Genomic DNA, 144,179 nt, shown 5'->3' with positions numbered 1-144,179 from the left:
GATTTATCATTCAACGATGTTTGGTGTTTTGAAGCATTCACACTATTTTCATTTCACCGGTCGCTCCTTTCTCTCGCGCTAATAAGTGTTATCTTAACTGCTTCCTCTAACCGATCCAGGACGCGATAGTGTAACGCGAATTTGACCGCGGGTTCGTCGCTTGATTTTTGTTCGATACCGAAACAGGCGTTGATGTCTTTCGTACGGTTTTGCTGTTATCGCATGAAATCTTAGTGCCATTTCCGTGTCCGCTTGTGTTTTGCTGGTTAGTTTATTGTGGTGCACAGTTTTGCTCACACACATACACACGCACATATATACGGCCATATTTATGTTTATAGAGAGAACATGCTGTTGCCACCTTGATGCCATGTGTGATGTCCACAGTTCGAAGTGAATTAAATGTGCCTTATTTCGCTAAGGGAAGCTATGAGAACCGGAAGGTTCATTAGAATAGTTCAAACATGTACCGAGTTTTATTGAAACGGTTTGCCATTTAAACTTTTTCCTTTCGCCTTTTTGCGTTCCTTGATGGAGTCGCATGGTGATCGTTAAGTGCGAAGCATAGTGCAAACTGAGTGAACTTTGCAGCTGCATGATGAAGAACAATAACGTACCGCAGCACGCCGAGATCGCCGATCTTGGCCAGCAGCAACAGCATCAGCTTCACCAGCAGCATGACCCGGGTCAGATACAAATCACCGACCTGCGGCACCAGTCTTTGAACGAGATCCTGAAGAATAACATGGAGATCATGAAACCGTCCGGCCACCATCATCACGATCATGATCATCACCACACACTGCACGTCCTCCATCACGGGTACGATGATCACCATTCCGGCTCGGGAATGGACTGCACCGATCTGGTCGGTGCGGCCGGTGACAACAACAATAATCGCCGAAGTGACAGCAACAACAATCATGCCACCGCGACTACCGTCACCACCAGCCACCAGCAGCTTGCCGTCAACCAACGCGCGATCGCTCACGGTGGCAGTCACGCAACGCCAGGCACTACGAACTCCTCCACTGCTGCCGGGACTACCGCCACCACCGGCAACGACTGTGACGATGACCTGAGCAAAAGCCAATTGATTTTGATTGATGATGAGCGCAGTTCCCTGCACGACGATGACGACGTAAGTTCGATGCCGATCAGGCGCGCACATACAGGCGCTTCCTGCCCATTCCTCTGATTTATTCCGTGCACAGCAGTGACGACCTTTTGAACCTGCTCGGTCGTTGTGTTTTTCCCCGGGGGAGGGAGGTTACGAGCGCATTTCGACGTCTTCATCTCAAAGGACGTGTCGGGATGGTAGGCGAGGGGTTCGATTTGCATTTGATTTGATGCAGAGCTATTCGCGAGTGACACGATGGCAGATGGCAACTTAATCTAAAGCGAATCTCTAATCTGTTCAGGGGTGTCAAATTTGTTTCTTTCACCAATTTGTAATAACTCGCCGAGAGGAGCAATGAAAAAATGTTAAAATGAAATTCTTAATAAGCTAATATAAATCCATCAAACTTATAAATAAGTAAATTTTATACTATTTTTTACAATGGCGATCCTAGTTAACGACTTGAACGGTATTCAAGACCTAAACCGTCCGGTGTCATTTTCATGACATTCCAGTCATCACGTCACTGGCTTAAAACAAAATAATTCCTACAGTGTTTTAATTTTCATGCATTTAAATATTCCTTTTGAAGGTTTTTAAATAATAGTCGACTCATCAAGACTACCTTCGACTAGCTTTTTGTAACCTATTCGACGATCTCTGACGTTTGATGTACTAATTCATGTTCATTCGATCTTTTTTTATGACTCCCAAATATCATTTTCTGCTATCCTTTTGCTCTTGCTTCACCGAATCGGTTCATCATCGTTGTCCGCGTTTTTTTGTTTTTGGTTCATACTCTTTCCAACCTACCCTGACGCTTTCGATCGTATGTTTCCAAATTTTCTAATCACCTTTTCCCTCCCGAAACGAAACTCCTTCTCTGCCAGCGGGCGCGCGATCGTCCTTCGTGTTGTTTTGCTTTTTTTTTGCACACACGTTTTAGTTGCTCCCGTTTCTGCTTCCAACCGTCGTCACCCTGTTTATCAGATTCTCGACATTTGTGTAGATCGATCGATTGTCGATGATTTTTAATTTCACCTCCTCCACTCACCAAACAGGGAACGTTCCTTTATACATTTTTCTATCGTTCTTTCTCTCTTCCACAAACACACACGCGCTCTTTGTCTTACTTATTCCAGCAAACCCGATCAGGCGGTATGAAGATCAAGAAAGAGTAGCAAAGCGTATTCGACAAAAAAACTGCTCCCCTAAAATAAAAGAATCTTGCAAGTAATCCGAGCTACGTCAATCATTCAAGATTACTGAATTAATTATTACTCCCTCTTTTTCTCTCTCTTTCTTTCGATTGTTGGTTGTTTGGTCTCGTTCGATTGGTGAGCCCTTTAACCACGATTGCGTCCACTATGTCGATTTCACGCAGCAACTGAACTTCGGGCGTCGGGCGCTTCTTTGGCGATAGGAATTGAAACTATCCCTTTCGGGAAGGAAATCGATCGCTACCCGACTCGATCGACTACGCATTGACCCAATTTTTGATGGAGCATTACAGATTACATTTTTGCTGGCAAAACCCCCTAACAAACAGTCCCCGTGCTCAAGTGCTGCTGCGAAAGGGTAACGAAATTGGGGAATCGTCACGCCACATTCGGCTGTGGCGTTTGTTTTAATTTGTTCGACAACCGAACCGAACTGAACAGCGATTTAATCAAAACATTGCAGTCATCTGTTGTGTGTCGAGTTTATGGTGGTATTAATATATATTACTTTGCGTATATTACTGTATATTGCGTGTATATTACTTTTGCGAGTAGATTCTACACTTTTTGTATCATTTTTATACTGAAAATATTTTTTTATTTTTTTTAATATGGGAAGGAAAGATGTTTTTTCCACAAGCGTCATTAAATTCTTATGTTCTTAAAAAACATAAAAACAAACGCAAAAATAGTTTCATAAATTCTTTTATAAATCACTAAGCAAACGGTACATACCCCAGCATAAAACGTCCACACACGATTTGTACCAAACCGTTAAATAATTTGCTTGAACGCAAAACACATTGCACGATTCAGCCGAATCATGATCGGATCGTGGCGTGTTTCAACGCCTCACGAGACAATCGGTAAAATTGTCTCTACCGTGCAGTACGCTTACACACACCGAACAATTTTTGTTAAACTCGCCTGCCATCATGCATAAATTAATATCCAAACTCGCGTGATTTCGTTTAGAAGAGGAAGCTGAGAACCACGGCAAAGGAGATATGAGAACCACCTGGACTGACTCCTCTCTAAGTGAGGGGTTAACCCGACATGCCAAAACACTTGTTCTTATGTAGTGTCTTTTTGTTCCCTACTTTGCCTGCTTTGCTTTCATCATTCCATTCGATCTTTCTGTTTTGGCAACACTTTTCTTTCCTCAGGTCGTGTGTGTGTGTGATCGTTTCTGCCTTTGATCAGGGGAAGAAAGATCGACTCGTTTCGTGAGGGACAGGAAACGTTCTTTTTTTCGGCCTAACCTCTACCCAAGAGTGGACGAATCTCTTCCGTTTCGGACGGTAGGAAAAGCAAACGGGAAAAAGGGAGGAGAAAGGTTAGCAAAATTATGGATCCCATGATCCAAAAAAAACCGAAAGAAAAAAAAAACAATACAAAGAATAAAACGCGGGCGCAACGATCACGATGAGTGCTTCGAAAGGAGCCGGAATCCTCCAATTTATGTGGCACCCAACATCATGTCACTCGCCACCGCAATTTACCACGACCTATGGTGGCACATTCATGCCTCAAGGGAGATACTCATACACACACACACACTTATGCATTTTTTTTGGGATCTCTTTTGCACTCCTTCCCAGCGGTAATCACCCCGTAGCGCATTAATCGCATCCTACGTAGCGGGAGGCGACATAACATAAACAGTTTTCAGGTAATCTCATTACAACCATTTGGTCGAATTTTGATTTCGACTACGCTCGTTTTTTTTCTCTTCTCCATCCACTTTGCAGTTCCTGTTTGGCTTAGAAAGTGTATGAGCCTACGCGGTGAATGAATGAAACGTTTGCCAAACCCCACAAAAAAACCACAAAACAGTCAAACCCAAAGAAAAGAAAAGTGTCAAGTGTAGGATGTCGGACATAATTTCTGTATTTAAACCACTTTTATCTTAACCTGTTGCACCTTTTTTTTTGAAATGCAGAAAAGCGTAAAGAAATTCTGTTTTGTATTTAAACGCGGGTCAAACGATCAATAATTCCATACCGTTCGTGCTTTATTTAATATTCAATCAATTGTTCACCTGACTTTCACACTCGCTCGGAGTATTTAAAGATCATCATAATTGGAAAATTCTTTACAGAAAAATTGATGTGTAACATATAACTTTAGTTAAATTTTATTAAAATCAAAAGACTTCAACGATAGGAAACGAAAGAGTTGTTGATCATTAAACCAAACAAATAACTAAAGCAGAAATTAAAAGCAAAATCAAAACCAATCTGCGGCTTGCAATCATCGCAATTTCGCTTTAGATCGTTAAGAGATCAAAAGTTCCAGACAAATGTCCCCAAACTTCGCCCGAACGATCAATCTAGCGTGAAATTAGCACAGCTAAGCGACGAACCTGACGAAGGTACGAAAAACATACGTCGCTTACGCGATCACAATCCTTCCGTTAAGCCCTTTATCGCAAGGCGCCGAAAACATCAAACACGGTACAGCAATACCAGCTTGTGCCGAAAAATTGGACGTAATTTTTATTTCCTTCTCATCCCGCAATCCCGCAACAAAAAAAGGGAACGTGAAAATCACTGAACCACCGTTTCGCCCCTTTTTAACCGTTTCCCCTGTGGCTGCTCCATCACCACATTTCATTATCTCGCATACCAACATCAAAGTTCTGGTGACCCAAATTTCAAGTGTCGATTCCGGCGGCTCAATTCTTGCAAAGCCCCGGATTGCCACCGGGAAGGGTTTTGTTTCGCGATCGCGATACCTTTTTTTTTGTTCCTCGTTTGGGATCGTGTTTCCACCTTCCTTCGAACCCCCTAACCGTCCTTTATTTTGTGACTTTAATGATGAGAGTTTTTTGTATCTTTACCATTCCCATCGCATAACCTTCCTTCCCCTACACCTCGACATGCGAATACGCAGGACAAAAGGTTCCGCAAACGTTCGCATACTCTCCCGCGCGCTAGTGATCGGCACAACAGGTTGCTGAATTCCTTTTTTGCTACAAAAATCAGCTGTAAGTGCTAATAAAAATAAAAATAAACACTTGAACTCATTCAAAACACATAACACAGAAGGAAGCAAAAAGAAAAACCCTCCTCAATCGATGGTTCTCATCGGATTCGGTTTTTTGGTGGCCGATGGGAAGCGACCGATCAACGAAAAAAGGAAAGGCACAAAAAACCACGCACACACCAAGAGTGAAAAATAAAACTGTCAAATCATTTCTGCTTTCTGTGGCTGCTTTCCGCGGCGTGCTGAAGCGCTGAACAAAAGTTATGACAGCCAAAACGGAGCGAGAAATTCCTGCCCCGGCATCGGGCAGCATCGCAATCTTTATGCTGATCCTTGCAATGCGATGAAAAATGCACAACCACTTTTGCAGTTGCATGTGCCGCGGTTCCAACAGGGTCAGGTGGGCCAGCTCGTGCCACCGTGGCCATCGTTTGATTGTTCGGGCGCGATACCGCCACCAGTTGGGGCCATTAATTTGTGGTCCCCCCCAAAAAATCGCTGTGCAAATAAAGCGAAATAAACAATAAAAATAATTACAAGTTAATAATAATTTATTAACCTTCGGTGTGGTGTCCTCTGTGTTCTTTTGCCGCAAACCGCTGGAATGCCAGTGCCATAACGGATTCCTCGGTACGGTTTAGCTTCGGGGAAAAGCGTAAAAAAAGAGGAACCAAAACAAAAATCATGACGACAACAAAGATGGTATTCAGCTTCTATACATCATTTAATTGTACAAATGAGAAGGACTAAAAAAACTTCATCAAGAATTCATCTATACCTTCGTTTTCCTGTTTTGGCTTTTCCAATCCGATGTGTCAAGTGGTATAAACAGGGAAGTTACCCTTAGGCTACCCGTGTAAGATTTATGTCAGTGTGTTGCATTTTAAACGATACAGAAGAAATTGATTTAAAGCATTGAAAGAGACACATACATACACGCGAGTGGTTCGGATTTGTCCAATAAACGCTAATTTGTCTTCCGATATGGTACCGCCGAAAGGTGAATTACGTGTGACAAACGCCATGATCCTCTGGTTGCGATTAAACCTCTCTTTTTTATTTAGTACAAGTGAAGATCACTTGTAAAACACATGGAAATGATTGATTTTCCCACGTTATTTCCCTCATCCGACTGATTCTGTTCAATTCGGGTATTTTTAAAAGCATGCAATAAAAGGCAATCATTTCTTTTATCAAAAACGAATAAAACTTTCGTTCGTATAAGGTTGGGTGGAAGAAAAAAAAACACTTGTTTGTGCGAAAAAACCACCACAAGAAACAGGTCAACCACGGCTCGATCAATACTCACCCCTAGAAGGGAAGCGACTGCGATATAAAGCCAAGTAATTGGATGATCATTTATTTTTCCCTCTTCTGTGCGAGTGAAGAGAAGCCAACCATTTGGCGCTACCCGTTTGGATCGGTTTGGAGTTTTATTTATTTCTAGCGAAAGGATTGGCCCTTTGCTGCTTTTTTCGCCTTTTCAAGTCATTAATTATGCTACTTATGACTAGCGCTTGTAACCAATATTCCCCGCGCGACGTTGATGCCTACCGTGTTGAATGGATTCATTTGATAATCTACCAAAAAATTTTGTTGGAAGAAAAATAGCTTACAAGCAGCTCTCAGTACCCATTTTCAAACGAACGACAGATCGCTGCAAGTGACACGAACAATCATGGAACGTGAACGCGATCGCTTTCCGATCGCATAAATCGTTGATCGTTCTGACACAAAAAAAAAAATACCAACGAAAAGGGATTGAAATGCATTCGCCTTGATTGATCTCTCTTCAATAAAGACAGTCGAATGAATATGGGGCAGCGTAAGAGCAAAGAGTGCATTCTTGAAAAGTCCTAAAAACGAACCTCAACCTCAACGCACGCCACACTCACAAAAGGAGGGCTGTTCTTTTGTCCGTGTATCGGGAAAACGGGGGAAAGTGCATGGGTTGGAAAGGTACAGAAAAGGCAGTGGAAGCTATTGGTAGTTGTTGATTGATTAACGTGTAAGCCATTGCTTTATCACACGCGCGTATTAAGCTCGCTGCAAAGCAAAGCGGCGCTTTTTAATCGATAGACTTCGAACGGCAACAAGTGACGAACCTCACCGTACGACGGTTTTATCGTGTGTTGTGTTTTTTTTCGCCTTTTAACCCTTCTCCTGCATAACGAAACTACAAAACGAAACCGATTTTTTCCCCCCGGTTGCGTACGGATAGACCGATTGCTTTGTAAATGAAGTGACCATTTTTCATCGCTGCTCACGAAGATTTCGGCTGCCGTACGAGCACGAATGCACGTGCGATAGACGACTCCCCCCGTAGACGACACACAGCCACCAAAAATAAACAGGGTGAAACCTCACCGAAAATTTGTGTTCATCTCTTCAACTTAATTGCTCGCGATAGTATAGTTTCGATAGTTTCGACAAAAAAAAGCCAACGTTTTGCAGCAACTTTGAACATCGCGTTTTGTTGTACTTTGTTTCGTTTTTTTTCTCTTGTTCCTCGCTTCCTTCAAACTGTTTTGTTTTCCTTTAATTGGTGTACAACATACTCGCTCGCGCACGAGACACCCGAAAATCGAACCAACCAAAAAAAAAAAAAATCGATGATTTAAATTGATCTCAAACTGCTTCCTTTACATCGATCCCGTGTGTCGGTGAATGGTTCATCACCCAATGCCTTCGTTTGGAGTTAAAATTTAAACCACTGTACACTGAGACAGTAGAGAGAGAAAAAGACGAGTGCGGTAAGGAGAACGCGAAGAACAAGGGACGACAAGGGCAAGCCAAACAAAATGTAGCGTTAGGTAAGGCGCTTTTTTAATTGCTGACCACCTCGCGGAGGGTTTCGAATGATTCGGAGCGTTTTAGACTCGTGCGCAACGCAGCACACGAACCTCCCTATAAAGAGTTTTGGGCCGTTTGCGCGGTGGTGTAGAGTTTATAGAGCAAAGTTTCCGATTCGCCTTTAATCATCGCCAATCATGAAACGTTAAACTATCATTCCGAAAAAAAAACATTTGCAGCATACAGCGGCGTCAGCGCATAATTATAGCCATTAACCCGAAACCGAAACCGTTTGTAGGCCCGGTTGTTTCTACGTTCGCTTACACGCTTTTTATTGCGTGCTTTTTTTTTTCTCCGTTGAGCGGGTGTGCTTTCTTGAAACTATTAATTTCATCACAATCACCCCTTCGTACAACGGCGACTGAAAACAAGACAACAGAAAACAACGGTGCGATAGATATTAGTTTTAATCGATTGGAATTGTTTAATGTCGACTCTCGTTGTATGTGATGTGATTAGGGTTAGAGATGTTTTGTTTCTTTTCCTTTTCGTTTCATTTGTTCTTGTTTTTGCTTTTCTACATAACCATTCGCGTGTGATAGTCTTCTATCTAATTAACATGTGCGGTTTGATTCGGCTTTGAATCTGTTTTATTTTTTTTTCTAATCCTAAAAACAACTCTCATTATTTTGATCGCCAATTTAGCTGTCATGTTAGAGGTAAGAAATCGAAGTTTTCCTTTTACCTAGGAGAAATTCCATTTTGTTAAAAAGGACCTTATTTGTAGCACGCAACATTGCAAAATGGAATTTTATATCTTTGCATGTCTATTAACATAATTTCTCCTTACAATATTATTGCCAAAAGCATAAGTTTAAATAAGTTTAAATTGTTTTTTTTTCTATAAAAATGCGTTTTATCCTACCATTTACAGTTGATTTTGTATCCATTTTCCTAATGTAATCGAGAGACCGGATATTGTTGCCAAATTTCATTGCTAATGAGAAAACAGCCAAACATACGAATCGTTGCAATTTCCTAATTCAATTCAACCATGTCCTGCTAAAACCCGCCCTTTCCCACCGTCTACAAAAAAGGGAAGGCTTTTCCCCTCACAAAAATTCTCCTTCAAGTTCACGCTCTCACCATCGCATCATACCTTGCGTCTATATGTACCTTATGCGTGCTTTAAAACCGCCCGTTTTTTAAGAAGCAAAAAATACGAGCAAATGTTTGGGATTTAACACTGCTCACTTCCCTTTTCGATCATGGCGTCAGGCCGTCTGCTACCGATTTGTCTGTGTTTGTGTGAACAAGAGTGAGAAAGGTCCGTTCTGTTTTTTTTCATCCTGCCTTATTCCATTCTTGATGATTTCCTAACATCAAATACGTACTATATTTAGTTTTGTGTCGCTCTGTTGCTTTAAATTACACCCAAGCTCACCCCGAAGTAGGACCTTTTATACGAAACAGCAACCAGTAAAAATCCTGCCACAGAACAAAAAAACCGGCTTCATCGGTAGGGTTCTTTACCGAGTAGAACCCCTTCAGCTGTCGGTCGGCTGATGCCTTGGGGGCAAACAGTTTCTATATTTTTTCTGCTCTATTCTTCTGTGTACTCACTGACGATAGAACCCCCATTCAGGAAAACACACTCAGCGCTCGGTGGGTTCTCGGAGACTATTGGGCACAAAATCACACGGCCACGGAAGGGATGCTTCTGTTTGCACAGTGCGGGCAGCGGATTGTTCAAGCATAACTGAAACATATTGCTAATTGTCTGCAAAAAGGGGAAAAAGCGTAACCGTTTCGCCCGGTAAGGGGTTTTTGCATTAGCTTTGGCTACTTTAAATGGAATCTTTCGCTCTCTCTTTCTCTCTCTCTCTCTCTTTATTTTTTTTTTTCATTTTATTGCTTTTCATCAAATCAACGAATAAAGCGAATATCGTTGCGTATGCGTCATAAAGTATTGTCGAATAGTTTAGGCGTAACGTCTCACATTAACGGGATGATTCGCTGCTCGTTTTTGATGACGACGAAGACCCTTCATAGACAAAAACGTACATGACGCACACGATCAAACAAATTGCACCTAATGAAGCGCACCGAAGCTCGCAAAGCGTTCGCCTGCAGATTTTGCTTCAGGTACCGAAGCTTATCCGGATAGTGGAATCCTATCGGTAAGATTAGCAATTATTTCGCACACCAAATCCCAAACCGCATTCCACATTATGCGCGGGTCTCGCGGGAGATTACCGTTTAGAAGAACATTAATCATCGAAACCCGTGCGCGCGCGCACATACTGCGGCCCGCCCGTCAACCGGAGGCACAACAAGAAAAAAAAGCACTCCCGTCGGCAAGCACATCGTTAGGAACACGTTCGCCGATGGAATGCCTTGTCCTCGTCAGCCGCCTGATGATGGTCCCGGGTTCACGATCGTACGAAATGACACAAAACTTTTATCAGCCAGCAGTCGCCGTTTGTGGACCTTAGCTTAAACCGAAGCAGGTCACACACCGATCGGTCACGATCGATTCGGTCGCGTAAATCGCGTTTCGGGTTTTTGGGGGTTTGGATTTTGCCGACCTGCCCGAATAAATGAGTTCGCATTCCGGGCTTTATTTTTAATGCGAAGACATACCGTTCGATACACTGATGACTGTCCACTGCCGGCTGCGGTTGAAACATTCCAATCATTAGTGACCTTTTTTTTTTTGGAGAGGGTTTTTGCAGATCATCCTGAGAAGCGTACGGCATTAATGGTTTCTTTCTCTTACTAGATAAAGGTCACGTGTATGATTTTTAGGAGTAATATTGAATTCTTCAGATGTATAAATTGCCTTCTTATGTACGTTATAATTACAATTAAAATTTAAAAATACAGGCGTCCCCCGAGTTACGACTGTATTTGGGACCGCAAAAAGAGCCCAAAGCAAGTCGTAAGTCGAAATCGTCGTACGTCGTGAATACATCGTTTATAACCATACGTCGAAAGCTTTATTCAAATATTTTAGAGGAAAAAATGATCTAAAAATCGTTTTGCATAGTATATTAATAAATCTTTCCAATTTTTATTCAATATTTCCTTCAAATATTTAGAGAGAATGTATAAGTTTATTCCAACATTTTAATTTTTCTATTCAGTGAAGACTGAAAATTAAAAAAATTGACAATTTCAGCAAAATAACAACTGTCAACTGTGAACATCAAAATCGTCGTATCTGCGAATCGTCGTATCTCGAGGGGGTCGTAACTCGGGGAACGCCTGTATAAGTAACATCGCTGAATCTTCATTTATCGTAGAGAAAATTATTTCTTCTTGGCAAGCCATAACCATACAAAAATATTAATTTAAATATACATACTTGAAGTGCAAGAACAATTAATTTCCATATTTTAAATATAAACTTCGGGTTCGTCGCTTTCATTCCATCGCAGCACCTACAGCACCGTCCCAGCAGATTCTGGCGAGGGTTTTATTTTCGATTCGCACACTAGATAGACCATAGAACCAGAAAAGGTCGGGCAGAGTGTAACGGAAGAAAAAGTTTAGATATAGCCAACGTTATAACCGTGCACTTTTACAGACCCGCAGCCATGTTCGCGACGCCCCGACGCAAAACTTCAAATAAACTTCACATGATTACGGTACGACCATTTCTTACGTGCCTGCCCGATATCGGGACGGTGGATATCGGCACACTATCGGCTTAACCTCGTTCCATCCACTTCGACTTATATTTGTTGAAACGGAGGGAACGGCCGACGAAGCAGTGAAACATCTTTCCCTTCGCCGGTCAGTTCGCGATCGGGTGCTATAAAAGTGCAGTCCAGGCCACAGGCCGAATCTGGACCGGAAACCGCGACAACCTGTGAGCTTTCGGGAACGGGGGGGGATTTTTGGGGCGAGGTTTTCCCCCCTCGACTGGTGGAAAATAAAACCCCGTAACCGGACCGTGCTGTGAGCGAGAGGTGGCGCGTGTGCGCACAACATTTATTGGTACCATCGCATCGCAGACCCCGAACGGAAGGTGCGGCGACATCGGTGCGAACTGTACGCTTCGCAATCGTCTCGAACGGGGTGTGTGTGTGTTTGAATGGTTTTGGGGTGGTGGTTGAAATTAATAAATTATTTCGCTTTTTTATATACGAATAGGGCGCCCCTTCCTCTTGAGATTATTCGTAAGCTCATTCACAACCAGGTGCTACTATGCACTCACACATCCGCACCGACCCGTCCAACTATGAATGGGAATCTTCGATCGCGAGCGTTCGAATTTGCTGTCACGGACGAAGCGCACAGAAATGATCGGAAACAGCTTCCCAGAATGTTTCGAAGACCGTCTTCGGTTGGGACAGTTTCGCTTGCTTCACATTCACCACCATTCGGTTGGTCCTTCGTATCGCGTCTGGTCTGGTTTGTCTGTGAGATTTACCTTAAAAAACCCTCCCAAACCGTTGCGACCAACCGGACAAACTCTTCGCATGCAAATGAACCACCGATTGGGAGGAACCACCGCTGCTGGCCACCGGATATCCGATAGCTATTTTTCATGACATTTTTCAGTCGCCGGTTCCTCTCTGCACACCATCGTTCGTTTCCCCTTTCGGGTGTTTCTGCTTCGTACGGTGAACGCCCAGCTCCTCACATCACTGGAACTTATCAAAAAACACTCGATACACCATCACCATCAAGGCACACCATGGCTCCATCTAAATTGCCCCACAAAACAAAACGCTAATCGATCGAGGAAAGGGGTTAGTTTTGACAGAAAAGTGTTCAAACGGGATATTTTTTCTTTATGCTTTACTTTTATTTTATTTATATCAAACTCTATCCCGTCTTCGTCGACGGGATTCCGTCTAAAAGGGAATCGAACGTTATCGATACGTTGCTGCTAGCTGATCCTTCTTCCGCTCCGATCCGCGCGCCGCTTGGCGAGCGAATGAGCGAAACATGGTGCTGGAAACATGGAAAACAAAAATCGCTGTCAATTAATAAATTAATTGGTCACACATTAACATTCGCTGGGAACGCACCGACCTGTGTCGTGGATCATTTTAAAACTTCCAAACCCGATCCGGAAGCCGTTTCGTGCGGGATCGTGCGTAAGAATGCGGTGGGAAACCCGCGACCCCCGGTACGATATATTTTGTCATCATTTCAGCATCGGTTTTACGGTTGGGCTTTAGCTTTCGGTTACTGGGCACCGTAACCTGAGTCATCTGAATGAGGTGTTGTTGCTTCTTTTAACCCGGGGAAGCATGAGTGTTTTTTTAGAAATGGATAACAGTCCTTGCTTCTGTATTTCTAGTAGAGATGAGAATAACAACCTCTTTTTAGTGAATCAACTCAGAGTGAATGAGTCGTTATTAGGAGTCAGCTCGTTTAACGACTTCGGAGTCATAAAAAACCCGTCATAAATCTCCTAAGGCTACAACAGCCTTAGCTTTTTTTTGAGTAATTTAACAAAATTTTAAAAATTGATTTATTTTAATGCGAATTTGTTGCAAAAAGTTTCTTTTCTCTTAAATAGTGCTTTAAAATAAAAAAAGAATAAAAAATCAGAAAAAAAAAATTTAAAAACTTTTCAACTCGAAAATTTCATAAGGCTTACCCCTTACGATTTTTTTGGGAAATTTTGCAAAAAAATTTAAATTGTTTTATTTTAATGCCAATGGGTTGCAATGAGTTTCTTTTTACTCTAATAATGCTTGAAATAAAAAAAAGAGTGAAAAATTATGAAAAAATCAAAAAATTCAACAAAAAAATGACAATTTTCCTCATTTTTGCACCAACTTTTGTCTATAACTCGGTCGGTATCCAACGGATCGCCACACTTTAACCTGTGGTCGATAGATGGCACCAATGGCTACATTTTCTTCTTGGACAGCCATGCCCTCAGATGTCTGTGCCAGAAGTTATTCGAGGAACCAAGTTCCATACCCTGTTTGAGAAAATGTAAAATTTTCCTCATTTTTGCACCAAGTTTTGCCTATAACTCGGTCGGTATCCAACGGATCCCCAATCTTTAACTTGTGGTCGATAGATGGCTCCAATGGCTACATTTTCTTCTTGGACGGCCATGCCCTCAGATGTCTGTGCCAGAAGTTATTCGAGGAACCAAGTTCCATACCCTGTTTGAAAAAATGTAAAATTTTCCTCATTTTTCACCAATGTAGCAAAATTTATAAATGTGATATATTTTAATGGGAATTTGTTGCAATAAGTTTCTTTTCACTCAAATAATGCTTTAAATTAAAAAAAGAATAAAAAATGTAAAAAAAAATTTTTAAAAATTTTCAACTCGAAAATTTCATAAGGGGTACCCCTTGCAATTTTTTTGAGAAATTTTGCAAAAAAATTTAAATTGATTTATTTTAATGCCAGTTGGTTGCAATGAGTTTCTTTTCACTCAAGTAATGCTTTACATAAAAAAAAGAATCAAAAATTATAAAAAATCGAAAAATTTGAAAATTTCATATAATTATTGTATGATTATAAAAAATGGGTCTTAATTTGTATTGTTTGTTGAAGGATTAAAGAATTCAACTAGCAAAGTCGAAACCATCTCTGGACTATTTTCCCAATCAACTAGAATGAGAAATAGGGAAATAAATCCGGAGTCTTCTCAAATTTTTAGATCTTGATCCAGAGGTAATCGATTCTGCACAATCTTTCTTGAGCCAGTGTTTGAGGTATTGAAGATTTTGAATTTACTCCCAACACATACCACAATGATATTGATATATGAAATATTTTAAATAACCCATGATGAAGGGACTTTCTTCTCCCTTCCCTACACCTCGTCTAAGCTGAGATCTCGCAAACGACTGTACCAGTGTGGTAGCTCAGCAATATCTTCTCTCCCCTAAACCTTGTCACTGAACTGCCACCTGGAAGCGTTGAAATTAATTACACATCCTAATGCTTCACTGGCGATTTTTCAATCACCACCGGGTGCTACAAAAATCCGTCAAATCTGGCGCTCCAACGCGCCAACGGTTCCAAATCGACAGACACGGATCGACCAAACGTATTGCCGAACGGTTCGGTTCGAAAACTCATCCTCGGGCGTACACTGAGCTGCACGAGGTGACCGCCACTAGCGTGTTCGGGTTCGGTCAATCCCGAACAGTTTGACCTAGCATTTCATCTCCTTTTGCGTGTTGCCACGTCGGGACAGAAACGCAGAAGAAATGATTAATGACAGTACTGTATTAAACATGATTTATATTCAAATCTGGAAATGAACTTCGGTTGTGATTTGGTTGTTTCGGTGGAATTGAGGCGAGGAGAGGCTGGCTCGTCACCACGTACACGAAACACACATTTTTAAACTGCTGCTCGATCGCATTATCTTTGCTCATGTCACCATTCGCCCGGACCCAACCGGCCTTAGCGATGACTGGTGATGGTGATGATGATGATGCGAGCATATTTTTTTCTCTTTACCTACGGAGGCGCGACTGCACGCGTGTCTAGCCACCGCGGCGAACTATGTTTCAATTTATTTCACTTTGTACCGGGTTGAGTTTTTCATTTCTCCCTCCCGGCCTGGCTCAGATGGAGCGAGTGCTAGTGCTTGGTCGTACAAATAAATTGGTCGATCAAATGCCACCAAAACGGCAAAAGAAGTCATCATCGGTGGCGACGATGTGCCTTTTTTTAATATTTGTTTCGTTGGAAAGCCTGATTTGAAGGTAGTCCGAGAACAGGCCGGACCTCTTCTTCTGCATGCCAATCGTGGGTAGGACTCCTGGGTAGGTTGTGAGATGGGATAAATTTTTCATTTTATGTTTCGCTTTTTTTTGGTTAAGTTTGCTCTCGATTCGATTCGATCAATCTGCTGCTGATGATGATGCGGCCGGTTAGTTCCCAGTCTAATCGTTCGTTTTATTTTTTCCCCTCTCTCTCTCTCTCTCGCTCTTGCTGAAGAGAAAGAGCTCTAGATGGATTCTTCAACTCGACACGAATGATCAAATTAAGTTATTATCCTCTACAAACGAGATTGTTAATGCGTTTTTTGATCGTATGTTCGATGGGAGCAACAGGTCGAACAACAGTTTCTGTTTGTTGTTTTCGGCTGCAAGGCGCGAGTGATGATGTGAACGACCACTTTTCACGTTCAAACACATTTTGTTGACACGCCCAATACTCCGGGCAGGACATTACCAGGCGTGTGCCAGGATAACTGCCACAGGTGGAAACGGTTGATTGTGGAACACCGCTGGCAGTTCATTTGCCAAGCGCGTCAATAAACCTAATTCCCTTCGGGGGATAATACACTTGTCCACCCAGCATTTTCTAACGGTTTTCAGGGAGGGAAGCTTCTCTGGCCGCCAGTTTGTGGCAGTGTAGTGTGACATTTAAGCTTTTGGTAGCCTTTTTGTGATGTTAGTTGCTCCCGCTGCTTATCGTTGCAAAGCCATTTTAAACTTCTATGTTGTGCTGCTCCGGCGGAAATTAATTGTTTCACACGGCTCGCTACCTTTGCAGGCCACAGACCACTTGCTTTTCCGAAGCCGAAATAGTGCCTTTAACGCTATTAACATAAACATGTTCGCTATGTTACGCGGATGCGTCCTTTGCGCCGTTCACCACCGTCCAAAAAACCCGGTCCTGCTGGTGGCTGGTGGTGCGATTCCGATTGACTGAAGAAGCCACCCCAGCGCTTAATTATCAAAACCTGCGTTTTCGAAGTCGGTCCAATCACGCGAAGGAAGCATAAACAATCGACCGACCCGAGCGTGCCACTGGGTGGCCACAATGTTACTGTTACTTTTGTTTTGTTTTTTTGTGATCTTGTGCTTTCTTGTTATTCCACGGTGAAATTTACGAGTGGGAAAAATCGATTGCACCACCAAACAAACCAAAAAAACAAAAATAAACCTGCGATTTGGAAGCTTTTGGAGAGGAAAATTTATGTACGAGGTCTTTCATCTAAAAATGAAGATTTATTTGGCACCAACTCATTTAGCCTTCCTTAGATGGTTGGCTGCTTGCAAATAAAAGACGCTTCGAGGTGAAAATCGGCATACGGCATTGGTAACTTTTTTTGCAAACGTTACGTTTTACTATTGACCTACGATATTTTAACGGCAAGCTTCTATCGAACGAAGCCCTTTAATCAGATTTTTCAAAATTCATTTCATTCCCATACTCACGCCAGTATTCAATTTCATCGCCCCAGTTATAAACGGGTCTCCAAATTATGACTAATGTCTGGGGCGCAGGAAAAGCAAAAGATGCGCAGATGGTTTCGGATTCGCGCCTCCTTAAAACAGCCATCCGGGTGAATTGATTTTACAATTAATTTTAATCATAACATGCTATTTCCCGTTCCTGATAGCGCTTTTTTTTGGGGGGCAGAGTAACGATTGTTTGGTTGAGGTTTAATTTGAAATCCAAAAAAAGGGCCCAAGCTGAGACAAAGTTTTCGCATATTTGCTGGGATAGTCAAGCTGTTCTCACGGTTTGCTGGAGAAATAAATTAAAAGTTATTAATTGTTTGTACGATATGGATTTATTGGATTGGTTTTTTGTTTAACTTTATTTATTTAAAAAGAAAATTAGTTTCTTTGTGATCGCTACGACGTCCAGTATTATATTTGAAATCCTTGTTTTGTGACAGATAATCAGCACCATGAGCATTTGACAGATAATATCACTTTGACAGATAGTATCACTTTGACAGATAGTATTACTTTGACAGATAGTATCACTTTGACAGATAGTATCACTTTGACAGATAGTATCTGTCATTTCATACTGACAGATGGAGAGTGCCGCAATAACTCACGTCAAAACATTGTATTTTTTCGAATTGAATTCAATTTTATACAAAAAAAACTAAGTTGTCAAGCTTTAAAATCTCCATATCTTCGAATCCGCATGTATCGGATAGCTTATACATCGAAGAGCAGTTGCCAAATAAAAAAATATGTGCTATAATTTATCTTTCAACCAGTATTCCACCTTATCTCCCATTTTTTTGGTGAATTTCAAAACGATCGTTAAGTTATCATAATGTTTCGCTAAATTGCACCCTCTTAGCTACTCTTTCAAAAGCTCGTTTAAGCTTCACAAACACCTGCCGCGTTGGGCTACAAATTTTATCGTCAAATAACCCAAACGGTTTGTTCGTCCTGAACATCTGATCGCACTTCAAATAAACCATCAATTCCAACCCACACACCAAGCGGGCCCACACCAATTATTGCGCCCCGACTCTGTTCCATCAACGCTTCGTTCAACTTTATCTATGACAATTTATCGATCGTTTTGTCTGCATAATATGCTTAGCTGATTTTGTTTTATGCTCGATAGAAGTACGAACCCAAAACCGAAGGTGAAGTGATGCTAAAACGGAGCGCTCAAAACAATGATGAAAATTAATGTTTACGTTCGCTTTCGTCTGGTCGCTGTGAGTGACCTCACCGCGGTGGGAGTCACATCTCCTTAAAATCGACTCGTGAAAGCTTTTTTCTACTTACACCTCCACTATCGGGAAGACCCATATAACATCGGTTTTCGAATGTTTTTCGGTGGTTAGGTTTTCTTGTCTGCCAGGAAGATCCATATGATGGACGGGTTTTGGCGTGTATTCAGTTCAAAACCAACAGATCGGATCTTACTTTTTTTATTGAGAGGGAATTCAATCCTACCAAACATTCTCCAGCCAACAGAAAAAAAGCGAGAGATCCACTGATAGTGAACTCATTCCCGTGTGTAGCTTCCATTTCACTTCATTCCGATTCCGATACGATCTGCCCCCTCACGATCGGTCACATTTTTCACCCGTTTAGAGAAAAAAGGGATGGAAATGGGATGCAAGGGAAATTTATTGGTCATCATCCACCCGCGAAACCGTTGAGCCTGGAAGTCGTGTGTCTTCTGAAACAGCTTCCGAAATACAGGCTACAATAGTAGAGAGCAATAACCAAAAAAAATAAACCAAAAACCCCTTCAACGGTCGGCACACATTCCAGCGACGGTTGAAACATCTCAACGCTCTTATCTTGCAAACCGCTTACGGGGTGAGTGTGTAAAATTGTCTTTCAAATTACAGTCCAATCTTCGTCCGTCCGTGGAGTACCAGGAGTGGGTTGTAAAAACTACTACAAAAGCCTTTTTATTGAACAGTAATCCATCATTTTAATGGCTTCCTTCGACCGGCGAGGGGGAGAGACCCATCGATCGTCCGGGCGCATGTGATAGATCCTGCCAAATTTGAATGGGTGTGAGAATGGGGCAAGCGAATGTTGTTGATGATGAAACTTACACCAACACGATCCCCTCAAAGTTCCGCAACGTTTTTCTTTTTTTTTCGTTGAAACTAATCGGCTTTGAATGGTTCCAATGCGGGAAGGCAAATCGATCGCTTATCGTCGATCTAAATAGTCCTGCCGGCGGTGTATCCTTCCCGTCGCGTGACGGTGAATTTTACAATACCTTACACCCGGGCTCAGGTTTTTAGGGCCATTTTTCACCTTACCAAAAAGGCATAAACCATGCTCTGGAAACACATGGACATCAAGCCACCACAAGAGCAGAGTACGAAAATAGCAAAACATCGCCATTCAACGCGACAGAGGACATCATTGTCGACATTTTCGTACCTTGCTCTTATCGTCTACCTGTATGTCGTCCGGCTGTCGCTTCCCCAAGACAAGAAGGACATTATTCATTGCCAAAGGATTCAAGCGCATCCTGACTGGTACGGGTGGGTTTTTGCACAACCCACTGCTTCCGCCCACACCATATGTTTGGAAGTCCGGAAATGGCTTTCGGGTGCGAAGACGAGAAGACATCGTACACAGGATGCGATATCGTACACGGGGCTGCAATGTCATACGAGCCTGGGTTTTGCTTTCTACAGCTCTTATTTTTACTTCCGCTACCGGGTGTCCTTTTAAAAAAGGAAGCTTCTTCATCTATCAAACTGCCCGCAGAAGAAGCATTTTGTGGACGAGCGCGCTATACTTCTTTATCATGCTGCTAAACATAAATAAAAGATAAATGCATTTTCAACCAAACAAACCATTTGCTGAATTGCTTCTCTTCTCTTTTTTCTCTTTCTAATTCCAGACACTCACACCGTCCCTACAATCACAGCTGGTAATTGAATTAATTTGTTCCATTTAATTACATTACCCCTCTTTCCTTTCTACGTCTCTTTTGTATAATCCTTTTCTTTTTTGCTAGTGCAAGCGACCATTTTTTTACTCATATGTTTGCTACTTACTGCTTATATGCACGTTTTTTTGTATTCTATTACCTTCTTGCTTCTGCTTCTCGGTGTTTTCAACTGTCATTTTCATCTTTCACAAACAAAACGCACACTTTCATAAATGTGCACACATACTTTTATGCAATTTTTTATATCTTCTTACACTTATAGTGTTTACATTTTATTTTGTTTTTTTTTTTTCATTTTATTTTCCATACTCAGTTCCCTCTTTAATATTGTGCCGCCTTGCGCTTATACGCTTAAAAGGAACAAAATGAAAACAAAACAAGAGGAAAAAAAACATGTTCAAACCGCCCTGGAGGTATGACACGGTAACCCTCGCTGCATTATTGATGCATCTTTTCGCCAAAAACTTCAGGACCCACCCTTCCGGTGAAGATTTTTGGCTCCTCCTCCTCATCCGTCGACAATGTTGAAGGTCCCTCTTCAGCTGAGATGGGTTAACCATCATCGACGGCAGGACCTCGTGTACGTCCGCGTTCATGAAAGTGTATGAGTGCAACTTGCATGTAACAGTGGTTCGGTACTCTTGAACCAATGCCGATGCCTTCGGGGCAAAACGGCAATCAGACCGAGGTTGAAGTTTTCCCCCAATTGTGTAACGTGCACCGTTTGTTCTGCAACATCGGAACAGATGTTCTGCATTGATTGTGCTGATGATATAACATGGATTATTCAATCGTACCAGGGTAGCCATTTTCCACCGCCGCGGTCTATTAGTGGGGGGAAGATTTTCCCCCTTCGGAAGGAAGAAAATTTCGACGGAACTTCAAATCTCGCAAAAGCGTTCTAATAAGTCGAAAGTTTTATACAACACTTCGTTACAACACCATTTCCAATATCGCTTCCCATATGTACAGTTCACGTGTGTCACTTGCAGTTATCTAACGCCTTCTGTTTCACCCCTTCCCCAGGGGGGTAGCGGGCTCTGGATGGAGAATCACTTCATAACACAACCCGTCGAAACGAACCGTCCATCCGTCTCTAGTCGGCCTCATTATCAGCCGTAGCTTGAAAACGGAAGATAAACTAGGGAAACCAAACGTTCCATCCAAAAACCCTAAGCGTCTGGGTGAAAAATGAGCCACAACCCAGGGTCAGCTGCCGCCACGGATCCACCCGGATCCTCCATTAACCCACAATTATATTCGCATTCATCAGACCCGAGCCCCTACACCAGACCACGGTCCGGAGGGTTTGTTGCAAAAGCGCAATTAAACACGCAGACCACTTGGACCGGATTTTTCGGACACTGACTATACCAGTGTACCGGTGTCGGAGTTGGGTTTTGCTACGTTTTTCCCTGTGTTTGTTGTGCTTGCCAATTCTTGACGGTGCGGAGCAGCAACAGGTTTGTTTGTGGGGTCGCGGATGGTGACGAACCTTTTTTTTTTTGGGACAATCAGCCAAACTCACCTGTTGACTCGCTGGTAGGAATTGCAGATATTGGACGAGCTTTCTCCTGCGTGTAAGCAGAATTGAATGATCGTTATTTTCTTTTCAAAACCACTGTCACGCTGCGAAAAATCCCATATAAAACTGAAGAAATTCCAAAATTACGGCTTCAGAGGTAAATATTAACCAATTTTGATTTTTGATTAAATTACCAAAACTATAACGAAATCTTCAAATCAACATATTTTCGGAACTTAAAAATTTTGCTAAATTTCTTAACTTGTTCGATAAAATTATTTACCCCCATAAACCATATTCATGCCGATCTGTATAGATCATAAATCTGCTAGAAAGGGATCATTAATAATTGGTAAATTATATCCAACATTCCTGGCATACCTTCAAAACTGCCTCCGATTCGTTTGCAGAAAATGCAAAATGCCTTACGCAAAAGGGTCCCGAAACCCGAAGCAAGGAAAGAAACAAAAAAAAGCCAACATTCATACAGGAATGTGGAAGAGGCGCACATATTATGTGTTTTTATTTTGTGTTCTTCTGGCTTACTCCTTGGTTACGTTCGCCTCATCAGCATAATTTCAGTAGCGCAGGTCTTCCATCCTATGATGCATCATCATCACACGGTCAGAAAAGTGCATCCTTCACTGAGAGGCCATGAATTAAAATGCCTTCCTTCTTTAGGTTTTTTTTTCCTTTGCTCGGGATGCTTCTCTGTATCCTTCAAGCACTCGGGACACAAACGTAATGCGTGTCCTTTTCCCGCTCACAGCAAGCAGGACAACAGCAGCAAAATTTAGCAAAAGCAACACAAAAAAAGTAAAACCATCCGAAGAAGCTGCTTTCCCTTCGGCACTCCCTTAGGGACAGTAAAACAGGGAGGGAATTTTGAAAATTTTACCACCACACACACTGTTGAGGGAAAGAGATGGTGTGATGGAGACAAAAAATACGCATGAAAGAGACCGTCAACCGGCGGGAGAAAAGCTAGCAGAGAAAAAGAAATGTCAAAGCACTTTTCGTCACAGGAAGGGACGCCTGTTTGACTAGTGCGAGAGAGTGGGAGAGAGAGCGTGAGACGGAGAGCGAGAAAGAGAGAGAAAGATGCAACATATTTTGAGCATAATTTTGTTGAGAGCACGGCGCATAACGGCGGCATGGATGGGGTGGGGGGGGGGAGGGGAAATGAAACGAAGCCAAACAAATCGTCGCTACCGATTTTATGCTCAGTTTGCGTTAGATCCCCCGGCTGTTATGATTGATTGGGGATGCTTGTGAATGTCCTAGGGAGAAAAAAAATCGGAACCGAATCGGTATAGGCGCGATCGCGTTCGTTTTACTCAACCACTGATTTGCGGTGTAATTTTCTGTGTGATAGTGACTCAAGACTTTTCCATCCAAATAAGCGAGGAAAAGAAAAAAAATAAAAGTGTTGTTTTTAATAATTTTGAATACAGATTAAGTTTTCCGTGAAAATACCTTTGAAAATCGATCGTTAGATCCTTCGTAAAAATCTTAACAGTGTTTCGTGTGATTGCGTGTGCTTCCATATTCAGTGCACTTCTAATTTTCCATGTTTCTTGCTCAACTTAACCTACAACCTCACTGCCGAAAAACCGATCGTACACCGATCAGCACGTGTACGGGCACCACATTCGTCCTGTTTCTTTCGCCTTTGTTTTTTTTTTTTTGCTGTGGCTCAGTGTATTGGTTTCAAGTGTCCGATGGTGTGTCGATTTGTAGCTTTATTTTTGCAAAGTCCGGTTTTGAACGTCGCCGTCGGTAAAGTCGATGGTGCAATTCGGAACATTATCCACTTAGTGAAAATACGAGCAGCAACAGCAGCAAATACACCGAGTGTGCCAGCCAATGATTGAGCATAATTGAAAAATAATTAGACCTCATGTACGCGTCTCGAAGCAGTAGGATCGTGTGTTTGCGTAGCTGAAGAAGCAGAAGTGGGCAATTATTGAATTTAACATACGGCGAAAGAATTTTCGGGCCCACTAGTTCCGTGTTGTTGGTTGCCGAATGGAATGTCGATCATGTTTTTTGGTGCAGCTGTAGCCGATGACTACTTCATGCTGAGGCCGATTGGCAACCGTTTTTTCCCTCCCAATCACGTTCAGAAGGATTCTCGATCACGATCGAGATCATCCTTCAGTGAATCATTTCCTGCCACTCGATTTCCGCCGTGCCGTGAGTTGATTTAATTGCTTCATTGGCCATCGAAATAGTGGCGCACGGCACACGTTTTGACACGTTAAATACCATTTTTTGCTGTTGGCTTTTCCTTCTCCAATAGAGATCATACCCGCCCGATTCGAAATGCCGGCGGGTGTTAAACGCTAGTGCTTGAATAGTAATTATTGCAATTTATATGCACTTTGCCCTCGAGGCGAAAGTTGTGCAGTGAGCCGACAAAACCATACTGGCGACTGGGGTTTGTGCTTAGTGTCCTTACCCGCACACACACTTTGGTAATCACTTAATAGACGGTGTAGATTAATTCTATTAAATTGCAATTTGTCCAATTTCACTGTACACATCTGTTATGTGACATACAAGTTATGCAAAACGAAAGTGATCTTTCCCAATATTCTTGACGTAACCTCGGCGAGAGCGAAATTTTTGCTTCCAAAACAAAGACACAAATGTGAACAATTATTTCTGTGTCGTAATTACAGATTTATTTGAGTTTTAAATTTATAATAAATATATTATTAGAAATAAGACATAGTATATATATTTTTAAAAAGGAACTTCGATAGGAAAATTATTCAAAGTTCGTTCAAAGGAAAAAAATCAAGGAAAAGGTCTTTGACTGTACATTTAAATTTTTTTTTTTATTTTTCAATGCTCCTTCAGCGTATTTATATTGTATAAGTGAAGTGATAAAACTTTGTTTAGTAGTGTAAACCATGGCACTGCTTGTGTGCAATGAAAACGTCCACCAGCTCTGCCACAGCTCTCCGCTTATAAACTCCCATGGATGCAATTAAACCGTCACAACTAAGCTAAGCGACACAGTTAAATTATTCCGTGAGTGATTGCACATCTTGCAACCAAATTTCGTCGATCCGTTGCAAAAACCGGTGCAAAAACTGATCGGAAAAATCAAACGACCTGGTTCAAGAGCAAGCGACGAACCTGATCCGAGATGGCTTTGGCGTACGTGGACATGTCATCCGTTATAGAAGTGCAGGTAATGGCGTGTTTGTTTTCCGTCTCTTCCAAGTGAATGCATTTGTTATCAGCAATAATTGTTTTAATTAGGCGGCAAAAAACCCGAGAAAGTAAAAAGGGAGTGTGTGACTCTTCCGCCCAATTCGAACACATCAATGGATTGTTTCGATACAATTCCGCACTTCGCGTCTGTGGGTGACCTCTTGTTTAAATTTATTGTACTTTGCTGATTGCAACCCAAAACATTTGTATGCTACCTCCACACCATAAGCAAGAGTTCCAAAAATAGCAAAAATAACACTCCAATACCCAAGCGCACATTTTGGGCGTTTGAGCTCTGTCTGTCGAAGACGCTCATGATATACACCGAAGTAAAGAAAAAAAAACCATACCCCCTCCCGGTTTGGCCAATTTGGAAGTTTGATTGCAATTTTTATGACCTCACCACACTGGACCCGTTTCTCTGTAAAGATAAGCGGTGGGTGGGTTTCCACGGGAACACGGTTTTTAAAATGGAATACAACGTGCGCCAAAGGAGAGAAAAAAAAGCGCACTGCGATCACTAACCGCAGCAATCTCTATTGAGCTGTGTTAGCCCCGGCCACGCGAAGGAGGACATTACGAACCGGGGGGGGGAAGCATGTCAATAAAACTACTACCACATCTGGAGGACCTGTAGCTTTCACGATAGATTTAGATCAAACGGGTGTAAAAATGCCAAACGCCCGAAACGTCGGATGAAGACAGATTTTCGTCGGAAATGTGATAAAACGGAGGTTATCCGGCCACCACCCGTTCACACCCCACCCGTTAACCATCTTGACGGGCGGTTAATCAAACGGAGCGAATCGATCCGATCGTGAGGAGGACCTCGAGCACTCCGTCCCCATTCAACCCCTTCCCTGCCTAAGGGTCACCGAAAAAAAACCATGTTAAAATAAACAAAATAGCGATTTGGGTTAACAGTGGCTATAAGCCGTAGCCACGTTTTGCCAAGCGAGTCGGTTAAATTGTTTAATGGGTCCTGTTGAAATCAACCGAAGGAACTCATTTTTATGCATCTTTGCCATTTTTCTACTGTTTTTTTTTGCTCCTCAAAATTTCATATCAATCTTTCTGGCTTTGTGGACAAGGGCAAAATTTAAATAAATCTAACAATTTCTGTTTTTATTTTGACACGTGTTTTTTTTTTAATCTTGTTTCGTTGCCATACGAAAAGCGCAACAATTATTTTATTTTACTTTTACTTTTATTGTTTTAACTTACACAACTCTTGATTATTCGTGCTTTTTTCTACACTTTTTAATCCTGTTTTAGACTTTTGGTTTGGAGGGGCGGCTCGGTGGTGCATATGATAAACGGCGCCAGTCCACACGGCCGGACCGGGTTCAAATCCCATCCGGACCGTCCCCCCGTAGCAAGGACTGACTATCCGGCTACGTGGTAAAAAATAAGTCTAGTAAGCCAGAAATGGCCGGCGTGACCTGTAAGGTCGTTAAGCCAAGAAGAAGACTTTTGGTTTGTTTATGATTAGCTTTGAAAATTGTATCTTATTTTTCAATGCTAATATTCATAAATGATATTGTCTTTAAAATGACATTTTTATTCCTCTTGTTTATGACTTACTTTGAGAATTGTAATTCATTTTCCAATGTTAATATTGATAAATGATATTATCCCCTTCATCTATGCAATTCGCATTACAATCAATTGCTATGAAGTAATAAATCATGACTTCTATCAAGTTTTTTTTTCATCGCTTATCATTTTTATTTAAAAAAGATGAAATTTTACCAGTTTTCTTTCTTCTCCCTTTTAAGCAATAATCTTTTCTAATGTGTCTATTATCCCATATTTTTCCTTCTTCGAAGTTTAAATAATTCATTCAACTAATACGACTTTTTGACAATGTTTTCTATTTTATTTCTCACAGGAGCGGCTCACTAGTCATGGAGGCATAGGACTGTCGAGCGGAAGTCCTGCATACTCAGCGCACACCGGCGGACACACGGGGAGAAACGGACCAGCGAGCGGACACAGCGGTAGCCACGGTGGTTCACACGGTCCCGGTCCCACCATGCATCACCAGACGCTCCAGTCCGACTTCCAACCGCCCTACTTCCCGCCACCCTTCCACCATACCACCCAAAGTCCACCGCAGCAACAGGTAGAGTAGACATTAAGAAAAAAAACAACGCCACCAGACCTAAGAAAACGAACCTCATGTTGCAACTGTCATGTGCTGTTCTTGCTCGACCTTCACAGAACCACGGTCTCGACTATCTTAGTACGGATCCGTACGGGCAACCACTGTCCTCGCTACATCATGCGCCCCTGCATCATTACAATCAGCTGGCCGGGCTAAGACCGTCACAGGAACAGCTCGGACTACATCGATCTCACCGCGAGTCCGAACTGCAACAGCACGTGGTAAGTAGCGAAACATCTTAACTGCTCCAGAAATAGTGGGGTTACACCCGGCACCCGTGTGTTCGGCACTCAATCAAATCACTTCAGCGTCCGCGAACGAACGTTCCCCAAAAACGCTAAAGCCGTCGCAATCCTATCACCACACGACCAGCGGTTGGTCATCACGAGCAATAAAACAAATCAACGGTGATTTCCTTCTCTCACCCGTCGGTTGTTGTCAGTGTCTCCCCTTTACCATCACCATCATCATCCCCTTCCGGTCCCCTCTTCCCATCTGCAGCAGAGGGCGAACAAACCGGATAAATGAGAAATAGAAACGAAATCGACAAAATGAGATCACACATTTTTGTTAATTAATTTTTATAAACTGCTGCTGCTGCCGTTGCCGAACTTTAACATCCTGAGCGGTTCGATTCTCGGTGTCCCAATTCCTGCTCCAACGGGGAGCAATCCGAAAAAGGGGGGTGGGTAAGGGTAGGTGAGCCCCATCAAGGGGCGAGATGATTAACTTAGCCGCGCGCGTACAATTTCGATCGACTTCGGAATTGAGCCATTTCGGTGAGTGGTTGTGGTTGATCAAGCACTCCCCATCCCCAAGGGATGGTAAGGGAAAAGTTTGGTCGAGGGTGTGTGCACGCGTCTTGTACCGAATGCCGCTTCCCTGACTTTGTTGCAGATCGAACAGTTTCGGAGCAAATGTTTTAGTCTTTCTTTTTATTACTAACATCATTATTTTTAACGCCGTGTGCTGCCCTTCCAAAAACACATCTGCCAACCCAGCTACCGAATATTGAAACGATTCGAGTTCTCGATTTTCCTCCTTCCCCCCCCCCCGCCCCCCACACACACCCTTCTTCTTCTTCCTTCACGCGATCACTTCGGCTTAAACTGTCGCTTTCTCCAAAAAGTCAAAACTTCTCCACGGAACGACTTCTTCACCGTCAACGGGTTGAAGAAATTATGAAAGTCATGTTGGGCTTGTTAGGTCGAATTAATTTCTTTTCTTTTGCTAACAAAAATAACACAATCACGGGCGCGGAAGGACGAAGGCCCCCTGCCCAAAATGCTTGGACAGCCGAAGAAAAACCGTTGTCCATAAATTTATGAACCTTGCGAGGGGCAAAAAAAAGGTTTTCATCCTTCAATGCGCAATGGGTGTGGGTTGAGGGCCCATTCTCCTCTACCCGCTTGTTCTGTGCCAAAAAAGGGCAAGCGATGAAAACAGAAAAACCCCCAAAAACCCATCTCTCCACTTTCCACGACGTACGAACATTCCACCAGGGGAAGAGAGCGCAAGCCAGAGCACAAGAAGAAAATAAACTTCCAGCTAAACTATTTCAGCTTCTCAAGAAAACTTCCACCACGCTTCCGTCGCGTTTGCTTGCTCTTCCCGAAGCGCAAGCTAAACACACCGTGTGTTCTACAATTCCTCAGCAGGGCTTAAACATTCGCACTCGGAAGGAAAACCTCGGTGCAGGAGATTTCCTCGTAGTGTAGCGCGGAACCCAACCGGTAAACGGAACCTCATTCGCGAGCTCCGAGATTTTAAGGATAAATAGCTTTGTGTTGGCGTTTCCTTTTTTTTCCTTCCCTCGCTTCCGCTACTACGCAACAAGCAAGAGTGAGAAGGAAATACGCTTTTCCTAAACTTTCCCCCCAATCCCCGGCCGGAAAAATCCTTCTCTCGCTGCCACATACTACCATACATACTTCCTGCTTCTGTGTGCGCGCGGGGGTTTTTTGACAGGAAGAATGTCAACAATTTGGTATCATAAACGAGCGAAATATTTATCAACTACATGCTACAGCTTCCCGAGACCGGTCCGGGGGGAGGATGAGCTAAGCCTCGGTTTTATCCAGTAACAACCGATCGATTACGCAAAAAGCCACCCGGTCTTGGTCGTTACGGCCCGACGCTAGTGAACGATTTAATAAAGTCGATTAGCATCGCAGTGGTTTTACTTCACTGTTGCACATGAGGGTGTGTGTTTTTTTACTTCTTTTTTTAACATAATTCCTCTTCATTCTATCCAGTATCACCGGAAGGAATTTTCATAAATTTCCGATTGACGTTCGGATCGATATTGGGTTGCATTTTTATTCTTTTGCTTCTTTTTTTGGTGGGGAGAGCAAAGAATGGAGTAGGGCGTAAGATAAGAAAAGAATAGGACGCACTTTCAAGATGTTGAGATCATGAAAACACCCCTTTTTAAATAGGCAATAAATCAGTAATCAACCGTTATTCTCTGTTGCAACAGTTCAAAAATCAATAAGCATATGATTTTTTTCTTTTTTTTATTTAAGAACGACAGTTCAAGTAAAAAAATCGCCCTATGTTTGAGATTCCAAAAAAAACAGAGTGTAATGTGGATTGCATACTTAAGTACAGCATAATCATGTACAGGAGCGCCGATTATCCGGCTGTCCCATTATCCGTGCAGTTCGGAAATGACAGTTCGGAAGGAGAATTGACATATGAAATGCAAAACCGATGATGGCAGAGAAATAAAAGCTTCAATAGGGAATGATATAATTCGCTCAAATTTGAAAAAAAGAACAGATTTACTTTGTGCAAGTGTAAATAAGAAAATTAACATCTAGCTTTATAAAAAAAAGTCTACCCATTACACACTAAACACTAAAGGCACAAAAGAGTTGTGCCTATTATCCGAGATATTCGCTTATCCGGAAAGAGCTGAATCCCGATGAGCACGGATAATCGGCGCTCCACTGTAATCCTTTTAGTACGGTTTGATAGACTAAATTGCATACCTTTAGGCGCTACAGCCTTATTTCAGTTCCAATAGACAAACACTGCTGTTCTTATTATTTCTATTCTAATCTGTTGCTTCCTGTCGTTGCCGCCACAAATGGATCATCTTCCATTACATAAATATATCCATTAAGATTAACCTTTCTTATCTCATCCTTACAAACATTTACCTCATCATTCCTTATCACTGATTAGAAATCTGTTTCTGCTTTCCAAAATTTTGCAGACCCAACTGTCACACGGCTTTCCGTACTCGGACCGGCGTAGCGATTACAGTGGCTCGATCGGATCCGGTGCCGGTGCAACCCGGCTCGGTGCCCACGAACATGACCCGCTGGCACTGCACCAAGCCCTACAGAGTGCCGTCGACGATGGGCAAAACCCGGTGATAGATGAGAACGCGGGCTTTATGAGTGATCTGCCACTGCTCAAAAGTAAGTACAGCTAATAATTAGCCATCTCGGCACCGGTGCCGTAATAATGTCGCCGAACACGATCCTTACCCAAACCCAACCATGGGGGGAACTCGAGATGTAACGTACCGGTGTGTATACATGCACATTGTGCTGCAGATGGGCTGTCCCGGTTTCCAAACAACAAAAACACGTCACTCGAATCTGACACCTATTCGGGTGTGAACCCTCCGTTCTGTCTCTACACCCATTTCGTAGGCTTTTCGGACGAAAGTGTACAGAGCGCAGTGGGAAGCATCAAAAATGAACTACTCAATTCCACAGCACAGTGTGGAACCTCATATTACACGACGAGAATTGCCGTACAGGAAAGCCTCGGATAATGGTCCTTTCTTGTACCACCTTTTGCCTTGTCTACCGTTTGCATCACATTCATCCGACCTGACCCGTGAGTGTTTGAGAGGTTAGCTTTTATTGAGGGTCTTTAGACGCTTAGAGCCTTCCCTCAAAGGAATCGTACCTGTGCGAGTTGTCGTTTTCGAGGCGGCTTTGTACATCGTCGTGTAATAACGCAATTTTACAATAATAGTCCCATATCGATAAAGACTCCACCATGTGGCGTTCCAGGCATTTGCGCGAAGGAACAACGATTTCTTTCCCCACAAACGAACCCAACCTTTCGCTTTGTGCCAATTTCGGAATCTTCTTTTTGGCCCGAATCGATGATGTCTAAATTAAGGCCTGTTTGCCAACAAAGTACTTACGGGGTTTTAAAAGAGCCAAAGCACCTAAACTAGCTACCGCTACCGGGCTCTGTTGTCCGAGTGGTAATTAATGTTCGATTTGATTCATTCGGTACGAGTTCAAAGCTTGTGGTGTGTTAATGGTCCATACTACAAGCTGTTAGTTTCCTTTCCATTCCACGGGACCTGTAATGGGGCGCGTGTTTTCCTCCACACGCGGAAATCGATGCATCATTCCCTCCATTGGACCATTCTTCCACCATCCTCTTATCGTACGGCGATATCTCTCTGTGTGTGTATCTCTTCCGATGCTCTTCCGTTGACCAACACCCTACAGGGATAATCTGTATTTGAGTTTCTGGAGGAAGTATCCATTGATCGAGATATCGCCTCCAGATAGGTCGAGCGAAGAACACCCGATGACACCCAGTTGACAATATTAGTATGCTAATGAGAATTCTCCCCCCACGTGCTTCTCATCCGTTTGCGATGCCTGATCAGAATGGTCAAGATAGGTTTAGTTTTCGTTTCCCCTCCTGAAAAAAAACCGGACCCATATATAAGTCACCCAAGACTTCTGCCTTCCTGCTCGTGACATGGCATGTACGGCGATCCCCACGTTACTGCACTCGATGCCGTTCTCCATTCATGATTCTTCCATGTTGGGTCAGCTTCAGGGATGCATTCTTCATCTCTCCCATCTCGATCATTCATAGAACAAGCTTTTTGGGAAGGATAAACATTTCTAGTTTTATTTATGGCTCAACTCACCTGCAGGTATGTGTCTATCGTCTGACATACTCATTAGCATTTTTCTTCATTTTCCACCCAAAAGAAGTAAGATTTACTGCATTTGTTTGCAAACGGGTGTAGAAAGGGTACAGAAGATCATTTCACCACCAGAAATGGGCCACTGGAATTCGAATGCGTTGCGTTTTCGGTAGTCCGGAATGTGCTACTGAGAATTGGCTTTTGGCCCGTCTGGTGGAATGCTAACCACATCTATGTCGCGTACTGGTTTTCTCCCGCAAGGGTCGTTTGGTAATACCCAAAGAGTACTGACCGGCAAAAGAAAACTAACCAGCAAGACTGTGTTGTCTTATCGGAACCAGATTGGCAGATAGCTCAATTGCGATTGCGGTGCGATTGGTGTACCTTTTGCGGTAAGACCTCCAGTAATGACACTTTTATGACCAAATTCCAGGAGGAACCATTCTGCGATGGGTTTTTTTTTGTTGTAACGCAAAGCGCAAATAGTAAGATCTTATTCAAGAAGCGACCGATAGGGGTAAGGTGTTTTCCTGGAATGCATCAAATTCGTAGTCCCCAGGGTCGTCACCTCTTCGGGAAGTGGACTCTCGCATGGTTGTACCTATCAACACATCAACATCATCTACAACTATCGTTTCTCTTCTCTCACAAAATGGTAAAAAAACAGTGAGACGATACGATCAAGCCTTTCGACGTCAAGCTCCTCCGTACGAAGAAACCGGGACGCAATGAGCAAATTGAGGGGATGTAAGAATTTGCGTGTATCATTGTTAAAGCACCCGGTACGTCGCAAAATCGAATAAACCGACACTTAACCAGATTTCTTCTCAAAGACACACACAAAGTACGACAGGAGATATAAACTACCCAGCCACATCTAGGTGATATCCACACCCCAAAACGACGCGTAGTTTGCAGTAAACATTCCGATGCCTTATTCAGTCATCAGGTCTCTTTCTTCCCCTCCCGATGCTAGTGAAATAATCTCACCGGAGCGTTTAAATTAAAAGTGCACGATAAGATCTTATGCGTAGAGACGCACCCGCTGTCTTATTCCTTCCCCTTTTGTATCTTTCTGCCAGAATTGGCTAATCGTCTGCCGTCGGTCGGTTGGATTTAATGTCCGTAGCCTTCCGTAGTCGGGGACTTTATACCGCAAACTCGCTTCCCATCACGGTGGTAGTGTGGTAGCGAGATGTAGAGTGGATCCAAATTGGCAAACGATTCGTTACGTAGGGGTTGGAGTTGCATGAAAACAAAACATATAGAGAGGAGAAAAAAACACAACTACCCAACGAGAACCCGTAACAACGATGACTTCCAAATGAATCGCGGTGCAAGGGATATAAAAATGGTTTAGGCTAAATCTCCTAAATGGCTGGCGCGAATCTGAACCACCAGCCGGAGTTGTATCCATTTCGGAATGCCAAACTAAAACTTCTTTTCCAGGTCAAGTCCAGCTGCGAAATTGTCATTACTATGATGTCGTCGTCTCACCGAACGGATTTAGATTGGGTCGTTTTTTTTTTCTTAAATCTTCTTTTGCTAGTTGTCGATGTTGCTTGATGAAAATGATGAAATGAGTGTGTGTGTATACAGTGGTAAAAGATGGAAGAAAAGCGCACAATGTTTGGGCGACTTTAGTTCCTTATTTGGATAGCAGTCAGCTGACCCGAAGGGTTTTTTAGGTCAAAGTGTGTTTGTTTTGGGCATGGGTAATAAGATGTTTCAAATTGTGAACTATTGAGACAGTGCAGGTGGTACTGCAGGAATAGTTTTAATCCATGAAACAAATCTAATTTTAATCTTTAAACTACTTAATCCTGTTAAACTCCTGTGAATCAACAACATTATGTAATCTTATAATTATGATAAAATTAGATCATAGGTTATTAGGTTATTTTCTCACTGAAATGCAATGGCGGATCAAGCTCTCTATCAATAAAAAACTGCTAACTGGATCGAAGGGAGAGAAATGTAAAAATGTGTTAAACTTTGAGGAAAACTTTTTTTAACCTTACATGAAGTTCATGACTTTTTACATCGCCGGCTAATGTTATAAACTCAATGTTAAATGTCGTTTACTTACCCGGGTAAACAATAGTTTGTAGGCAGGACACTTTACTTTCATATTTAACTTCACTTCGGAAAACAAAACTGCCCAAAAAATGGCCACATTTTTCACGCAATAGGCCAACCACAAATTAACGAAATAAGCAATAAACTCATCGATAATATATCACTTTTTTCACAAAAAAAAGCTACAAACACTACCATTTTTTGAGCAAAAAAGCACATACAAAGGCACACACACACTTCAATGCTCTTTGGCATATTTAAAACACTATATTCACCTAAAAATGGCGACAAATTTTCACGCAATAAACGCATGACGAATTAACTCTATGAGCAATAAGCTCACTAATAAAAAGGCACCATTTTTTCACCAAAAATGAACAAACACTTTGATGTGCAGAAAAGCACATACCAAACCACGCACACTTCAATGCTCTTTGGCATATTTCAAACACTACACTCAACTCAAAATGGCCACATTTTACACGCAATAAGCACATTGATAAAAAAAAACTAACACATTTTTTTCACTAACACTTTTTTCATAAAAAAAACTAAAATTTTGCACTTTTTCTGTGCACAAAGGCACTTCAATGAGCTTTAGCACAATTACACTACACTCACCTAAAAATGACCGCATTTTCACACAATAAGCGAATCACGAATTCGCGCAATAAACTCATTAAAAAAAACATCACTTTTCTTCACTGAAAAACAACCAACACTTGCTTTTTTTTAAAACACGTACCGAAACTTTTTTTAATTCCAAATTTTATGAAATAGTCAAATTTATTATCAATGTAAGCGAAAGAAGGAACAAGTTCACTTACGCACGACCAACACGATGCCGATCGATCCGAAACCGCACTAGTGATTTATGGAATGAAATTCATAAGAAGGCTAACACACACCTTCTTCCTTTACATTTTTCACTTTAGTTCATCATTTTTCTAGTTTCACCGTTTTTTGTGGAAACACTTTCGTAAAAACAAATAAAATCAAATTGATTTAAAATCCAATGAAAGATGAAAAATTTGAATTTACTTCAATACCGTGTGTGATTTATGGTCCCATTTCACTTACACACTTTACACATTGCAGTATAGAAAGCACCACAAGTGGCACGCATACGCTGACACAAAACCCAAGCCGACGCCGCCATCACTTTGAACGCGTGCTTACCACATTTTCACTGTTTAATATCACAAAAAACAAACGAATTGTTGTACTAACTATTGTTTTTATGCAATAAGATCCTCGAGGATCACTTTTTGACACGAAACAACAACTTTTTGCCACATTTTTTTATGTACAAAGGAAGGACGCCGCACTACCGAAAGCTCTAGTAAGTGTAATGTATTGCGGTCCGATCGATACTGATCACAGTTGCTCCTATTCGCACTATCATGATCTCGTTATCACGCCACACTTACACAACCATAATTGGCGATGCGGCCGGCAGGTGTCATCTCTGGCATCTCGTTCTTTCGCACACACTTCGCTCCTGCGTGAGATGCGAATGTAAAAAGCCTCGTTAAAAAAAAACAATTCAACACGTAACTCTTCGCTCTTCTCGTTCAAATTCTGACATTTACGTCATGGAAAATGTAGGCATATAAACATTTTATTATAAAATAAAACACTGTTGTGATTAGTAGCAAAACGCTGTGAGTTGGCTTTGGTTCAATCAAGTGGCAATGAATTAGTGAGAAAAGAAGGCCCTTTTCCATAACACCGTGTTAGCAAGTGTGTTATGGCTAGGAGAAAGATTTTCTTCTGCTGCCAACATTCATTGACATTTCCGTTCTTAGAGGCGCCCCTTACCGGTGGGCCCCTAGGCAGCAACCTTTCCGCCTACCGTTACATCTGCCTCTGCCGAAATGCAAACTGGTTGGGTTAGAATACACAAGAATGTCCAAAGCGGAATATTTTCACCAAAATTTTCCTATTCCATCAAATATTTCTCTCCACAACATTGGTGAAAGTGGAAATTCCACCCATTTCCACAAAAGCCAGGTTCAATGTCATCGCGCTGTAACGTTTAATCCCTTAACACATTCTTCTATTAACGGTGTGTTTCCCTGTTCTTTCATCATTCGTCTACAGATTTCCCCATCACCGACATCAAAAAGGATAGCAGCCAAATCAATCTCGGTTCACCGAGCGATGTGTTCTGTTCCGTGCCCGGGCGGCTAAGTCTTCTATCGAGCACCTCAAAATACAAAGTAACCGTAGCGGAAGTGCAACGTCGGCTATCGCCACCAGAGTGTTTGAATGCGTCCCTGCTAGGAGGTGTCCTGAGACGGTAAGCATTTTGACTTCCTTCCTTCGTTCTTATTTCAGCTTCATCAACTTGTCCGGGTGTGAATAAACGCGAGTAATTAAAACGATGGCACGAACAGGCGAACGTAACGTTTGCGTAATTAATCCATCGTTAATGATATCACACTTTTGCCCAACTTTAAATCTCTAATGTGTCTTGTTGCTTTGCATCAATTGCTCACGTATTTCCGACTGTCTTTTAACCATTGCAGAGCGAAGAGTAAAAACGGGGGACGATTGTTGAGGGAAAAGTTGGAAAAGATTGGTCTGAACCTGCCGGCCGGACGGCGTAAGGCGGCGAACGTTACACTACTGACGTCCTTGGTTGAAGGCGAAGCAATTCATCTGGCGCGTGACTTTGGGTACGTGTGTGAAACGGAGTTCCCGGCCCGTCAGGTGGCAGAGTATCTATCCCGTCAGTACTCGGAACCGCAGGAGTCCTATCGAAGGAAGGAGCTATTGCTCAACACGAAACAGGTTGGTTGTGTTTTCGATGTAGTGCGCCCAATTGTATGCAATATAACGCATCGACATGATAATAAAGGTTAATTGCATACCTTTAGGCGAAGAGGTAAGAAATGAACGCGGTTGAATGTACCATTAATATGAATCGTTCCCAATCAGGTCACAAAAGAGCTAATGGATCTGCTGAACCAAGATCGATCGCCACTCTGCAATACCAGACCCCAGCATATCCTGGACCCTTCGATACAGCGACATCTGACGCATTTCTCGCTGATCTCACACGGTTTCGGTTCGCCGGCTATCGTTGCCGCACTGACAGCAATACAGGTACGTGTAACACAGCTCAAAAAGCTTGAAGGAAAGTGTACTAATCTTTCACCGTTTCTTTCCCGCACTCTAGAACTATCTAAACGAATCGATCAAACACCTGGACAAGATGTATCCGGGCAATGGCGGCAGTATGGTCACCTCTTCGCTAGACAAGAACAAAATGGAAAGCGACAAGAAATGACAGTTATAAAATTATCTCTTCACTAAAATTGATCGATTTTAGTGCGTGGGAACAACCGGGTGGGTGGCTGAGCTGGTGGAGGAACGTACGTACACATGGCACGTTGCTTATCGAATGTTGCGCGAAATCGATCTGGTGACAAGGAGGGGAAAACCCTTCAGACTGCCAAGTGTTAAGAGAATGAAATAGGGCGTTAAAAGAACTACAACGCCTCACTCGCCTTCTGAGTTCAGTTGCAGTTGTACATTATTCTGGTTCGAGTATAGAACGCTTGTAAAAGACAGAAGGGATAAAACGGACAAAGTTTTCATTCTGCAGGCTACTTTCGGCAAAACATACAATTGTGATTGCAAGTGTAAAGCAAAGCAAAAGAGCCAAGAACACATGTCACAGCATGAGATTTCAACAAGCACAACGATCACTCGCCGACGAGATCACCCGGATGAGAACTAAACGGAGGGAGAGAAAAAAATGTAAAGAAAAGTGAAATCATTAAGTTAGCTAACTTTAAAGCATGTACCGGACAGGGCAACCACTGACGACACTATGTCGAACGGTAGTATTTTTAGTTGTTTTGTTTTTTTTTGCATTCCACCTAGACCCGGTTTGTTTTGGTTCTTGGTTCCATTCCTTTATATAGGAGTACGATATAAGCAATAGCAGTAAGTACGAACGAGTATTATACTTAGGTTTGTTTTATTTCTCTGTCCCACCCACCCCCAATTGAAGCGTGCCCCAGCCCCTGATTGTCGTTGATAGTGCTTGATCTTCCTTGTGATAAAGGTATTATTTAAATGTGTATCTAACATAGCTCAAAGATAGTATTCGGTTAACTGAAACATACGCGCACAGACAAGAAGCTTTTGCAGGAACGAAACGAACGGTGATGATGCTGAAGGTGAATCAAAATGAAGCGTTTCTTACTTAACTCATCCACTAAATTGGCATTCGCTCACGAATTCTTACTTCATCAAACAAAACGCCCGGAAGTACGCACGAATGCACAAAACAGGAAGAATAATTTATTTCTAGTGATATTGCTTCACTTTTAACTGAAAACGGTAAACTTATGTGCCAAAATTGACGCTTTCGGTTACTAATACTACTAGATGAAACTACTAACTTCAGCGCCATACTGATCCCATCAAAATTCTTAGTGCCAAAAAAAGGAAACAGGTTGGGTTCTTTCGTTGTTGTGCGATCGTACAGTGGCGCCAGAGGATCGTGAGTGAGACTATCGCCAATGTCATCGAGAAGTGCCATCGCTTACCGAAGCGTCCCTCTTCTTTCGTACGTGTGCACTTGTCAGTTTTGTATGGATTTGTCCGTTAGCACTACTAACAAGGATCACAATTCTTTGCCATAAGAACCTGGGTGCTGTTGAGCCCGTGCATGCCAAAACCAGACGCTGCGCATATCTTCCAATGTTCCCGCTCCTCCCTATCTGGAAAGGGTCTTAGATAATTAATCAACCAAGAAAATATACTTAGACACACCCGGTCGCACCAAAAAAACAAAAAATCAACCTCTGGTAGCTGTACATTCTGAATGAAAGCGTAACACTTTGCACATTGGCCGGTATCTCCGTTGACCATCATAGACCACATAGGAAATGGTTAAGGCGTGTGTGTGTATGTTATCTGTACAAAGGCAAATAGAATCAAATAATTTAGTCTTAGCTCTCTAGCTAAAATTTGCGATCGCTGTACAGCCACGAATAGGGACAGCAAGAGGAAGAGAAGCTTTGCAAGATATAATAAAAATGTACACCGATGTACACGAGAGAAGCAACCGACAGTTCGGACGGGCTAAATTTGAATCAATAATCGTTTCAAATTTCACTTCATTCCATTTTACGGCATATCCTTAGTAAGATATTTAACGCGATCAGAAACGCACCCTGCATATATCAGTATATATATACACACGCATGAAAATGAAAACCGTTGGAATTCGGAAACAAAACTCAATCATCGATACGCGATACGGTGAGCTAAAACACACAAAAGATACGCGTGTATGTGTTTATGTAAACACGCCGTTGGTTTTCAAATGATTTATAAATTTATGTAAGCATACAGCAGCTACATCACTATTACACAAAGATTCAAATCGATCAAATTTCACCTGTCCATATGTGCACATAAAAACAGCGTAAATAAAATACACAAAAAAACGAAACACACAATGCCAATCCAGGATGACAAACAACATAAGTTTAAATGCAACTGAATGTCCCTGCACCGAACCACGTGGCCAAGCACTCCGAACGGACAAATTTTGTGTCAATAAAAGAAAAACAAACAAACAGTTGATTGCGGTTTAGGTATAAAGGAAAATCCAAAAAAAAAACAAAGTGTAAAATAAATCAGAAGCCACAAAAATAGTAAGGAAGAATTACAAAAAAAACAGCGCTCACACACGCAATTTTCCTACACGGAACTATGAGAAGAAACAAAACAGCAAGAAACAAATGTTTATGACATACATTTCTGAACTATTGAAAATTTAAATTAAATAAAATATATATTTTAAACTCATCACATCGGTGCGTCTACTTTCTTTGACGATGTTTTTAAATGGAGGATTTTTTACCGAACATAGTTACACATGTGTAAATTTATACTACCTATAGCGGATGGCTGCAATGTTCAATTATTTTCTTCATCCATAAATATTCACTTTTTTAATGTTTAGTAAATTTTGTACTTAGTATGATTTGTGCAGCTTTGTCTACCGGATAGCAAATTGAGAACAGTTGAATATTTCGAATTTGACAATTAAACGATAAGCCAAACCCGTCAACCTGCGTTTGGCGGTAAAAGTACGCAATATAAAATATATTGTTTTCTAATACAATCTGATGTAATATGAACAATACACATGATACTATGATGTTTTAAATATAGTTATACATTTTGTAAATGAAAAGCCGAAATTACAAATGTTGTTTCTTGTGCAACAAATAAATCGCATCAAATGTAAAGTGGACAGTGCTTTTCTTATCAAAATGCTAGCAAGTACAATTTTAATGTGTTCTCTTACTAAACAAATTTTAATTTCGAGTGTTTAAAAACATATTTTCTAGCATAAACCACATTTCCAAACAAACAAAGAAACGACAACAAAACATTTGGTGGAAAAATCGTTACGTTCCAGTAACCAACACCACAGTATAAACGCTTTGACAAGCGAAGAAAAACATAAGCCAAAATTTAGAAAAAAAAGAGATACACACTCAACGACGAAGAAGAAAACGCAGAAGAAGAGTACGTTCTGCTGCCTGGTGTTCGTATCCGTGTCTCTTCGCTCCGATAATCGGTGGTTTTGCTGCGAAATTACGAACGTTAATAGTCGCGATTCCGTCCCCGTTCGTCCGCCGTCCACCGTCCGGGGACACAGGCGGTGTTGCGGGGGTCCGTTTTTCCACGGATTGCCACGCTTCCCGTACGCGTTTGTTTGAGACCACAGTGAAAGAGGGCCTTGGAACGACGACACAGCGAAGAAGTAGGCCTGCCTTGTGCACGTCCGTGTTTGCCGTTCAGATACGTAGCTACGGGCGACGGGCTCCGATTCCTTCGTTAAAGTGCCTCCCATATCCGTGCAACCGTGCATCGACCGTGAATGTCGTCTGGTATCGTCGCTGGCAGTACCTACGGTTGCTGCAGACGGTCGTGTCGAGCTACTGTGTGACTCTTTGCAAAGCGGACAGTACGTGCAGGGCGATACGGCCCGTACCAGACGTGCAACATGTTTAACAATTACGGCAACACGATGGCGACGGATCCGTTCCGGAAGGTGGAACAGTACTCGCCCAAATCGTCGCCCCGTGCTGGAGGGGCCGGGGGACGATCGCCCGTCGTCGCCCGTCAGGATTCCTCCGGCACATTAAAGACTACGATCCAGCTTGGGAAAAACCCCTCGATACTCCACAGTGGACCGTTTTACTTAATGAAGGAACCACCCGGTAAGGAAGGTGGAACAACCCATTTTCGAAAACAACAAAAAAAAAAGATTTAAACTAAACCGTTTGATTGCATTTGTCTGTTGTTGCAGGGGAAGGCGAACTGACCGGAGCCACGAATCTGATGGCACACTATGGTTTAGAGCATTCGTATAGTAAATTTAGTGGTAAAAAAGTTAAGGAACAGCTATCATCATTTCTCCCGAATTTACCTGGTGTCATCGATGGACCGGGGCACCTCGTAAGTATCAGCCGAAAACAAACCAGACTGTTCAAAGGAATGTGCTGTTGCTAGCGAGTGACGAGACAAAGGATGCTTAAATGCTTATTTATGGTTGTAATGCACAATGGAAGAGATTACCACAGTGAAGGAAAGTGTGATAGATCTTTTCGGTAGTGAAGGTTGGTCGTGCCGTTAAGATTGCGCTTAAAGGCAATTCATTTTGCTTTATTGGGGTCACTGAAGGATGATATTATTAGATTACTATATGGACGATGTGAACCACCTAACTTCATGATTTCTTATACTCACTCATACAAATGGTGCAGTGCACTATTAAGAAGAAAATGTTTGTTGAAAATAGACAATGTTCTCCTCTAGCGAAGTGATCAATTAAATTTGTCTAGTAATTTAGCTACGTGGCATTAAGTTTAACAAGCCTTTAAAATATGTAGTGCGGGGTCAAGCAACCACAACATTATTTATAAATATATTCCAATTTAATTTATGTAGTAATTCTGCCTGTTTCGTCTAATATTAATATCAAACCTACTGCACCGATGTATTAAAGTGTAAATTCGTGATTTTTTTTGTAGGATAATAGTTCCCTACGAAGTGTGATCGAAAAACCACCGATCGTGGGCAAAGAACTGCTTCCACTCACCAGCGTACAGCTCGCCGGATTCCGTCTACATCCCGGACCGGTAAGTGTCATCTGCTCTCTCATCGAGGATCGTGTCCTAACTTTCATTACGCTCATTTCCTTCCACAGCTTCCGGAGCAGTACAAACACTTAAAAACCGCACCAACTAGAAAGCATAAGAATAAGCATAAGAAACACAAACACAAGGATGGCGTAGCGCCACCGGAACAGTCTGCGCTCGAAGCGGCCGGGCTCGATACGCACGAGAAGAAGCACAAAAAGCAGAAAAGACACGAAGACGACAAGGAGCGCAAGAAGCGGAAAAAGGAGAAAAAGCGCAAAAAACAACGGCACAGTCCGGAGCATCCGGCCGGCGGTGGTGGGACGGCATCGGTACCACCGCAAACGCAAGTCTATTAGCCGATCCTGTCGAAAGGGTACACTTTATGCATACAACACATCCACACCTACGCATACGCATATATTGATATACAAAGATACAAATAATTAGGGAGCGATGTAAGAGGCAATCGGCAAAAATTAAACGGGAAAACCCCCCGTGTCAGCTCGACCTTGCTCTCCCGTTCCATTGCCACACGGCCGAACCATTGCGTGGTGGTGTATAGATATTAAAGCCGGAAGAGTTCACGAGGATCAACATGCGATCCTTCCAAAGTGTTGCCGGGCGCGTGTTTATAAGGAACTTATGGGTGAAAACTGTACGACTGGCGAGAAGAATGGCTTCCGATGATGTGGTTTCATTGTTTTTGTTTTTCTTTGTTAAACAAATTGCCTTCCCTTTCCATAATGCCGTACAATCCGGTGATTCACTCACACATCAAAGAGAGTGGCAACGATCCTGTCTCGCCACACAACACACGGTGTACACGGCGATAGTATGTGGCTCCTCACACGAGTTTCGATGAAGCCCTATAATATAGTGCCAGAATAGCAAACACGTAGAGTGGATTCCGAATTCTACTGTTGAATCTTAATTTAAACAACAAAACACAACGAGAAGATAACGAAGGTTGCACGAAAGCATGTTAAAGTCGAGCTGTCCATCTTCCACTTGTCGCACTTGGAAGCTCTCAAAGAAGAAATGGTTAAGATGCGTCTGTTTTTTTTTATATCATTAAAGGGGAAGCGTGTTTGCACAACAGAACGCCTCATCTCCCATCCTCTCTCGGCACCTTTTGATAATTAAGTTTTTTTTTTCTTCTTTTGTTAAATATGTATAATATCTTAAAATTCCACTTGCTCCTTTTATCCTTTCCCCACATACAATCCTCTAGTGTGAATCACTCTGCTTACGCAGTGCTCTTTTAACTTGTGAGTCCTCTTTCCAGTTTTACACATCGATACGTAAACACGTTTGTTTAGCTACATGTATATTATTGTATAAGACAGTAGCGAGAAGAAAAAAAATCCGATATCCTTAAGGTATGTTGGGAATGTGTAATATTAAGAAGGTTTTTTCTGTTTGCTATTTGGCGCACACATACGGAATGCAAACGGGGGACAGGTTCGCGGTGAGAGGATAATGATTAGACATATGTATGGGGCATTGCCAACCATCCACCATATCGGATAGAAGGGGGAAAGATTATTTCGTACAGCAAACCAATCTAATGGAATGGGGAAGCAACGACGGTGTGTGAATGGTAACGATGGTAAAGATGCAGCAAATTTACTGTGCAGTTGCAATATCAGGTGCCTGGACGACGGGTTGAACTGTGTATAAAGTACTGAGGGATACAGAGACAGCGAGAGAATGAATGAAATTGAACTGTTGGTCCGCTAAATACTAAATAAGATGCAAATTTAGTAAGATTACGTGGATGGGTGCCCCCATCGCAACAAATCGTACTAATCAATACAAGCAGCATAATGTTTGAAATAGAAACAGAAAAACAAATAAACCAACAAATAAAAAAAGAGATAACGAAGAGGTAAAACAAAATAATACCACACAAAAACCAATGTTACAAAACAATACAAAACAAAATGTAACAAGTAGGGAAAAGATTATTTCTTAATAAGGACCCACACGGGAGCCTTTTTTTCTCGTCTCATTTATGCAATGTTTAACACTCACGAGGATAACGACCGTTCTTAGTTCAAATGTGGTTAACCAATCTCCCATTTATCACACCATTTTTTCACCAATTTTTGGTATACTTCTATAATGGAGCATTCTTTGGAGACTTCAAGCATTACTGATTTGCGATGATGGCAAAATATCGCAAGAAAATGAATGATATTGAAGAAAAATACACTCCAAAGGAAATTCAGTTCTTTGATTGGTAGAAGATGTTGGACGGATCTCTGGAACAGGATCGTAACCATTTGATCATAGTTATATCGTGCCTCAAAAACTATTCTTTACAGCAAACCAGATCAGAATCTAGGTGAGATTAAAACAATAAACGAATGAGTAATGTACGACATTGAGTTATGCCAAAATAGCAGCCAAGCATAGCGCAGAATCTGCAAGCAAATTCTATCTGGCGGTAATGAGTCTTTTTTTCAGTAAGCGATATTAACAACAGCTAACCGTTACAACACGTCCGCCTCTCATTGAATGCCTTTTAGTTTTGTAAAGAATAGCAGAACAGGGCAAACTGTACCCGTGATGCTAAGACATTACTAAATAGACGAGGAAAAACCCCCGATGTTGCGTCAAAGAAACAGAGAGAAATGAGAGGAGTGTACATGGAGGTTATGATAAAATGAAAATGAAAGCCTCTCCTCCACCACTCCGTTTTGTATTTATAATCGTACTGTGGAATTATTTAACTTTTATTTCCTATATTTTAGCAATAAACACTGAAATGGAAAACAAACTGACAAAAAAACAGTCGAACCCATCGATAAGCGTTCTCATGTGTGTCCTCCTTGAAACCGAACATTGATTACATTTATACATTACGTTTTATTTTATTTAAAAAAGCGGTCTGGCCTTATTGCTAGAATTTTTGAATTGTGGTGTTAACAAACAACGAAAGGAAAATCGTTTGGAAAATCTGTCTTTTCGTTGTGGTAGCGCCATCTGTTTAATGCTAGCTGAACTAAGACCGTGCTCTACGAACAAGATCGGACAAAATACCCGTTCATGGTGCTTTATCAGACAGCATAAAACAAGCACAGACAAACAGGATAGTTCGTTTCTGTCCGATATGATTGATACTCCCCTTGAAGCTGTATATGCTGAGTGCTCCTTGACGATAAGTTGAGCTAAGTTCGGTCTCTGGTGGAATACGCATCCACCGTTGGCTAATTAATTGAAATAAGCTTCTTTTCACTCAAATAATGCTTTAAACAAAAAAAGAGTAAATAAAAATTAAAAAAATTAAAAAAAATTGAAAATTTCATAAGGCTCATTTTTGCACCAAATTTGCCTATAACTCGGTCGGTATCCAACGGATCGCCAATCTTTAACCTGTGGATAGATGGCACCAATGGCTACATTTTCTTCTCGGACGGCCATGCCCTCAGATGTCTGTGCCAGAAGTTATTCGAGGAACTAAGTTCCTTACCCTGTTCGAGAAAATGTAAAATTTTCCTCGTTTTTGAGTAACTTAGCAAAATTGAAAAATGGGGATTATTTTAATGGGAATTTGTTGCAATACGTTTATTTTCACTCAAATAATGCTTTAAATTAAAAAAAGAATAAAAAATCAGAAAAAAATTTTCAAAAAATTTTCAACTCGAAAATTTCATAAGGGGTACCCCTTGCCATTTTTTTGAGAAATTTTGCAAAAAAAATTAAATTGATTTATTTTAATGCCAATCGGTTGCAATGTGTTTCTTTTCACTCAAGTAATGCTTTAAATAAAAAAAAGAGTGAAAAATAATTAAAAAATCAAAAAATTCAAAAAAATAAAAATTTACTAAGACTCATTTTTGCACCAAGTTTTGCCTATAACTCGATCTATATCCAACGGATCGCCAATCTTTAACTTGTGGTCGATAGATGGCATCAATGGCTACATTTTCTTCTTGGACGGCCATGCCCTCAGATGTCTGTGCCAGAAGTTATTCGAGAATCCAAGTTCCATACCCTGTTTGAGAAAATGAAAATTTTTCCTCATTTTTGCACCAACTTTTGCCTATAACTCGATCTATATCCAACGGATCGCCAATCTTTAACTTGTGGTCGGTAGATGGCATCAATGGCTACATTTTCTTCTTGGACGGCCATGCCGTCAGATGTCTGTGCCAGAAGTTATTCGAGGAACTAAGTTCCTTACCCTGTTCGAGAAAATGTAAAATTTTCCTCATTTTTGAGTAATTTAGCAAAATTGAAAAATGGGGATTATTTTAATGGGAATTTGTTGCAATAAGTTTATTTTCACTCAAATAATGCTTTAAATTAAAAAAAGAATAAAAAATCAGAAAAAAAATTTCAAAAAATTTTCAACTCGAAAATTTTATAAGGGGTACCCCTTGCCATTTTTTTGAGAAATTTTGCAAAAAAAATTAAATTGATTTATTTTAATGCCAATCGGTTGTAATGTGTTTCTTTTCACTCAAGTAATGCTTTAAATAAAAAAAAGAGTGAAAAATAATTAAAAAATCAAAAAATGCAAAAAAATAAAAATTTACTAAGACTCATTTTTGCACCAAGTTTTGCCTATAACTCGATCTATATCCAACGGATCGCCAATCTTTAACTTGTGGTCGATAGATGGCAACAATGGCTACATTTTCTTCTTGGACGGCCATGCCCTCAGATGTCTGTGCCAGAAGTTATTCGAGGAACCAAGTTCCTTACCCTGTTCGAGAAAATGTAAAATTTTCCTCATTTTTGAGTAATTTAGCAAAATTGAAAAATGGGGATTATTTTAATGGGAATTTGTTGCAATAAGTTTATTTTCACTCAAATAATGCTTTAAATTAAAAAAAGAATAAAAAATCAGAAAAAAAATTTCAAAAAATTTTCAACTCGAAAATTTCATAAGGGGTACCCCTTGCCATTTTTTTGAGAAATTTTGCAAAAAAAATTAAATTGATTTATTTTAATGCCAATCGGTTGCAATGTGTTTCTTTTCACTCAAGTAATGCTTTAAATAAAAAAAAGAGTGAAAAATAATTAAAAAATCAAAAAATTCAAAAAAATAAAAATTTACTAAGACTCATTTTTGCACCAAGTTTTGCCTATAACTCGATCTATATCCAACGGATCGCCAATCTTTAACTTGTGGTCGATAGATGGCATCAATGGCTACATTTTCTTCTTGGACGGCCATGCCCTCAGATGTCTGTGCCAGAAGTTATTCGAGAATCCAAGTTCCATACCCTGTTTGAGAAAATGAAAATTTTTCCTCATTTTTGCACCAACTTTTGCCTATAACTCGATCTATATCCAACGGATCGCCAATCTTTAACTTGTGGTCGGTAGATGGCATCAATGGCTACATTTTCTTCTTGGACGGCCATGCCCTCAGATGTCTGTGCCAGAAGTTATTCGAGGAACCAAGTTCCTTACCCTGTTCGAGAAAATGTAAAATTTTCCTCGTTTTTGAGTAATTTAGCAAAATTGAAAAATGGGGATTATTTTAATGGGAATTTGTTGCAATAAGTTTATTTTCACTCAAATAATGCTTTAAATTAAAAAAAGAATAAAAAATCAAAAAAAAATTTTCAAAAAATTTTCAACTCGAAAATTTCATAAGGGGTACCCCTTGCCATTTTTTTGAGAAATTTTGCAAAAAAAATTAAATTGATTTATTTTAATGCCAATCGGTTGCAATGTGTTTCTTTTCACTCAAGTAATGCTTTAAATAAAAAAAAGAGTGAAAAACAATTAAAAAATCAAAAAATGCAAAAAAATAAAAATTTACTAAGACTCATTTTTGCACCAAGTTTTGCCTATAACTCGATCTATATCCAACGGATCGCCAATCTTTAACTTGTGGTCGATAGATGGCATCAATGGCTACATTTTCTTCTTGGACGGCCATGCCCTCAGATGTCTGTGCCAGAAGTTATTCGAGAATCCAAGTTCCATACCCTGTTTGAGAAAATGAAAATTTTTCCTCATTTTTGCACCAACTTTTGCCTATAACTCGATCTATATCCAACGGATCGCCAATCTTTAACTTGTGGTCGGTAGATGGCATCAATGGCTACATTTTCTTCTTGGACGGCCATGCCCTCAGATGTCTGTGCCAGAAGTTATTCGAGGAACCAAGTTCCTTACCCTGTTCGAGAAAATGTAAAATTTTCCTCATTTTTGAGTAATTTAGCAAAATTGAAAAATGGGGATTATTTTAATGGGAATTTGTTGCAATAAGTTTATTTTCACTCAAATAATGCTTTAAATTAAAAAAAGAATAAAAAATCAAAAAAAAATTTTCAAAAAATTTTCAACTCGAAAATTTCATAAGGGGTACCCCTTGCCATTTTTTTGAGAAATTTTGCAAAAAAAATTAAATTGATTTATTTTAATGCCAATCGGTTGCAATGTGTTTCTTTTCACTCAAGTAATGCTTTAAATAAAAAAAAGAGTGAAAAACAATTAAAAAATCAAAAAATGCAAAAAAATAAAAATTTACTAAGACTCATTTTTGCACCAAGTTTTGCCTATAACTCGATCTATATCCAACGGATCGCCAATCTTTAACTTGTGGTCGATAGATGGCATCAATGGCTACATTTTCTTCTTGGACGGCCATGCCCTCAGATGTCTGTGCCAGAAGTTATTCGAGGAACCAAGTTCCTTACCCTGTTCGAGAAAATGTAAAATTTTCCTCGTTTTTGAGTAATTTAGCAAAATTGAAAAATGGGGATTATTTTAATGGGAATTTGTTGCAATAAGTTTATTTTCACTCAAATAATGCTTTAAATTAAAAAAAGAATAAAAAATCAAAAAAAAATTTTCAAAAAATTTTCAACTCGAAAATTTCATAAGGGGTACCCCTTGCCATTTTTTTGAGAAATTTTGCAAAAAAAATTAAATTGATTTATTTTAATGCCAATCGGTTGCAATGTGTTTCTTTTCACTCAAGTAATGCTTTAAATAAAAAAAAGAGTGAAAAACAATTAAAAAATCAAAAAATGCAAAAAAATAAAAATTTACTAAGACTCATTTTTGCACCAAGTTTTGCCTATAACTCGATCTATATCCAACGGATCGCCAATCTTTAACTTGTGGTCGATAGATGGCATCAATGGCTACATTTTCTTCTTGGACGGCCATGCCCTCAGATGTCTGTGCCAGAAGTTATTCGAGAATCCAAGTTCCATACCCTGTTTGAGAAAATGAAAATTTTTCCTCATTTTTGCACCAACTTTTGCCTATAACTCGATCTATATCCAACGGATCGCCAATCTTTAACTTGTGGTCGGTAGATGGCATCAATGGCTACATTTTCTTCTTGGACGGCCATGCCCTCAGATGTCTGTGCCAGAAGTTATTCGAGGAACCAAGTTCCTTACCCTGTTCGAGAAAATGTAAAATTTTCCTCATTTTTGAGTAATTTAGCAAAATTGAAAAATGGGGATTATTTTAATGGGAATTTGTTGCAATAAGTTTATTTTCACTCAAATAATGCTTTAAATTAAAAAAAGAATAAAAAATCAGAAAAAAAATTTCAAAAAATTTTCAACTCGAAAATTTCATAAGGGCCATTTTTTTGAGAAATTTTGCAAAAAAAATTAAATTGATTTATTTTAATGCCAATCGGTTGCAATGTGTTTCTTTTCACTCAAGTAATGCTTTAAATAAAAAAAAGAGTGAAAAATAATTAAAAAATCAAAAAATTCAAAAAAATAAAAATTTACTAAGACTCATTTTTGCACCAAGTTTTGCCTATAACTCGATCTATATCCAACGGATCGCCAATCATTAACTTGTGGTCGATAGATGGCAACAATGGCTACATTTTCTTCTTGGACGGCCATGCCCTCAGATGTCTGTGCCAGAAGTTATTCGAGGAACCAAGTTCCTTACCCTGTTCGAGAAAATGTAAAATTTTCCTCGTTTTTGAGTAATTTAGCAAAATTGAAAAATGGGGATTATTTTAATGGGAATTTGTTGCAATAAGTTTATTTTCACTCAAATAATGCTTTAAATTAAAAAAAGAATAAAAAATCAGAAAAAATTTTTCAAAAAATTTTCAACTCGAAAATTTCATAAGGGGTACCCCTTGCCATTTTTTTGAGAAATTTTGCAAAAAAAATTAAATTGATTTATTTTAATGCCAATCGGTTGCAATGTGTTTCTTTTCACTCAAGTAATGCTTTAAATAAAAAAAAAGTGAAAAATAATTAAAAAATCAAAAAATTCAAAAAAATAAAAATTTACTAAGACTCATTTTTGCACCAAGTTTTGCCTATAACTCGATCTATATCCAACGGATCGCCAATCTTTAACTTGTGGTCGATAGATGGCAACAATGGCTACATTTTCTTCTTGGACGACCATGCCCTCAGATGTCTGTGCCAGAAGTTATTCGAGGAACCAAGTTCCTTACCCTGTTCGAGAAAATGTAAAATTTTCCTCGTTTTTGAGTAATTTAGCAAAATTGAAAAATGGGGATTATTTTAATGGGAATTTGTTGCAATAAGTTTATTTTCACTCAAATAATGCTTTAAATTAAAAAAAGAATAAAAAATCAGAAAAAAATTTTCAAAAAATTTTCAACTCGAAAATTTCATAAGGGGTACCCCTTGCCATTTTTTTGAGAAATTTTGCAAAAAAAATTAAATTGATTTATTTTAATGCCAATCGGTTGCAATGTGTTTCTTTTCACTCAAGTAATGCTTTAAATAAAAAAAAGAGTGAAAAATAATAAAAAAATCAAAAAATTCAAAAAAATAAAAATTTACTAAGACTCATTTTTGCACCAAGTTTTGCCTATAACTCGATCTATATCCAACGGATCGCCAATCTTTAACTTGTGGTCGATAGATGGCATCAATGGCTACATTTTCTTCTTGGACGGCCATGCCCTCAGATGTCTGTGCCAGAAGTTATTCGAGAATCCAAGTTCCATACCCTGTTTGAGAAAATGAAAATTTTTCCTCATTTTTGCACCAACTTTTGCCTATAACTCGATCTATATCCAACGGATCGCCAATCTTTAACTTGTGGTCGGTAGATGGCATCAATGGCTACATTTTCTTCTTGGACGGCCATGCCCTCAGATGTCTGTGCCAGAAGTTATTCGAGGAACCAAGTTCCTTACCCTGTTCGAGAAAATGTAAAATTTTCCTCATTTTTGAGTAATTTAGCAAAATTGAAAAATGGGGATTATTTTAATGGGAATTTGTTGCAATAAGTTTATTTTCACTCAAATAATGCTTTAAATTAAAAAAAGAATAAAAAATCAGAAAAAAATTTTCAAAAAATTTTCAACTCGAAAATTTCATAAGGGGTACCCCTTGCCATTTTTTTGAGAAATTTTGCAAAAAAAATTAAATTGATTTATTTTAATGCCAATCGGTTGCAATGTGTTTCTTTTCACTCAAGTAATGCTTTAAATAAAAAAAGAGTGAAAAATAATAAAAAAATCAAAAAATTCAAAAAAATAAAAATTTACTAAGACTCATTTTTGCACCAAGTTTTGCCTATAACACGATCGGTATCAAACGGATCGCCAATCTTTAAACTGTGGTCGATAGATGGCATCAATGGCTACATTTTCTTCTTGGACGGCCATGCCCTCAGATGTCTGTGCCAGAAGTTATTCGAGGAACCAAGTTCCTTACCCTGTTCGAGAAAATGTAAAATTTTCCTCGTTTTTGAGTAACTTAGCAAAATTGAAAAATGGGGATTATTTTAATGGGAATTTGTTGCAATACGTTTATTTTCACTCAAATAATGCTTTAAATTAAAAAAAGAATAAAAAATCAGAAAAAAAATTTCAAAAAATTTTCAACTCGAAAATTTCATAAGGGGTACCCCTTGCCATTTTTTTGAGAAATTTTGCAAAAAAAATTAAATTGATTTATTTTAATGCCAATCGGTTGCAATGTGTTTCTTTTCACTCAAGTAATGCTTTAAATAAAAAAAAGAGTGAAAAACAATTAAAAAATCAAAAAATGCAAAAAAATAAAAATTTACTAAGACTCATTTTTGCACCAAGTTTTGCCTATAACTCGATCTATATCCAACGGATAGCCAATCTTTAACTTGTGGTCGATAGATGGCATCAATGGCTACATTTTCTTCTTGGACGGCCTTGCCCTCAGATGTCTGTGCCAGAAGTTATTCGAGAAACCAAGTTCCATACCCTGTTTGAGAAAATGAAAATTTTTCCTCATTTTTGCACCAACTTTTGCCTATAACTCGATCTATATCCAACGGATCGCCAATCTTTAACTTGTGGTCGATAGAAGGCAACAATGGCTACGTTTTTTTCTTGGACGGCCATGCCCTCAGATGTCTGTGCCAGAAGTTATTCGAGGAAGCAAGTTCCTTACCCTGTTAGAGAAAATGTAAAATTTTCCTCATTTTTGAGTAATTTAGCAAAATTGAAAAATGGGGATTATTTTAATGGGAATTTGTTGCAATAAGTTTATTTTCACTCAAATAATGCTTTAAATTAAAAAAAGAATAAAAAATCAGAAAAAAATTTTCAAAAAATTTTCAACTCGAAAATTTCATAAGGGGTACCCCTTGCCATTTTTTTGAGAAATTTTGCAAAAAAAAATAAATTGATTTATTTTAATGCCAATCGGTTGCAATGTGTTTCTTTTCACTCAAGTAATGCTTTAAATAAAAAAATTCCAATGGGTTGCAATGAGTTTCTTTTCACTCAAATAATGCTTTAAACAAAAAAAGAATAAAAAATAATGAAAAAATAATTTTGTTTATAAATTTGAAAATATCCCGGATCGACTCCCCGGCGCTGCTCTCGACAATTAACAATCAGGTAAGATCGCTCCGTTCTGGCGCCTTTGATCTGTTCTGCGTGACGAGCCACGAATTAAACGCCGTTTCTGATCGTTTTCAACTGGATTTGTCGCATTTGTGCGAACCACGCTCTGCGTTTTCTTCGGATATATGTTTACTGCGCCAGCAAGAACAGCAATGGACACACAACGTTGCATCATTTTCGTTTCATTTATTAGTTTTTTTTCATCGTTTTATATTCCAGAGAACACTTTGTGCATTCCTAAACAAAAAGCGAATTCATGTAAAAAGTTTGTTTAGCAGATGAAGGACAACATGCGCGCAAACGTGTGAAATTATATATTGCATAATCATGTAAAGATTACCGGAACAGTACAGTTTAACGCTTACAAATTTTACAATAATTGAACATTTGAAACAAGCCCGGCGAACAAGTATTAGCGACAGAACTGGTAGCAAACGATTTTTGTATACGATGTTTACACAAGTAGTAATTTAAATGGATTTCTTTACTGCTTCTTTGCTGAGATCATGAGACGGAGTTTTCGAGAGTGTGTTTGCTTGTGTGTGTGTGGTATAGAAACCATCCTGTGTAATATTTCCTGAGTATTGCGGAAGCCGTACTCCCACATACGCGAGCGTACGAGAAAAAGCCGTGCGACACACGTTATGAATTTTTGTCCAAATTGCCGCTATAATTGGGAACCGCACTGGGAGGTTTGATCATTTACAATTACTCTTCAAAATTCTGCCTTAGTTATTACTAGCACATGCTGTAGGATTGTTTTTTCTTCCCTCTCTCTCTCTCTTTCTTTTCTCTTGTTCTGTTCCTAATTTTGCGTATTATTCGTCCATTTCTTGGCTATTGCCACTGATCAATGCTATGATCCACATTGCTGAACACTTTTCAAATTTTTAACAAAACTAATACAAGCACGAAAAAAAAAATACGTTAAAATACCATTTTCATTTGGAAACAGTTTAAAATGCACTCACCACAATCAGCGCTGTTAAGTGTTTTCATCTATTCATTCTCTCTATTTGACTAATTATGTTTTGTTTTTGCTTTGTTTGCCTTAACTGTATCTCTCCACGGGGTTTTTGTGTTTTTCTTCATCTCTGTAAGCTAGTTTTACTCTATTGCTAATGTTCTCTGGAGCTTTTTTTTGTTTGTTTCATTGTTTACCATTCTTCTCATTGTTTACTAATGTGGTTTTATCGTGTTTTTTTTGTTTTTGTTTGAAGTATCTCATTCTATTCTATCGACAATTTGAATGTATAAGTGTAGAGGTTGTAGCTGGATAAACCTTACCTTACTTCGGTATTTGCATGCCTGCCTTTCTTGTCCCGCAGCACTGGTGTGGGTTGATGAGGGAACGTCGCCCACATCACATGATCAAATGAACCGAAGAAGAACCATTAAGAAGGGAAGAAAAGCATCGAGACGAGACAAACCTGTGCCCGATGATGGAGCGTTTGTGTTTGTCCGTGCTTACGCGTCCGGCCGGTATCGTACTGCCGGTTGCTGCAGTCGGGTTTGGGCATTGCTCTGTAAGAACGCCTCATAGGCTTCCTGCACCTCCGGATCATCATCCGGATCGACCATACCGAACTCATCCTCATCGCTAAAGGAGGAAAGCAAGAGAGAAAGAAACATATCGATTAGAGAGTGGCACACAATCAACGCGTAACGCTTATCCATGGCTTACTCGTAATTGCCGTACGCGTTCTGCTCTCCGGCAGATTCAATGTTAGTCGCCAGGAAGGAGCTTTCCTCCTCCGTCAACATTTTACCATCGGGACCGTAAAAGACGGGATGGTGTTTATACTCGGGACCGGGGCTTGGGGATGCGGTAGCGATCTCCTCGCTACGGCCCCAAGAATTCTTTCGCAGTTCGAGCACCGATCGTATCATCGCTTCCGTCGACGACTGTACGGCTTTCGGTGTCTGCAGATTCTTCAGGATCGTTTCCACCTTGTCAGGACGATCTTGTTCCAGTTCATACCCACAGAGCTAGAAAAGGGGAGGGTAGAACACAAATACAATATGAAGAAGATAGAGATGTAACATCAGTAACATCAGCAGCGAGGAGAGTGCCCATCAGAGCATACGTACCTTCAAACATTGACAGACACATTTAATGTTTTCCGGTCCTTCCTTCATTAGCAGAATCGTGATCGCGTTTATGATGTACTCCGAAATAGTCTTACCGAATGTTTGCTAAAAGATAATCGAACATCACACATATTAAACATTTTTTTCATTTGCGGATAGTGATAGTGGTCGGTACCTGCGGATTTCTCAGCTGCATGTACAGTTCGGCTAGGAAGAGAGTAGCACCGCGTACCTTCACCTGCTCCTGCGTCATAAACCGGGGCAGCTCAAGATTCTGGTCCTCCATCTTGAGCCGCAACAGTTCACGGAGCACTGAATTAGTTTCACCACCGGCCAAGCTGTCCAGCAGTTGGCACAAACGTGCACCCATGTAGCGGAAGTTTGATTCCCTGATTGACTGAATGTGTTAAAGAAGAACAATATTACTAAACATATTGGCCGTCCAAATTAACGCAGCGACCATTTCTTACTTGCTCAAAAATCATCTCGATCGTGCTGCTCAGCACATAATGATCTTGGCGCAGATCTCTCAACTTAATCGGCAGCTGCTTCTGGACACTGTCGAACATGCCCGGATTGTCTAACAGTTCGGCAATCACCTCCGTCAGATAGTCCATTACTTCCATTTGTCGATGCGTTGGCTGAAATAGGTGGTTGAACACAATGATAGCATATAAGGAATGATGTGCGCAAGGAAGTGTACCGCAAGCAGGTTAAGGAAACAGATGAAACGGGGGGTGAAACAGGAACAGCACAAAAGAAGAACAAAAACGTGTGAAGCGAATGTACAACAGCACCGAAAGATTCAAACAAAACGAACAAACATGGAAAAAGAAAACACCAAATCAACACACAAGAGCAAACAACAGACAAATCTAGCTAGGGTTAGTAAAACAGAGTGAAACATATAAAATAAACAGATTAACAGAAAGGAGAATAAAACAGCACCAACAGAAGAGTAACAAACACAACAGTACACAGGTGAAGTAACGAACACTACAGTGCGGTGTCTTGCATTCGTTTAACCACAGTTGTTAAATAAAAAGCTTAATTCTAATAAATGTACAATAAAAAAAAATCCATTACTAGAAGCGGTGTAAATGAAATAATAAAATAATGAAGTACACACACACTGTTTTCTAATGAATAAGCCTACGAACGGAAATTGTGGTCAGAAACGAATGCAAGAGAAGAAAGCATTTCAATGCGGCGATCCGTTTCCAAAAGCTGTTTGGAGTTCGATGATTCTGTGATCGCTTAAACGACGCAACAACATTCATGGATTCATGGGGAGGAAAGTCTTGTGGACACACGTCCACACAAGTACTATTGGATGGTGTGTGGTATGCGTGGGTTTCTTCAGGTAGATTTGCCGATTGCTTCCTGCAGTCTGTGTTCATCCTACCTGATCGTGATCTTCCTGAAAGTTGGATTCCCAGTTGGGAGCCACCATATTGTTGTAACCGGCAGGTCCTCCGCCACCGTCCATATAATCGTGATGATGGTTTCCACCATACTGTTGCTGCTGCTGCTGATGTTGCTGACGTTGCTGGTGCGGCTGCTGATGCTGCTGCTGGTGATGATGATGGTGCTGCTGCCGGGAGCGATGATGCTGGTACTGCTGCTGATGCTGCTGGCCACCATTGTTGTACTTCCGGTGATCGCCACCCATCCCGGCACCACCACCACCCTGCTGTACGTGATGGTTGTTCGGGAAATTGACCTCATGCACGTACTGATGTTGCTGCTGCTGCTGCTGATGATGGTAATAACCATGGTGACCTCCCGGGTGCTGTTGGCCACGGTGCTGCTGATGGTGCTGATGATGCATGGACTGCTGGTTGTGGTGGTGATGATGGTGATGATGCTGCTGCTGCTGCGGCTGCTGCTGGTGATGATGATTGAACTATGGTGTCGTGTGTGTGTGTGTGCGCGCGCGCGTTTACATGGTGTGTTTCAATAAATAACCAAGTTTATGTACACAAGAGCAAAAAAAAAATAAACAAAAAACAAACGGAAAAAAAATATTTGCGTGCAGGTTGGACGGTTGTGTTTAGGTGCCGCAGTAGCATCGGAGGGCGCAGTTTTACAATACAGAATCGAGAAGAATTCATATTAGTTGATATTGTGTAATTTTTTACATTCAATATATTGTATTCACGTGTGGTTAGCGAAAAAAGGGACCGATTAACGACGAATAGACGATGCACAAGTGGAAAGCAATTGGGTTGTTAGAGCGATCATTCGGTGGACATAAGTTTTTGATTACGTGTAAAAGTTTCGTGAGTAGAATGCATAAAAAAGATCCCGGACGTTGAATATGTTAGCAAACAAAAAACAAGCACATTATACAGGAAAGAAATAATAGTTAAGTAGAATTAAGTGAAAAACGAAAATAGGAAAATAAACAAAGAAAAGCAGATAGAATCAGATAGGAAAAAGAACATACGATTAAACGAGAAGAGAGAAATAAAAGGAAAGAAACAGATAAAGGGAAAGTACAATAATAAAAACCAAATGTTCCATTATAACAAGAGGAAAAATAGAGGTGATAACGACACTCATTACAAATCCCTGCACGAAAAACCTAAACTGCTGTACAACAGATCTGAATATCAAGCAGCAAAACCATCGAGTGAAAAAGGATTCAAATATACTTTCGCTTATTGAACAACAGTCTGAGCTGATCGGTTCAGAGTTGTAAAAGATCCTGTCGGTAATAAGAGTACCCTAGTCCCTAGCCACACACACACACACATACAGATATACATACAAACTAATTCAAAGGAGGATAGCAAAGGATAGAACTTTCTACACGCACACACACACACACATACATACATAGGACACACAACTCTCGTCGTTTCCGGATAGTACACACAACGTGATACTCACCTCCTTCCCATTATCACCGCTGTCCAAAATCTGCATATTGCTTAACCGGTTTTGCAATGCTGACAGCTTGCCCGGATCGGACCCATTGGCCATCATCGGCCCATTGTTGGTTGCAGCTAAATGGTGCGGCATCTGTGTATAGTCATATCCACCACCACCTCCCCCACTTCCATCACCGCCGCCCTGCGCCATCGCAAATCTTTGATGCACTTGCGACGATTGGGGCATGGTCAGCTGGGACTGAAAGCCTTCTTCATCCTGTGGGACAACACATTGCCACTTCGGTACGAACACGGGCGCATTCGCAGACAGACTGGACTGGGGCGTGCTTGGTAAACTGTTTACTAAATAATAAAATTAAAATTAATCAACATTAATATTGGGTGTGGATATATATATAGTTATATTAAAATGAAAGCATTGTTCGCGATGTGGCCTGTGCTTTGAGGTGCAATAGAAAATTCGAATAGATGTGAAATACCCATTTTATGCTTCTATTTAGTGTGAATAAAGTATCCAAATGTCGCAACACAATCGCATCTCAAGCGGAAAAACACTATCGATCAAAACACGATCGTGCGCATTTACAGGGTTTTCGCGTGAACACATGTCACACATTGACAAACCAAACCATGCCAACGACCCTTTAAATCGTTTTATCATCCCATAACGGATCCTGTCTGCTTCGGAATGAAGGGGAAAAGTGCATTTTCATCTAGTGCACATGTACACACTCTGCTTTGTTTTCTTTTTGATGTGGGAGAGCCTGGTTTCACGATAACGGTGCATTATTGAGGTTTTCGGCACTGTGTTCGCGAATTTCGTTGCGAATTGATCGATTCCTTCAGTCGGCAAAGCGCAACGGTTGAGCATGACTTTCTCCTTAACCCAATATCAGCTAGCGAGTAAAAACGGCTGCCGAAATCATTGCTACCTTCTCCTCCGCCGTTCCTTTTCGCTTCTTATTTTCTATTTCAAGAAATGTTTTGGCACAGTACACCTGCCGGTATGGTGAACAATTCTGTTTATGGGAAGCACAACACCCAGGAAGTATAAGCTTCATTCATGGGTGATGAATCATGGCGAATGAGTGCGATTAAACAGATGCAAAAGTAACGCATCTAATAACACATTCCGAGCACGCGCGCGCGCTGAGGGAAGAAATTTTAAACGATTTGGAATTTTAAATTAAACATTCTAAGCTTTCAGCTGTGCGTTTTTGACGACCATCTACAAACATTATCAGAACAAATAGAGTGTTTTAAAGAGAAGTTTATAGATGGTTCAATTTGCGATCCTCCAGAAGCGTCTTCTAACGAAAATCAGAATGATCGAACTGTTTGATTCGTTTCCAGTATGCAGCGATCAGCTGTTTTCTGTTTCCATTTCCTGTAAACATCTGATACGATTGTCGTGAGAATATGTTGAAGTAAATTAATCGCTCCTCCCTACAAACAGACATGTAATGTTGATCGCGGTAAATAAAATAACCTCTTTGTCACCTTCGCATCACATGCAGTTCTTCCTTTTCAGAAACTGATCCTGAAAGAACACAAAACATTAAAGTAAGCGCTGGAAAGGATGTCCATTTTTCATGGCAATGAGCTGCAGCTTACGGAGGGGTTCTGCATTCGATTGCCTTTCCATTCGCAGCAACCAGTTTTTCTCTGCCGAAAGAGAAGTTTACTTGCCATCGAGTTATTCTTCTTTTTTTTACGAGGTGTATTGTCAACATGGAATCAATTCAACACACGCACGCACCTGCCCACCATCTTTTATGCACGTATGCAATCCTCCATTTTTCTCATGGCGACCATCTTTCTTTTCGATTCTCATATCCTAATTAACGATTCGTGGTAATGCTGCTGCTTTCGACAGGATATTCTTTTCCATATCGTCGAAACGTATGAATGCACTTTTCGTCGCGGAACTGAAGCAACAAAGAACACCACAAAGCGACCGATACTTTCATGCGATGGTGCCTAATAGAACAATTTTACTCACTTTTTGGGGCACGCAGATCGGGGTAATTTTCCTGTTGAGCCATCGGGGAATATCGGTAGGTTGAAGATTAATCTACAGCTTTCAATGAAGAGAATTAAGCACCGTTCCCGCGAGCGATTTTCCAGTCAGCGTTTCTTCACGGGATGATTGTGCTGCGGCTTGTTCTGTGTGTTTGTCTGCGCGTGTGTGTATGGAACTTTTATTAGGCCACACTCGTTTTTTTCCCGTCACTTTTCAGTCACCTTTTTCACCTTCTAGCACTGATGCGCCGCGTTGCGATACTCTTCTTCACAATGTTTCAATTCTGCTTTTACGCCGCCGTTTCTCGCAGGTCATACAGCCTCCTTCTCACGGTCAATGCAACGAAAAAGAAAATCCAGAAAAACACACAGGGAAGATGAGACTCCAGCAATGAAAAGCGTATCACTGTACGGAATGGAAATCTGATGCTTATGCTACACTTTTTAGAAGGAATACGCAAAAAGGAACTTCACAAGGATTATAAGACAAGATGCACAAGATGCACAGTTTACGTATTTCACTGTGCATGCGAGGGGGAGGGCAGGGAGGGGGGAGCACTTTGTATGCGTTTGTAATCGAATGTTATTTATTAAAGTGATAGCACATATTCTTACTTCCGTGTGGTCACCCTTCTGTGTGTGTTTTTTTCTCTTCTTCGTTTGCGTACGCCACTTCCCCTCTCGGTTAACAAACACCGTTTTTTACGCCTTTCTATCTACCGCGTGGCGACGAATGCGTGTCGCACGTTACTATCCGGTGGAAGGATATTAATGATAGCGCAAAGCAAACACTTTTATTTTCCCGTCGCACTGCTTCAGCTTTCTTTAACCAAATTGTACAATTCGCTTTTCCGGATTGCCTGACGTGCGTGATTAGTATTTTTTCCTCTCTTGATAATTTTCATCGAACCGTTTCTTCACACGCGCATACACACGCACGCACACACAGCTAGTGTCAACGCTTGGTTTGACGTTGCTGCAGAGAGTTGTCAAACGGAAGCCTGTGAAAACGTTTATAACATCGGGTTGAAAGCTCATTGCACCAGAAGGTGCTCCAATGGTTTGAACAACATGCGTCTCGAGGAATAGTATTAATTACTAGCTGAGGCCGCAAACCTAGCTGTGTCTCTAAAACATATGGTTTGTAATTAATGTTTTCCAGGAGGATATCTTGTGTGCTTAGTTTTACACAAGAAACATTTCTTACATTTAATGCAAAAGAATTTAATAGACAAATAGATTATCGGAGAACAATTGAATCAAGATCTGTGTCGATAAGAAAGCATTTGAAAGGCTCTAGAGGTAGAAGCAATTCTCCTGAGGTTTAACGCATCCCATCTGATTCTAGTTTAAACTTGAGCGCATTGCAATGTGAACATTCATTGTCCAATGCACCGATGACCACTTTAAGATGATCCTATATTGAATGTCTGAATCATTCTTGAAAACGTGGCGAAGGAATTAAGGAATTCCTAAGCTAAGCTTTACTTCCTTCCAATTCTCGCTGCCGATTTTTGATAGTTTGTGAACTCACAGGATGCAAGATTTAAGATGTTTTTCTCCTTTTGAGGCACTAATGCTTTAAGCTGCCTGGCCTTTTTGGGTTTTCTTGACTTTATTTAACCGTATTAGGATACGGAGTAAGGCTGGAATATCAAACGAATAACATTGGCCACAGGTCACCTAGTGAATCGAAAAGTACCTACCAAGGATACCTACGCAAGGATCAGCGATATTTTCATACAAATCGATCTAGTCGTAGGAGTTCGGTAACAAACATTACGACATGTGCTTTCATTTTAAAAGCCTTTACCGTTTCTTCATTCAACTCTAAAATTTCTTTGTTGAAACATAAAACAACTTAACACGGTACAGTTATGAGCTAATAAATAATGTTGCTTTTGGGTTTCATTTTATTCGCTTTGTTTTATACTGCACAGTTTCCAACAGCAAAAAAGAAACTAATCCAATGGTTCCAGATTCAAAAAAAAACGCTACATGCCCTTTCTCATCCCCATCTGCACCTTGCGATTCCCACCGGAAAGGATGGCACGGAACGGGCGACTGGCAATCATTATTATTTATCTCTATCTCGCGTTTCACACTTACAAGGGATTGTAAGGATTTCCCATGGAGGTTAATAAATTGCTTCGCTATCGCTTCGTTTTTCCCCTAGTGTCCTAGTGCCGCCTTTGAGCCGGCACCATCAGCGTGTGTCGACGGTCGTTTGTTATCAAAAAAAAAAATCTCCTCTTTCTCGTCTGTCCATTTTCCCCGCCCACAAAGGTGTTGTACATCGAAAACAGTGGGGAAAACAGTAGAATACATCCCGGGATGTGTTTAATGTTTCACACACATTTTGCCGATTTACTTCATCAACGCGGTCTCGATGATGATGGTGGTAGTGGTTGAGTTACGTTGTTGGTTTTGTTTTTCTTTTTACAAATTAAAAGTTAATCGGCTTGCCGAAGCTGGCGGCCGTATGTGCTTCCCTAAGGGCTTCTGCACAGGTCGGGTGAGCGTGGCAGACGCGAGCGACATCCTCAGCCGACGCACCGTACTCCATGGCGAGGACAGATTCGTTAATTAGTTCACCAGCCGCCTAAAATGTAAAGACATCGTCATCAGACATCAGAAAGCAAATTGATTGTCCCATTGAGTCTTACCGGTCCGATGATATGCACTCCGAGCACACGATCCGTTTGCTTATCTGCCAGCACCTTCACGAAACCATCCGTATCGTTGTTGGTCTTGGCACGCGAGTTCGCCGCGAACGGGAACTTGCCGACGTTGAACGCGACACCTTCCGCCTTCAGTTCCTCCTCGTTCTTGCCCACCCAGGCCACCTCGGGGTGCGTGTACACAACACTCGGCACACAGTTGTAGTCGATGTGCACGTGTCCACCGAGCATACCCTCAACGCACACGATACCCTCATCTTCGGCTTTGTGTGCCAACATCGGGCCATGGATGCAGTCTCCAATCGCGTACACGCTCGGTACAATCGTCTGGAACTGGCTGTTGACCGGTACGCGTCCTCGATCGTCCTTCACGATACCTACATTCTCCAGGCCGAGTCCCTCCGTGTATGGCCGGCGACCAACGCACACCAGTAACACATCGAACTCCAGATTTTGCTGCGAACCATCCTTAACGTTTTCGACCGTTACAGTAACGCCGCTGCCGCCCTTCGAAGCACTCATCACCTTCGTGCCGAGCATGAACTTCATTCCCTGCTTGGTGAGAATCTTCTGGAAGTTCTTCGACACCTCCTGATCGATTCCCACACCTCCAATCGTGTTAAGAAACTCGATGGCAGTCACCTCCGCACCGAGACGGCCCCAAACCGAACCCAGCTCCAGCCCAATAACACCGGCACCGATCAATCCGAGCCGTCGCGGTACTTCCTTCAGCTTGAGCGCACCAGTCGATGATACGATCGTTTCCTCGTCCACTTCAATGCCGGGGAACGGCGTTACCTCCGAGCCGGTGGCGATGAGAATGTTCTTCGTGTTGACCGTCTCTTCGCCACCGTCCGCCTTCTTTGCAACCACCGTGTTGGGGCCAGTAATCGTACCGAATCCATTGATGTGTGTTATTTTGTTCTTTTTGAAGAGCTGCGCAATACCGCCGGTAAGCGATTTGACCGCTTTCGACTTCTGGCCCATCAATACTTCCAGGTCGAGGCGTACATTCTCCACAAGAATACCGCGGGAGGCAAGATCGCCCGAGTGCGCCATGTGGTAGTAGTGCGAATTGTTCAGCAGTGCTTTCGAGGGGATGCAGCCAACGTTCAAGCAGGTACCGCCGAGTGTGTCATTCTTTTCAATGCACACGGTCTGGAGTTGGGAGATGAAAGAGAAGATTTATTAGCAGGATAGCTTTTCGTTTAATTTCTATTTTGTTAAGTAATATGAGAAGTAATTGAATTACCCAGTAACAGCGTTAAAAAGGGGTCAAAAAACGATCACCTTATTGTAAACAAAGATCGCAACAAAGCTCCTCCCCATGTAGATGAGCCACATTACGCAGTTCAGAAACAGGAGCCAATACAGTTCCTAATGCTTATCGATCAATCACACATTACGTAAATTATAAGTGAAACATTTCCAAAAACCAAACGAGCATCACAGCTGACCGAGACCACGGTAAGGTACGATTGTTTAATTATAGGCGCACTATGGGACGATACATATGTTTGCGCCATGTGTTGCTCCAAGAGGACACATATCTACCAACAGTCTCGTCAACCGCCATACGCTAGAAACGAGCGTCGGTAAGCGACCCTTAAAGGAACTATTTATATCCCAGCCTGCCATGTGAGCCACCAGCGATTGTGGCCAGTACACTTTCACTTGTTTGTCCACCGTGCGTGCGTGCGTGCGTGTCTGTGACCTTGGGATCCGTAGTGTATATTACGCGCGTCATAAACACATCTGACGTTCTTGCTACGAATGTCCGCAAACAGCAGCAGCAGCAGCAGCAGGTCATGCCTCCACTTTATCACAACCGAATAATCATGTGTATCAGCTCTTATCAGCTGTACGTTGTCCATAGTCGATTGCTGCTCTCTTCTTGTGATTTCATTCCATTCCATGAGCTGCTTCTACTCACCTTCATACCGAGCTGTGCGGCTTTGATGGAGGCAACATATCCACCTGGACCGGAACCAATAACCACCAGGTCGGCATCGTGTGTCGTCGAGTAGTACCGACCATATAGCGCACCCAGCACTGCGCCATGATTTCGAAGGCTTGCGTTGCCCTAAAGAGAAAGAGAAAGGAACGGGATTAACGTTACCGGGATGACGTACACGAAACCGGCGGTACCAGGCGGTTTGTGATTGTGGCATGTTTGGACGGATTTTCATAACATTCTGCACGCTATCCTTCCCGTTCGACAATCTTCGTGCCACTTGGTCAGCATTTGCGTCGTCCAGCAACATAATGCAATCGAATAATGTGGCGGCGATGATTGGTGGGGATTGCATAATCGATCCCTTTTCTTCTACCATTTAGCGAGTTGATACGAATAGAAAAAACCCGTCGGATTCGTCGCACCACACCACACATCGTACCCCGCCTCGCACGCACTACTAACCTTGACGGCAACATTCACCAAATATCGAATGTTGGACTGCATGTTGGTATAATGCTGATACGGGCAGCTAGCGGGTAGATCCTTCCGTTCCCACTATAGGGCGCACAGGTTGGAGGAATGCTTTCTCAGGTGGTCAGTGTCGCGCGAGAGTCCGGTTCGTCGTTCGCGATGTTTCGTGTGCCGCAAAAAGTCCACTTCTCACTCGCGCAATAGAAACGGCAAACTTTTTTCTCAATTTGCGAATCTGCTGACAGCCGTCAGTTTGACGTTTCCTCATTTTGACGGCAAAATGGTTCGTTAAGTTTTGAATGAACAGTGGGAATGTGCAATGCGCACCGCCCCACTCGGGGTTGGGAAATTTATCCGAATTTAATTAAATATTATTGGATAAAATTCGTTAATAATTAATCTCTCTACAAACTCAACATTCTCATAATTTTCCGTCTTAATATTTTCAAAGTTATTTGAACTTTGTATTCTGCGTACCCGGTGGTGTATGTGATAAACGGCGCCAGTCCACACGGCAGGACCGGGTTCAAATCCTATCCGGACCGTCCTCCCGTAGCAAGGACTGACTATCCAGCTACGTGGCAAAATAAATCTAGTAAGCCAGAAATGGCCGGTGTGTCCTTAGAGGTCGTTAAAGCCAACAAGCGAGAGAGATTCTGCGTACAATTTTCAGCATGCTTTCATTTCATGCAATATCTAAACAGATTCAAATTTGGATCAATTTTTATTTCCAGAGTCAGTAGCAATAATGGTCTCCATTCCATCCTGTGCCACTGATAGGTACGCTAAACAACTTAATTCATAAAACTCAGAAGATAAAACATCTAGACCCATCGTTTCGGAACTCCAGGAGAACGTTTTGAAACAACACGAAAGCATTTACGAACTGTGTGCTCTATTCTTTATTTTTACATGTTTTTTCATCGATCAATTTTAGTTTTCTAGCCATATTGCTTCCATCAGTTTGGCATCGTTGGACGTGGAAGTGTTCAGGAGAAGAAAGACTCTAAAATATGGTGTGGGTAATTGTTCTACGCGCTACGGGTGAGTATAGAAGGATAACTTTTTCATCATGCGGCTGTAATTGTGTTGTAATAATCTTAACTGGTTCATACAACGTTTTTGCTGCCTATAAGCTAAAGGAAAACGTAAAACAAAACTACAAATTAAAAAAAAACTGCTGAAAATATATTCATTGGAAAGGACAATAGAGTTTTGTCCCCGATGGGAGAAGAAGATGGGAAAAAGAAGTCAAAAGTACTTTATCAATCTGTACAATTACACCGCTTCACATTATGCAATGTGTCGCGCCTTCCCACTAGCGATATTGAAATTAAATTAAAACAGCGTTGAAAAAACACATAACATTAAATTAGCTAATCGAATGGACAGTAAAATAACCGCGAGAGAGTGCTGCTTTTACCAAAAAAACGCCTACACATCCTGCTTCCGACAATCAGGACGTATATCGCGAGAAGAGCGTGTATCACGTGGCTTAAACATGAAGGGAAGGAAGGGATATGAGTATTTTGCTTTGCATCGGCATCACCTGCGTCAACATATTTACAAGCGCGCGTACAAGCGTGCGATGTGGCTACATGAATCGAGGAACGAGCAGTATGTAACGCTTTCGACGCGATCGCGCTACTTCATCCAACGATCGTCTGGTCCTGGTACGTTGGCGCGGAACGTCCAGATAAAATGGATCGCTCAGTACGTCACTCTCTTTGTACTCGTCGTACCCTCTGACTGTGGCGGTCGGTTGAGGCGTTTTGGGACGCGCCGTCGTGCTGACCGCTGGCGTGGCAGTGCTCGAGATGGAACCACCGCCACCATTGCTGGTGATGGAGTAGTTGATCGTACGACCGTGATTATCCCGTATGGAGGTACTGGTTGTTACGATCACTTTCGGATAGCCGGGTGGCACCGGCGAAACACCGACACGAGATGCTGACGGCTGTACGCGGGGTGGCGCACTGGTACTGTGGCTCTTGTGATGCTCGTTGTTAATGATAAACCTACTAGTGTTGCTGGTGGTTGTGCCACCTCCTCCGCTGGAGAGTTTCTTAGAGCTACGATCATTATTACTATTAACACTACCACTATTACTGCTGCTGCTGCCGCTGCTACCATTATTACTAATAACTCTATTACTACTAGAACTATTTGCGCTAGGATTAGTATTAGTTCTATCGCTATCACTTCTCGTCCCACTGGCATGTTCCTTCGGGAAGCGATCGTCACCCGTCTTGCCCGGTGACCCATTCTTGGCGATAACAAATTCACTATTGGTGTTAGACTTAACGCTATCTAGGTTCGGATTTCCCGGTTCCGAATCATCCCCCTCGGAACTGTAATCCTCATCGTACTCGTACTCCACCACCGGTTCCTGCTCCTGCACACGGTCGGCGTGCGTTTGCTGTCCACTATCCACTTTACGGTCTCCGGCTCCTATCTGCTCCTTGGAAACGGCCGGACTCTTACCATGCTGATGGAATGGAGGATCGGAACGCTTCAACTCCTTGTGCTGCGGTATCTGCGTCAAATCCTCTACATCCGGGTCGAACTGTAGCGAGATGTCCTTCTGGTTGCGCAGCTGCTGCTCGAAGGGTAGATGCAACGGTACCTGAAAACGAACCGGATACTGTCCGGGGTCAGAAACGGGACGTAAAGGTCGGGCATGGTGCAAGGTGCGAAAAAAGTGCGTCATCACTGGCCAACACTCACCTGAGGCGGTGGTTGTCTTCGGTAGCCTTCGAAGCGTTCCTCCTGCTGGTGATGATGATGATGGTGCTGTTGTTGCTGCTGTTGCTGCTGCTGGCGCAGTATATCCTGCCGCTGCTGGGGTGACATTTGAGGAGCGACCGACTGCGGTAGCTTGAAACCCTGAGCCCTCAAGCGGAACGGTGTCAGTGGGGAGGCCGGCGACGGCAATGCTAGAGGCGACGATGAGGCAAGCAGCGGTATTCTCTTTGGTGCTTGTGTTTGCTGTTGACTGGAACCGAATCCGGTCGCTGCGGTAGCGAACGGTGAACGCTGCGTGGGCGGTGGCGCCACGGCTGACGGTGCATTTTGTTGCTTCTGCTGCTGTCGATTGATCTTCTGTGTGTGGAGCAGTAGCAGTGCCTGATGGTTCTTGATTTCCGCTTCATGCTGCTGGACCTGTTTCTGCTGCTGCTGTAGTGCCTTCTGCTGCTGTTTAACGGCCGCTTCCTGTTGGCGTTTCTGCAGCTCCTCGTGCTGCTTGGCGATGGCTTGCTGTTGGAGCAATTGTTCCTGCTGCTGGCGACGCTGGTGTTCCAGCTGCTGCTTCTGCTTATGCGTCAACGGTGGTTGGGACGGTTGGGATTTCGGTTTCGTACCAGTGGCGGGCAGCGTTGCGCCATCATTACCACTACCGGTTGGTACACCATTGCCCGTCGTATGTGTCGTCACAGTCACGTGCGAGTTAGTTACAGTCAAGGTACCGCCGTTCTGGAAGTGCTGCTGTTGGAAGGATACGGCAGGTTTCGCTCCTCCACCGGCTTTCGTCGGTGGTTCCGTTTTTGGTTGATTGCCCTGCTGTTGTTGCTGAAGTGTAAACTGCTGGGGCGAAAAGTTGCCACCCTCTTCCAGCGCTGGAACAACAACCGAATCCTGATCAGCTGTCTTCTCGTCTGTATACTCCTCATCCTCATACTCGTAGTCTTCCTCCTCGGATGGGGGCTTGCGAGAAGTGCTCGAGAACGCGTGCAGCGGTGTCGCAATCGTTGAGGATGAGATGGGCTGTGTGAAGCCCTTGTTACCGTTGTTAAAGACGAACCTTCGCGACGGTGTCGTCGTTGCCGGTGGTTTCGGAGTCGTAGTAGTAGTCGTGGTAGTAGTTGTAGTCGTCGTACTAGTGGTAGATGAAGAACCACCTCCATCACTACCATCCTCCTCTGAGCTGCCATCTGTAAAGAGCAAGGGCACGAATGAATAAAGACCCATTCTCGTTTTTGTTCTCATCAGCAAAGTGTTTACCATCCGGTGAAGGAATGATCGTGTTGCCGTACAGCTCCAAGTTAAGATAGTAGAACTTTTCCGACTTGGAACAATCGACCTCGTCGACACGCTCGCAAACTCGCGTCTCCTGATCGAATACCGTCCCGTTCAGGCACAGGAACTTGATGTCCATCGGTTCGTCACCCTGCCCGATGGTGCACACGTGAAACATCTGGCAGGATGCCTCCAGATCGGCATAGTATCCACCGATCACTTTGCCCGCGCAGGTAAAATTCGTCTCCGGAAGATTATCAAAGTCAAGGTACTAGACGGTATTGGAGTATAACAATTGGAGTGTAAGTAATATCTAAGATGAAAGGATATCCCCCGTGTAACATACCCCTGGTTCACCCATACAATCCACGCCGAAGAAAAGCAGCAAAAACGCAATGAACGTTCCTGAAGATGAGATGGAGAGGTGGTCAAATTTCTGAGCAAGCACTTGCCATCATACCTAGGTACACTTACCTTGCGAAAAGGACTGCAGTATCTTTAGAACCTTCATTCTGGATCGTCGCCGCATCTGAAATACAACGAAAGAGAAAAGGTGTAAGTTGCGAATGGAACATGTGTTCGTAGCATGCATTAGAATTCCACCATAATTAACATGAAGTGTGTCTTATGCGGAATTCGATCGTTGATTGTGGTTAAGAAATCAATTCACTAGATAATGTGCGTGCAGGTGCCGAGATTAGAATGGCATTAAAGGTTTAGCGCATTGGTGTGGTGTGTGGTGAAGGGGAAATACCAGAAAACGGAAGAAATTCCATTCATTGACCGTGTACCACACACCGAACCAAATCGAATCTCGTTAAGCTCCCCATTAAAAGTATTGCACCTGCTTTCATCAGACGGAAGGTTAAATCCGTACCGTTGGTATATTGTGTATGTGGATAGCCGCGTTTGCCGAGTTTGCGAAGTGACCGAGTCGTTATTTAATTGAAACTCAGCTCCAAAACGGAACGATACGACTACATGGAACCGATTAGCTGCGGTCGGTGTTGGAGTTTGGTTTCGCCTGTTTTTCTTCTGGCTCCACCTAACTCCCCTCCTCTTCTCTACCACTTCCATCCTTCCTCCTCAGGATAAGTTGACTCCCAGCGTGCTCTGGGAGACAATCTGGGAAACAAGGGCAAATTTGCGTTTCCCACCCGGTTTCGGTTCATTTGGCTTCCTGTTCTGCGGTGTTGGTTACGATTGTTGCACTGCAGTAGGGCTTTTTTTCCCACTCATCAATCGGGCCTCTGTGCGGGTGCGGTACACTGAGGTCGAATAAAATAAGTTGTCACTCAGCTGTACGAAGGTGGGGAGGTTGGAAAACATTGCGTGAAGGTGTTTGGGAGCTTTAATGCGACGGAAACAACACCGGATCCGATCTGCATTCGTAATCGATTGGATTCTGCGGTTTGTTAGCGGTCGACTATGATCCGCTTAAGATGCCAGCAGCCAGATGTCTGTTTCGTACTTTAGCTTCTGTTGTGTGTTACATTTCCGATTCGGAGTGTCTTTTTTTTTGCTCCTCTCTTTCCTTTTTCAATCGCCACTTCGCTAGTGACGCTTGTATTTTTTTGTCCAATCCCTCTTTTGTACACTCTTCGTACAGATACAGGTGACGCTAACCTACCGTAACATCCTGCTGCACCTGATGCAGACACACCGGGTTGGGGTTTGGGGAAGCGCCATGGCGGCATTCGGAGGCATGCGGGCATTCGTACGGCGGTGAAACTCGCACAGGGAAGCTCGCTCGTTCTATGTGGGACTGGGAAAGTGGCGACTTTTGCTAAAGGAAAACCGCGAAAACTTCCCCATTCTTCAGTGTAATCGATACTTTTCGAAGAGCGAAGTACAAGAACGGAGGAACAGGCAAACAAACCGTCCTTTTTTTTGGTATCGTTTCTTCAATTCCTTTTTGGGAGTTCCTTCGGTATCGTGTTTCTCCACACACCTCAACGATGTGTGTGCAGAGATTATGGACAAAAATTATGAATGAACCTCACGCCGAAAGCTTCACCCCGTCTGGATTCTCCCTTTCCAGTTCCAGAGGAAGCAAGTGCAACAGATGATAGTAGCCGACGTACACGATCGTACTTTAAATCTTGTAAATGTAGAACACACGGCAGCTTGCTTTCACGCGCAAACAAACAAAAAAAAAGAGCATTTCTTCCGATTGGTTCGTGGATCTCTGAGCTTCCTATTGTTTCACCTTAAGCTATCTTTATTTGTACTTGTGTCACTGCTTGTTTCCATCTTGAAATATGCAAAGCTCGTGGCCTATTGTATTCTCCGCTTGGGTTCCTTGGTGTTTCGCACCATGATAAACGGTTTTTTGCGCGAAACATTGAAGCTCAAAGCAAAAGAGGCGCGTTTTGGGTAGCACGTGCCAACAACAAGAAGGCGCCTTTTGCAAACGCCTTTCGCTGCGCTTTCGGTACAATTTATGAACCTTGGGTTTGATAATGGACGGATGCGCTTGTTGGTCGCGTGGTCACATTCATTCCGTGGGCGATTAGCGACAGTACATAAGATGTTGAAAAGTTTCTATCTCGTTTTGTGCTGCCCTTTCGACGGTAAGTGTGCACCTGTTGACCCTACTGGAGGACGCTATAATTTGTAAACAATTGAATAGAAACACGGCTCTTGGTATCCGAGTACTTCAGAAGAGCAAGAATAAAACGAGGAAACATGTGGATGCGTTCGTGTGTTCTTTCTTATTTTAAACATATCTACTTCCGTAATGTAATAGAGCTATTAAAAGTGAATAAATGTACGTCCACAGAGAAATTTTGTTAAAACATTAAATTTTGACTATTGAAGTCGATTCTCAACTTTTTTTCATTTAAATTAATACAACTTCCACAACGATTGTTTATTTTTTTTTCTAATTATTCACCCACTTGTTACCGTCCAAAGAAATGATCGACCAGGTCGATAACACGAACATGGCACCATACGGAAAAAAGGACCCTTTGCAGGATATTCTTCCAACGTTTTTTTGCCTTCTGTTCCATGCTGGCCATGCGGGAAAAAGGGTAAAAACCCACCCTTAAACGATCGCTCCAATTTTGGAGGGAATTTGAACGACCCTTCAGTGTAAAAGTTTTTGTACACTTTCTCCGTCCACTTGCCGGACGGTTTATAAACGACAGGTATTTGTGGTTCTTATGTACTATCAGCCTATCCCTTCAGAATGCGTCTAGGCAAACCTAAGGGGATACCGAAACCAGTACATAACAAACCTCCAGACACGGTGTCGCACATTTGAAACAACGATGAAAAATGGGATCGCGATCACCGCAGCACTTTTCCAACTGTTCTGTTGTCCATTCCCTCCCCGAACGCCAGCTTCTCGCTCCGTTGCATTCGGGCCCAACGGACCGAACGAAGTGTGAACCGTTGCACAAACCGCCGACAGTCAGTGGTGGGGGATTAAAACGGGTTGGCTAACGCTAACAGAGCACGTCGCTCGATTGTACAAGAACTCCCGCGATCGCCCTGTGCCGGACTGCAATAGACAAAATGTAAGATCATTCCTTTCGATTTCGATCGGCTGTGCGTAACGGTCGATCGAATAGAAGATGGAACAAAAATTACGAACCATTTTTTAGAAACCTTTCCCAACAGTGAATTAAATTTCCTCGGTGAAAGGGTACAAATTGAACAAACAAAATCCTCATCCGAAAATCATAACGCAACGCAAGGAAAAAAGGGTTGCCGTGGGGGTTTGTGCTGTTTCACAGAAAAGTGGTAACTAAGAATTTAATATTAGCAAAAAATGTTCTTGAAAATCCGTTAAATTGTAAAGGGTGTTAAGGGCGGTAGATATCTTTGGTGAAAATATTGTGTGTGATTTAAAAGAATGTGACTAATTTTAGTGATTCTTTGTGGACACGGTACAAAGTGTTCATATTGAATTTCTATTTCTAAATTGAGGTGTCTTTAAAATGTTAAACTGTTTTCCTATGGTTAACCAATTTGTCAAAAAAAATTCTTTAAAAAAGTTTAGTTTAGTATAGCCTAGTGGTTACGTTTCTCACCATGAGGATGATTTAAAATATATAAATTGTATTAAAACTTTTTTTAATGAAAATTGCATCAATTATCATCACTAGTAAATTATTTTCGATTTAGGCATTCATTTCTACTCCACAAAAACACCTAACTAGAATATTTTACTAGAGAATAATTGCCGGAAATGGAAGTAAAATTTGTACGGAAAAATAAGTCAAAAAAGTTCTTTTTTTTAATGTTAAACAATACATCGCCCCGAAAACGACATTGGCCTTCATGGTTGGCTGCTCCGCAAGCAGATAGCATTCGGACGGTGGGAAAAACAAATTTTCAATTGTTTGCAAAACCAGTGCCGAATCGCTACGCTACAGAACCTTTTGCGTTTGTCAAGCAAATGTGGTGTTTTATGTCGATGCGACAAGCAGCCGATGAGGATAACCAAATGGCCGGTCGGTTTAGTTGTGGCTAGGAACCGAAGCGCAACGAGATTCTTCATCGCCATGGTTTGCCATTGGGTTGGGTTAAATAAAAGGTGTGCGAGCTACTCATTTCAGGGTGGGTGGATGACTGGACCGTGGCCTCCCTAAAAGGGGGTTGTGGAGAAAAAAGAGTCGGTTCCGGTTCTCTGCCGATCGACGTTCAGCTTTGGTGCTCTTGTCGGTTTACATAGCGTGCGGTCACGCGTGGCGGGAAACCAAATTCAAATCCAACGCAGAACACAAAACTCGCGCAACATTTGTAAGGTTCCGATTCACAAGCGTGATGAATGGGTACACAAAGCAAATGAGAAGAAAAGGGAGTTTTCCAACGCTGGTGGAAGATACATACGCATCATCAACACTTGTCTCGATGAGGGTTTTTAGAACGTTGCGTGTGAAGTGAAAGAAAACGAAACAATCCACCTAGAGAATGATGAAACCGAGCTCTTTTTAAAATTAAATTGAATTATATAAATTCGTGACCAATATGATTTTGCAGTGGAGCGCCGATTATCCGGGTACCTTTTATCCGCCTGTCCTATTATCCGTGCAGCTCAGAAATGACAGTTTAAAAGGTAAATTGACATATTAACTGCAAACCGGTGATGACAAGAAATAAAAGCCTCAATAGCAAGTGATACAATTGACTCAAATTCGACCAAATAGAACAGATTTAGATTGCAAATTTCACCCATTTCACACTAAACACTAATATTTATCCAACTGAGAGTAGTGCCTATTATCCGTGACATTCGCTTATCCGGCAGGGGCCGAGTCCCGATGAGCACGGATAATCGGCACTCCACTGTATTTCCCTTACACATGCTTCAAAAATTTCAATACTTTTCCTTATGAAGGACCATAACCAAGGATTGGACACAAAAGTCTAGCCAAGCGTATACACTTCTATCCCGATATTATTAATTTGACCCCGCAGCAGCAGGTCATCGGTGGCACCGCGGTAGCAACAGGTGAAAGGCCCGATAATCGTCGTCCCGAGGAAAAGCCTTACCAGAAGCGAATCCTTCGATTGACGGCGCTTGATCTAGGTGCGGTTAGAGGGAAGGATTCTCCCCACCAAAAAAAAGGACACCGTATTACATAAGATAGATACACGCACATACGCGATACGACAATCATAATTATCATCGCGCTGTCGTTGTCCTTTGGCACATTGATAGCGGCTTTAACTGCACGGACAGTGTACGGTGTCCTTACATTATGTAGCTTCTTTCCTATCTTGTCCTACCAGCGCATTAGGGTTGAAGGCGAAACAGCTGCTGGTTTGGCTGCTTTTATTCAAAGTTGCTACATTCGGAAGGTGCTTTCGCCTGTGTTTCGGTCAAACGTTCCGGAAGGAAGTTTATTGTGCCGCGCCGCGCAGTTCCTTTCGGAGGGTGTGTGTGTGTAGACTACACCCTGATCGTGTATGCATCCAATTCTACCGGAACTGAGTTCTTTTTTTCTTTATTGTATGGAAAAAAGAGGGTCGAAAGTGCAACGTACGCACACTCATTAAGAGTCCTGCCGATCGAGGACATTCGCTTCCCGCGAGTCATATGTTGTTGTGCCTGGTCATAGTAAAAAAAGCATTCCCGTCATTATTATCCTTGCGCGGTGTTCTTTCACCAAAGGTTCGTCCCAAGGCTGCATAAATTACCAACGTTTATGATCAACGGTATTTAACGTCAGCTTCACTCGTCCCCTGGTAGACATTCCATTTCGGCGGCTCAAGTTAGTGTATTTTTTGTTTCACTCCTCACCACTATGTTTCGCTCTGTTTGACTGGCAACGTTTAAGGGTTGTTCCCAGTCACTTCTCCCATTCCATTTTCATCGCGTGCCGGTGCATTTCACCTGTTGCACACTTGTGCTCGACAGCCGTTCCGGTACCGAAGGGTACCGATTGTCTTCCCCTCCTGGATGATGGTTATTTATTTGTTTATTATGGATACAGTACAACCAGGATTAAGTAGCAAACCAACGGAAGAAAGCTTTTTGGGTAGATAATAAAACTTGCACACATACGTGAGCTCAGCCATGCATGGTTTTATGGTTCACAAATCATTTTGAGCTATTTTGTTTTGAACAGAGAAAAAGGAAAATGGAGAAAATAAAAATTAACTTCAATGTGAGCTTTCAAAACGAACCATTACATAAGTTGCAAGACATTTGTAAGGTTCTATTCGCTCAAGGCCAAAGCTTTTAGAGTTGTGAACGTATCATAAGCTTTCAACGGAGCTTTTTATATGAAAGATTCCTATGAGCGAAACAGTTTGGAGTTTGGGATAATTTTTCTTATAAATTTTTCTTTAAATTATTTAAATTTTAAAATATTCCATTTCAATGTCAAAATCGATCTTTAAACAGAAACAATTTATATTTAATTGAACACTTCATCAAATTATTTCACCGTACATCAAATGATTGGAATAATTAAACTAATCTTAATATTTAATGATTAATTAATAGATTAATCATCACACTACCGTCACCATCGGGCGACAACACAGATAACAGAGCCTGTAGTGCAGCACGAGTAGAAATGCTGCCCAAAAGCTCATCAACTTAATGAGTTAATTCATTGCCGCTTGATCGTTACCCTACAATCAACGGTTTAGCGATCAGCTACTGCTACCTAAAGGAACAAGATTAGCGGTCCATTACATGTACATACAGTGGCTTTCTCGTGCTATTACAACATCCCCAATCCGTGTAAAACGATGCTAATGGATCGGTGGTGAAGTAGGAAAAGGAAAAAAAGTAAATCTCTTAAATGAGGCATTTGATGCGTGATGATAAAAGAAAGGGAGAGATTATTAAAAGCAAACCAAGAACAAGTAAAATGGATTTTCTTGAGGATTTTCTTGGAGATTTCATTTCAAGAAATTTGAAACATTCAAAGATTCTCTCTCTCTTGTTGACTTTAACGACCCCGTGGACTATATCATAATTTAAAGCTTATGAATTAGTGATGATAATGACTATATCATAATTTAAAGATTATGATATAGAAATATCTCTTTCATTTTAACTATAATATCACTTACGCAATATCCATGAAAAGTATTGAGATTACTTAGAGTAATCAGCAAAATTTACGAGTCTCTCTACAAGTTGATCCAATTTGCAAAGAGGCTAGGTATGAGCACGTACGCACCACCTCAACGGACCATTCCATACTGGCTTATCGGTTCCTACTGGACAACTTTCAACCGAATCCTTTTTAGGTAACGAGATCAACTATCCGGTCCACGAAAACAATTAATCCACTGATCCTTGTGGCAGTGTTGTTTGTAGCAGCAAGGACACGGCAGCACGTTTAAGTAGATGATTTTAGTGTTTCTCGCTTGTGTAACGGAATTGTTGTGACAATATTTTATATGCGGACTAGAGTAACCTTCCACGTGCCGACTTTATGCACATCCAAAGACCTTCAGTAATGTGATTTCAACGTTCCAGAATAAATGCCGGTCCACACTCAACGAATGCCTGCGGGCATACATAATTGTGCAAAATCTCTTAAAATTGTTCCCCCGGTGGTACTGGTCCGTTTGGATTGCTATCAAAATAATTGCCATTGGTACGAGCAGGAGTCCATTAGAAGCAGTTGAACAGAGGCTTTGGACAAGAATTTCCCAATTGGTCATAGACCGCCTTTCCCGTCCACACGGTGGAGGTGTAATCTGAACCGCGCACCATGTCGGACATCTTCGTAAACAGGCGTTTGGGGAGTGAAAAATTCTTCGCAACCGATGAACGATGGTGTGCCTTGCGGCGGCACCTTAACCCAGTGGCGGAGAGGTTCACTTTGCCGTTTCTCCAACTACTAACGGTATGTACATTACTCTGCTCGTTTAACACCGAAAACGAGCCTCGGTATTTCTGTAATGAATGCTAATGATACTTCTCTCTTTCGCTCGGTGTGTATTCCTGCGACTTCTGCACCATCGCTTCGAGGTGTGCATTTTTGTGCTTAATTTTATGTTTTCTTCATTTTTGCCCTCCATTGAGATTGAGTTTCCTGGCTACAAAAAAAACCCCAATCGAACGATTCACTTCGATCGGTGGTCGGTGGCCCACCGGCGACGACAACAAGGCGATGTGCGCGACCAGGACTGCTCTCTTCTGCTTGTGTGTCTGGTGGTGTTGGGCATTGCTTGGGTAGAAAGATTTATGTGGGAAGACTAAGCGTGAAGCCGCAGTCTGCAGCGCGAGTTATCTAAACCGCGTTGGTGACCATTGCGAAAGTACGCGAACGCTCACCACCTACGACATTGCGCTCTTTGCATGAGCAGGATATGGGCATAATGAGATATTCATTGGACGCTTCGTTTACGGTTGGTATTTAGTGTTCTTAGTCGCTTAGCCGCATAAGCGTATCTGGCTATGTGGAGAGATATTAGTCTCATGGTAACCTCTAACCTTCCACGCGAGATTTTCGTTACCTTCATCAGTCATAATCAAGCGCACGGTGCCCGTTTGGTGCTAAATGTCAGATGAAGCTGGTGCTATAAGTGCGCCCCTAACACCCAAAAAACCGATGCCAATCAGGACCCAATCAGGATGCGATGTCTCAGGAATTGAGCTTTGGAAATGTTCCTTCGCGTTCCGAGCGCTCATTAGACCCGTTTCGGATAAGTTTATATGAGGGTGCATCATTAGCATTTCCTTGCGGATCAGTTCCATCATCCGACCTCCGAGTCCCTCCGGTCTTATCACAAGAAGCAAAAAAGGTCAGCAGGTATTTGTGTTCTTTCCAAAAATGCTTACGTAAGCGTTGATCCATCTAATGCTCATCCACAGCACAGCAACCTCAAATCTTGACATCCATATCCAATCTTCTCGTGTCGTACTTTCGCTTCCCTCTCGCTCGTTTCGTTTCGTTTAAGGGCAGGAAAGATTTATGTTACCTATCTCGGCTGGGAAGCATTCAATTAAATTTATTATTATGTCTGTGTTGGTTTCACAATCACAAACATGCCGAGTGCAACAATGATGTGCCGGCGTTGACCTTTCTCGTCATTTCCTGAACAGTATAACTCGTTGGAAACATTTGCCTAACAGTGGATAACGCAATTGACAAACGTATCCAATAAAGTGGAATCGTGTGTGAAAGTAAACACGTCTATTTTAAGGTTAATTAATTATTATACGTTATTAAACATAGATATGAAAATAACTACTCTTTTTAGTGAATCAACTCAGAGTGAATGAGTCGTTATTAGGAGTCAGCTCGTTTAACGACTCATTTCGGAGTAATAAAAAACCCGGTATAAATTTCCCAAGGCTTAAACCATAACTTTTTTTGTGAAATTTAGCAAAATTTTAAAAATTGATTTATTTTAATGCGAATTTGTTGCAATAAGTTTCTTTTCACTCAAATAATGCTTTAAATTAAAAAAAGAATTAAAAATCAGAAAATTTTTTTTTTAAATTTTCAATTCGAAAATTTCATAAGGGGTACCTCTTGCCATTTTTTTGAGAAATTTTGCAAAAAAATTTAAATTGATTTATTTTAATGCCAATTGGTTGCAATGAGTTCCTTTTCACTCAAATAATGCTTTAAACAAAAAAAAGAGTGAAAAATAATAGAAAATTAAAAAAATTCTAAAAATTTGAAAATTTCATAAGGCTCATTTTTGCACCAAGTTTTGCCTATAACTCGGTCGGTATCCAACGGATCGCCAATCTTTAACCTGTGGTCGATAGATGGCACCAATGGCTACATTTTCTTCTTGGACGGCCATGCCCTAAGATATATGTGCCAGAAGTTATTCGCGGAACCAACTTCCATACCCTGTTTGAGAAAATGTAAAATTTTCCTCATTTTTGCACAAAGTTTTGCCTATAACTCGGTCGGTATCCAACGGATCGCCAATCTTTAACCTGTGGTCGATAGATGGCACCAATGGCTACATTTTCTTCTCGGACGGCCATGCCCTCAGATGTCTGTGCCAGAAGTTATTCGAGGAACCAAGTTCCATACCCTGTTTGAGAAAATGTAAAATTTTCCTCATTTTTCACCAATATAGCAAAATTTATAAATGTGATATATTTTAATGCTGCAATAAGTTTCTTTTCATTCAAATAATGCTTTAAATTGAAAAAAGAATAAAAAATGAGAAAAAAAACTAAACATTATTCTCCATGTATCTGACCTGTATGCAAAAACTTAGATGCATTTTTCAACATAGTCATAATATGATATAATTAAAAGACCCTAACAGCTCAACGTATCCTGAAATATGAAATATTTCCAATCGGTTCTAGTCTTCCGTCATCTCAACCTTCTGGAGCACCTTGAACATTTTATTGACTTGCACCGGTGATCCACATTATCAGCATAATGATCATCTCTAATGATAGCGTGTAGTATGTATCTTCGTCATATCTCCAATACAGAAAGATCCGGCCAGAAGCGGATGATTCATTGGCACGATCATTATCAGTGTGATAGCGCGGTGTCATGACACGATCGCTTCCACCTGAATGTCGATAAATGTTTTATCGATGTGTACCGTACATGAATGTACTAGCAAAAGTACATACGGTGATTTACCCGGGCGTTAAAACATGTGCCCTGCCATACATTCACCCACAAATGGTAAGCAAATACTTGTAACAGAAAGTGCAATTTTTTGTCCGCTTTGCTGATGCCAGGCGAAAGAGATGAATCGTACTGTTTGAACACAGCGGGTTGGGAAATGTTTTGGAAGGAAAACAAAGAATTTGTACAGAGAGAAAAAAGAAGCAATCAAACAACGCCGTGTCGCTTATGTATCGGAGGAAGTTCCACGTTTTTTTCCACGAGGAACCAATGCGAAAGATAAGATAGTGAACGTTGCATATAAACAGTACGGTACCGTCTATCAGTCAGTAGTGTGCTTTGCCATCGGTCCGATTCACTTCCATCCCGAATCCACAGAACAGCAGTGTTCTAGCTTTTTTCCCCACGAGGAAACTTTCGTAACGAGATGAAATTCGCCACCGTATTTGTTGTGCTGGCCGCCGTGCTCGGTAGCTGCTATCTGGCCACCGCTCAGACGCACAACTATTTCTTTGGAGCCCGCGTACCGTACGACACCCTCGTCAATCAGACGACCGTGATCCAGTCGAGTTCGTTCCTGCGGGTGAAGTCACTGAACGTCGATTATCCACTGAAAGGACAGCGTGGCCGCAACATTACCGCCATCTACGTGTACGATCGGCTCGGTGGAGGCCGTGGTGGGTACGCTAGCATCACGAAAGGTGGTATCGGCCAGAACTCAACCCGCATTCATCTGAAGTCCCAGCGCGGCAATGGCATGAACTTCCAGGTGGAAATTTATGGCCGATAAACTGAACCGATGGACCGGAATTACGTTGGAAATATTGTAAAGAAAAAAAAAAACCCCATTAAAAGGAAATAGATAATATCTGCTAACATGCTTCTACATCCAACCTGCCCACGCATTGTTTGTGATGGACAACTGACAGTGCAAATAAGATGGCGTGAGAAAGATGGTATTCGTTCGTAAACACCTTCTCGAAAATGGTGCATCGGTGTGCGTGGTAGTAGTCGCTTTCTTATCAGTGTACGCTCCGTTTTGGTGGGAAGGTGTTTTTCCGCTACATTTAATAGTTGACCAGTTAATTAAAACACGAAAGGCACCGTTTCAAGTGTGATGATTTATTTTAGTAGATACATGGGACGTGATTGTTTCGCTTGGCTCGACTTTGACCGTGACCGCCCAGGGGCAGGAAGTTTGATAAACTTTAACCATTCACTACTTAAGTAGCTAAAACAAATCGGACATTTTTACTTGGCTTTCGATGAATAAACATCAGGTGTATCAGATTGTGCTGTGTAGCGTGAAATATATCATCTGGACGTTGAGGTGCCATCCACCATGGGAGTTGTTGAACGTTTGTGTTTTTAAAAGTAGCTTTTGGTGTGAGTTGGATGCTGTTGAAGAGGTCATCTGTCGTCAGCTGGGTTGTGATTCCTTCCGTACACTAGCCCACAAAGCTGCGGCTCCTTGTGTTGTATATGTGCACTAGAAGGAAAAGGTCGCCACCGCTTACAAGCTACCGAAGCAGCTTTAATTGCTGTTTATGGAAATCACTAAACGTGGCGAAACCTTTTGCCCGTGCGCTAAAAGGATGTGCAATCAAATGTCAGATCTGCACGGCTATTTTCAGCAGACGTTCCACTGAGCTTCTGCTCTAAGAGTAGCAAGAATTGAGGCCGTTACCAGGTTTACCTGGTATCCTCTGTAGAAGGTGATCTTTCTCGTCTATCGTGAGATTTGGATCTTACCCGTGTGGTTCTAATTTCGATTACGAATTAACGGTATTGGTATGTGGTGCAGAGTTTACTAAATAAGACTTCTTACAAGCATGTAAACAACCTTCACTACGATTGCATCACTTTCCCTCACGCAACATTGTCTACTGATTGGACGTTTTGGTAATGTCTAAAACTGCCCGAACAAACTGAGGATTAGAGCAACCCCAGATCGGATTAATTATCCACCTGTCCACATCGTAGGTTTGTTGACGGCTCTGAAGTTAACTGACCACAATCTACGTGTCTGTGTGTACGTATGTACTTTAACCATAAAACACGAACCATAATCCTGCACGGAAGCACGTCGACGACTCTGTTCGTTCGATTCGAAGTTCCGCACAACTAGTAACTTTAGTGAGGGAGCGAACGATAATTGAGACGTTGCGATCGTCTCTGTACGCTGCTTGAGTGCTTCGTTTGCGTTTTGCGGTTCAATTTGTTCACCAAGACCTTCCCCAAGTTGGTGTGCGTTTCAGAGTCTTGCGAGCAGTAGAGCCACCAATTGCTAGACATTGTAGCGCCAAGTAATGTCGTCCGCGTACCGTTGGTTGGAGATCATTATTTGTCGTGAAGTTTTGATTGCCCCCGTACCCGAATGCTCGTAAAGCACAACCCAACCGGACATTAAAGGTCGCCCATAACGGGGTGCTCTCGCTTAAACACGACGAAGACCGCGGTGCGGTTTTTGGGAGGGAAATTTATTAGGATCTTTATGTCCCGCGGAGTTGACCCGTTGATGCGAAAACCCTTCTTTGCTGCGAAGATTAATTTCCAATTCGCTACGGTGGTTTTGGTGAGGGATATTGGCAGACTTACTGAAGAAAGAAGTCAAAATATCAATTTAGCATATTATTATTTTTTTCTATCTTTTTTTAAGTTTTAAAATGTAAAATACCTCCAAAAAAAGCCCACACGGACAAGGTCAACGCTAAATGAAAACACGATAAAGAGATTCGCCAAAATTTCACCAAGATAATTTTAAGTAATGTTAACACACATTCCTACGCCCATTATCCTATCGAAAGTTCCCTTTTCGTCCGGCCTTGTTGTTCTGCAGCGGTTTGGTTTTCATTTTAACGTGCAAAAATCAAAAAACCCCCCCGAAAAACAACGAGTGCCGTGTCTTACGCGAATGTGCACGGGTGGGTATTTGGGTGGGTAATTATCATTCGTAACGCTCATTAGGTACCTTGGTTGGTAGCGGATTGAAATTGAAAACTAGCCCAGGCAGTTTGCAGCAATTTTCAATTATGCGCTTAACACCTCGCGCTAAAAGGGCGCTTTAGCGATGAGATGCGGGTGGGGATGGTACAAACTAGGCAAATAACATAAATCATCCGTCTCATGACGGAAACGAGAAGCTGACACGTGGGGTTTCGAATTTTCCATGCACATCAGTCCCCCCACCGATGGTCGTAATAGGGACAGGGCAGGACCCAACACACACTGAGACCGCATTCCATCAATCATCGTTAGGATCGCTGCTACACCTGATTTAGCAAAGAATGGTACCACACATAGTAGTGGATTATTGTCATTAGGCAGTCTTGCATCATCGCTTCTTCAGTTAAGCAGCGGCCAGATTTAGGCATTGTTGATCCTCGAGCGGGCAATAGACACGGCCCGCACGGGAACGCATGTGCACAGTCCGCTGAAATGTAAAGCCTTTTAACAACCCACAATTTGAATTGTTGCAATCGTGTGCAAACTGAAGGCTCGAGTCAGCCTTCTTGGCTTGATTGATTTATTTGCCGAATCGGTACGTGGTGTGGAAGTAGGAACCCATTAGTCAGCGTTATACACGACCTCAAAATGCCACTAACGGGGACATCTTCCGAATATAACCGGCAACCACAAACTTACACAGCTACCCGAAAAAAAGGATTGGCCTGAACCTGACCCACTATTATGCATCGGGTTGGTGGTTTATGTTTCTTTATTGTAACCCCCCCCCAAAAAAAAACAAATCAATTCCATCTTAACCATTCCTTTCCCGAAGTCGGTAATGCGAAGAAGAAGCAGCCCCAGAAAGAAGGTTTTATGGTTTGATTGTACCGCACGCGCGGTAGGTCCAAGGTCACACCAGTCAATAGATTACTGTGGAGAAGATGAAGAAAAAAAAACAGCATCAACAACGTTGAGTGGTCAAAATCCCGATGATGCAAACTCTTTACCATCACCAGCGCAAACTTCGATACGATCGACACTTTCACGATCAAGCAGAAGAAAGGGATGGATATTTTGCCTGCACGTATATAGCTTAAATATCTCTCACCAACTCCTCCCGTTTGTGCTGCAGGTCCGAAAAGCCGTGCCCGTGTACTGCTGAACGCAGCTGTTCAGCTTCATCATTATGTAAAAGTTGATCGAGAAACAGAAAGCTACTTGTCGGGTTAATCACGCGCGCACAGTCGGCCACCATTAGTCGTTTTGGGGTGGGTAGCGATACTCCTCCATGGTGCCGGAGAAGGCGAACAAACCACAAACCGCAAAATCCGTTTGTCAACCATTTTTTCCTCTCCTTCAGCTCTTCGTCTCTCTCTCTCTCTTTCTCTCTCTCTTCCTTTACCTTTCTTTCATTTTCATCATTTCCTATCCCTGCTGTAAGTGTTCTCGCACTTAGTTTAGCGGTAGTAGCTGCTTAGCGGCTGCGGTCGGTGTACCGTTTTTGTGTGTTTCTCAATTGAAATTACCAATCATTGAATTGATGGCGTCGGTGGTGTCGGCGTCTGTGACAACATTCGGGGGCACACTGTTGTTTTCCTACTGCTCCCTTGTACTTGCCTCGTGTCATTCGTAAACCGGTTCAAGCTTTGAATTTGGTCATGTAAACACAAGCGTGAAACGGGAATTCCACTGTCAAACTCCAACCACGCGCACACTAGAAACTTTTTACACCGGTTTACAATGGTCAGCGTCTGGGTACAGGGTTTCTTGCTAAATGCGCTAGCCAGCAGCAGCAGCATCATCATCATTTCGTATCAACAAAGCTAGTAAACGAACCACTCAACCTTGCGCCGCCGGTGCGTGTTATGTGTTGCATAAAAGGTGGGATAATTAAATTGAGCTTAATCACCGGCGGACAAACGATTCGTGTGGGTGGAACAAACGGATTGTTTGGTAATTTGGCTTTCAAATTTTTGTTGTTGTTCGCGCTCTCTTTTCTTTTGCTCACCAACCTGCCCCTAATATCAGATCTAGATCAAGCCAAGATGTTGATCGATTGTTAACAATTTTTATCAAAACGTTTGCGGAGGGCGCTATTAAATAAGTGTTACTAATGTGCTTACGGCAGTGTTGCGCCCGGGCCCATTTAGCTTCTAATAGTAAGGCGGGAAACAAACTAGACGTTCGCGCAGCTCGTAAACAATCCGGTACAAATTGTGCACACCATACTTTAGGAGGAAAATCACTATCACCTTTAAAGAAGAAGAAGAAGAAGAATACTTTAGACACCTTGCATTGCGCAACACCCGCACACGAATGTGTGATGTTATGGCATGCGTCGTTTCAATTTGTAAATAAAATTATAACACATTTTTAAGCAGCAGCATGAGACTCATCTTTATGCGCTTTTTTCTGCGCAAAACTATAGAAATTACCATTCCACCAACCCCAAAAACCATCCACCTAACGAGTTGTGTCGTTTTGTTTTCAACCCATGTGTGTCTGCTTCACATCAGGACAAACCCTTCGACCTCAATTGCATCTCGACATGCATCGTGGCCGTGATTTGGTGGCGTTTGTTGCGGTGCAGTTTGTGGCACAATTAATTTATCCACCCCCGGGGGGGGAGGCCCTCAATTTGTGCGGCACTTAAAGGTGCGTCACGTTGACCTCCTCATGCGGGGAAGACACACACGACGCGATGCTTTGATGCTATAGCATCGAGTGTAAGTTCCGCACCGACACCGATGCTGCTCCGATGATCCTGATCCTGGTACCTTTGTGTGTGTCGATCGATCAGGACGGTTTACGATGGCCTTTTCCAATTCGTGATGGAGCACGTGTCAGTGTTTTGCAAACCACTTAAGCTTCTAGATCGCGCATACTTGCGAGGTTTGATGAAGGTCGATCGGAGATAGTGTCATAGATATAAAGGAAGACATCGGCGATTGGATGTCCGATTCGCTAGTTTATGGATCATTAGTTGCAAAAAAAAAACACTGCCACGGACTTTTAGAATGGATCTGTATCATGTAGCGAAGAGAATGCATAAACTATGTAGTGTAAGTCTTATGACAGTTTAAACAACATATTGAACAATTGTTAAGTTTAGATAAAAGATGTATAATTTCTGTCCAAAATGTTAGAATAGCAAACCCTGCTATGTATTTGACGTTTATCTCCATCATGGACTCTACTGTAATTTTGTATATATATTGACAACACTGAAATTTAGTTCTATTCCGATTTGTGCTACTAAAGCAACAACACGAGTTTCTCTGTATACTGCATAACTTTACAAAATAAATAAGTTTTTTATAGGTTTCTGCTAGCTTTCGGGTAAAACTCTTAAAGTAAATTAATCAAAAATTATACCATCTATAGCATTAAGTACAAACACCTATTATGCTATAAGTATTTTATAGCAATTATATAACGAAGAAAGGAAACATTATATTTGGCTAAATAGACAAGCCAAATTTAGTCTTCCTTCCGATATAACTATTCCATTTCCTGCATCAACCACGGACGTGATCGATGACGCACATGCAAATATGTACATTCGATCAACCTTCCGGCCTCTAATGCATGTTTATCTCCCCCGTCTTGATGCTTAATGCTAATGCACCTCATTCATCTTCATCCAGCTAGGCACGTGGTACGTGAGTGTGTCATATTTTATATTGCCGATCCGATCGAATCGTACCACCGTGAAGACGCATTCAGGTGCAGCAAAAGCAAGCGAAAAAAAACCGGAGTGCTGCGAAGGGAAATAAACTATCCCAACTCTCAATAACGCGGTACACGCCAAGGGAAACATTGATCGGGCAGGCGTTACACAGCAGGGTGACAATTTCACAATTTACACGGGAGTGTACACAGTGTTCCGCAGCAATCAGCATCACAACGAAACGAAAGTTGGGTATAATGTGTTGCGTACTGAAACTGGTGTGAAGCATATGCATCATTTCCGTTGACCGGCTTCCCCCCGATCTGCACATCCTTCCTTACGCGCGTAACGATCGCTTCTTCATTGCGTACTGTCACGAAACGGAAGTATCCAGGTCCGGTATGCTGGTGGTGTACTGCACAGCATGAGCCACCAACCTCTGGTAAAGAAAAAACGGGTCGAGGACACGCGGCGTTCACGGACTTCAATGTGAAGAATTTATTGCAACTTTCCACCGCGTGCGCGTGGAAAAACACCTCCAGCGTGTGTGTGTGTGCTTGTGGAGGACTAATTGAGCATACAAACTAGTGGGATGTTGGGAGGTTTATGAATATGCGTCATTTGTCCCGCCACAAAATGCGGAAGAGAAAAGCGACCAGTTTAGGTTTTTCATTTCGACGTGAAAACAAAATAGGGGGCCAATTTATAACGATCGATTCATTTGCCTGTTTCAGCGTGGAGGTTCGTTTACATCTTATTCTCCACGGAGGAAAACAAAATGCGTTTGATTATTCAGCTTTCTAAAACCAAAAATATTACCTTACGAAAGAATTATTACTATCAAACCATACATGCTGGATCTCTCTTTTTATGCTCCTTTATCGTACTGAATGAGACAACTAACCTTACGTTTCAGGTTTTCGGTTAATTTAAGCATAATTTGTATCACTGTTCGACGCCATCAGTCCACGTGATTCCAGTTACCTGCAAGAGAGTAGGAGAAAGCGACAAAAATTAACTTTAAATCGATATCAATTAAGGAAAACAATTTATTGGCATTTAATTGATGCGTAAAGCTCGTTAATCATCGAGCAAAAGATCAATGTCGTAGCGGTAGGCTTTTAATTATAGATTGCATACATTTTCATAAAATGCAAATCAAAATTCCCCATTAAGGTGAACGGTTCGTGTCATCAAGGTTTTTAAAAATACAATAAGTTCAAGGGGTTTTAACAAGGAATGCTTATTGATAAACATAAATAAAGGAACTAGTACAAAAAAATATAAAAAGAGCATTTTTGTACGACTCGAGTCACAATAATGCATGACAAAACTATCGGCAACCAAGCTGGACTAAGGGATATACCGACTTGTTATTGCATAATGCGATATTTCACACACACTCCTACCGGACTTGCCCGACCGTGTATGCCCTGGCGCCATCGAGGGCACTTTGAGCGAGTGGCATAAATTTGCCACCACTTGCTCTGTTGAGCGGGGAAAAGACTGGTACAAAAGCGCACAGAAAACTACCGGGACAGTACCGCACACTATCAACAGCCCTACTGGGATACTTCTGGGTAATTCTGGGGTGGAATAACACTAAAGCACGGAACACTGCTCACTGGCGGTTGAAAACAGTACCAGCGAGTTCAGAGTTCATTTAGGTCCACGTTTTTTTGATGAAAGCTTATTGGGGCAAGCAAGCAGTTATCTTGAAATATGTATGTACCGCGATCATGAGAGCTTGAAGCTGGAAAGGTCGAGGTTATGTTGTGCTCGCTGGATGACCTTTTTGACGGCCCGCTGTGACGGAATTAATTTTTCCATTTTAATTCGATCGTTCATAGCGCCGCAGTGGTTTACACATAAATAGATGGTATTTAGGTTAATTTTTAATCTCAACCGAACTGTGTCTTTTCAGAAGAAATCATGTTTCACGGCGATGGTCTTCACCGTAAGCAAACATAAATAAAGGTATCGACAGACTCTATAAGTACAGAATTATAGCAACATTCAAGTAGTACATAGTTTACTATAATTCGCAGCCTTAGTGTACGTACGAGCTCAGCTATAATAGTGTACCTCGAGGACTAACTGTACAATAAATCTTAAAGAATTTTAAAATTTAAAATTCTACTAAGTTCTAGACATTGTCATAGTGAACCAGGATGTTACCTGATCATGCATTAAACGGCACTCGAATCTGCTCGATCGAGCTGACCTTAGCTTTAGCAAAAATAGTGCGCACACTAAACGTTTGCATAGTATGAGAACAAAGCAACACCCCGCATGTGGACTTCCCAAGGCCAAGGGGAGGTTTGGCACGAACGTGAAAACTCCTTTCGCATCCGTCCGACACCGATCGGGTTCTCCCGCATCGGAGTTGCTGTGCTGTGGCAGCCCAAGGTGAAATTCCTTCGCGCAACTCCGTCCAATTCCTTCGGATTTCCAGCTAGCCAAGATCGATCGATCGAGGCGCATCGGTGTTTTGTGATTCAACCGCAGAGGGTCTTGGTTTGTAGGTTTGGAAGGCGTACAACTCACCGTCGAATACAATGGCCTGCTGCGTTTACGTACATACCAGCAACTACAACGGAGCCGATCGAGCACGTACCACCACCACCCGGTGCCCTTCTGTCACGATAGGCCGTATTGGGCGAGAGAATGCTTTAGCCACAAAGTAAACATTCACCTGTAGCGTGCAAACGCGTGCCACCTTTAAGGGTCGTTATTTATTTTATTTCTGCAACGGCGAGGGAGTGGGTAATGCGGAATTGGAATGGTAACAAACGCACCACCGCCGTGAGTGCGCCGTGATTTGAGTGTGCCTCACCTTCGCACACGGACCGATCTCGCACCATCATTAACAGGTACCCACACACCACGATCCGTCCCCTTGCACCCCCGGTACAGTGATGTCGATTCAATGTCCATTGATGGCAAAACAAACCGTTTCATAATTAAAGTACCGGGCCGCCAGGTCTAATTGAATCATAACAGGAGATTATTGGCCCAGGCGGCGAACCACACCGATGGGAACGGAGGGCGGTGTCATGTTGAGCATTTTGTGGCGTAGCCCTTCGATGTCGGTAGCGCCGACATTCGCACGAAGAATGGTAACAGGTTCACCGTACTCTTGCCGACCATAGCTAATGAATTTAGTTCTACTCGATCATGGCTCGATGGGAAAACAAGTGATGCTGTTTACTTAACACTGGCACCCTCTGGCAGTGGTGGAGTACAGAATAATGGATCGGCTACAACTTCGTACCTCGTAAATGCATGTTGGAAATTAAATTAAAATTCAATTTAGCAATCGCACGTGGCGGGGCACGAATTTGTTGCTGTCTTCAATAAAATTTGATACATTGTCTTAAGTACAAGACATAGATTTCAGATGCTATAATTTTATAGCAGTTCTTCTATTTTGAATTGATGGAACTTTGAGGTTAGTTTTATATCGCCGAATTGTGATCACAATCATTGAAGAAAGTGGCAAAATCTTTGTAAAATATTCATTCACGACTTGATCTTTCATAAGCCTTTCTTGTTACTTGTAATATGTCTTTAGAGTCGCTGTCTTCTACATTCTTGAGGAGGTTCTAATATGACTTCATCGTACTAAGTTGTCTGGTGTCATTTTCATTTTAAGCCATTTGGACCAGGACCATTCCCTTCACAAGGTTTTGTCAACCAATTCCAAGATATCACAGCGTCAACAGCTTTGTAAATAGAACTCCACAAATCATCTTTGTGGCGCTAACGTTACTTCAGTTCACATGTTACTATTTATTTCTTCTACTGAGTCACACCCCAAAGTTGGAACACGGTATCTTTTTAATGATCGGCTTACTTTCAGTTGCCCATATCGTATCACAACGAGCCTAACCATAATGTACACCTCCACAGCTGGCAACACACATTCCCAGCAACGGCGGAAAAGGTATCCTCGAGGACAAAGCAGACCAGTTCCCAGCACTGTTCGACCCGCTGGGGCGTTGTGTATCATGTCCAGTAAGCACGCGTAAATTATCGTCTCACAAATGATTATGATTTTAGATATGTATGTTTGTGTGTGTATGGGTGTCTCGTGTTTGGCTATCGGTTGTGCAGGAAACCACTCTCCAACCCGGATCATATGGTCAGTGGGTCATTGGCGCGATCAAGTTGGAATGCACGTCGTCCAAAGAAGAAAAAGGAACGATTTAACGATTTTGCAGTCACATTTCTGCTGACCTTCGGCTTGTGGGTGGGTGGATTTAAATCTAATGGTCAAGATTGCGATCGGCACACGGTGCAGATTTTATCTTCCCATTCAAGGTAGCTGAGTCAGAGCGATTTTTGATGTGAGCCTAATGCTGCGTTTTTTACGTCTAAGTTGCTCCAGTAAACAACAAGGGTGCTACAGATAAGAGCTTCCACATGCAGCGAATTAATAGAGGTTTAACACCCCACACAAAAAAGACGAATAACGGCCAACCATTAAACTGTATTCCATCGAAAGCGTCGTCGTTCACACATGCGGTAAGGCTTGCAAAACGCAACCATGTGCGTCGTCCCTGGTCGAATGTCAAGATCTTGCGATTGTGGACAGCGCTACTTCTGTACCGTTTTGTTTGGCTTTTTGGACGGTCACATCGTTCACAAACTGGATCCGTGACCGCACCAATTGTCAGCCGCGACCTGGCCAATGGCCGCAGAAGACGATCACACCAAAAGGCGCGTGCCCAACAATAAGGAAGCCATCGAAAACCGAAGGGGCGGCGTCAGTGTCGCAAAATGTTGGCGCGCGCGCGTCCGCTCATTGAACCGAATCCAACGAACCTGTCGGTCGAGTCCATCAACTTTTACCTTGACACTCCATGGTGCATGTTGAGGAAGCATGTCTGCTACTAGTTTTTCCCTTTCCCCATGGGCTGAAGTGCTTTTTAATTGCAAGTGTAGTGAGATGCACCCAGGCAATGTACGTCCTGAAGCAGTGCTGTGATTTCAACGTGATTATTTGTAGAGCCTGAGCCCGTCTGTTGCTTCTGGAATCGGCGGAGCAGATGCCCTCACAAACAGCGACGATGAACAGTTTGTGTTTTTTTTTAAATCATACCGATTAACTGCCCTGCGCACCGGTAAATTGTACGGTTCATTACGTTTTCCTGTCCGACAGCGGGCGAGTATAGTGTCGATGCGGAATTCCGTAATTGAGTTGGGTGGCTACTGGACACAGGCTAAACGATCGTTCGTTCAGGTCTGTTTCAGATTCAATTTTGGGCATACAACCCGGCTGACGATTTGAGTCGGAGGACTATAATTCCTTTTTATTGCTTTTTAAATGCTCTTTTAAAGACAGTTGAAGAGTGCGTATATTTATACAAGAAACATACAGCTGAGTTTCATTTAAAGTGCTTTGTTTGTTGGAAAACAAGAAATAACTGATAAGTACTGGACTTTTAAGAAGTGGATTAGAATTACATATTTTATACAAATATTTTTTTTGGTAATATAAGTCTCGTATTTCTGTGATAGTCACCAAAACACGTACGAATCTGCTTCTATTTATTCTTCATGATTTGTCCGTATTCTTCATTAACCCAATTCCATATAAATTCTTCTGTAGATCTATTGGAGATTTATTGGAGACTGAAGATCATATGCCCATAGCAATGAGTAGAACGATTCGTTCGACGTCACACCTTTTCCAATAAATTCCTCAATCGATCTATTGGAGATCTATTGGAAACTGAAGATCAAACGCCCAAAGCAATGTGCAGAACGTTTCTTTCGACATCAAACCTCCACCTCCAGTAGTGTACATGATTCATCACCCGGACTCAGAAGGCAGGCCACATACTCCACCCCAACCAAGGTTACGCTGGTGGCCAACTATTAACTTCCATTAACCGTCATCTACCCAGCAGTGGCCCCGTTCGATAGCTAATTAATATTCTTAATACGTCACATGGCGCGCTGGGTTAATCCATCGCTACCACACATCGAAAAACTGTTACCCTGTGAGTCGTGGCGGAGGCTTTTACCGACCAATTTCCGCCCTCGAATATTCAACATCGGCCACCCGACATCCGCCATTGCACAACGCGTGCTGAGAACGTGTTGGAACCGGAAAATGGGCGCAGAGTTTGCGGGAGTTGCGTACTCAGCTTCACAATTAATAACTTTATTACGATACCGGGGGTACGGTTCGCAACCGTGTTGTTTCGCTGCAAATGGCGTTGAGTTCTTCCGACTTCCGATGCAAGTGCAGACGGGTCTCCGAAACATACGCCCCCCCCTCCGTTGTGGGTATTAAAATGTCCGACATACTTTTAAAACCTTCCCGCCGTCGAACTCGTTCGGCGAACTTTGGAAACATATGCCTACGAAATTGCGTGAAGTTTTGACCGCACTGCGGGCTACGTGACGGCATTTGGCAAAAGGAATGTGAACCAGACAAAGATTTACGATATGGATGTAGTGAGTGTAAGTTTACAAATTGGTATATTATGTCGATTTGAGGCAATGTTCGTGGGCCAATTTCACTCACATTTAGTGCAGTGTAAAAGAAGGAAGTATGTGAAGCACTGTGAGGGAAGTTCACATGGACGTTCGTTACTAAGCAACACACCTTCTGCTGGAGTGATTCATTCACCGCCCGCCAAGTCATCACTGTAGTCACTCCGTACGATCTTAACCCTTCGCATTCACCGCACACACGTCACATAAATTACATATGCACACAGTAATCCCCGACAAGAATGCTAATTGTTGCCACGCAATCCCCATCCAACACACGTTGACGAAGCCCAGCTACAAGTGCATCCTCACATCTTCCCTGCAACCTTCTGGTTTCGTTGCTCGTGCTCAGTTTTTGAAGAAATTTTCCTGAGTTTTTACTGTTATTGATCGCGAATTCGTACTCGCGTCGTTTAGAATTCCACGCTGCTTAACCACACTTCGTATCGAGGACACATAACACATGGCACTAGCTGGATGGCGGATCACACCTTTTGAATTTTGGTCCGGTTCGTGCACTGGCCGTAGCACAACTCACGCAATTGAAACCACCGTCGGGATTCGGGACCTCACGGTGAACTGAACAGCTGATTTACAAGTGCACGTTTAAACCGCGCCCACCGCGAATCCTGTACGCTCCGGCATAAGAGTTTCCGTTCCGTCAATGAATTCCGTCGATAGAGCTTAACCATATTTACCGTCTCCCTTCCCGGTAAGAAGTGAACGGTGAACGGGCCCCCCGATCGTTTTCAAACGGGGCTTTTGCTGGACTCTATGGAGGGAGTAACTCGACGCCAAAGGATCACTGTAGGGTGGACAGTTTCGGTAAAGGTAGGTTACAAATTTCCCTACTAAGGAGTCGCTATGTTGCTAATTGAATCATGTTGTTATTTTAGCTACAGCGTGTCTAGATCCCGAGAGAAGGGAGAGATCATGGGTAAAAGATCAGTTCCTTAAACGGACGATGCTTAAGTGAGCGTATGAAGGAAACCTTCACCCTTAAAGGTGCGAATTAGGTGCAAAAATGAGAGTTCCGGAACCGAGGCTGGTACAAAATGACCGTGGCATACCGATCGTTACCTCTACCTTCAAGTTAGTAGAAGACCGATTTTCGGCCTCCCTAGTTCGTACGTTCTAAATGCATTCAACTCGATCTGGCATGTATGTGCAGTACGATGATGGTGATTACCTTCATAATCATATTAACACAATCGTTAGTTTCAGAATCCAAATGGACTCTGAGCGAATAATGGGGGTTCGTCGCCTGGTCGTCGTGGTATGCACTTTTTAAAAGTGACCACTCCCGTAACACCGGACGTGAAGGTGAAAATTAGCTCTATTTATTTGGCCCCCATTTTTTAAGTTTACGGCATGCGTTATGTTACGAAAATGGAATCAATTCATCTTAACCCTGCTGGACACACTGCTGGACGTGTGCTCTAGAATATCCTTGAAGAATGCATGGGGGCTCACTGTCATTTCGGGGGTACACCATTCACTTTGCCGGCCAGACATAGAGTATTGGGTGCCGATTTCAGGGATTTTCGAGTGTACTTCAATCGCACGGTTGTGGGTTGTGTATCGCGTTAGCTCTTAAACAAATATGCATACCACCTTCGAGTACCTTCACTCAGCATAAACCCTAACATGAAACCATTGCGTTTCGCCTGGAAAAAGACAGCGAGCGCAAAAAAAACACAAGCTGCATGTTTCTTTTCCCTCCCTATTAGACGACCAAAAGCTAACAAGACAAATATTAAACTGACATTTTACATCTCAATTTCCCAAAGACCTTCTCGTCAACCGGTACCACCCGGCTCGGTGTGTGCCTTGCAATAGGGACCGTGCGTGAGCTATGCGCGCGTGCGTCGATCGTACGCAATGATTGAACGGTGGCAAACGTGTGCCCTGACAGTGTGAAATATTGGGAGCCTTTAACGCAACACATCCCTTCGCCTGAGCTGCTGACGAGTGTAGTAAATAGAATGTCCTTCTTTGGTAAAATGATCGGATCGGATAAGATATTGGGGCATGTTTTTTTCCTTTTCTTCTGGCAGATCATAAACCCTTGACCCGCACGCACTCCCGCTGGGCCCGTTGACAGAACAATTTTCGGGGAATCGGAATGTCCCTCCCACGAGTATGTCTCTATTTCAACGAGATCCTAATCTTGGCGGTGCGTTGTAATCGGTTCGTTAAAGAAAATCAATCAAATTTTATACGATTGTGTAGTGTTTTTTTTTTTTGGGAGCCCAGGTTAAAGATCCGGGCTAAGATAGGCATGTCATTTCATCAGCAAAAAGTGATTTAACTAATACGGCTCACGGAACGATACATCAAATTGCATCAATTTGTTCGATGACGAAAATAGACCTCCATCGGTGTTTCGGAAAGCAAAAACACCGAACGAACAGTGCGCACGACGCCAAGGACGCCAGCAATTATGAGACCTAAACGACAGTAATTCTGCATCTCTTGCATATGCACCTAATTGTGCAGGAATCCGCACCGCTGCATTATCTGCCCACGCGTCCAACAAAAGGCCACCGGTGGTTGTTGGTGCCGCCACCACCTCATCTAGCGGGAGGATAAAAAACAGCGAATGGAGGAAAACTTAACCCATAAGGCCGGGTGGTCTTATTTAAACCATATTGGCTAATGTTCCGATCTCACCACGACTGTAGTATCGAGTGCGCCACCTTTTTCCATAATGATGCCTAAACCGACAATTTCCTCTTTTTGTTACGAATAACAGAAAAGGGTGGCCCTTTCTATGTTCTGACATTTGGCACAACAAAAACTACAAGAAGAAAAAAAACTGTGAAACTCCCTGCAGATGTTTCACAACCATGCACAACTTCCTCTTTTGTCGGCATATCGCGCCGATCAACGGTAGCACCCCTAGTGTTGCCACAATTTGTGACCCTTGAAGAGTAGTTTTCGCTTGTTTTCCTCTTGTTTTTTTTGTTCTGGGTTTTGGGTAAGGCTAAACGATCTAACTACGACTAACCCTTACACGTGGGAGACGCAGCGACCCATAACCTCGCGCAAAATCATCGACATTATCGATTCGATTTGCATGCTTACAGAACTAACTTCCAGCACAGTAGATCCTGCTGGACGGGAAGGTAGCGGTGATGGTGGTCGAGCTCGTTGAAACACGGGTTAATTTGAGGTGTCGTATTTAGGTAACGAGGGTTGAAGGGTTGCTCCGAAACCAACGGGGTAAATGATAGCCCGAGAGAATTATTGCTACATCAGCCGTGGAGTCGATCGGAACAAGGAACGATCTGTCGCAATCGGTGAGCAAATGCTTTTGTTCGTTTTGCAGCCCGTATCGTACGGTTTGTGGTTAATTCGATATGATTAAAGGTGCCTGGTGGTAGACAGCGTGTGCTAGCTAGTGTAAAGGTGGAAGGAATGGTTGCTGGGCGGTTCTTGAGAGACTTGCTTTCTGGATGAGGACACAGCAAGTGTCTTTGCAAGGTAGAAGTTGGTATTTCAAACAATAAAGTTACAAAAACCACTAAACAGAAGTGGTAGCAAATTAAATCTTGTGTTCCAATTTCTTTATCAATGGAATATCCAGAAAGAAAAACATAATTGAGTTCATCGATGTCCCATTTCCCACTTTCGCACTCGCCTCCTTAATAATTCCACTTTCCCCTTATAATCAATCTTGCTTCCTCTTACAACATCTTCCATATCCCTTTCTTCCTACTCCCCTAGCTTGTAAGAACCATTGTTAAACCCATGCGGCAGACAATTTGACGAATAAATAAATAAATAAAATAAATAAATGTTCTTTTCCGATTCAGCAATTCTTATAGATCTCGACATTCCCTAGGCTTTATATGTGTGTAGTACACAACACCCAATCATCGGACGAAAACGTATAAAAAATCATATCATATCAATCATATGGAAATTACGTTATTTAATAATACCTTGTCTTACAACCCACGGAAACAACAATTGCGGCAATTATAGAACTCGATCGTTACGGAAAATATCAATCCGATGTTCATGAGCATTCGTTCTTGTTTATGTAACCTTCAAATAGTGTTCATGATAAAAAATGAACCCTCTTTGAAGTATATCAACAAAATGAACTGTTATACAGGGGGGTGATTGCTTCCGATTGTTATCGATCCGTGTTAAAACTATTTTTTTCTATTAAAACTATTAAATCTTTAGGCAGAAGGGAATAAAACCCTATAATTCCCTGCTTTTTATTGTATTTAACGGTTACAATCATTTCAAAACAAGCTAAATTCATTCCCAGAATTATGAAAGGAGATTCTTGCTGTTATACATTTTGTTCTACTGTTATATACAAACTAGCTTCGATACTTTACCGAAGAGATTGAGTTCAATAATTGTAGCAAATAACTAATACAATATTGAAAACTAATACACTCCCTTTATCAGTCAACATTTTGCCTACTTTGTCAACTGATGGCTGTCATATGTAACGGAGACAGCCAAGCTTCTAACGCAACTGTAACGTTAAACGATTGCGCTCCCGGGCACTCACACGACGGACCACCCATTTACCGATCCGTGTCAGTTAATCTGACCAGACAACCCACTCCCACCCACCCGTTACCATTTTCCCAATCGCTCTCAATGCACTTTTCCCATCATTTCGACGAAAAAGTGCGCTGAACGCGCGCACTGTTCACTTGCGGGTAATAATAATAATAAAACACATGTATCGTAATAGCATATTTATGTAATGAGTCCTCACGTTTACTGCCCTTCCGGGAGTTGCCCTCTCGAAGGAGTGACTTTAGCTTTTATCACCTTCCCATTTCTTGGGACTTTACATTGAAACGACTTTTTGTCTTTCAGCAACACTGTTGTGAACGACGTTGTGCGAAGTTGGGTCGAAATATAAATAATATAAACGTGATTATAAACATATTGATTGTGGGCAAACTGACTGATGCGGAATGGTCACCGTCAGGCGGCCTTCTGTTCGAATGGTTTGCTAAACTGCCTTATTAGTATGCCTCAAATGGGATCATTCCAATCGAATGTGTCTCTTTTCCATCAGACACTACTTTTTGTTACACATTTTAAAACGATGTTTTCTTTCTCCACCCCAACAATGTACATGACCGTTGGGGGTTTTCCCCCACCCCCCTCCACCCGTTTCAGGAGATTGTACCACAGCCCGTGCACAGGTTTGCCATTTTCTTTATCCATTACCATGCGCACTTGGTGAGCTTTTTTGCTTCTCCATTTCAACAGCAAGCCCGGGTTAGGTTGGTGTGGCGCCATTTTGGGGAAGGGTGTGGCGGTGTGGGGTATGTTTATTTTTTCGGTTTCCTACACAAAAAAAACCCCGACCTGATGAAGTGAAGTGTGCACACATGATTTTCCACCCAGTTTGCCCCCACGTTTGCTTCTTTCGTCTTATCCTTCAGCATGGCGAACGTGACAAACGGGGCCATACACGACGCTGAGCTATATCGTATTTGTGAGGGGGGGCCAGTCTGGTGACCAGCATTCGATCGGGCACGATATTTGCAATCGGACCAGTTTTGTGCACGGCCGGTGTCCTGCTTTCGATACTTTCCGACAACGACGCACCGTTCGACCATGGCCAACCTCAATAATGTGGGGTGGAGTGAATGAAGCCCTCTACAGTGGTCACCACCTTCACCCACAGCCGTCTAAGGGGGGCTACTTTTGTTAGATAATAGCGCTGGGGCAAGGTTGAAAAAACGAACAAAACGGATCGCATTGTTTCGAGGAAAATTGCTTCCTTATTTATCTGTTTGTTTTAACAAATCAGTATTTTTGCACTTAATTACAAGGTATTTTGGCTAATTTGATGTAGTTTTGTAGGTCATAACATAAATTCATTGGCACGCAAAATTGATCTTTAAAACGCACTAATGATACTCGATTACAGAGTTGACTTTTATCAGGGGCACGCACGCTTGACAACATTGGCACATTCCCGAATCCATAAATCACTCCCAATAATTGTATTCCGCTTCACCAAGCCGCGAAGGACGGTAGTTAACCTTTTTGCTGTTCACCATCCGTGTCCCAGTGTCAGTGTCCAGAACAGGTTGTGAAGAGAGAACGGTCACCATCATCTACACGTATCGACTAGAGATGAGAATAACAACTCTTTTTAGTGAATCAACTCAGAGTGAATGAGTCGTTATTAGGAGTCAGCTCGTTTAACGATTCATTTCGGAGTCATAAAAAACCCGCTATAAATTTCCCAAGGCTATAGCCATAACTTTTTTTGTGAAATTTAGCAAAATTTATAAATGTGATATATTTTAATGCGAATTTGTTGCAATAAGTTTCTTTTCACTCAAATAATGCTTTAAATTAAAAAAAGAATAAAAAATGAGAAAAAAAAATTTAAAAAATTTTCAACTCGAAAATTTCATAAGGGGTACCCCTTGCCATTTTTTTGAGAAATTTTGCAAAAAAAATTAAATTTATTTATTTTAATGCCAATTGGTTGCAATGAGTTTCTTTTCACTCAAATAATGCTTTAAACACAAAAAAGAGTAAAAAATAATAAAAAAATAAAAAAATTCTAAAAATTTGAAAATTTCATAAGGCTCATTTTTGCACCAAGTTTTGCCTATAACTCGGTCGGCATCCAACGGATCGCCAATCTTTAATCTGTGTTCGATAGATGGCACCAATAGCTACATTTTCTTCTTGGACGGCCATGCTCTCAGATGTCTGTGCCAGAAGTTATTCGAGGAACCAAGTTCCATACCCTGTTTGAGAAAATGTAAAATTTTCCTCATTTTTGCACCACATTTTGCCTATAACTCGGTCGGTATCCAACGGATCGCCAATCTTTAAACTGTGGTCGATAGATGGCACCAATGGCTACATTTTCTTCTTGGACAGCCATGCCCTCAGATGTCTGTGCCAGAAGTTAGTCGAGGAACCAAGTTCCTTACCCTGTTTGAGAAAATGTAAAATTTTCCTCATTTTTGCACCAACTTTTGCCTATAACTCGGTCGATATCCAACGGATCGCCATACTTTAACCAGTGGTCGATAGATGGCACCAATGGCTACATTTTCTTCTTGGACAGCCATGCCCTCAGATGTCTGTGCCAGAAGTTAGTCGAGGAACCAAGTTCCTTACCCTGTTTGAGAAAATGTAAAATTTTCCTCATTTTTGCACCAACTTTTGCCTATAACTCGGTCGATATCCAACGGATCGCCATACTTTAACCAGTGGTCGATACATGGCACCAATGGCTACATTTTCTTCTTGGACAGCCATGCCCTCAGATGTCTGTGCCAGAAGATATTCGAGGAACCAAGTTCCTTACCCTGTTTGAGAAAATGTAAAATTTTCCTCATTTTTAACCAATGCAGCAAAATTTATAAATGTGATATATTTTAATGCGAGTTTGTTGCAATAAGTTTCTTTTCACTCAAATAATGCTTTAAATTAAAAAAAGAATAAAAAATGAGAAAAAAAAATTTAAAAAATTTTCAACTCGAAAATTTCATAAGGCTAACCCCTTGCCATTTTTTTGAGAAATTTTGCAAAAAAAATTAAATTGATTTATTTTAATGCCAATTGGTTGCAATGAGTTTCTTTTCACTGAAATAATGCTTTAAATAAAAAAAGTGTAAAAAATGAGAAAAAAAATTTCAAAAAATTTTCAACTCGAAAATTTCATAAGGGGTACCCCTTGCCATTTTTTTGAGAAATTTTGCAAAAAAATTTAAATTGATTTATTTTAATGCCAATTGGTTGCAATGAGTTTCTTTTCACTCAAATAATGCTTTAAACACAAAAAAGAGTAAAAAAAATAAAAAAAATCTAAAAACTTGAAAATTTCCTATTTCCTAAGGCCTTAGCTTTTTTTTGAGTAATTTAGCAAAAAAATTTAAATTGATTTATTTTAATACCAAGTGGTTGAAATAAGTTTCTTTTTACTCAAATAATGCTTTACATAAAAAAAGATTAAAAAATAATAAAAAATACAAAAAAATCTAAAAATTTGAAAATTACATGCTACATGCTTACACTCATGAGTGAGTAAGTGAAAAAAGAGTCGCTAAAACTCCTCGTAGTGAGTGAACGAAACTCGTTCAATACAACGTTTCAACTCACTGTCTCAGGCTTACTCACTTTGCATATCTCTAGTATCGACAGAGGAAAGCGATAAAGTGAAAATGAGCCATCAAATAAATGGTTGAAATAAAATGGCAAATTTAATGGTGGCGTTTCATGGTGGTCGGTTAAGGTTATTTTGTGTTAATGTATACACAGTGGTGTGGGATTAACTATCGCTTAACATTCAGCCTTTAGGATTGCATCTAGAATGGCGCCATATAAGTTTTTTGTAGCATTGTAATATTTTTTTTGTCACTCTGGAAAAGCTCTACCAGAACTCGGCCCACCGAGCGATAATACGCTACCGAGTGGCGGAAATTTGTATTGCCATTTTTGCACACTTTCACATTCGATTGTATCTTCACGCCATGTTGGTGAAGGCACCAGAAAAAAACAAACAGAAATAACCAAAAACCCGATCATAAAGTGAAATGAAAACTTCGATCACAATCTATTACGAACGCATGAACGTATTCGGGTGGTGATCAATTGATTGTTTGCTTTTAGGTGTTTTGTTTTTTTGTTTTTGCATCCCTGTGAAAAACCTGGTCAACACAGCATGTGCCAGGTGGAACTGAAACACTCCGTACGCGCACAGTTTCGAAGTCGGTCCTGCTGCGCTACTCAACGGTTTGGTTGAACACATTTTTTTGGCAAAACTCTCACGTCTGCCAAACGGAAAAAAAGGAGGTAAAATGTTCCATTGTGGTTTGAGTATTTCTTTTTTTTTTGCTTCAACACACAAACATAACCCACCGCTACCGACTGTTTGATCTTCGATGAACGATTGTTACTATTTTGGGGGTGATGATTTGCTTGCTCATTCATTGCACCCGCTGTAATCCATCGTGTGTGTTCAGTGAAAGTGAAAGTGATGCCACCTGAAGTAACAGAAAGGCAGAAAGGAAGGAACAAAACGGATAAAAAATCATATGGCTGTGTAGTTAAAGAGAAAAATAATATACAATCATTATCTACCGGCGTTTTATTTCACATTAAATGTCACCAATAAGCAGATAATGCGTCTATCACGCCATGATAATTGGAACTCTTTATAAAATTGCTCTCTCTAAATTATTTTATTAGCTTCGATTATTTTTCAAATATTAAGTAATTAATTAATCACAATTTATTTTTATTTCGAATTAACCGGAAAAAATCATTTCAAGAATTTATTTTTAATTGAAAGAAAACACCAGAACAGCATACAACAGTATGTTCGCTATCATGTAAAACCTTCTCTTCACATCGTTTTGCCCTAAAAGACGTAAATATATCTCACGATTTCCTCAAAATGATAAGAATCTCGCATTATCTAACTTCATTGTGGTACGTTAAAGAGCATGTGAAAGGTTTCCGCCAGCAGAGCAAACACAGTTTGACGGAATTATACACACACTCCTGGCATAAACTTCACAAGCAAATAAATACCATATCGGCAACAATGATTGCTGGGCGATTCAACAGAATCAGATCACAAAACATTTATCTCCGGTGTTCCAATTATTCACCACTCGGGTATATTATTACACCACCTCCCTCCCGAAAAGCGCTGTTTCGCATATTTCACCTGGCAGAATAAAACATTTTTTCCGGATGGGATAGGTGAACGCGACAAGGAAGAAAAGCCAATGAGACACGTCTATAGATCACTTGGGTCGGTTTTATTTTTACTGCAGCACACGAAACCCTCTATCGATCATTCGAGATTTTCCCCCCCAGGGGCCTTCCACTTGCACCGTGCATTTGCCCAATAAACACACAATGACTCTAATCGTGGCCAATAAATCTTCATCCCCTTTTGCATGGCAGCAAAGAAAAAAAAACGCCTTCTCCCCCATAGAGATACGTAGATTGAAATATATTGCTAATTGAATTGTACAATGTTTTGCGGCAATTTTTCAGCTCGCGCGCACATTTTGATGATATAATAATGTTTCGGGCGAGTTGCCCGATATATCTCACTGCCAGCGCGTCGTGACGTGTTTCTGGCTAACCAGCGTTGGCATTTTGGTTGTAGTTTAGATATACGCCGTTCTTCGTTCATGTTGAAAAACTGCATTCTCGTTGATGGTCACCAAAAGCGTTCGCAGAGGGAGCAGTAGTTCGGCTGTCTGCCACAGCGCCCCCTTGAGGGCGATAAAATGGCCTCGGCCGATCGGTTTGTTTCGTTGCTTGAAATTCATCGTTTGTAATTATCGTATCATAGACGCTAGCAGTTCGACGTTTTTCAGTCGATCAAGAAACCTTCTAATTGGGCACTGACCACAACCCCGTCGACTAAACGGCCCCGACTTGCTTTGCAAAACACGAACACCACCCGTCCAACTGGTGTACAAGATTAGTGAAAGTCTTCCCGGGCAAAGCTAACCAGCTTTTAGCAGCTTTAGAAGGTTTACAAACATACGGCGGGATAGAAATTCGTGCCTTATGTCCAACGCCCAATTTTAGCGCGGTGTTTACGGTATGTGTGTGTGTACATAGTAAAGGGTACGAATTAGCCCATGGTCAACACTGCATATTGCTCCAGATCGGTTCTATTAGAGTGGTTAACTTCATTCAGCAGCACGGCACGGAAATAGTCCGTTGCCCCTTTGAAAGCAAAAAAAACCTCCCATCGAATATCTTTAACAAGTGTGAAGGTGCCACATAGTTGGCTGAATGAGGAAAGGCAGTGTCAATTAATGCGGTGTCCACACACGTGCAACTTCGCTTCATTGTAATGCCACCTTCCATAACCCGATCCAATTACTTCTATTTGAACTAACCGCACGAAAAAAGGGCAGAACATAAGTCATACGGAGCCGGCTTAGAAACTTCTTTGCCTGCATGTAAAAAAAAGCCCCCGAAGCTGCAACTCTCCACCTCCTGAATCGGAGCTGATCTGTAGGTTCACGCCTTGTATCATTTAAATGAGCTTATGCAATCGGTTTGGAAAGGAAGGGCATTTTACGTGGTTCTAAAATCCGTCCTGTCTAATCGACACAAACACGAGCATTTATACTACCGGTTAGAGTACTTAACACCGCCCCTGTCTTAAAGAAGTGTTTAAACGCACGAGTTCGTTTCTTAAGTAGTCACACTCCTAAATACACTCGTTGGATCGTGCTTGAAGTTGGATTAATCTTCTATCCTAAGCACTAAGTATCGAAAAAAATAAATGGAGAGAGAAAAAAAAACTACATCACACCCCATATGGATCAGATGGCATAAGACCTCGCGCAAATCCGGTAGTCCTATTATAATGCACACAAATGTCCAAGTGGGTAATTAAACTCCTTGCCGCCACATGTCGCTGATGTCTTGATTCTCTCGCTCAGGCGTATCCGTTCAATGACGAGCGTAATGTAACGTTTCGAAGGCACTGGGTCACTTGGACGGGTTGACAGCTAAGTACAGCAGCGGTTGCATTGAGCTGGCAAAGTAAATAGTACGTCCGCTAACCCCGAATCACCACCAGGTAGCACTCACACCAGGTCAAAGGTGGACTGCACGAAATGGAAGTCAATTTTAGTGCCCTCGAGCAATCGAGGGGTTTCAATCGTTTCCAACCCAACCAGGGGATGGTCAACGCGGCTCTGTGATTGATGCAATGGTTGCCAGCAGGACCTGATTGAAATGAAGGGTCAATCTCCACCCCAGCCCGGCGCTACAAAAGACGGTCGGACCAAATTAAACCATTTAGACCGGTAGACCATTTTGCGGGCTGAACCTCTGATCACCGCTTATGGAAGGCATACAATTAGTCGAGGTGTTGATGAGATTGTGCGAAAAAACCGAAAATCAGCTCCCTGTCATGGAGCTTGTTGAGAGTGGTTAAAGTTCTTTCGCATAAGTTGCCGGTTTTAGACGGGGTTTTGTGTGACAAGGGTTTCATCATTGTTCGATCGCTTAAGGTAATATGCTGCAGGGGACGGTTTGTGGTTAATTGCGACCTGTGTTGTAAATAGTTGTGTATCAATTTAGGAGAGCTGTTATACTGTTATACGGAAAGAGTATTTAGTACTGTACTAAATATTTAATATTTGGGGCAGGTTGATTTTTTTTCATCAAATTAAATTTTATATAAATAGATATATAACAAAATATAAAATATTTTACACTCTACGCTACCCTCAACAATTTGTGATACAAAAAATTAACTTAAACACTCAAAAACACACGTTAATTTAAGCTTTTCTGTATGATTATAACCATATTGCTCGCAAAAGATAAATTTAACAAGTTTGTTTGCATCATTGCAGTGCTTTCACTCGCAACCCTTACGGTCACCCTTAGGGTCTCGATGGTGTGTAACCACCCCCAAAATATTGGTCCCGATGCGTCCGATCCAATAGGCGTTTACTACTCCTCATGAAATCGTGTGAACCAACGCCCGCTTAGCGTAACAACGGTGTTCGGAAGGGTCCAGAGCAAGCAAAAAGGGACGTCCTTGATTGTTGCCTACAACAACGGACAATACTGCACCAAGCAAATATTTCCATTACAGCCATAACCACACACACAAAACAACAGTCAGAAGTAATAGTAGAACAGAAAAAAATAGGATTGCCTTGAACTGAACTGTACACAACAACGTGTTGCTAAGCGTTCGCACGTTCGATCCGGGGCGCGAACATTAATTCCTGTTCTTAATCTCGAACGGGAGGAGACACCGTCTCTTGGTCGAGGTTAACTATTGGGTTGAAAAAAAAGGAAAAGTAATTCACCGCCAGGAAAACCTACACATACCTACAGAGCATTTGTTGGTATCGTGACGACGAAAGGCGTCTCCGGGTCGGTTCGATTCTTGAACGCGATCAAAGGTGGGGTGGTAAGCCGCGTGAGATCGCAAAAATTCGTAACCGCACACCAGGCCAAGGTACAGGGGTGGATGAAACTAATGAGAATCTTTTTTAAATTCGGTGAAGGGAAACGGACTTTGTGCTGGACAGAACAATCGAGAGCAGAAGACTGACGTACTGAAGGACACACTAACTAACTGCGTTCTGCTGACATTGGCAGGGTCACAACCAGGAAGCGGATTTCGAGGAAGAGTTTGATACAAAAAATTGCGTTACTAAATTGATTAAAGGTACGGTTAAGAATGGTAAAAGTTTTTGTCCATTCGTGACAGTGCAAATGATCTTTTTAACAAATAAACATCCAAATTTAATTCATCTACTTCTCAATGTACACTTTATACATTGAACGAACTTCTCACACAGGAAGTTAAACGGATTGTGTATTTAGTGGTTTTAGTGGTATTTATTGGTGGTGACCAACAATGTCCTCACACCTAATAAATGGTACAATGGTGCAATACAATGAGCGCAAGCAACAAACAAATATTTGGAGACAAACAAGAGAAACAAGCACAATAACACAACAAATCCAATCCTACCCCGTTGTGGTCATTATTCCACGAAAATAAATTCCGAACGGGAGCCAATTTTAATGATGCAAAACTAAGCTTGCTCCACCGTCTGACGAAGCCGCCGTCGCTCACTCACATCGCTCCCTTCCCCGTGCCGTATGCAAACAATGTGAACAGACAAAAATGGAAAGTAATTTCACTTCTGCACTTGAACATTACAAACGCACACCCGCAAGTGATCACTTGGGCGTCTGGGCTGATCGCGTTTGAAAACGATCGTACAGCACACAAGAAAAAAACGCCCATATCATAAAACAAGACATGTGTGTGCTGTTGTACGTTTGCCAGAGGTAATGTAGGTATGATCCTCGCTAACACAACACACAAAACGCACACACCTATGCAAAACACCTTGTTTTCGGACACGGTTTGGTGGCGTGTCGTTTCACGGTTCAATGGTGAAATTCGCAATGCAAAATACTAATAATAACGAGTGTGTTGAGTTCACCAATCCTTGCCAGCCTTAGATGTCGTTTTTCTTTTACCTTTTTTTTGTCTGAAATTCTCCTTTCTCTAACCCCACAAACACCCGACCGAAAGAGCACGCAGTTTTATAATGAAATGAATAGTTTGCGCGTAGGGTTCGTCGCTTTTTGATTGAAGTCTTTCGTTTCTTTTCGGGCACTGAAGCCTTAAGCGTTCCCAAAACCGTGCGGAAACTTCATAAGTAGCTGCAAGGCGGGCGGCGTAAATGTGTGCGGGTGATGTTGCTACCGAATTCAATTCATTTGCCATTTCGATGAGCCCATTCATTATCAAACAGGACAGCTAACAAGCGGGGCGGGCGAGTAAGCGAATAGGGGAACACAAATGCACATTCGTTACGATTGACTTTTATGCTGGAAATAAAATTTCTGTTGACTTTGAAACGAGTAAAAACGTTAAACTGCATGCTAAATGGTATGTAGCCTTTGTGCCTTGTCGCCCTGTCTGGAACGGTGATGAACCGTGGGAGGGTGTGATGGACAAGAAACAATATTCGTTCCGCGGTAAGCTTTTGTTCGGTGTTCGTTACGGTGGCACAGGAAATTGTTAACGCCTAGTTGTTTTGTTTTCCGTCGAATCATAAAATGAGCAAGACCAGTGCCCGGTTGTTTACGGATCCGGAGGGCAAAAACGGGGTAAAAAAATAAAGTAAAAATACAACAAAGCCCAACATATCCTAACAAGAACACACGGTCTGTCTGGTGTGGTTTGGTTAGCAATAGGATCGAACATTTGGCAGCGATCACACGATCAAAACAAGGGCTTGTTTTCCTTATTGTCGTTCACTTGCAACAAGTGCCAAGATTGGGGTTTGATGTAGGAAAAACCTAAGAACACCATTTCACACTCACTTTACACAACAACCCCAAAAAGGGTGGCAAAAGGTTGAGGCGTTACTTGTTATCGCATTTGAAAGCTGCCGGCCCAGTTACAGCTGCTCGTGCAACCTTCTAGCAGTGAACATACTTATAAACAGTTTATTTATGTTTCCCGTCTCACTGTCTGATAGCAAAATCACACGAAAACTATCAAAACCAATGTGGGCAGTGCGAGTTGAGTGCTATTCCCCGTTTCTGTAAACGTGCACGAATCGTACTAAACCCCCCGGGTCGGATTGGTGGAACTCACTTTAATTGATGTTTTTTAATCGAACCGTACCGAAGCGTGATGATGTACGGAATATGATATGAAGAGGCGTTACGACTTCACCCCGAGCATTGTGCAACAGGAAATCTAGGAGTGCGGTGTCCCTCAGCGTTAGTGTGCGTTTCACTGTTCGAGGAGACAGTGTGGCTCAGTTTTTCTTTTTCTGTAGCTCAATCTTGTCTTTATGCGCATACGTAATAGTACACGCGGCATCGATGATTGGAAGGAAATGAGATTCAATTAGCTGATTCGATAGCATTCGGTGTAATGTTCCAGTGTAGTTTACAAGAAACTCAGTGAACACTGAGTTGTTCACATGTCGACGGGAAATGACAAACATTTGTTATCTGTTAAATGCATATTTTGTACGAAGTAAGGGCAAGCGCAGAGGCACACGTGCGTAAAAGAGAGTTGTAAACTAAAAAAATCTAATTTAAATACAAGTTTCAATCTTCTAAAAGAGACAATAATAAGGAAAAAAAGATTTATGCCGAATACAACAAGAACGAATCAAAAATACACATTAATACAACGCTTCACCTTATCCTCTTTAAACTTATCTTAATCCTTTTTCATATTTTACTGATTCTACATTCGTATTGAGATGAATGTTTTCGCTTTCATTTTAGGGTTTATTGAGTTGTATAAGAACAATCAAATTATAACTTTTATTTGTTTGAACTTGATTTATTTGTTTGACTATCATTGAAAGATAGTAATGAAACTTTCTCAAGGACTTGTTAAATTTTCTATTTATGTTTTCTGTTCTATTCTGCTTTTATTCGTGTTTCAGCACAGCTTTTTCACAGTGTTTTATCATACTTTTACAATTATAGTCTACTAAGTTAATTTATTCCAGCTTCAATTACCTTTGCAAAATTTTCACACCAACAAACACTTCTTTATCCTTTCACTAGAAAACACGCACGATACACCGCAAGCGCACTAGAACAAATAATATTCTTAAGCACGAAAGCGAAACGCCACAAAACCACCCACAGGACACAGGCGACTGAGCGAAACCTGGAGCGCAAAGAACTGATTTCGCATCGCTTCGGAGGCTACGACCGATCAGCTATGTCGGCGACCTTCCCCATCGCCAGAATGTGTGTGTGTGTGCCGATGGCTTCGGGTGTTCTACCCCGCCCCGAAGGAGGAGTTCTATCCTCTCAAATGTCAACCACATTTTTGCGCTCCAGCCCAGGATCCCTCGGGACGGGTTCTGTCTTTTCTGGACGCTGCCGTACTATCGGGGTAAGATTGTAACCGAGAAGGAAGAGAAGCAAAGTGAAAGGCTTCATTTTTTTCTTGCTCTTTTCCTCTCTTTCTCTCTTGCATCTTCCCTCCATTTTGGGCAGAGAGATGAAGCAGAATGACGCAGCAAGAAAAGTCGCTTTAACTTACGCAAGCTACATTTGTATATGGTGAAGATTTCAGGCTCAGGCGCAAAGAGATGCTCATCTATCGGACGGTTTGTCATACCCGTGGCCATGCTCGTTTCCCGCATCGTCCCCCCTCCCCCCCTCCAACATCCAAACGTGTGGCGCTGATTTGTGGTTTTGATTTAGGCTTCATAAAACGATGATAAAAGATGGGCACCAACGATTGAGGATTGGACATTGGTTGCTCTCGCGTAGGAGACGCAGCCACCAAAAAAAAAAGCGGATCGTGAGCTGGTAATAACGTTACGTAACACGTGGCATCACGAGGTATCATCGGGAAGGTACAGCATTAGCACGGGGATTGGAGGTCGCCGTCACTAGGGCTCACACTCTTCCGATGAGGAGCTCGTATTTCATCCTTTACCCTCTCGGTACACGGCAATCTCGGTCAGTGCGGTGTCGGTCCGTCCTAAGTCCGTCCTAAATCGTGTCCAGCCTCCAAGATTCCCTCCGGTGTTGCCGAGCGCGACCCCATTGACCATGGTCACGCATGACCGTACCCGGCTGGGAAACTGGAGTTGGAGTTGCACTCGATTGCATAAATCTCATCTCCCCAAACTCCGACCTACGCCTTAACACGGCAGGGGAGAAGGGGGGGTGGGGGGGGGGGGGGTGTCGTCCGTCTCCCTCTTTTCTTTTCTCCATTTTTTCGCCGATCAACCCGAGGCCCATCTATTGGAGCGTGATGGTCGGGAGCGGAATTGAATTTGGAATTCAAGCAAAACGGAAAAGGTCAGCAGCAGCAGTTTGATCACTATACGACTGCGGCGACGAACCGGCACTCATCCGGGTAACCCTAAATCGGGTAAGTACGGGTGCGAATTTCGCTTGCGCAAGCATCCCGAGTACACCAGCCGTCATCGGGCGTTTCGTGCGGCGAGCTTCAATTAGTCGTTAGCTGTTGGCCGCGCACTGGAAGCAACGTCAGCCCTGTACGCAGCAACGGCACGGATATCGATCGCGCTACCATCATAACCGCGGCAATCGAAAGAAAAGAAAACCAAAGTCGATCTCGCTCGTCAAACGATGGTTTTGCATGCCCCGGTTTTTCGGTCTCACCCAGCACAAGCAGCAGCAAAAAGGAAATGGCCCGCGAGGGAACAGGAAATAATCATCCTTTCATAGCTGGGGTTGCAATCATTGACATTTATATTAACGCCCCGCAAAATCGCAAACGCAGGCAGCGGAAAAGGAAGGATGGGTAGAATGATCGGCGCTCTACAAAAACTCGCAGAAAAGGTCAGCGAACCGCACGCCGAATGAGAGATCCGGCGTGGAAGGAAGGCAAGCGGCGCCAGACTACAAGAAGACGCCAAACCGGCGTCTTGAAGTGAACTTTTTCCTTCGTTTAATCTTTTCAACCCTCGCCGTGGTATCTTGCCTGTAGAGTGGTTTGTCTTCACTGCCACCAGAGCTACCTTTGTTTTCGTAAAGCTTGAAACCGGTTCATTTGCTTCCCGGCAAAGTGGTACGTCCCGTAAGCGACAACCGGTCATTTGTGAGACCTAGAACGCACGAGTTCCCGGATGTGGGCTGCGTCTGGTTCGGTTCACTTACTACGACAGTCCCTGGACTTACTTGTTCTGCTTTGATTTTTTTTTTATTTTTGGCGAATGGCGATCGGTCAAGATGAGGGTTGTCAGCAAATGCAAATGTCAATTCGTTGGTGTTTGACATTAATTTAGATGATCAAATACATTTTCGTTGCTATTTGCGAAAGGTTAGCCAACGCATCTCCGTGAGCGGTTGTTCGGAGAAAGGATATTTTTTGGGGGTTTGTTGAAAGATAGTAATTGGTAAGACATTTACTAAAGTTCACTGGGAAATGGAATAAATTAGTATCAGTGATTCAGATTTTTGTATCTACATGGATAAGAATCCTCTTTGAGGTTTGAGTATACTTAAGACCAACGGGATGGCCTTAGAATTGAATGGTTTCTTATAGTCAGACATTCAAAACTAAATTTTTGGAGCTTAATGTAAACCAAGGAACCTTCCTAAAAGGTTAAATGATATACTGATTGTTGATACAACTCCAATAGCTATAAATCGAAAGTAAGTAATACATTTTAAAGTTATTGTTTCATCCCCTTCTAAATGCAAATTTAAGTCGAGAATATACCGAAGTGCAAAGCCAAGAATAACCCGTCATGTGGATTCTAGATCTTCAAGGTTTTTCCACCATTCGGTCATCTTAAAGGTTATTCTTCGCAGACGATGCACACGACGAAGGCTATCTTTGATCTGGTTTTTAAGCACCCAACACATGGCCAAGATGTATAAAAATGGACCAACATACTAATGAATTCCATACCCCGAACAACTGACTTCCTTTCGAATTCGCCATCAATTCGCGGGCGTCTGATCTTTGGCCAAAACTAAAGGTGAGCGTGTGACTTTTCCCTCCGACTGATTGCATTTATGTCCTCGTAAAGAAGGAAGATTTGGTTTTAGCTCGGTATACTAAGAACAGCTTATTCGCTTACCTTTTTGCATAAGTTGGCCATGAAGGGACTCGGCGCCGGGGACTCGGGACGCACTGCAAACTCGTCGCTTCCCGTACGGATGGAAGGATGTACGGTGCTGCAGCTAACTTTCGGTTCCCTCCGGGGGACTGCCCGGGGGATTTCGTGCAAAACACGCTCGTTCCCTTACTTCCGGCTGTACGCGGTAGCTTTATTCCGATCGAACACTCGACCATTTGCCTGTTTCATGGTGTCGTACCCGTTTGTCTACCCCGTTGTCACTGGTCTTCAGGGAACACAATTTCACAAATGCGCACACTCGGTTGAATGATCCGCTATGCACGAGACGCGGTCGGACTGACGTTACGCAAAATTCACTCAAAAAAAAAATTATGGACGATTTTTTCACTCCTTCACTCTTTCTCGCTCTCTCTTTTACACTAGTGGCACAGTGGCGTATGTTTGACGCGTACTTTTCGGGAAGGTATTGATCACGATGGCGTTGATGACGATCATGTAACACGCTGTCGCCCGGTGTTTCTCACTTGGCTGCACTTTTCGCACAAATTTTTTAACATATACGTCGAACGACTGAAAACGCTGGAAAAATACTAAAATGACAACCATTATTTTCACTTTCTATTATTACCGACCGGGGGCGGTGTGATTTTTCACTCTTAAAATAATGCTTCATTTTCCAAAGTAACTGCATGTTCTTATGGACGATTAAGCTCACTATCATTTTCACTGTCATTCTCTGCATTCGCTTCACCCTTCGTTACTTTGTTTTGCATGTTCGTTTTTACCTCTTTCGAGATAAGATAGGCACGTTTTATGTGTATCTTTCTCTGTATCGTTTTTCTTCTTTTTTTTATGCCTTCTTTAACCAAACTATCGTGAGTTCTTTTCACTTTCGTTTGCGATAAAAAGAAGTACACCACTCTTCCATGTTGATGTTTTTTTTTGTTCATTTTTTTCTCTGTCACTTACACACTTTTCACTGTTCTCGTGCTTCTTTTATCTACAATGTTGGGTTTTGTTGTTGTTATTTGCTTTCACCTTCGATTTTACTGGGTTAGTGGATCGGTCGGGTTTGTAGCCCGCAGCGCACAGGTCACATCGGACAACATCGCATACGACACACGTACATTACCCCCCCGACGACGAGCGGTGGCGGTTATAAGTGTTTCTCAATGTTCAATACTGGCGATGGTGCATAATGTGGTAGACGCATTTTGATAACATGTCTTCACACACCAGCCGCGTAACATGTGCCACTGGGTGGGAAATAATGTACCGGGGACAGCGATTACAGGTTTGGGACATGTCGGGATTTGAATTAATAGAGTGAGAGAGAGAGAGCAAGCAAACGAAGCAAAAGTGGGCCTTGAAGGGTCAAAAATGGGTCGAGGTCGATAATGTTCCCGGGCGAATCAGATTGGTAGTGGTGATGAGAAAAACAAAAAGAAAACCCGAAACACATCGAACCGAAGTGTTTACGAAGAAATTAATGCACGATTCAATTTACATAATTGTAGCTGTGGAGCCGCCTGATTTATGCCTGGGCTACATATTAGCGTGTCCTTGTAAGGAAAGTTATAGTCGCGTTCTTAAACGCCTCTTTGCTACTATAGATGAATGCTTCTTAAACTAGTAATCAATAAAGTGATTCCCGTTTTGCACGCTTTAAACCTTTTGATGGTTTATCCGGTCACATATAAGGTGGTTGTCGTTTTATTCGTGTCGTTTAGAAATGACAGTTCAGAATAAAAGTCATCCGCCATTTTTTTATCGATCGTTACTCCCGTATGTAACTGTCATGGCGGAGATAGTATTTTGCAGTAAACGTTCAAGCTTACTTGCAGTTCAGTACGCAAATTGTACTCCGAAAGGTCATGATTTGTTCGGGATTTGTTTTTTTTACTGTATGGAATATATCAAGGTGTATATATCGCTTATAGAATTTAACATTTTGCGAGGTAATTTCTACAAAATTAATAATAATTATAATTTATAATTCGTACATTTATTCATGTCCGTACAAAATCAATAATCCTTTCTTTTTTGTTGCTAAATTACCAATTGCAAATTTGTATGGAATAACAACCTCGGCTTGACCGCATCACAAAAGTCATGCATGCAAATGATTGTGTGCTAAGGTAACAACACTTGACCGAGCTCATCATCAATTCCAAACGATCGTTTCGGCCGGTTAGGAAGAGCATACAAAGCATATACACAGGTAGGACCACGCTCCTACCCGCTCATATGGCACGCTCGAAGGCAACCTGTTGGCGAACGTCGTACGATAATTGCACCTTACCGGGCCTAAACCAAACCGTACGCCAATGACAAAACCGGCATCGATCGTACCCACCATTGGTGATTCAATTGAACCGTTAATTGCTTTGACATTAATACCATGTTCCAGTCACCGGGGACGCAAAGAATGCGTTCTACTGCCGGGGCTAGTTCCTCTAGACCGGTGGACTTTAAGGTCAGGTCCGAGCCGTTTTGCTCGAGCAATTGATCGTACGTACCGATCGATCGCCCGCTGGTGACAGCTCGATGACATAAGAGCGAATGCAAATGCGAACTTGTGGGAGGCGATCGCTCGGAATTATAACGGTTCCTGTCACCGATTGCGTAAGTTTGCAGGTTTGTGGTGATTTTTTTTCATCTTATTTTTTTTTGCGTTACAAACTATCTTTCTTGTTACGAGTTACGTTCAGTGGTTGAGATGCTGATGGGAATGGGTGCAGCATTTTTTTGTTTTCGGCAAGAACTGTGCAGAAATAGTGCTTCCTGTTCGGTGCAGTTTTTCGAGGGCAAACCTCGAAGCACCCGGGCATGCGGAAATTACGAAAACCCGACCCGTAATCAATCAATGCACAGATGTGACGCGCGTAGCAAAAAGAAGACACCAGACGGTTGGTGATGAGAGTTGAGTTGACCGGTTTTACCCCAATAGGTTGGTAATTTATGCTCACTCTACTCAAGTCATGGCTGCGGATGATCCATTCCCCGGATCCGCTAGCCAATGGTAATAGGCGGGTTGGGTGGCATGGTAGATGTGATTGTTGGCAAGACTCTAGTGGGTATCAAGTGCTGTTTTTCACAAACATGCTCAGTTACGGATCAAGTGCATTCCGATGTACCTTCAAGGGTATGCCTTTTAAGTGATGGATGTACATTGACGTATGGAGAGCAATAAATACCTTGATCTTTCTTACAGTGTTCAAAAACAAGGTTAACGTTTTTTGATTGAGATTCGAATGGTACACAAATTCTCACAATTTGGCACTACTTCGATAGTTTAGATTTAGACTTTGGATGATTTGTTCTTCGTTTTCTAACGTCTTCAAAATGATTTAAAAAATAAAACAACTTGGTGAGAGTCCCAACAATGTGTGCACCAAATTTGGTAAAGGAGCACATTTCTTAGGTTACTCCTTGAGAGTTTTTATCTGCATTATTCATTATAAGCATTGATTTTAAAATACCCATTTATCACTGCCATCAAAACATCCTCAGGCTTATGAATATACACCCAAAGCAAAACTGAATTTTGGGATGCTACATTTAACCCGAATCAAAAGGGCGATCAAATTCTGCGAAGGATCACAACCGATTCCCCATGTATACCGTAATGGGTGGCATTGGATCGCATCTCCTGAGCATATGTCCACATCCGCGGGGCGTTGTGATTCTGACATTTTAACTTTACAAACCCATGTGCCATCACCATCATCAGTGCCACCTTTGGACGCGTGCCATGGAACAAAGGCTAAAACGTAAAGAGGATCAGCTCGACACTAATGGACCTAATGACGGATCAATTTCCCGCTGTGAAGGAGGACCTGCATCGTTGTGGTGTGGTCTCGAAAATAATCGCAGAATGTCATCCGCAGGCTGGAAAAGAGAAAAAAACACAGAACAGAAGATAAGTAATGGTGCTTTGACGGTTTAAAAAAAAGAAACCACTCTCCGAAAAAAATCCAATCGCGCTAAAGGTCAAACGCTGGCAAATTGCATCAATATCAATATTTGGCATATTTGGACGTCAAGGCGGATAAGACGCGCAAAAGGTCCCCTCCTCCTTCTTTGGTTTAATGTTACTACTGAAGATGTGTTTGCTTTGCCTGATGTTACTTCGTCGATATGATGATGGTGTTTGCAGCGTTAAATAGTTGAAAATAAAAAAGAATTGAAGGTTTTCCTATCCTATGTGCACTTAAATGCGATTCTACTGATGAATGAAGTTAAAAAAAAACCCGATCGCAACAACTCCAGCCTGATGTCATTTCTTGATGACCGCACGGTGAAGCTATGAAAATCAATCTTTTTGTAGTAATATCCTCGCAATAAAGATCCTCCTAGTGCAGGTTTTTGCATACTGCGCAGTTCGATGCAATGCAGCGCGCCTTTCTTCCCGTGAGGCAGAATAGATGGCATTTCCTTGTTCGATGCCCACACTCCATTATACACACCGTGGTCATCGGTGAAACATGCTATTCGAGCTTTGTGCTGCACCTTTCTGAGGCTACCTCTAGCGGACAAAGTCACCGATCAAACACGACACCCTTGTCGGCGTGTGGAGCTGCAGTGTTACCCCCTTGGGGAGAAGAAGCGAGGCTAGTTGTTTTGCTTTTATCAATTTGAAAGGTTCGTCCCAGGGAGCGAACCACGATGACAGAGATGAATGGAGCACTGTGTGTGTTCGTGCAGCGATAATAGTTTTCTAATGACTCTGAAGGCTGTAATACTGCGAGCCCAGACCGCAGCTTGAACCTCTGAACGACAACAGTTTCGAAGGCGCGTATCCTTCATGAGAGGCATCGTAGCGCTTTGTTCTATTTATGGTAATGTGTTTTTTTATTATCAAACAAAGCTTCTGCATCCAGCGGGTAAAGATGAATGTTTGTGCTCCCGCTAACAAAACCATAAGTTTCCAAGATCATTGGTCTGCGCGTTCAAATTTTGACACCTTGCCCCATGTCACAACAGCACACAAATCATGCGCCTCGAATGAATTGGGCAGATAATTATCATAATTAAACTAAAAGGTCTTGCAAGTGTTGCTTCGGTGATCAACAGATTCACAGCACCCTCTTGCAGAAAACGATCATCAACGGTAATTTGTTATCTTGAACGGTGTATGTTACTGTCAGTATAAAATGTCAAATAAATATAAATATTGGGTTGACGAGTAAGTTTTCAGTGTTTTACAAAAATTGACGCCATAGCTACATTAAGGAAAATTTTGCTCCGCATTTGGTAAGATTGTATGACAGGATATACGAGCCATGTTTGACTTCCATCATATACCAGCTGTCAAAAAATAGTAACACATGTGAACGAGAACTGCCAGAATTGCTTCGCCAAATCGCGCAAGTCGCGTAATTAAACATGGCGTCCAATTGCATTCTCGTTTCAGCAAATGAGAGCCATTTTTTGTTTTCGTTTCATACGATTTCCACACACATCATCAAATAAAATGCATCCATATCAGTAGGCAAAGCAAAAGAGTGGTTAAAGCTAAATATCTCCCCATACATCATGCAGCTCAATTCCATGGGTATTTTTCTACGGACTGTTATCATCGCCGACACCAGTGGAGATTGCCCAACGGATGCTTTAAAGCAGCTTCAACACATGCGCTTGAATGTAGCTCAAAATAAATCGAAATGAAACTCAACACGAGATGCAGAAATATCTCGCAATATGCACAATGCGCGCGGGGAGGCCCATTATCATCATCATTCAACCTCCTCCAAAGCTTCAGCCTGCTCTGTGTGTCATAATTTCGCTCCACATACACATTCCACCCAGCATCGAGCGCTTTCCTCATCCATCGTTATCGGCTGCATTCTCGTGGAGTGTGAAGTTGAGAGGCTGAAGAAATGGTAAACTTCGTGACCCGAACTCTTTTACCACCTTATGGGAGAGTAGGTCAATCTCCTCCCCGGGAGTCTTGGATATCTACATGTGTATGATGTGGGTGAGTGTATGGAGGTGTGCGAAATATAATCGATTTGAAACCATTCCAATAAGTCTCAGACCCGCACACGGGGCGTTGTTTGTTATGATTTTTTCTCTTCAAAATTCTTCCCAATTACAAATGGCTGATGTAAGGTTTAAAAGGCAGCTAACGCTGATAGAGTGATTACCGTTTAGACGAACCGCAAGCGCAGGCGAATGATAAATAATCGCCCAATAAACATAGCCAGGCTGCGGTTGAGGTGCAATCTCCCGAAAGATACTGCCACCCCTGTTGGGAGATTCCCAGCAGGTACCGACGACGGCGGTTGCAAAGGGCGGTATTTCCCACGACGAAGTCTGGATCGACGGTTGCCGGTTGCAGCAGGGGTACTTGGGCAAGACCCCCACAATGATCATAATTAATTCAAAGCACCCACACAGCACGGAGGAGCACGGCGTCGCACGTGATTGCAGAGATTGCTGGTGGAGGTGCTGGTGTGTTAGAATTGCCACCCCAGGCAGCTCGGACCACGGCTTGGGAGCCCTTGTCTAGAATAGCCGCGGCTAGTGTGTGCGGTGCTATGCATCGATGTTGCAGTTGCTGGTGTTTTTTATTGCAACTGGAACGCCTTTGTGTGGTGGCGCTTGCCAAAGTAGTTTGGAGTTGCCTGACGTTGCGTTGTACACGAACCGGTATATGCGAGACGTTCTGTGCGGTCCGTATTCGGGCCAGAAAGGGAATATAGCCACCTAACCTTTGTTGAGTTGCTGGGACAAGATCAAAACCTTTTTACCAGCACGGTGTGACCTCAGACCAAAGGGAAGGCTTTTGCAATTCAAACTGAAACAGATGGTTGATCTTTTTTTTTGCAATCTGCTCAGTAAAAAGTAGCTAGATAATGAAGAAGTTTGGCAAGACAAAGCATTTTTCATAAGCAATTAAATTTTATGTACTATTGCTGAAAATGATTGATTTGTGTATAGTTATCTTAAATTGAGATGATTTTTGCTTATGTCGTAAAACGGTTGCAACCGACATCATCATCATTTATTGGAAGACTTTATATATCTTCTGTTAGCTTCATGTTTCACACCGCATGGAAGAGATCGCCCTCAGCCAGTGATCGCAAGCCAATCGCTTTGATTTAGCTAATTTGTGTCAACCCACTTGGAGTGAATGTCAATCCTGCCTTGGACTTCTATGTCTGTACCTTTCGCAGTTCTCCGCATTGACATATTCGTCCGCTTCTTATCTTAACGCTAAACCGTGTCTCGGTAGGGTCACGCGTGTCGAAGGTGTTAAGTACGATCGTGATCAGATTTCGTTCTTGGCGTACGCGTCTTACATCATAAAAGCACGTGTGGAACAATCATTAAACTTGTATTACTTTTCTGGATCGAGGAGCCGAAACGAACATGCTACACAGTGAGCAGTGTGCGAAAATAGAGAACCTTCACCATGATGTCCCAGCTGACCTTTTGGCACACTGCCACGGGCAATACCAGCCGGTCGGTCAAAATAGCCTACAGCCTGTTCGACACAAAAAAAAACCCGAAACAGCTCATCCTCACCAAAAACGCCAGATGTGATCGTGGATGCGCGACTCCTGCTATTAATAGTGCCCGATTCGTACGAATTTCTCACGCTACCAAAGGGTACACACGCGGCGCATTTTCGGCGCACTACACACACGTAAGCGACGACGGTGGCGGCGACATCAACGAGCGCGTAAGCGACGAACCGCAGCGAACGAACGAAATCGAAAGTATTCACTCCCGCAACGGGCACGATGCGCGAGAGCGCCATGTGTCCGGGCGGTGTTTTTTGCTCTCTCGCGTTTTTTCGTGATCTTTGACTAAATGTTAACCGGTTTTTCCCTTTCCAACGGTTTGTGAGCATCTTTCGCTTTACATCCTACTCGCACAAGACGCATCTCCGTCGGGCTAATCGTACAAACGGACGCACACTAACGATCTCAACGATCGCGATGGGGGAAAAAGGGAACGGATCAGAGTCAAGCGGATCCTCTACGGCACAGCATGATGTGTAAATGACACATGCACGACAAGCAGGAAGTCGACGTAGCGTCGAAGCAGCTTGTATGGTTCATGTCACGAAAGCTACCACCGAATGTAAACAGCCGCACATCTTCTATCTTCCCGATCGGAACCTGTTTCTGTCGATCGAAATCGAAACCGAATTTTCATGCAGTTATTTTGCCTGACAAAACTTGCTCCGGACCAGTATCGTTCAGCGTTTATTAGTCAGCTGTTTTTGGTATGCTACGGAATGTGGAATCGATCAGACGAATAGGAAATGTGAAGTTTTACTTTTTTATTAAAACCCCCGAACCTCAGATCCTGGACAAAATATTCTCCTTACCAAAAAAAAGAGACTAAACCATGAAGAGGTTAAAGGGTCGACCTGGTTATTTTGGTTGATTGTGGCCTTTTTGGTGGCCTTTCTATTTTCATCCCATGATCCCCTCCTTCAAGCGCTGGAGGATGCCAATTTGAAGATGCCATCGGTGGCTGGTCTGCTTGATGATGTGGTGAAGCATAAGGTGCAAGATGGAATGTTGCCGTCGCCGTCATCGTTGCCTTGGTCGATATGCGTGATGTAAGACGATACTGTCTAGCCAAACAAAAATGCGTACAAGCATGGCAAGAATGCAATGCACAGCGATGATCGGTTCGTTTTTTGTTGTCGTTTGTTGTGAGGAATAATGCTAGCAATTTGCTTTTCATTTTATAAAGAATGTATACAATTTTCAAAAATAATTACAATCCCTTTTTTAATGTAGAAAAGGCGTATAAAAAGGCTGTTCAAGAATGCAAAATAATTTTTAACTCCTTTTTTTATTTCGTGGCTCAAAAATGCCGACTAAGTCACCCATGTCGACTACGGTTTTTAACATTTTCACAAGGTTTAAAAAACTATCAATATAAAAATGTCTTCTTTGATTTATGTAGATACTTAGACCTCTCCTACATAACAGCATTATTAACATTTGATAGAAAAAAAATCTAGTTAAGTATCAGATAACCAGTCTCTTTTATTCGTGGGAGGAGCACGAAACAACAACTTAACAACTCCTCACATAAATTTCGCCAATGGCACGAAGGTTAGTACTGTTTGTTATGGATCGCATGTCACATGAAAATGTCACCGAGAATCATCCTAAACGGAATTGCAAGTTGTAGTTTTTTTTTGCTCAAAACCATTTGCAAATTGATTGTTGATACACGGTGTTTAACCGAAATCTTGTGAGATGTCATAAAAACCAACCTCAATCGCTCAGTTTCAGTGCGTTAAGTTTGACATCGTCGCGCGTCAGCTACCCCACGCGGTGGCATTTTCCGGCCGCGGCCATAAAGTGCGCGTGCCATTTGAACCATGGCGGGCTGAAGTGAAAGGAACGGCCCAGGTGTGCAGGCTAACGAGCAATGGGCATGCAATGTGCCTGAGAATTCGTCGCGACATGTGACTTCGTAGCGGTGGTGCCGAAATTTAAACAAAACCATGTAGCAAAAACAAAAAAGAAAATTAAAACCACGCCGACACGAAACGAATTGAAACGGAAATCGAAAACAAGACACCCTTGTTTGCACAAACATCGCTTAAGGAGATTAATCTTTTCCCAGCGGCTCGATTATGAAAACCGATTAGAGACGGTGGAGGATGAAGATCGAAGAAGAAGTCATACATCGTCATTTTGGCGATGGTTATTCCCACCGGTCGGTTAACAATGCCACCGTCTCTCACGGTGGAACAAGCTCATCTGCTTGACATCATGCTAACTGTCTGATTTAACCTGAGGGCGATTTAATATTTATTACCAAACACACTCCGCTGCTGCTCTACCGGCAGCTTACAGCTAATCAGCTTTCCACTGACGATAGTTCAGTGCTGCATTTGAATGCTGTGTTGCACCACGGAGTCCCTCTGCTAGTATTGAGGAATATGATGCATCCCTCTCTGTACGGGCAATTATCTTTAATTCCTGATGTACCATCTATCAGACAAGGGACCAGTTTCACGTTGGCATAAAGACGAGAAGACCCGTTTGGTCCGTTAATGCACCCGATTAGGTACGGAGGGAAGTTATCCATCCATACCACAGAGCTGGTAGAGAATTAAAAGGGACTCTTCAGATGGTGAAAATGTGCACATAACCGCCCTATCATCAGGAGAATGCTGAAATATCTGCAAAACCAGATAGGCAACGATTAACCACCAACTCGTCAGCTGATTGAACGGTGGTTTGCAGTCGATCAAATAAAAGACCCTTCGCTCGGGAGAGCCCTTTAAAGCAATCCGGAATGGAAGATAAACTTATGCAACCGAAGGTCATCCAGCCCTGCTGATAACCTGACACGTTCTGTGCGCCGCCGTTTCTTGGACGCTTGGAACCCCTTTCACTATATTTCACGGTAATACTACTTTCACACGATATTTGCCACAAAGACATCCAGGACGCTCCCGCACGTAACCCGTAACAAGGTCAGTAAGTTCGAGGCACACTTGGCAAGTAAGTTTTGGAGACAATCGTACAGAAATTCACTTTTTACTCAATTACTGAAGGTAAGCAACCTGGGATGGGATCGTCCATGAGAACTGGTTCTTATCCGGTCCCAATTTTAGCTCCAAATGATGTTGGCCCAAGTCTTTCAACGACTTGTGGAGATTGGTGGATTTATTGCACATATATGACTGTCTGTTCTACTTCTTTGGAAATGGGGGTTTTCACTTCTTGCTTTATGTACATCGCAGACAGCAGCATAAGCAAATCAAAATCGTCACCAATGGAATTTTCATTGGTAGATTTTGTTGGCACCTCACGTAAGTCCCCAATTTCTGTAAGTCTCCCCAATGTCTAACGCCATAACCTTATGCAATCTTTCTTAGACATCTCACGTCCTGTGTCTCCGGTGACTGTCCCGGCATTACTGTAATCTTTTCTCCGTATTTAAAGCTTTTCCTCGTTATCTTCGGTATGGAACAAGTTGCAAAGCAAAGCATCCAAAAGGGTTTCCCAAAGTTGACGATACATCACCAGACGATGTTTTATAAGTGATGAAGCATTATAACGGGTTGGAAGGATGTACCAAGAGTCAACGTATTAAAGTAGACAAAACTGACATTTACAACTACTATCATCGTGAATAAGCACAGGTGTTACTAACACTGGAAAACTCCACCCTAGAGACCTGCGAACGTTTTGTGTTGGTGTGTAAAAAGAAGAAATATCAACGTCAAACCCAGCTACAACGACTTTGCCCATAAACAACATCACAAGTCTGTAGCATGTGCAGCACAGCTTTCACTCTTTTTCACACTCTAGCGTACCTTTTCCAGCTGACCGGTGACCACATTGCACCCTCTCTGTCTACTCCTCTACTGAACAGACCTGGTGTGCACCTGTGTTTGCTCTCATTTTGATTTGATCCGTTTCGGGTAAAACTGCAATGCACCTACACTCCACTCTTCAGTGGTTATTCTCCATCGCTTTGCTCAAAGAAGAGAAAAAAAAGCAGACAGATATGCCACCTGAAAGACGTCGAACGTTGCTACATCTTAGATCCAGTGCAGGCCTGAACCTACCCTACCGTTAATGTGACGGAACACGATTGACACGGACCGTATGTAGGGAGCAAAATATTTTTAATGTGATTTTTATTATGAGTGAGTGAATGTTTGTCTATGTGGAGATATGTTTCAAACTACTTATGATAAGCGATAAGTGCCTTTGGGGGAGGGGGTGGGTTGTAAAAGAAGTGCAGACACGCTCCAAAACGTGCCACTCTGATTCGCTTTGGCGATCCGGTACTAGGCGGAAAGGTAACCTGTTTGCTGGCAACCGATTTCGGAACCAACCTGTTCGGGTGACAGTGTTTGCCTTTTTTTGTTGTATTTAGTAGGACTGTAGGGCAGTGTACGCGGCACGCACAAGGGACACTTTCGTTGAAATCTGAAGCCAGCTAAACCCGAAGGCATTTGTCCAATAATCGAACACCACTAATTATTGCCTTTTAGACGATCAATCCGGAGTGAGTGATATTAATGCAATTTGCGCGATTAAAACCGGTATTCCTACGCGATGTTGTAGAGTTGTTTGATCAGTTTTTCTATTTCACTTTTGCCCGCCACTCCTCAAACAGAAAACAAGTAAACGACAGAACAGACAAAAAAAAAAGTAAACAAAACACGCATCTTTCCATCAGTACTTCCATGCCGATGGGCTCTCTTCTTAACTTTTTCTTTCAAAGGCAACATTAGTGTAGGGTGCAACATTGACCCCAAAAATGAGTTGATTTTAATCGTACGGTACTACCACCGCACAATGTAGTGGATTGTGAGTAGTGGCATCGTCTCATGGAGGAGATGTTCCTCCAAAGTTTTCATCATCAGCATGTTTCTATGTTTAATATTTCTCCACTGCTCCCGACATCGTCTGATGGTTTGGTTATCATGTTGTGGTGTGGAATGTTCGTTCAACTCTGATGTGTTCGGTACAACAGTATACATTCGGCACCCTTTGGTGTGCCGTACCAGACAGACAATTGAGGTTAGTTGAGATGAGCTACCGTCCGTAAAAGTGACAGGTTGTAAGGCGCTTGAGGTTTTTTTTGTTGCTATTTTTTTACAGACATCTTTAGACGACAAAAAGTGGCCTTCATAACGATCAAATGGTTAACGATGAACTTACCAAACAAACCATCTAAATAATGCTTACCCAATAATGAACCACATGTACTTAATATGCTAACTTTATCGTGTGGAAAAATCGAAATTCTTTGTACAAAAACAAGAAAAACCCGAAACACACCCGGCGGGCCCATGTGGCACCTCTCCTGAAGCGTGGCGAATGCTATTCGATGCGGCTCGCCGGGTTAGAACATGCTAATTGTGCAAAACAGCAAAAAGATGGGTAGCTCCCAATATATGTGAGGCGCCATTTTGACAAACTGTTTCAGTGAATTAAGTTGTCGTATCCATTAAAGTGACGCGCTCGTTCCGATTCACTTTCCCGCACTCTGCCCTTGACAGTGCTGTACGGGCACAATGGGAAGATACCAGGGTGTCTTGGACGTGTTCGCAGAAGATGTGAAGAGCACACCACCAATTAGCAATTCATAATGGAGCGATGACTTTACGCAGTGCGGGCAGAAACGAGCTGCTTCTCGTGTTTACTGTCACGAGTGAATGCGTTTTACATGTTTTCAATGAATTGTTTTGTTTTTTTACGAAATACTGTGCATATTTTTTTACAGCCTAAAACCAAAAATTTAGATGTGGAATGCGGAACAAGAATGTTTAACCACTGATCAAATGTGCTTATTTATAAAATTACTTATGCAAAAAGGAAGTATTTTATGATATACCATAGAACCCATTATTCGACAACAAGTTTTTAAAATTCAAGCACTTTTAGTAAGAAAAAGTCTTCCAAAAAATTATCCCCATGTTCATTGGGAATTGTACCTCGTTAAAATATCTTTTTGAAAAACAAAAAATCGCCTTAGTTAGCAAGAAAAGAAATTCAAGTACATCACGCTCTCTGGCACGCTACTTCAAACCAACCTCGTGCTGCTATGTATGAAAAGAACCCTCTCTAGTGACCCTTCCCTCTCTGTCAACAACGGTACCACGAAAACGCCCGAAAACGTACACGAATGCACCTTAAAGTGGACTAATTACAAGTGTGACATACAGCTTCACATGTTTACAAACAAAATGCGTTGACATACAGACGAAGGTGCAAAGACTGGGCATGTAATCACAATGCGACCTCCAAGCGAAACACTTGCTAAGCATCACGCACACAGATGGAAAAGCTTCCCGCGTTTGTGCGGCTATCAAGCGATAAGAAGGTACACACGAAAGGCATAGTTGTGCGTTCCAGATTGCAGTACATTACGATGTCAGTCCACGATTTGACGTTTAGTACGGTGAACGTGATGAGCTAGCAGCTAGTGATTTATTTGTTTTTTTTCTCCCGGCTTCTTCCAAGGAATGATTTATTGTAAACTCCAAATAACTACTCCGATCCGATGGGAGAGTGCGTTAAGGCGTGTTGTTATTGCTGTGCATCCTGCTACAATACACCGATCGGTTGCCTCGGAGGGTTAGAAGAACAAGAAGTGTAATTAATTAATTTAGTGCTAATTTCGTATGCTTCTCGCTCTCTCTCTCTCTGAAGTCTGTGCTGTTTGCTGATACCAGTGCTCGGATTGCTAATCATTCTGTTGGGGCTAGTGTTTGGGATGATCGTAGGACTTGCCTGGCTAGCACAACACCACACCGAACCAGACACTGTTAAACGTATGCTGGCAATATTGGCAAACAGTTCCGCCAGTGAGTCTTTCGGAACGGACGGTCATGCCATTGAGGAGTAGAGAAAGTTACGCTACGATGGACGTGGAGGAGTTCTTATCAGTCGGTTATCGCCACGGAGCAAAGGTACAACAAAACCAACACACTTGCTGGAGGTAGTATGTGCTTGCCGAATGTTTACAGATACCCAGTGACAGCTTTTGTGTCGCATGATTGATATCGGGGTTTATTAAACTAATTGTAGAGGAGAAATTCTTCTTGGAAATCAAGCAGTATGAAGCATCGTATGAAATAACTTTGAAGAAATTTTAAAAGAGTTGTCATGAGGCCCTCAAAAGCTAGCAATTCACAGTAAGTATCTTCCGAATGTGGATGGGAAATCTTCGTCCCATGTTGAAGAAAAAAGATAGGTAACGTTAAGGTCACGTTTGAAACTCACTTCTTCACCATCCATTGCAGACGTTCTCGAATGGTCAAGGAAAAAGCCTGCGTACTCCCGCAATGCGTTACGGCAGATGGCAACTTCAAGATTAGATTTCCCAGATTATCCGACCAGCACCCGATACCGCCTTCATCGTTCAGCAAACACGACCAACGTGTATATAGGATATATAGGTCACCAGGTTCCAAAAAGTAAGAAGGGTTAAGCATAATTAGCATGCAGATTGCGAATGCGATCGACGGCCTGGGCCGAAAAAGATTGATGATGGTTTTGCACTGTGTTCCGTGACGGACGCAGCGTGTGAAACACTAGATACACTAGTCTTTATCAGATAATCAAAGATAGCGTAAAGATAGCGTAAGCTAAAGCAAAAGGTTGCACTAACTTACGACATGGCCTCCCCACCCCAGGGAGGTAAAATCTATCCAGCATTTCCATCACCGATCACTTTTCGGTCGGTTTAATTGATCGACGGGCAAAAATCCTACGCTCCAATTAGCCCGATGCACCGAGCGAGCATAAAACCGGCAGCATAATCGAAACCAAACTGTGTGTGTGCAATAATTTCGCCACCCCTGTTCTCCATCCAACCTTGCCGCGCCAACACTGTCACTTTCACATGACGGACCTGAGCGCGATTTGTTTGCATCTTTGCCTTCTGCATGGCGTTACATAAACCGACACACACCGAGTACCGTGGACCGTTGCAGTTCCAAATGCACCACATAAAATGGTACGAAGCAAACAACAAACAATTCAACTCCGAGGAGGGAGGGTTTCCAATTTCCCACCTTGCGCGCGCCCAGTTCCACCATGCAGCGGCAGCATAGAATAGCATGAGAAGCGGAGCAAGATTGCAGGGAAGAAATGGTACCGCCTGGTGTACAGCATCAAACCGAAGGCCCCGGACTCCTATTCGGTGTCATTTTGGTTTTCTTTTTTAATTTCAAAATTTCATCTCAACTGTACGGAATGCGTTGCGTAGCGGGCAAAAGGGATTTTCGCGTGGAGACCTAGATAGAGACGACGAGGTGAAGAAATGCCCTCCAAAAACGACGCACGCTTTCCAAACAGCAGCCCCTATTGGATGTGTGCCCATTAATTTGTACGCATAATATTTACGCAAATTGGCACTTTCTTCCGTGCGGGACCGTCGGAGTACCCCGTGGGTCATGGAGTTGACATGATTGATTGGTAAAGTGGATGATGGATATCAAGACCCGAGCTTACCGCCGTTCGGAGTTTTTGGGTGTGGTTAGGGAGAAAATGTAAATCTTAAATATTCCACCTCAAAACCTCGAGAAACCTTTCGACAGGCATTCCTATCAGGCAGGTTTAGGTTTACGGCTCAATGTTTGCGTCAGTGATTTTACTAAAAATAGCTTTAGAACCTCCGAAAGAATTTAACGAGCGATCCATAATCATGTCAGCAGTACACTCTAGCATACAAATTAAAGGTGATATACTTTAACAGCATTTTGACCTACTTTTCAATACAATAGCTATCACAAGAATAAGCAATACCGTACGACACCGATAGCGTATGTGCTTTAGACCAGCATGTCCATAAATTATAAATAATTCACCCTTAGCAAGTGATTTTAATCCATAAAATTCATACAATACGCTCCTTCACAGTTTCTGCCGGTTCGGTTCGCAAAACGTGAAACAAGCTCCCTGACAACTGCCATTATTGCCACGCAACGAAGGAAACGATATTCATTACAACTAGCCTCCTGTAGCGCGTGTGAGTGTTTTGTAAGTGCGTATCGACTTACACGTCAATTACCTCATTCAACAGATTGGGGTCTTCTGAGTCACCGAGCAGCACAACGAGGAAGGATTCCCGTCCGGAGCTGGTAATTGACCTCACACACAGTGGAACCGTGGCATGTAAAACATCAACGACGTCTTAAATCACACGGGAGATCTTGGACGTATTAAGCCGAAGGAGACGTGCTTCAAGCCGTCAGCTGGACCGCCAGTTGCATTATTATATGCGTCATAAAGAATTCGCAGTAATGTTCAGCTGAGAGTTTAAAGGAAGAAACTTAAAATAAACCTAATACATTGAGAAGGAACGTCGTTGTGGACATAAACTGAGCACGCTCTTGCGGACGTTTTATGTTGGCTGTGGATATGTGATGTACCTTTATTTTCACGATGGTAACACTGTAATTTGTCGTTAATTTTATTGCACCGTATGGGTATTGTCGTTTCGGTGCTCGTAAAGTTTAATATTGAATCAAACGTTTACTTTACTTGCACGGTGCTGCTGGATAAGTCTATATTCCCCAAGACTTATAAGAGCCAAGCAGGAACTGTAGCATGTTTAACTCCCGCGCGTTAAACTCAAACAAGATCGTCGTCGTAGCGCTATAACTGCAAACCTAAAGATTGCGTAAAAGTGTTGATGCGGGACTCTTGTAGTGCGCCTACCCGGTTCGTCCCGAAAAGTAGGGTACCCATTCCCATTGCCCAAAAAGCGTGAACCACTTCCTAGAACCCATCACCGGTGGGAATTATTGCTCCTTGTTCGAAATTGCATCGAACTACGACTACGCGGCTCTGCGTTATGTGATCTTCTCCTGCTGCCTTTATGGCAAGGAAAGTGTTGCTCGAGTGTTGCTCCCCTCAAACTGGGCCCCCGCCGAAACAAAACGTTTAAAATAGTGCTCCGGGTGAAGGCCCACCAGAAGGCAGAAGCTTCCCACCGCGCGACCATCGTTAACTGGCGACATGACACTAAACAACGCTCCCGGTCCCCGGTGGAGACGCGCGCAGACGAAATGAATACATGCTCCAACAAAATTGGCCACACGCTTGTCCCCTTTCCATCCCGTCTCTCTGGCCTGTTTGCTCCCGGGCTGCTTCGGGAAATGCTTCAGACGACGACAAAAATGGGCCCACACCGTCGATGGGCTCATCGTGGTAGAGGAGTTTTGATGGGAAAAGTAAAAACTCATCCGAAAAAACAAAAACACTCTCATACATACACCACAGCCGACGCTACACAGTGTGGAGGAAGGTTTCTGGGAGGAAGGCTTTACTGCCCCTTGAATGCGATGCAATCGCATGCAGGAAAAGTGCAATGAAATGTGCACTGTAAAGTGAAAGACACCACGGTGAGTCGTCTTGTCTTTCTCGTCGCTCCGCTCCCTCGCGCCCCGCTGCAAAGGCCGCAAAAAATAGACCTCAGCCGTTGTATAACATCCTGGAACGGCGTCAAACGGTAGCGTGACACCGCGCTTACCTCGCTTAGTCCAATTCCTCCTCTTTCTGCGCAGTGTGAACCGTGCTTCTCCCGTCCGAAAAATGGGCCACCCCAAGCTGCGAGGGTTCACGTTGTCACGCAATAATGGCCGCTTGAAGGTCGTTTCGACTTGTGGGGGAGGGAGTGATGTTGGGTGCAGGCTTGCAAATCACTGTTCAATATGTTTGTTACGGATTGTTTATGTGTGTGCGTTGTGTGGTCACATCAATCTTCAGAGTTGAAAAAGTGCTATCAATTGCAAGATGTATATAACCTCATCTTTAAGAAGCAGTACAAGCTGTGAAATTAATTGCCAACATTGCTATAACATCGATCTTGAATTGTTTCAAAACAAAGATTTGACAGCTCGGCTCATTTGCACCTGTCAAATCTGACAGTTACGATTAACATAAGTATACGGAATACTATTCTATTACTCTAATGTTATACTTATTCTGTTGAATGAATCTCTTTTTGGTCTGAATCCATCGCTACTACCACTATGCAAACAAATCCATCTAATCAATTCTAAATCAATACTCGAACGAAGAATACTAGCCGAATTTATGTAAATGTGGGTAATCACAGACCTAAAGGTATGCGCCCACCTTGGAGCTGTTGATCGTGTGTTAGTGTTGGGGTGTACGAGAACCGTTCAAATAGGTAGGTGCCCGCTGCCGATAGGTGCCAATGTCTTCGTCACCATCGTCGATCGTTTTGGATCGCTGCACGGTGTAGAGAACCTGCACCGTTTGCTCTCGGGAAAGGTAGACCTCGCTGATCCGACCCCAATAAGAAAAAAAAAGATGGCGGTGAGCCCGTCGTGATCTTCTTAACCGTACCGCTAGATAGATGGACGATGCCTTGGTGCGATTTCAGCTACGTTCCAGCCCCTATTGCCGCGTGTTGCCGCCTGCGCCAAATGCCAAATGTTGCGCATCTTCACCAAACGCATATTGCTGTGTGTGGATTGGCGCGAGTCGATGGCACATGATGTACGTGCACGAAACTTGCCCGGCAGGTTTTTCCCCCCCTCGTTTTGCTGTGTGTGCCTGTGAAGAAACTGGCTTTTTCTGTGTAGCTGGCCTGGGCTCTACTATTCACAGATTTAAGCTAAACCATCTTTTCGCCGCATATCACCACTACCTGTTGGTGCTGCTGGTAGTAGCAAAAACATGGAACACGATATTACCTTCTATTTATGTGGTTTTTTGGTGTTTCTTTGGCATCAAACCATCACGGCTATATTTAGCATAGGATTTAAATTCCGCCTATCAAATCTTTAATCTGTCTCCAAATTCTTTAATGCTCAGCTCAATTAACTTATGTTTTCTATATTTTCTTGTCTCTCTATCACACAAGGTCACGAAATGGATGGATGTTCTACGAACAAACATCCATGACTCACAGACGAGTTCGATTAACACCCGAGTGACTTACCGATCTTGTCCAGAAACCGGTCCGGCAGGAAAATACAAATTCCTCCATCAGACACACTATCCACTATAGTCCAAGAATCTTGACGTACCTGGTCATCGTGTGCGTGTAAAATGTGACAGATTTTTACTTCACCAAACATTCCACAACGGTGCGATCCCTCACGTACATGTGAAGGGTAACGAATTTTCCTCATCGTTTTACTAACCTAATTCACACATTAGGCAATTACGCAATCGGAATGAGCCCTGGCTCTTTAGTTTTTTGTTTCTATTTTGACTCATGTTCAATGAACGCTTTGCTTCGGTTGGATTCGCTCTCGTTACGCAGTGTACTGCCTCGCTCTTGCACCAGGCAAAACGGGGACTTACGGCAAAAAGCGATTCTCCCAATCACTCCCAACAGATCGCGGGCTACAGCGTCAGTGGTGATCTTCACTGATCACGACATCATCTCCTACTTATGCTGAGGCCTGCGAGAGCACGCTGCACACGCAAGGTCCCCGAAACGGCAAAAGCCGGCCGCGACTGGATTAATGCTCGGCTCGTGTTGAAGATGGTGAAGATCATCGGGCGAATGATCATCAATGTGTTTATGGATGCGTCTCTGTGTGTGTGTGTATTTGTGTGTGTGGAATGATGTCGAAAATCGAACTGCAGAAGCATGTACTAACATTCGCTTACTAGCAGGCACGCCGCTTCACACTAAGCTTCTCGTGAACAGCGAAGCTAAATTTAAATCTTCTATCCACACTCACACATCGACATCAGTACGAACATCTTCAATAAAGTTGGTAGCGAAAGATCAAGTACATCGTTGACCCTCACATAGGTATTCCCCCTTACTATGCACTAAAAATAACCTCAAAATAATGAAAGATTGCAATCATCATCAACGGGGATACTTTATTTTAATATTACTACTGTTGTCGTACAATGCCTCTCAGAAATGATGCAGAGGATCGCCGACGCTTTCGTATGTCCCCGCACGCAAAACAAAAGCTCCTCTAAATTAGCTTCAGGCGGTCACATTCAGCACCATCTTTCGCCACAACCATCAATTGAAACGATCTGTAGCGAAAGGTTTCGTTGCAATCGGTTCAGCATCAGATCAGGCGCACTGCACTGTTAAGTATCTTCAAAAACTGAACAGTAGACTGTACCAAAAAACATCCTCAAAAAGCCTACAGATTTCAACACGGAGGCTCGTTCCTTCACAACAAGTAGCTTGGGATCTTCAAACAGAAGACCCTATCAGCCCGCAACCATATTTGAAGCACAAAACTTCTTCGTTGTGTGCCCGTGCTTGAAATATTCCGGACTAACATCACGGTTTCGGGGCATCCGAAAAACAGATTCGCAAAAGTGTGAAGAAATACACAGTTGCTCCGGTATTGACGCACTTTTCTGTTGACAGAATAAACAATCGGGGTTGGGCAAATATGCTTTGCCGTTTTGGCTTTTGCTACTTTTGCTGCTGCAAAACCAACCTCGCCCTCACCGTGTTGAGTGTGACACCCTGCTCGGACCGCTTCACGGTGATGTGCTTTCTTAACCTTGGGTATGGGTAGCATTCGAACGGAATTCATACATGCCCTCCCGTACATGCAGCTTCCTGCCCGTTTTGCAATTGTAGATTATATCACCACCCGAGCTCTCTTTTCTGTGGGGGTTTCTTTGAGCCCCCCCCCCCCTTTCCAAAGCGGTCCGATACGTTTATGGAACTTGAGCCCACCACACAAGCATCATCATCATACTCCTCCCGAAAAAAAGAGCACAGCAAAGCCCCATTCGCACACTTCAAAGCATAACCGAGGTACCGAAAGTAACTATCAGCTTTTTGTGCACAAAGCGGCACTTCTTGGCACCTTCTTTTTTCTTCCTCTTGGTAGAGGGCGGCAAACGAGGAATGAGATAGATTCCCACGATACAAATATGGCTGAATGTGCTCCTGTCAGCAAAAATTTGCAATCGTTCCCGACATGCTTCGTCTCCCTACACGCGGGTAGGGTGGACATTAGACCATTGTCCAAACGTGTGCGCCCCAACGAGTTTATTTGCTGTATGTATATGTGTGTGGGGGGTTTTTTCTGCGTAAAGAAACATTTTTTCTCTTCTTTCACATGGGAACCTCACCATCTTAAAGCCAGGAGACAGGTTATATTTATGCTCACAATACGGTCCCATCCAGGCAAACAAACAAACAACTTCTGCGACCAAACAAGTGACGAACCCACCTTCTTCACGAGGTGCGAGGTTCTGCGATCGAAAGCTCGTGTTTGAGACTTTAAGACCTGTTTGCTAAGATACGGTGACGGAGAAAGGGGAATGGACGGTATTTTTACACTGCCTTAATTATGCATGACAGGGCTGGACACCTCCACCTGGACCCCTTGTGGGAGGGAGTGGAAGAGGTTACCTGTTGCTTAATTATATCATTAGCTCGCATTGCTTTCCGGACTCGCTTGGGGCCGGATATGTATTTTTTTGCGTCCGGAAAAAGTTTAAACGTACCGGACCGTTTACATCCTTCACAGTTTGGTGGATGAAAATGTGCTTTTCCGTTTGTCGCTTTTCACGCGAGATGGCTTTTCTGGGTGCAGAGCACTTTGTGTGTTTGTGGAGGAGGAGCGATTGCATCATTCGAACCCGAAAAGGGGGTTTGTCTAATTTTGAAGTGTACGCACCGCTTTTGCAAGGGTTCGCTCATGTTCCATTAGCTATCCTCATTCGCTTTGACACCTGCAACGGTAAAGCGACGGCCAACAAGGTGATATCGTGCAAGGTGGTTCCAGTCCACGGTAAACTGGAAGCATTGGATTGTCCTGCGATGATCTTCGATGTAGTTGGATCAAATCTTGAAGCCTACGGTACGAGTCTTTACAATGTGTGTGCATTCCATTCGATTTGAACTGTTTCCGACGCCATACCATTTCTCTTCGATCTGCGAGTCTTTGCAATTGCAAAGCGGAACGGAAGAAGAAGAAAAAACATCCAAATGGCATTCCATTGCTGCACAAATCGCAACAAAGCGCTTTCGTTTCAAGCATTTGCAGCAAAGCTGCAGATAAATTCCTCAACAAGATGAAAAGAGTGAGTGATCCGACTCAATCGTACTACAAAGATTCGCTTCTATGTGATCCACTGTCGAGGAGAAAACATTGTTTAATACTTTTGTAAGATTAATTCCTCCTTGTTTTAAGGCTATCATTATACAGCGTTTTACAGGCTATTTTTTCTGTCAACTGACATTTTAATTTCTGTAAAGGGCTACTTCATCGTCCAGTCCAGTTATATTTCGTCACCTTCAACTACTATTTTTATCGACCTGTCAAGCATGTTTCAGAATGTCCTTAGATTTTTCGTCGGGTTCTGAGCCATGAAAACGGTGAAGATTCTGCTGTCCATATTAATAACCAATATAAATTAAAATAACAGAATATCTTGAAGTTAGTAATTCAAAGATATTGTGTTATTTTAATTTATATTGGTTATTAATATGGACAGCAGAATCCTCGCGGGTTTCATGCCTCAGAACCCGGCGAAAAATCTATGGAAATCATTCTGAAACACGTTTGACAGGTCGATAAAAATAGTATTTAAAGGCGCCGAAATATAACTGGACTGGACGATGAAATAGCCCTTTACAGAAATTAAAATGTCAGATGACAGAAAAAAAGCCTGTAAAAAGCTGTAAAATATAATTCACAATTTCATACCACTTTGCTAACTACATTTCAAAAATACATTCCCCAATGATAGAGATGTTAACTCTCTTTGCATTTTCCGCACAGTTCCATCTGTCGAATGGGTGGTGAAATTTAATTAACAGAAATACTGCTATCCAAAACCCAAAGAAAAAAACCTTAAACGCCAATCATAACAAACACTTTAACCAGCTCATAACGAGCTCAAAACGATCCATCTCCGTTTACACTTACCATCAACCTTCAACCAGCGCGGGAAGCATAAACGCCCTTTCCTAGTGCAGCAGCAAGTTCCATGCGTTATGCTCTCCTAAGCAAACGCCTCGCAAACATCCTCACCGGGCCTCACCCCAAACCGTGGACCGAGAAAAGCTTTGCATTCCACACGCCGGGCTGCATTTAGTGTGCAACATTTTTTTTCTTCAGCTTATTTTTCTTTTGTTTTCAACTATCCTCCACCCAAAAACACTAACACATACACACACCAAAAAAAACCATATCCAGCGATACAATGGAAAAACGCTAATTGGTGCAGGTGAAAAGCACTTTTCCTTCGCGCGTTATGCACTGGTGTAACAATAACAGTAACACTGGACCACCTTCCTTCATTTTCCGGTCACCCACTTGCAGCACCCACGGGGCGGAGGCCTCACTGCCCACCGGTCAACAGCATACGAGAGAAGCAACTCTCTCAAACATACGCACGCACACACACACACATATGAACACGTTTTCCACAAAACGACGGTACCACTTCGTCACATGCCGGATTCGGAGAAAGGAAACGAAGCGCCCCCAAAAACCGGAAGAAGCCTGAAACGGATTCAAGATTGCAGGAAAGAGATACCCCACCGGTGGGGTTCAAAAGGAGATAGCAAACCAAAACCAAACCACTTCGAATCAGAGCGCATTAGTTAAGTCGCGAAGTTTGCCGGTTTTCGCGGATTCGCAAAAAGGGGAAGTTATCGGTAGAAGTTATGTAAAGTAGTATCTCCGTAGTATTGGGGAGATCATGCCGATCAGTAATCAGGAAATCATCATGGAAAGAACAAGGTCATCAAGAGTAGGACCATTTGATTCAAATCGACGTTCAAAGTCCCCAATGATCATACTTATCAAATCTTCATAAAGAAAGGCAGCATAAAAATATGATCTTTTACAGTATATAATTTAAATGGAAAAAAGTGACATTTGACACCAAACATCACCTGTACGAACCAACACACACCCCCAACAGAGAGCAAAGTTTGTCATTATTTGTTGTGTTGGTTTTTCCATACGGTTCCCTTCCGCTTTTCCGCTTCCCTTTTGAGCGGGTAAACACATTTATGGTCTACAGTAAGTATGCACGCGGCAAGTGCTTCTACTACTTCGAAAGCCATGTAAACATTCACGAACACACGTGCAGATAAAAAACAGGTCGCACGAAACGGAACGATTAACGTAACGATTTGTCTACTGAAAAAGAAAACAACACACGGGTTTGGTGGGCTTGTGTCACCGTAGGACGTCACCAACGGCAAGGTCTTGCGAGAAAGAAGAGCTTTTTTAAATTATGCTATGAACCCTTTTTAACTGAGCAACATATAATGTTGCTATCAATTTTCTTAAGCTCATTCCCCTGCCTGCGATACACGTTGTAGCACCCTTCAATGGTTATTGGTCCGTTTTTGTTTGCTTGTACTTTGTTTTTCTTATTATATTTGTGTGTTTCCCTCCCCGTTTTTTTCTGCACGAGCCAGCTCCTTAACTTTCTTCGCTTTTCACTGGCACAACACACGCCGGCACAAGCACTCCGAGACGCTGAGAGGTCCCACTTTTGTTTGGCCGTTTTTTTTGCATTCGTACGGGGTGAAGGGAATTGAAATGTTTTGCTTTTCCATATTTCTGTCACCGGATTTTGCCTTTTATTTCGGGTTCGACACGAGTTTTTTTTGTTTGTATTCCACCTTCTTCTACTGGTTGGGAATTTCCACCGGAAGTGAGTGCTTCCGTTTTGGAACGAGGTACGCGGCACCAGTATCACCCGTCGGAATGTCAAAGAACCAGTCAGAGTAACAGTCGCACTCACAACACATAATAACCCGCAACGTTGGATTGTGTCGATGGCAAGTGGGTAGATAAGAGAAAAAAATTGACGAATGATACGTACGAAAGACTTAAACGATCGCTTGCGAACGGAACCGCGACGAACAGAAAACACAGAGTGCGGTAATGGACGACCACGCTCTGCGCGCACGGACTGTGTTGCGTACACTGATCACGGGGCAAGATCGCGCGCACCCGAACCGTACCCGCCAATGTTCGCGCGGACGTAAAGCTATTGGTGGTGGGGATGCTGCCCGCGACGGTGGCCCAGGTCCGTTCCGAATCAGCCGATTCCGAAGGGCGTCGCAAAGAGAGTGAGAAACGAAAGACTCAAAGACACGAACCCGAACATCGGCGAACAACAACAGCTCCGGCGGTAGGTGGTTAATGTGTGGTTGTTGACTGTGAAAGGTGTACACGGTGGCTGTTGGCATCGCTGGTAGGTGGGATGGCATCAGCCTGTCTGCGTTTGCGTACGCAAAAGCCCCGTTTCTTGCATGTACGCTGGTTGGCGGCGTGTGATAGACGATAGACGTATGGTTCAAATGGTTGCACATACACGGACGACTGGTACGTTACTACAGGCCGTTCAGGATGCTCGAGAGAGGTGCAGCGAAAAGTGCATTTAAATTCATAATTAGATTCGAGAATTCGTTCGAGGACTAGGATATCAACAAAAAATTATTTTCGATGTGGTCTAATCATAAAAGAGTAAAATTAATTTTAAACAAACGACTAAGCTTAAGTAACTTCTCATTTCACCCTTCAATATCATCAGCTGAGCATGTGATATCGTGTCATTCGCTGTGTCCAACACAGTACGCATACATCTATTCAGACTTCAGAGGTCCGGTGGGGGAGTTGGCAACGAGCTAAAAACACGATCCCCCCATCGACTAGGAATCGTCCGAGAGATACATACCTAACTTGAATTTGCTTTCTTCCTGGGTATCCTTCTCTCATTGCTGGGATTATAGTCACAAATCCTCTCTTTTGCTCACGAGTCACGAGCAAATATTCGTACCGCCAGATGGATGAAGGCACCAAGAGGATGCTGTATGGCTCTTTGCAGGCAGCCTCCAAAGATCGCACTTGCATCGCGTCTTGCAAACCCAACCGAAGAGCCATCGAGGAGAGCAACCTCTTGTAAAGTGTAGGCAAATAAAGTGCAAGAGAAATATTTATCTAACCGTGTGTTTTTCCCACCACAGCAGCAACAATGTAGCGTTGCTGTGATTGCAACTGGCAAAGAACATCTATGGAGTGGCTTTGGAGAAAAAGTAAATTTGACGCAAGATTTATATAGAATTTTGCATTAGTAATAACTATTGTGTTACTGTAGCCTTTAATGAAATTGTATATCTTTGAAAGTATCCATATAAATAGCAAACGATCAATTCATCTCCAAGAAAATCGCGTTTCGATCATTGAGCAAATAAAAGCTCGACAACTTCGACTGTAGTCATGCGGCAGGTCTCACACAGACACACTCGTAATAAACTGCCCACGAATAATTGGTACCTTAGCAACAAAGTTGCACATTGCACTACACCTCCGTACTACCAGGATGGATGTGATGGGATGAGTCGATAAGTCTTTCCTGGTACTAAACACAACGGTGGTGGACGGGAAGTGATAAACATAACTTGCCGTGAGAAGAATACTGTCGGTGGGCTTCAGGAAAGCGTTGTGTAAATTGTAGTGTTTGTTCTTAGCGATGTTGAACAATAATAGTAGAAGAGTGGATCATGCTTTAATCTTTCTTTAATCATGCTTTAATTTTCTTACAATTTAATAAAAAGAAAATATTGTGAAACAATCGAAGCTAAAACACTAAATACTAAACTCTCGTGATCAATTCTTTCTATGTCAATAAGTCACGAAAATTGTTTTGGCAGTTAGATATTAACTACTAACATACTAACATACACTACCGGGGAGCGGCCCGGTGGTGTATGTGATAAACGGCGCCTGTCCACACGGCAGGGCCGGGTTCAAATCCCAGCCGGGTTCAAGCCAGAAATGGCCGGCGTGACCTGTGTAAAGTCGTTAAAAGCCAAGAAGAGAGATACTAACTACTGTCCGGTTCTACTTAAAGTGCAATGTTCAAGCGTAACCAGAGGCCCTTAATTCAAAATTAACAGCATATTTTGTTTGCCCATTTCATCATTAACCAGAGCTCATCGATTAAACAAATTATCGGCAATAAAAATGGTACTACCTTGCGTTCAAGGTTTTCAAATGTTTACTGCGCACAGCAATTCTAATAGCCAGAATACTTTCCTGGTACGGTCACCCTTTTTTTACCGATCAATTTCAACTCCATTCGAAGCGGATTTTATCCCTCCCTTTATGACTTGTCGACACACTTGTCACACAATCACTTTGTTACGTTTGTTTGAGAAGGGTGCCATATTTCCTTGCATTAAAAAAAATCTGCTATGGAATGGACGCGACACTGCTGGTCACCAACTTTCCTGTGCACCGTTACGCTCTCCCACAGGGCTAAAATACCGGTGTGGATATGGATATGTCGGTTTGCAGCGCGGAATAGAACAACCGGCCGCGTATGACAACGATGCTCATTAACCGTTAACAATGAACGCATCCGTCCGAAAATGTCGCCAGCCCTAACTGTTTCCCGGCGGTGTGGTCTAGAGTGGTTTAGCCATCGCTTACCGCCTGCCGCTTGGTTAACATCATCGCCGAGTGAAGATGTCAAGGTCGACGGTGCTTTGCCTGACGGTTCGGCTGGAACGGAGCGAAGGAAGCCGTTTTCCTTGACGCTATGGAAATTGATGCCCGGTGTGCCGATGTGGCCCGACAGGCACACTAGCGAAAGTCCAACTGTGTTGCTGATGATCTAACCTTCTCTCGCGCGCGTTTGTCGCTTCCCTTCTGTGTTCGCAGTTAATGCGAACCTGACACCTCGGAACTAATCCGGCCAACTGTGTGGAATGTGTAGAATGTCGGCAAGAGATAGTGGCGATCGGTGCACGCTCGCGCACTCATACTAAATGGCCGTATCCGTCGCTAAGCGCAGCGCGTACCATTAGTGAGATCCGGCGTTCGCACCATTTCCTTGATATTTCAATCACCCCGGCCCGGATCGTTAGAGCCGCGCTCGGCTAAAAACCGTGTGTCGTGTGCCCGCACTGGAATCGTGCTGGAGACGATACGATTTCAGCTGACCTTTCAGTTCAGGTGGCTCACACGGTGCGCGGTGACTTCAATTCGCACCAAGCGACGAACCTTCTCCTTTTTCGCCGGGATGGTATTGATGTGTGTACATCAAGACAAATATTGCGCCGTTGGATTTATGAAATGAAATGTGGTACAATTGGGATAAGAAGAAGACGATCTATTGAAGTTAAAGTCCTTCGTGGTAAAACACACAAAAAATACAGGACGCGAAAAAAATGGACTCCATTGTCTTAATGTCATATGTGTAACATTTGAACTTAAGTTATGTAAAAGTAAAAAAGGATCAATAAACATCAAAAAGACAGAAAGATCAATCAACCTTTGAGCGATTTGTTGCGCAAAATCTCAACTACCCCTTAAATGGTAAATTATTAATTATTTCAAGGTAAATCATCCATCAAAGCTCCCGATATAATCAAGCCACCAAACAATCCCTATCCATTCGATCGCATAAAATAATGCACCTATCATGTACTGTGTTGCGTTCCAAAACTTGTTACTTTTCGACCAACAAGTGGACATAAATTAACTCGCAGTAACATAACTCAGCGCACATTATGTGGCCATTGTGTGTGGAAAAGAGCAAGAATGCAAACTGAATCGCATGAAACGATAAAAAAAGGGAAACGAAACTAACCATTAATGGTGAACATTCAGATACAATTAAAATGGTGATTCACAATTCAACATCAAACAAATATCTGATTCTATTAAATCAAAATCGTTGTAAACATGTGCGCTAGAATGGGGTGCCTTTGGTGCTTCCTGGAAGCAATATATTCTTTGTAATTATATTCCTAACCTCATGAGGTGTGACTTTTGTATATAAAATGGCGAGAGAATAAAAAACGTTCCACCGTGATGAATCGGCAAACAACGCACGCATCGAGAATTGATCACGCTTGACGGTGTCTTTTGGGATATTAGCGCGAAACTTATACTACAATTAAAACCAAATCAATTGCACAGTTCCTGTCATTCTCCGGTGGCTCTTTAGACAGCCATTTGCAATTAGTATCACATCTGTCAACTGTTAGATCCGTGGCCCCCCCCATGAAGGATGTAAACACATACAAACACCTTGGGAAGGTGTTGAAGGTAATCTTATTCGAGGTCTACTAACATTTAATTCAACGGCCAAGTCTCCGAAGGCTATTCCTATGAAGTGAGACAACAAAAGGCAAACGTCGAAAACATAACCTTAAATAATCAACTCAAATGACAATTAAATTTGTCCGATTAATATGCTAACAAACGTTTGTACCTTTTTTGATTGTAGCCCACCAAGATCACCTTTCTAAGATCGCCAACGAACGATGCTGTGGTTAAAACTCCCAAACCAGACCCCACCACCGAACCCTTCCTCCCACCGACCACACCCACACATAACGGATGGAAAGGGTAGTTAAACCCATTTATCTTGTTGTTTGTTTTTTTGACTTTTAAGTTGTGGTATTTTAGTAGCTTTGCGATTTACCATTTGTTTCCTTCAACCGTACGTTTTGCCATTCTGTTTTGGTTCTGTTCCTTTTTCGGTACTGTTGCTTTGTGATTTGTTTTGTATACTTTTTTGTGCGTTCTCTACTTCAAACCTGACTTTTATTACTTTTGCCACCCGGTGATACTTGTTATTACTGGGCTTTATTATTTACACAAAAAAAGACTTCTCTTCGTTTGTCTTTAAGGCTCTAGCCAGCCGAATGTGTGGTACAGTTACGGTTCGGGTGTGTTGAAAGGGAAAATAAAGCACCAAACCGCGTGTGGACAAGGTTGAATTTTCATTTCATTTGCCTCCGCGTCAGGCTCCGTGCTGGGCTTTGGGAGGCATGTGTATCTCCACCCTTCCACAAACAGACGCGGGATTCAAAATTAGTTAAAACACATGCAATACACCACGTCAAGGTTAAAATGGTGCAATTTTGTGTGTCTTTGCTGCCCTAAATTACGTCTGAGGCGATGGTATACAAGCGCCAAAATTGGGTATCTTACCCGTGTAACCATTAAACGCGATCAATTAGTCAATGTCGTTGAAGTGGTTATTTGTGTTTGTGTGTGCCCGATATAGAATGTTTCACCCCCGCTGGATTTCTAGGGGGAATAAAGGACAAGGAAGTAAAAAAAAATGTACGGATACCCTTGCTCCAGTAATCAACCATATTGAGGTGTGGTGACCAGACCTTGAAGGGTTTTTTTTAAACAATTTGAATGATCCGCTCCCGTTAACAAATGAAACAATTTAAAAGTAAATTTTCTTCCATCCCATCGCATTCAAATTGAGGATTAAGTCACACTAAGATAAGGCGTGACTTTTTTTAAAAACTCTTTTAAATACCACACGTTCGCATGGGCGGTAGCAAGAGCATGATGAGAAAGTGATGTGACGTAAAGTACGAAAACAACAACAAAAGAGCAATAGAATGCCATTTTACGAAACAATCAAATATACTAATCAGCTCCTAACAAGCGCTTTTATCTCTCAATATCATCCCCTCACAACCTTCCCCCCCTCATTCTCCATGCAGCAACAACAACCCAAAAATACAGGCGGGTACGTAACAAATGGACCCAAAATACGAAAGTGCGTCCAAAATGAATGAATAAAGGGTCTTTCGTTTCGTTTTTTTTTTCTAGCGTATCGAGTGCCGTTAATTGCCGGTTCGGCAGACCATTTCCATCAATCGCTGACGGAAATGGTCCATTTTCAATCAGCTCACTTCCGAGCAGCAAAGATTCGAATATGATAAATTTGTTCCACCTCCGTGTGGTAGTACACATTCACGCACAACGCTGAACAGTGACATATAATGGGTTTGAAAAATGAAATAAAAATGATAAAAAAAATAAAACAAAATTAATTTTTGATGATAATAAAACAATCTATTAGGATGTTTATAAAATAATATGTTTCCTTTGCATAGTGACATAAACATAAAAAATATAAGTACCTATTGAGTTAGTTAATATTTCCCAAACATTAAATACACTGTTTCTACCATAACATTAGTTCTAGTGCATATAAACAAATAAATAAATTCTTTTATAAAGAAAAAATAAATTTGAAATAAATTTTAGTAAATAATTTACTAAAACATCGCGTTTGACAACTCCGTACGTAATGTCATACAAATAGTACACATTACTGGTTTAGTA

General features: G+C 42.4%; 6 protein-coding genes and 1 long non-coding RNA gene across 18 annotated transcripts in view; 4 read left to right on the top strand and 3 right to left on the bottom strand.

Annotated features, from left to right (window-relative positions):
* The window catches only part of LOC125767406 (transcription factor AP-2-epsilon), a 114,434-nt gene extending 74,414 nt beyond the window's left edge, over window positions 1–40,020 (top strand). For 4 of the 6 annotated variants that reach the window (XM_049433953.1, XM_049433951.1, XM_049433952.1 and 1 more), the window contains 8 exons: window positions 20,215–20,244; window positions 26,907–27,140; window positions 27,239–27,403; window positions 30,403–30,610; window positions 36,286–36,484; window positions 36,714–36,978; window positions 37,126–37,293; window positions 37,367–40,020. In XM_049433953.1, coding sequence (XP_049289910.1) covers window positions 20,215–20,244; window positions 26,907–27,140; window positions 27,239–27,403; window positions 30,403–30,610; window positions 36,286–36,484; window positions 36,714–36,978; window positions 37,126–37,293; window positions 37,367–37,477 — 1,380 coding nt within the window. In that variant the 3' untranslated portion in view covers window positions 37,478–40,020. The remainder of the gene's footprint in view (window positions 1–20,214; window positions 20,245–26,906; window positions 27,141–27,238; window positions 27,404–30,402; window positions 30,611–36,285; window positions 36,485–36,713; window positions 36,979–37,125; window positions 37,294–37,366) is intronic. The other 2 variants (XM_049433954.1, XM_049433956.1) reach the window with 1 other exon arrangement.
* A 706-nt stretch (window positions 40,021–40,726) lies between these two features.
* On the top strand, window positions 40,727–45,181 carry LOC125767414 (mediator of RNA polymerase II transcription subunit 19). Its single transcript, XM_049433966.1, has 4 exons — window positions 40,727–41,444; window positions 41,534–41,682; window positions 42,258–42,365; window positions 42,434–45,181. The coding sequence occupies exons 1-4, from the start codon at window positions 41,228–41,230 to the stop codon at window positions 42,722–42,724; spliced, it is 765 nt and encodes a 254-aa protein (XP_049289923.1). The 5' UTR covers window positions 40,727–41,227; the 3' UTR covers window positions 42,725–45,181.
* An 8,178-nt stretch (window positions 45,182–53,359) lies between these two features.
* On the bottom strand, window positions 53,360–61,184 carry LOC125767399 (polyadenylate-binding protein-interacting protein 1-like). 3 transcript variants are annotated; one of them, XM_049433938.1, is made up of 9 exons: window positions 60,819–61,184; window positions 60,184–60,530; window positions 58,180–58,523; window positions 56,690–57,190; window positions 55,755–55,925; window positions 55,460–55,681; window positions 55,285–55,389; window positions 54,878–55,182; window positions 53,360–54,793 (listed from the first exon to the last, which is right to left on the bottom strand). In XM_049433938.1, the coding sequence occupies exons 2-9, from the start codon at window positions 60,224–60,226 to the stop codon at window positions 54,661–54,663; spliced, it is 1,824 nt and encodes a 607-aa protein (XP_049289895.1). In that variant the 5' UTR covers window positions 60,227–60,530; window positions 60,819–61,184; the 3' UTR covers window positions 53,360–54,660. The 3 variants fall into 3 exon arrangements, with proteins under 3 accessions (XP_049289895.1, XP_049289893.1, XP_049289894.1); XM_049433936.1 differs by having other exon boundaries at window positions 60,184–60,527; XM_049433937.1 differs by lacking the exon at window positions 60,819–61,184 and having other exon boundaries at window positions 60,184–60,781.
* Window positions 61,185–62,078: 894 nt separating this feature from the next.
* Window positions 62,079–65,541, bottom strand: LOC125767405 (dihydrolipoyl dehydrogenase, mitochondrial). Its single transcript, XM_049433950.1, has 4 exons — window positions 65,304–65,541; window positions 64,818–64,967; window positions 62,870–64,042; window positions 62,079–62,805 (listed from the first exon to the last, which is right to left on the bottom strand). Exons 1-4 carry the CDS (start codon window positions 65,343–65,345, stop codon window positions 62,650–62,652), a joined length of 1,521 nt encoding a protein of 506 aa, XP_049289907.1. The 5' UTR covers window positions 65,346–65,541; the 3' UTR covers window positions 62,079–62,649.
* Window positions 65,542–66,190: 649 nt separating this feature from the next.
* On the bottom strand, window positions 66,191–138,118 carry LOC125767393 (serine/threonine-protein kinase phg2-like). Of its 2 annotated transcripts, XM_049433926.1 has the most exons (8): window positions 137,890–138,118; window positions 112,601–113,190; window positions 87,895–87,974; window positions 69,804–69,858; window positions 69,676–69,734; window positions 69,315–69,600; window positions 68,040–69,244; window positions 66,191–67,938 (listed from the first exon to the last, which is right to left on the bottom strand). In XM_049433926.1, exons 3-8 carry the CDS (start codon window positions 87,925–87,927, stop codon window positions 66,907–66,909), a joined length of 2,670 nt encoding a protein of 889 aa, XP_049289883.1. In that variant the 5' UTR covers window positions 87,928–87,974; window positions 112,601–113,190; window positions 137,890–138,118; the 3' UTR covers window positions 66,191–66,906. The 2 variants fall into 2 exon arrangements, with proteins under 2 accessions (XP_049289883.1, XP_049289882.1); XM_049433925.1 differs by lacking the exon at window positions 87,895–87,974 and having other exon boundaries at window positions 66,191–67,956; window positions 137,890–138,117.
* LOC125767420 (probable salivary secreted peptide) lies at window positions 80,681–81,264 on the top strand. Its single transcript, XM_049433972.1, has one exon. The coding sequence runs from the start codon at window positions 80,799–80,801 to the stop codon at window positions 81,159–81,161; it is 363 nt and encodes a 120-aa protein (XP_049289929.1). The 5' UTR covers window positions 80,681–80,798; the 3' UTR covers window positions 81,162–81,264.
* Window positions 126,048–130,367, top strand: LOC125767423 (uncharacterized). Of its 4 annotated transcripts, XR_007418773.1 has the most exons (5): window positions 126,048–126,690; window positions 126,766–127,250; window positions 127,359–127,532; window positions 128,980–129,088; window positions 129,143–130,367. It is a non-coding gene; the product is annotated as an uncharacterized LOC125767423 (long non-coding RNA). The 4 variants fall into 4 exon arrangements; XR_007418771.1 differs by having other exon boundaries at window positions 126,058–126,690; window positions 128,980–130,365; XR_007418772.1 differs by lacking the exon at window positions 128,980–129,088 and having other exon boundaries at window positions 126,059–126,690; window positions 129,143–130,363.
* Window positions 138,119–144,179: the final 6,061 nt, after the last annotated feature.

This window comes from Anopheles funestus, chromosome 3RL (assembly GCF_943734845.2).
Source record: "Anopheles funestus chromosome 3RL, idAnoFuneDA-416_04, whole genome shotgun sequence".
Classification (NCBI taxonomy): Eukaryota; Metazoa; Arthropoda; class Insecta; order Diptera; family Culicidae; genus Anopheles; species Anopheles funestus.
Note: the sequence above shows the minus strand (reverse complement) of the source record. Positions and strands in the feature narration are given on the sequence as shown.

Excerpts from the sequence above, each read along its gene's own strand:
- LOC125767414 (XM_049433966.1), top strand. The coding sequence starts at position 41,228 with ATGTTTAACAATTACGGCAACACGATGGCGACGGATCCGTTCCGGAAG. Across the intron at positions 41,445-41,533 it reads CTTAATGAAGGAACCACCCG|GGGAAGGCGAACTGACCGGA; the intron begins GTAAGGAAGGTG and ends CTGTTGTTGCAG. Across the intron at positions 42,366-42,433 it reads TCCGTCTACATCCCGGACCG|CTTCCGGAGCAGTACAAACA; the intron begins GTAAGTGTCATC and ends TTCCTTCCACAG.
- LOC125767420 (XM_049433972.1), top strand. The coding sequence starts at position 80,799 with ATGAAATTCGCCACCGTATTTGTTGTGCTGGCCGCCGTGCTCGGTAGC.
- LOC125767405 (XM_049433950.1), bottom strand. The coding sequence starts at position 65,345 with ATGCAGTCCAACATTCGATATTTGGTGAATGTTGCCGTCAAG. Across the intron at positions 64,043-64,817 it reads CCGCACAGCTCGGTATGAAG|ACCGTGTGCATTGAAAAGAA; the intron begins GTGAGTAGAAGC and ends TCCCAACTCCAG. Across the intron at positions 62,806-62,869 it reads GAGTGCATATCATCGGACCG|GCGGCTGGTGAACTAATTAA; the intron begins GTAAGACTCAAT and ends TTTACATTTTAG.
- LOC125767399 (XM_049433938.1), bottom strand. The coding sequence starts at position 60,226 with ATGGCTCAACAGGAAAATTACCCCGATCTGCGTGCCCCAAAAA. Across the intron at positions 55,926-56,689 it reads TTCAGGAAGATCACGATCAG|CCAACGCATCGACAAATGGA; the intron begins GTAGGATGAACA and ends CACCTATTTCAG. Across the intron at positions 55,183-55,284 it reads GTGTCTGTCAATGTTTGAAG|CTCTGTGGGTATGAACTGGA; the intron begins GTACGTATGCTC and ends CCCCTTTTCTAG.
- LOC125767393 (XM_049433925.1), bottom strand. The coding sequence starts at position 112,621 with ATGGCCAACTTATGCAAAAAG. Across the intron at positions 69,601-69,675 it reads ATTGTATGGGTGAACCAGGG|TACCTTGACTTTGATAATCT; the intron begins GTATGTTACACG and ends AATACCGTCTAG. Across the intron at positions 69,245-69,314 it reads GATCATTCCTTCACCGGATG|ATGGCAGCTCAGAGGAGGAT; the intron begins GTAAACACTTTG and ends TGCTCTTTACAG.